This window comes from Cornus florida, unplaced genomic scaffold (assembly GCF_030987335.1).
Source record: "Cornus florida cultivar Cherokee Brave unplaced genomic scaffold, ASM3098733v1 CherokeeBrave_3.0.0_Hap2_Chr04, whole genome shotgun sequence".
NCBI classification, from domain to species: domain Eukaryota; kingdom Viridiplantae; phylum Streptophyta; class Magnoliopsida; order Cornales; family Cornaceae; genus Cornus; species Cornus florida.
Window position 1 is genome coordinate 8,434,569 of NW_026775574.1, and position 144,179 is coordinate 8,578,747.

A 144,179-nucleotide genomic window follows, 5' to 3' on the forward strand; every position below is an offset into this window, starting at 1 on the left:
ATAGAGAGGTACAAGGCAAGGCTAGTAGCAAAAGGGTTTACCCAGACCTATGGAATTGATTATCAAGAAACTTTTGCTCCTGTAGCCAAGATAAACTCAATCAGAATTTTGTTATCTTTGGCTGTGAATTTTAGCAGGCCATTACACCAGTTAGATGTAAAAAAAAATGCCTTTTAAAATGTAGATCTTGAGGAGGAGGTCTTTATGAATCTACCACCTGGGTTTGAGGGAAAATTGGGACCTAATAAAGTCTGTAGAATGAAGAAATCTTTATATGGTCTCAAACAGTCCCCCAGAGCTTGGTTTGAGAGATTTGGGAGAGCTATGAAGAATTGTGGCTACTGTTAGAGCCAAGCTGACCATACCATGTTCTACAAACACAATAGAAAAGGTAAGGTTGCAGTGTTAATTGTCTATGTAGATGATATAGTCTTGACAGGTAATGACAATGAAGAATTGGATAGACTGAAAAAAAGACTTACAACTGACTTTGAGATCAAGGATTTAGGTGCATTAAAATACTTTCTTGGATTGGAGTTTGCTAGATCCAAAGAAGGTATATTTGTGAATCAACATAAATATGTTCTTGATTTACTTAGTGAAACAGGTCTGCTAGGATATAAACCAGCCGAGACACCCATTGAGCCCAACCTTAAGCTGCAGCATTCTGAAGATGAAGAAGTTCTGAATAGAGAGCAATATCAAAGACTTGTTGGAAGACTAATCTACTTGTCACATACACGTCCAGATATAGCTTTTGCAATCAGCATAGTTAGCCAGTTCATGCATTCACCTGGACGAGAACACTTTGATGCAGTCTATAGAATTCTTAGATACCTAAAGGGGACCCCTAGAAGAGGTCTATTGTTAAAAAACCGTGGGCATTTGCAAGTTGAAGCCTATACTGATGTAAATTGGGTTGGGTGTGCTATTGATAGACGGTCAACTTCTGGCTACTGCACCTTTGTTGGAGGTAACCTTGTCACCTAGCGGAGTAAAAAACAGAATGTAGTAGCGAAAAGCAGCGCAGAGGCCAAGTTTAGATCAGTTGCTCATGGAATTTGTGAGGTGTTATGGATTAAGAGACTATTGGATGAATTAAAGGTCTCTAATCCATTGCCTATGAAATTGTACTGTGATAATAAAGCCACTATTTCGATCGCTCACAATTCAGTGCTTCATGACAGAACAAAGCACGTAGAGGTAGACAAACACTTCATCAAGGAAAAGCTCGAAAATGGATTAATCTGTATGCCATACATTCCTACTACCGAGCAAGTTGCAGATGTGCTTACGAAGGGACTTCCTACAAGACAGTTCGACCGACTAATTGGCAAGCTGGCTATGGAGGATATCTTTAAACCAACTTGAGGGGGAGTGTTGAAAAGGAAAGATTTGGTAGTAATACTACCAAATATTATTAGCTATATATATAATATTTGGAGAATATTTTCTGTAAATAGAATATTAGTCAAATGCTGTAAAATAGGAAATTATTAATTAGGCCAGCTAGGTATGTACTTGTATTCTCTCCTATAAAGAGAACCTGTGTAAACTCGTGAATTGTGTGCTAATACAGAGAAAAAGGTTTTTCTATTTTTCTTTCCTTTATAGTTTATACTTAGGAATTAAAAATATATATATATTTAGAAAGAAACTTAGGTTGAAGTGTAAATATAAGGAGTTGTTTAAAAACTTTGAGTAATTACATAATTACTTAAAATAAGTGGTCTTATAAAATAATTTCATATTAAAACAATCTGATATTTTTACTTGTATATATTTTAGTCCAAAGGTTCAAACTCTTGCACAATCACTCTCTCTTGTTCTTCCACCGACCAAGCTTCACCGCTGGTTGATGGTCCCTTTCTCCTCTTTTCTCTCTTTTTCTTCGTCCTGTTTTCTTTTTCTTCTTCACAAACCCTAGATACCACCACCAATTCCACACAAACAGGACAATCTAAGTTGGTTACCATCATCATCCGGTGAATTCTCAATTGCATAGACTATCAAACACCTCAATCACCATCTACCATATGTACCATGGGCTCACCTTGTCTGGCCTAAGCTCTTAATCGATCCCTAAGCACTCATTTACACTGTGGGTTGCCATTAGACACAGGCTGCCAACACTAGATACGAAATGCACTGATCACATCAACTCCACCATTTTGTTCGGTAGAACAATGAATTGGAAAATGATGACTATATTTTCTTTAAATATCCTTTTATGAAACCCTTATGGACATTTATCCAAGTACACTGTGGGTATTACTTCTTGCCACCAAATTGGGGAAGTTTGATCTCATGGATTTCTCACAATTAGAGAAGGGACACTCCAACACTCAGTAGTTCTGTTTCGAAGCTTGCCCTGGCTTCACTTGTCTATAATGTATGGAAGAATCTCCAAGAAGAAAAGAATGTCACAAAACACAGTCCTACAGCTCACTCTTGACACTGTCAAATTGAAGCTGATGGCATCCACATTTCCTAACTCTCCTATTGGCAGAACGATTGTTAATGATTGGGACCTTCCCTTGTTTGTTCTGAGGCCTCCAGCGAAACCACCTTACACCTAACAGTGAGAATATGGAGGACTTGTCCATGCTTTTATCGGATTGTGGAGTTCGCTCCAGTGATCTTCAACTGTTAGCCTGAGCTCTTCTTGGGCTTTTGCCTCTGGGGCTGTTTTGCAATGGGATGCAAATGTATTTCTTTCTTGGCCCACTATCTTTATGGGTCTCTATTACTGTTCATATTATATTGGGTTAATTACAATGACACTCCTTGAGGTTTGCTGTAATGACAGTTACATACAAGTTGGATCTTTTTTAAACAATGACACCCCTTTAGTTTAGATAGAGTTTACAAAGACACCCCAATTGATCACTGCCACAACTGATACATAATAAAATGACATTTTTACCCTTTGACATATGTGTTGACCTATATAAATAATGAAATTACTTTTTTAACCCTAATATAATATTTATATAATAATAATAAATAAATAAATAAAATATCAAACCAAAAAGAAAAATCAAACCTGTTAAAAATGGGTATGAATGATAAACCAATAATTTTGTGTGTATATATATATATATATATATATACGCCTTCAAGATCGTCCGAGCACAACTTCAACGCTAGCCGCGGCAGAGGCAGCACCGACACCATCACAACCTTCACGATCTGAAGAAGCGGAGCGTAGATTCGGTCAATGGGATTCCCCTCCCGCTGGACCTGTCGATCAAGGGATCAAAAGGGCTCACAGCCTCAGTGTATGTATATATGTATTAATGGTCTTTAATTGGTTTAGGTGCGACGGCGATGGCTTCGCCACCGGTGTAGAATCAACGGCCGGCAAGTTCAGATCTGTGATGACCGGCGATGCATCAAGATCTGTGATGACTGGCGATTCACCGAGATCTCTTTCGACGTCGTTCTTGCCCAAAACGTATGAGCTTGTTGATGGATCGTACAACTGATGACATGATGTGGTGGAACAATCGTTTGGAATCTGCCTTAATTCGCTAAAGATTTGCTGCCTTAATTCGCTAGAGATTTGCTGCCTTAATTTGGAATGGGTATGAATGTTAAACCAATAATAGAGAAAATAGATGAGATTGTAGGCTTCATTTAGATTCTTCTTTCTATTTTGGAATTCCCACTTCTATATGAATCAGAAACTCTATCACGACTTTCAGGGATCCCGTTTCTGATGGATGAGGTGAGAGGTGAGAGGTGAGAGGAGAGAGGAGACAGAGTGTGTGGTGAGGTGTACTATGGGTTATAAGGGCAAAATTGCCATTTAAGAGTTTTGATATTTTACATTTTAATTTAATAAAATATTGAAGGACAATCTTGACTTTTCACCTCTTTTAAAGGGATGTTTGGATTCAATTTTTGACAAGAGGTGTCATTGTTCGAAAAAAGCTTAACTTGTATATGACTGTTATTATAGCAAACCTCAGGGGGTGTTATTGTAATTAACCCTATTATATTTATAAAACTTGAAAATCACTTTTCAAAGGGAAAAAAAAAAAAAAAAAAAAAACCCTAGATACTTCTTTTTTTTTCCTTTCACAATAAAATACTTTTTGTCTCTTTTTTTCCTTTGTGAAACTTTTTCTCTTCTATGGATTCTTACATTTACTTTTAACTAGACTCTAATTCTTTTTCTGAAAAAATCGTAATCATTTTTTTCCCTCTTTTTAACCTACTTTTTCTATCATTTTTTTCCCACCAAAACACAAATTTTTTTTTAATTATTAGGTTAATAAAAAATAATATTACTCTTAATTTCTTAAAGTACAACATCATATATATAAATATATTTAGTATTTAGTATTTGATGTATTCTCACTGTGTTCATGTCCTAATTTTTAAACAAAGTTTCCATAATGTAAGCCACCATCAAATCAACAGCCTTATTGTTTTAAGTTATTTGCTATCGCATAATTTTATTAACTAGAAGGCAAACTAACCAAAACACCAAATCTGAGAAAAAATTGCTTCGTTTATATACTGCAAGGTCGTAGTACCTGCAAACCATTTACATGTACATTTCCTTTAACATTTAACAGTAAGATAACATTGCCTCTAGGTCATAGTTTCCACCTTTTGGACACACGGCAATAGCAAAAAGTCATGTAAATAATATTCAACATCCAGAAATGGATACTTAATGAAATCGATTGTGACAAAAGTGTAACTTAGAAGATAAAATCACTGCATTCTTTGGGCTACTGATCCAAAAGCATCAGGTGGCCAAATCTCTACAAAGAACCTGTCAAGTTTAGAAATCAAATTGAATTTGAAAAACGGACATGAGATTTTGAACAAATATATATATATATATGATATAGATATTAACATAACATTTATAGAATATGACTTTTTATGAGTTCCATTTCATTCAAGAGTAATACAACCCTATTTGCAAGCTCTTGAGTTACAACTCAAGTCTTTAATAAACCATAATCATAGTCCTATAGGGCTTATTGAATCAAACTAATCATCAACCATGCGAGATTGCATATAATAAATAAGATTAGCTATGGTATGGGATTGGTCTAACCGCTGAAGAGGCTAAAATGAATTGGAAAGTAAGATTGACATCGCATATAGTAAGAGTAGGACAATAACTATATAAGACACCCAACTCAACTTGAATAATTTGGAGTATTTGTTTTTGGTTAATAACTCTCAAATGTCAATCCAAATGATTTCAATTATGTCGATTGCTAATTGCTCAGTGTGTAAAATTAATGAAATTAATAAATGAACTTGATTTACTAGTACTTTGTAGTATTTTGATAAGTTGGTATTTGACAAGCTCTGGGATGGATTATTGGCTTGGAAATTGGATTGCAACAGAGGAAGAGTACGCGAGCTAGTGAGCTATGGCTTACAAATCAGTCAATAACGCAAGTTATTTTGTATGTTTTGCACTCAACTTCCTTTGTGACTGGAGATACCTCAAGGCTTGAGGTAACAAATATTAATGCTTGGTATTTGACAAGCTCTGGGATGGATTATTGGCTTAAAAATTGTATTGGAACAGAGGAAGAGTACGCGAGCTAGTGCACTATGGCTTATGGATCAGTTAGTAAGGCAAGTTATTTTGTATGTTTTGCACTCAACTTCCTTTGTGACTGGAGATACCTCAAGGCTTGAGGTAACAAATATTAATGCTTGGTATTTGACAAGCTCTGGGATGGATTATTGGCTTAAAAATTGGATTGGAATAGAGGAAGAGTACGCGAGCTAGTGCACTATGGCTTATATTGGAACCAATATATTAAAACGGGGAATATCGAGGCTTAAAGGCGCGTAATCGCTTCTTGAAGATAGTTGAAGCCTCTCCCACGTGCAACGAAAGACAAGTGGCAGCACTATCTCCGGGATTCAATTAAGCCCAGATATCAAAACTGTATGTTCATGAAGGTTGCACTTCTTCTTCATGAACCTGTGTATTTATCTCCGTCTGATCAACAGAAAATATGAAACTCACACACTCGAACTCAATAATTTGAAAAAACACTTTTCAAATATCTTTTAATTAACTCTAACTAGTTTAGAGAGAGTGTATATTGTAGGATTCGTAAACCTACTATTTATACTAGTAGTAATGGGGATGTAATTAACTTAATATTAATGAAGGTATTTAATTTCCATAAATAACATATAAGTTAAAGTAAGTTAATACATTAAATGAAGAAAACTTTATTTATAGTTTATTAAAACTTCATTAAGACATCTGTTGGAATTTTAGGAAATTAATAAGTAATTAATTTGAAACACATAACTCCAACAATCCCCCACTTGTTTCAAATTCATTTTGTTGATCGGTACAGTTATGTGCATCAATAATGGTGTCTTTTGGACTTGAACCATTACCTAGTATAAGTATCCTTGATTTCATCTAGGAACTTGGTGAACGATGTCTTGAACCAAGAACCACATTGATGAAGAAGAAATACTACACACACACTTCTGTTCGGAGATAAAGTACTAAAGCTTGACACGTTTCGGCCATGTGTCTGGAATCTGTACTTCTGAGTGTCGTTAAGGATCAAGCCTGTCTGGATCCTATAGAAGCGACCCTACTTCCACACTCAGATCGGTGTGTCCATCAAGAGTGACCTTGCACACTCCAACCGAATACCGATTATGGACTCATTAAGAGAATTTAATCTCACCCTCTTCATTGCAAGATAAATCGGTGAATCTATCAAGAGTGATTGTGTACACCCCAATCGGAAATCTGATCTATAGAATTCATTAAGAGACTCATGTCTCAACCTCCTCATTGATTATACGGTGAATCTATCAAGAGTGATCCTGTACACTCCAATCGAAAATCGATCTATAGATTCATTAAGAGATCTAAATCTCAACCTCCTCGGTTACAGGATTGAGCACCACATCACATAATAGGGAAACGAACATTGATGTGCTCACACAAGTTGTTATGTTACTTGTTTTTCCCATTGAACCCAGGAGAAATATCACTGGGTTGGGTTCCCATAACAGTACAACTTTTTCAATTACAGGCTTTAATCCCATCCATTTCAATGTCTCGAACACTTGGTCCTTACCCAAGCCTTTTGACAATGGATCTGCCAAATTTGATTTGGACTTCACATACAGAGTAGAAATAATTCCATCAGCTAGGATCCTTCTCACATGATTGTGCTTTAATCGCACCTGTCTAGATTTTCCATTGTAACAATCGCTGTTAGCTCGAAGTATTACAGCCATATTGTCACAATATATTGTCAAGGGTGGTATTGGCTTGTTCCATATCGGGATATCTTCCAATATGCTTTTCAACCATTCAGCTTCTTCTCCAGTAGAGGAAAGTGCTATAAACTTCGATTCCATAGAGGAATGAGTTATACATGTTTGCCTCTTTGATTTCCATGAAATCGCTGCTCCACCCAATGTGAAGAACTAGGCAGTCACAGATAATGAGTCTTATCTGTCAGAGTTCCATGTAGCATCGCTGTACCCTTCGATTACAGCTGGAAATTTGCCATAGTGCAATCTATAATCCATAGTACCTTTCAAGTACTTTAGGATTCTCAGCAAAGCATTCCAATGCTCCTTTCTTGGATTGCTTGTGTACTTACTCAAAGTACTCACTGCAAAAGCTATATCTGGCCTTATGCAGTACATTGCATACATAAGACTGCCGATAATCCGAGAATATTCGAGTTGATCCATCTTTTACCTTGATTACGTACCAACTTCACACTAGGATCAATTGGAGTAGAGACTGCAGAATCTGAAAAGTAATTAAACTTTTTCAGAATCACCTCAATATAGCTGGACTGCGTAAGTGCTAGACCATTTTGGAACCTCACGATTTTGATTCCTAGAATCACATCAGCCTCACCAAGATCTTTCATATCAAAACTAGAAGTTAAATGCTTCTTAGTTTCTATGACACTTTCCATGTCTGTCCCAAAAATGAGCATATCATCAACATAGAGGCAGATTATGACACCAAAGTTTCCTTGAAATCTACTGAAGATGCATATATCTCCTCCATTAATCTTAAATCCAGCAGATATCATCACCTTCTTAAATTTCTCGTGCCACTGCTTAAGAGCTTGTTTCAAGCCGTATAATGACTTGATTAATTTGCACACCTTCTTTTCTTGTCCAGGTAATACAAACCCCTCAGGTTGCTCCATATAAATTTCCTCTGCTAGATCACCATTGAGGAAAGTAGTCTTTACATCCATCTGATGAATTATCAAATTATTGATAGCAACTAAGGCAATCAAAAGCCTGATAGAAGAAATTCTTGCAACAGGAGCAAAAGTGTCAAAATAGTCAATCTCCTTCTTTTGCTTGAAACCTTTTGCTACCAATCTAGCCTTGTACTTATCCAGCGTTCCGTCTGACTTTAATTTCTTCCTGAAGATCCACTTGCAACCAATTGGCTTGCAACCAGGAGGAAGATCCACCAACATCCAAGTATTGTTGGACATAATTGAATGCATTTCATCATCGATTGCTTCTCGCCAGAATGGAGCATCATGTGAGGACATCGCCTCGGAATAAGTTACAGGCTCATTCTCGATCATAAGAGTATAGAAGTCTGGTCCAAAGGACTTTGGCTTAGCAATTCTGGAGCTCCTCCTTGGTTCAATTTCTTCTGAAGGATCAGAGGATTTTCTCTTCCTTGTATTAGAATCTGAAGGAATATCATGTTCATTTTTACCTTCTCTCTTCGGAAAAATATTCTCGAAGAAATTCGCATGAACTGACTCGATGATTGTATAAGGCGAAGGAGACTCCAAATTCAAGAATCTGTAGGCTTTACTGGTTGTTGAATAACCAATAAATACACAATCAATGCCTTTATGACCAATCTTCGACGTCTGCTGATATGGTAGTCTAACGTGAGCTAAGCAACCCCAGACTCTGAAATAATTAACATTCAGCTTTCTTCCTCTCCACACTTCATATGGAGTCATATTGACTTTCTTATGTGGGACTCTGTTGAGAATATGGCAAGCAGATAACAAAGCTTCTACCCACATATTTTTAGGTAAGCCCGAACTGGTAAGCATTGAGTTCACCATTTCTGTCAAAGTTCTGTTCTTTCTTTCAGCTACTCCATTTTGTTAAGGAGTATAAGAGGCTGTCAGTTATTTTTCAATTCCTTCATCTTCACATAGATGTTGAAACTCGGACTTGATGTATTCTCCTCCTCTATCTGATCGAATAACTTTGATGCTTGAATTCAGTTGCTTTTCAACTTCTGCTTTATATGCCTTGAACTTATCTAAAGCTTCATCTTTAGATCGTAAAGTATAGACATAGGTATATCTAGAATTATTATCAATAAATGTGATAAAGTAACGATGCCCTCCACGTGATAAAAAGTCCATTTCACATACATCAGTATGGATCAATTCCAATAGAGTGGATTTCCTCTCTATTGAATAGAAGGTTTTCTTAGTAATTTTACATTTACTACAAGTCACACATTGATCCATATGTGTTTTATCACAAACTGTGATTAACCCCTCATTAACTATTTGATTAATGGACTTAAAATTCATGTGGCCTAATCTACCATGCCATAAATCAATTGACTCAGCAATATAAGCAGAAATTACTTCATTTTCAACATTAAGTTTAAACATACCATTTGCAGCATAGCCTTTCCCGACAAACACACCATTCTTAGACAGAATGAAATTATCAGATTCAAAAACCATCTTGAATCCATGCTTGGAGAGGAGGGCACCAGACACCAAATTGTTGCGATTATCTGGAACATGTAGCATATCTTTCAGAGTAATCACTTTTCCGGAAGTAAACTTTAAGTCCACGCTTCCTTTACCCACAACCTTGGAAGAGGAAGAATTTCCCATGAACATTGACATTCCATCCCCCACTATTTCGTAGGTTTTGAAAGAGTTAAGATTCGTTGCAATATGACGAGTTGCTCCAGTATCAATCCACCACTCCACTGAGGTTCCAATGACAAAAGCCTCAGTGATTACAGCAGTTAGATCTTCCTTAGCGTATTTCTTAGGCTCTTTCTGGTTCATGAGATCAGCCTTTCGTTTTCGACAATCTTTAGCAAAATGACCGATCTTATGACAATAGAAACACCCTTTGTCTTTTGCATTTGCACCGGAGCCAAAACGTATTTTGAAGCTTTCAGAAGACTTGGCTTTCAAATCATTCTTCTTGTGATTCTTCTTGACGGTTTTGTTGTGAAACCTTTCCTCAACAACATGAGCTTTTACTGTTGTTTCTTTAGAATCTTGCTTGACATCACGATTTCTAGTTTCTTCTTCAATGAAGATGTGCTGCATTAATTGCTCTAGAGTAATATCTTCCTTTTTGTGCATGAGCTTATTCCGAAAATCCTTCCAAGATAGAGGGAGTTTTGTAATAATAACCCCTACATGGAAGTTCTTATCAAGAGACATTCCAGCAGCAATAATATCATTTGCTATGAGTTGAAATTTCTGTGCTTGCTCAAAGATTGACCTTCCATCTTCAATCTTGAAGCCCACATAATTAGAAGCCAAGAACTTTTTGGTACAGGCCTCCTCAATTGTGTAGACTAATTTGAGAATGTCCCACAACTCTTTGGCGGTCTTGCATTTCTTCGAGTATTGATCATAAAAGGTGTTGACCATACCGCTAAGGATATGATTACGACAAAAGTAATCATCGTCAATCCACCTTAAGATCTTCTCGTTGATCGAACTAACTTGATCAGACGGCGTCTTGTCTCTTGGAGGAGTTGGACATGGCGCAGTCAAGACATAAGCAATTTTCAATTGTTGAAGTAAAAATTCCATTTTTCATTTCCAACGAAAGTAATTTTTACCATCAAAAGCCTCGATATTCGGTTGAAAAACCGAAGAAATAACGTTGGACAGCAACGATCATGAAGCCATTGAAGAGAAAACTATCTTCAAATTGTTGAAACCAATATATTAAAACGGGGAATATCGAGGCTTAGAGGCGCGTAATCGCTTCTTGAAGATAGTTGAAGCCTCTCCCACGTGCAACGGAAGACAAGTGGCAGCACTATCTTCGGGATTCAATTAAACCCAGATATCAAAACTGTATGTTCATGAAGGTTGCACTTCTTCTTCATAAACCTGTGCATTTATCTCCGTCCGATCAACAGAAAATATGAAACTCACACACTCAAACTCAATAATTTGAAAAAACACTTTTCAAATATCTTTTAATTAACTCTAACTAGTTTAGAGAGAGTGTATATTGTAGGATTCGTAAACCTACTATTTATACTAGTAGTAATGGGGATGTAATTAACTTAATATTAATGAAGGTATTTAATTTTCATAAATAACATATAAGTTAAAGTAAGTTAATACATTAAATGAAGAAAACTTTATTTATAGTTTATTAAAACTTCATTAAGACATCTGTTGGAATTTTAGGAAATTAATAAGTAATTAATTTGAAACACATAACTCCAACAGCTTATGGATCAGTTAGTAAGGCAAGTTATTTTGTATGTTTTGCACTCAACTTCCTTTGTGACCGGAGATACCTCAAGGCTTGAGATAACAAATAATAACGCCACTATAGCTCTTAATCCCATGAGGAAGAATGTGTCATCCTAATTAGAGAACATTATGCTAGCACTAACATAGCCTATTGGTAATGAGTTAGTTAGCCATTAACACTCGATAATAATAAGACCAAACAAGGCGTGAGCTTAATAAGAAATAGAGTAATGCTATTTAGACCTATTTTCCAGGTTGAGTGTAGCTAAAAGGTTTGAATCCATTTGATGAAGTGGATCTTCCACTCCATTAAAGGGATAAAAACCCCTTCAGCCACACAACAAGCCTTAGAAAATCGGTTAAACATATAATTATCCTAATAAATAATAAGTTAGTTGTCCAAGGAATGAATTATGACATGAACAATAGATACAGACATTTATCACATTATTAGAAAATTAAACAAGATAATTTAACATTTACTAGCTTTAAATGAGATGAGTTAAAGATAGAGACACTCACTCTCCAAGACTCTGCCTTGAAGAAGACCATAAGGAACAGCTCCAAGTTATCTCCTTCGACCCAAACATGTCCCAATGGAACCTTCAAACAAACAAGTGGTGTGCATAGAGTAATTAGTACAGAAATGGAAATCATTAACATAATGCCCAAAACCAGAAGATCAAAATAAACTCTGGCATTGATCATACAACTGCAGTTTCGCATCTATCACTGCTATTGGGGTCCACAACGTAAGTAATACGATCATCCTCCATGTCCATCACGGGCTTGGTGACAATCTTTCTAGGGTTTTCAGGTGGCCGGATGAGGCCGACACCGCCGGTACCAACTTTACCAAATCAGGACGAGATTCATTCGGCCAGAATCATATCACCGGTAAGATTGAAGGTAGGGAGCATACTGGGACCGTACACCTGCAACACCAGATTATTTCCATTCTCACAATTTATTTGATTTGATTTTTTTTTGTTTTGTTTTGTTTTGTTTTGGTGAAAAAATAGTTACCAGAGCGGTGGTGAAGAAGTTTGCTAGTTTGTTCCAAACTTCTAAATTCCAATGCCTTCTTTCGGCTATGTTAGCCCATTTTCGGAGTGGATGAAAGAGGACACATTTGTTTACGCAGTGGATGTAATAATTTTAGGTTAATAAATTTTTTTTTTTTTTTTTTTTTTTTTTTGTATAAGAGATAGAGTTTGTATAATTCTGATTTGAGATAGTTATTTTTTATTTTTATCTTTAAGAGCATTTCGACCTTATAATACTAGCATCATTTAAGTTAAGAGTACGATTCAAAAATGAAATATCAAGAATTTATTTTCGAATCGCTGTTAACGCAACTATGTCCCTTGGACAAAATAGTAAATTGATTTGTCCCCAGTGTCCCTAGTTTATTTTTGTTTTTCAGGTAAAAAATACTAGAGCTATTATACATTTATTATTGTATTAATTTGTGCCATTATATACTAATTTTTTTAAAAATAAATAAATAAAAGAGCAAGTTACACCAATTCTTCTCTTAGAATTTTTTTTATTCAACATTGAACTTTTCACAACCACAACGCAACTCACATTAAACTTACTTGTATTTAACTTACTTTGCAATTGCAATTCCAAACCATATTATAAAATCCGAAAAATAAATAAATAACTAAACACGTATGGTGTGCACACATTCATGTACAAATTCTGCTAAAATAAGAATATCTATGAAATAACATTATTCGTTTAACTTTGAGAACATAATAAGAATTAATAAGATCCTATATTCATTACCAATTTCACTAGTACACATTTTTTTCTTTCCAAGAGCAGCAATGAAAAAGAAACCTCCATCTCATTAACATTCCTTTTAACTCCTTATCGAGCCCCACCATTGATTCCTTCAATTTCTTAAGCTCATGCAAGACGAACTTTTAGTTAAGTTGATTCACTTTAGCCTCCTAGACACCTAGAGAGACTCATATATAAAGCTCAAAAAGCGTTGCATGACAAATTCGACATTAAGGTTTTCATAAGAGAAGGGCTTGCCTCCCGGGGATAAAGTAATAGTAGCAATCTCAGCTGAAATATAAAGCTCATTTGCTTTATCGTAAAGTCCAACTATTTGCTTTGAAAACATGACTTGCCTCGAGCTGTTCCTAGATATAGTCTTCATTTCAACTTTTTATCTACTCATTCTGTGTCTCCTTTCTTGTCTATGACATGAACTTAGAAGGTCAGAGGAATGTAATTTTTTACTCGCAGAGACTAAAAGTGATTCACATGTCACACAACTAAGCAATCAAACATTAATGCTTTCAGAGGAAACTTATTTATTTTTTGGACAAAGACACCCCTGAATGTTTAAAAATAAACAAAGACTAAAAGTGATTCACATGTCACACAACTAAGCAATCAAACATTAATGCTTTCAGAGGAAACTTATTTATTTTTTGGACAAAGACACCCCTGAATGTTCAAAAATAAACAAAGACTAAATGTCTCAAATATTTCCCCAAAACTTTATAAAATTTACTCATATATCATTGTATCAAGGATGGCCTTCATTGATGTTCTATCACTTTACCAGTTTACCCTTTATTAGTTTAACTTGAATACTATCAAAGTTTATAAATTATAACTAAAAATAAAATTAATGGGTATTATTTATAAGAATAATAAATAAATAAATAAATCTTAACTGGAGTAAGGCTGACGGCTGTCCTCCAACAAAATTCCTACATTTAAAATTAAATGTGATTTTTTCTCTTTATTTTCCAAAATTAAACATCTTTTTTATTTGTTTGAAAAAAAAAAAAACAAAAAAAAAATTGTAAGTAAAAAGTCATAACTTTCTAAGGTTATCCTTAAATTTTAAAACTGTTTTATAAATTTATCAATGCAAATCTCTTTGAAAGTTAATTTGGAATTTCAAAGAAACATATGCATTTAATAATATTTAGTTGTAAAAATGATATTCACATTCATATGCATTTACTTGTGCTTTACTTTTATATATCAGCATGAAAGTATATGATTTACCCTAGAAAAAAAAAATTCATTTTTGAAAGTAAATTTTGAGTGCAAGTGGAGTAAATTGAAGGGTCAAAATCACAATATTTTAAAAAATTATTTGTGATTGACTTTTTTTTTTTTTTTTTTATATAACAAATTTATAAAATCATATGTTATTTGGAATTTTTAATTTATTTTATATCATGATATTCACAATCATATGTCCACTTCCTGTCTTCCACTTCATAATATTTGGAGTTTGGTAAGATTACATAAACAGTTAAGATTTTATTGACTTAAATTTGGGGTAGGTTTTACCATTTTTCTACTGAAATCAAATCTCCAATTCTGCATCAACTAGTTTTGGCACTCAATATCTTGACATGTGGCAAAAATGATTTGCCCTTTTTTTTTTTTTTTTTTTTTTTTATGTACAATCACAATAGGATTCTATATATATATATTTTTTCAAGTGGTATCACTAATTAATTCAGCGCCTAATAAAAAATTAACCGTGAAAATCGAATCCAAGTTCATAATCTTACCGAGCTTGAAGTTTCTTAGATTGAATATGTTATTTAAAAACACATTTTAGTGCATTGCTTATTTTTTGAAGTTAAAATAAATATATATTTGTTACCCGTAACACTCTCAGGTTTACAAATTTAGTGTATAACTCAAATTCTCAATCTTGGTTACTCACCAACTAGTACCTTTATCAATTGAAACTTAAGACACTATTGCTGTTAGTTACTCACCAACTAGTACCTTAATCAATTGGAATATGCTGATTAAACACACAATCTATTGCATTACTTTAGTGTATATTTAGTTATGAAACTCAAACATATATAAGTAATTAACATGTAAGTTTACCAAAATATCATTAATCCTTAACTAAAAAATATATATATCATTAGTCCTCATCACCACTAGAGCCAGCATCATCCTCGGCGGCATCATCCGCAACGGCATCATCCTCATCGGGCGGCATCATTCCCATCACCGCCGGCATCATCCATGGCGGCATCATCATCCGCGGCGGCATCATCCATGGCGGCATCATCCGCAACATCTGAGGCGTCATCAGAATGCTCGAAGAGACCATCATCGTCATCAGATTGAACGTCCAGATGAATAAGTCTAACTCTATCCTCCTCAAACACAGGTTTACAATTTTGAGGACAAGCTTGTGGCACCAGAGGATCGTTAAATAGCTCATTAAAACATCCATCATGCAAGAAATGTCCACCGCTTATGAGATGTACCATACCTTCCCTTATTTCTTCACTGCAGAGAATGCAATCTGGAGCAGCGGTGCCAAGTACGGCAAATTCGTGATCTGCATTCGGAATAGGGTCGCTTGGAATCACCTGGAGATGCATAAGCCTCGAACTCGATCGTGCCAATGGTTTACATTTCTACTACAACAATCGAAATGATAAATATGACGGCATGCACACTGGTGTCGAATTATTCTATCACCGGTAATAAAAGATTGTAGACAAAATTCACATTCAACTTTATCATCTCGTAATTTTAGGAGCTCATCTACTGTCAAACTATTTTCCTGCAATTCAATATAGTTGACTTTAAGTTGAATTAAAGAATGTAAAATGGTGGTGGACTACTAAAGCATGACAATAGAGGGACCAAGAAATTCTTTCATAGTGAACCAAGGGTCAAATGCATGTAGGGAAGCGTTTAAAATAACATGTCAAAAATTAATAAGAAAATTATTTTTATTTAATTTTAATATTCTTTTAGTTCATTACATTGTTACCACAATCAAACACCAAAAAAAATTAAATTATTATTATTTTTTTACATCTGTGTGTTAACAAACAGCGCCCAAATGTCTTTAAAACTTGTTATATTGTCTAATTTGCAAAAAAGAAAAGAAAAATACATAAGGATGGATTCGTATCATGTTGCCAAAGGAGTCCAATTTTGTCACCAACACTTGAATTTAAATTTCTTTATCAATACTCGTGGTATTGTGCAATAAATGCAATTTACAGAAAAGGATAAAAAAATAAAAAATAAAAAATAACCGAAAAATGATAGTGATGAATTAATAATATAACTACTATAAGCAATGCAAGTTGGATTTGGTTGATGTAATATGTAGGTTCCTGTGAACCAACAATTATACCGACGGAGAAATGATTTCTTTATTCATATATAATTATATATAAAGACAATGCAACTTTTATATATATATATAAAAAATAAAAAATAAAAAAAAGGGGACAACACAAATTTGAAAATAGCAAGTCTTCATAAATAAACTGATGAAAGAAGAAGAAAAAAAAAACAAAAGTTGATGAAACTGATGAGAAGTTCAAAATGAAAACGCAGCATTCATCAATAATATCATAGAAACCAACTCTTGATTAACCAACAAGCAAAGGTGTGAAGAACATAGTATAATTTTCCATATTATATTATATATGTATGTTTGTGTGTGTATGAGCATCTAAATTAATAATTAATATGAAAAGGTAATCAATGAATCTCACCCAAACCATGATCCAGTCCAATGGACCTAGCTACCTGCAAAACACACAATAAAATGAAATATCAGAACAATGGCCCTTGGAATGGGGACACAATTAACAAAAGGAAATATGTATTAGTAAGGGAAATATAGAGACAACTTTACCAGAGTCAATTGTGAAACAAAGGTCACTCACGAAAGCTTCATTTCATAAAGGCAATATGTGTCTTCTAATAGAATAACCCATCCCATTCCGTGTGAGTGTTATTCTCATAACATAATATGTGTGGGGCATGCAAAATAAGGGTTTGTGCTTGACTTATTCTCAGAATATAATATGCGTGTTGTCCTTCATCTACATTTTTATAAATAAAATACAGGATGGTTCTAGTGGTTGGACAATGATAGTGTCATTGATACAATGTAATGTTTATTAATTTTTGTAAGATCTGGAACAGTCTATGGACAAAGTGAAAACAGCTAAACACTTATAGGCGTTACTAGAAGGGTTTGCTGGGATAATTTTGAGACGCACATGTAGTTCTAGATTTGTTGGACAATTATATGAAAAAAATAAATAAATAAAAATCCTTAAAATAACTGTGAAAATAGGTGATACTATGTACTTTCTTTACAAACTTATGAAAAATTAAATTGATCTGTTAACAACTTTATGAAAATCATACTGACAACAAAAAATTCAATTTGGAACACTGATTTTTTTACATTATATTGTGTAATTCCTAAGTCACAATTTTTACTCTACCAAACATAGTTTGCGAGAGTTTGCAATTTTTTTGTTAATTTTTTAATTTTTAATTTTTTGAAACTAGATATTTTAGTGTAACAAAATTAACTTATCAAAATATATATATATATATATATATATATATATAACAAAATTATGTCTTACAAGGTACGGTATTCTATTTTAGGAGGGCAATGACAATCTCAATAAGTAAATGCTTCTCCAAAAGTCTTTCCTAACATTGTGATCGACTATGTACAATTCTTGCCCTCAGTGCAAAAAAAAAAATATGATGCATCAATTCTTAGGTCCCTAAATTGCAATATTCTCCAGTGTCTGTTTAGATGTCCGTTGGATTTGAATGCTAACGTTCATATTTTACAATCCATTTCCACTTGGCAACGTTCATTATATTGAATGGTGGTTCATTTTACAAAAATGATTGACGGAGTTGAATAAAAAAGCACTCTACTTTTAAAATGAAATGCATCACTGTCCCTACCCCCTATTTTTGTTTATTATAAATAAATATATAGTGTTCTGTCAAACAAAAATAAAGCGTGAAGATAATTTTAAATGCAAGACAATTACATAATTGTCAAAAATAAAGCCAAAAGTCAGTTGTGTGTTCACAACACATTTCAATTTAAAATTTTCTCAATCTGTTCTGTAAATCTAGCATAAAACCCAAATCTGTTCAAGCAGCATAAGAAACATCATCAACTCAGGACGAGAATTTAATCAAGTTTTAGAGTACACAATCAGTTTTAGTGTCCCAGGGCTGGCTTCGCAATGCCTCTCTTTTTTTTTTGGCAGATTGGGATCCACATGACCCCACACACTGTGAGAGTAAAGGTATCAGTTGGTCACATAATTCGAATGTGTAACCTGATCATATGAACTACTACTATCAACAAAGCCTCTATTTTGTATACAAGTAAGAAGAAAAATCAAAACAATAAGGAAAACTACCAAAAAAAAGAATTTAATCAAGTGAACTCTATAATGCTGCCATTGGACGAGATCTGGTATGCCAAATGCTTGAGCTAATAGTAACTCACGGTATTCTTACAAATAGGCGGATCATTACCAGCCATCAGTCATGTGTGCTCTGTTTTGGATGCAGCTTTCAGTTTCACCAGCTGCTTCTGAAGATATGCCTGCTTTAGTTTCTCCCGATGAGCTGCACTCACCTTTTGTCTATGCAATTTGAGCTCAGACGCTTTTTCCCTTGCTTGGTTAGCTTCTTCATGGACTTCCCTGATGGAAACCACACGCACAATAGTCAAACGGATGGGCCTCAGTAGCATAAGACCTCAGCGATAGTAAGATAAAGACGAAGGAATAGCTTTATATTAAAGCATGTAGAAAGCATCATGTAAAATAAATCCAAAGATTGAAAATAATTATGTAATTTTATGTGAGATATCAGATTCTTTGCTTCTGTTATTAGATATGTAGGAATTGTTATGCTACATTATCATTCACAATATTGTATTAACATCTTTGTAGGGTTTTGCTTCACAAATACACATAGACATGTCCAACTGTTCTACAAAATATTCTTAGTTGCTTTGCCCAAAATTATGAAGAGAGTTTTACCATATCAGCATTCATGGTAAAAGTGGGGTATAATGTATGTATCATATGACTGGCTGATCTAAGAGACTCTGGTGTTGAATCTGTGTTTCAGTACCTATCATGAATGAAGTTATTCTATCGTCTCGAGAAGGGCATCCGAGCAGGAGGCGAAGAACAGATGGTAGGGGCCGTGGGTGAACCGTTGAACTCCAGCCACCAAAGAAGCAGCCGTGCAGAAAGTAAAGAAACAGGCCTCTCTCCAGCGACTACTTAGGTATTATGTGCAATTCTCAACCCATGTTTCACCACTATTCAAGAGCACTAATTTAATATTCAAAGACTTTCTGAGGGAATTTTCTAATTTACCGAGGAGGTGGAGGAGGGGACATTTTCTTGGTTTGTTTTGTAGTCAAAATTCCTCAATGGAGTAAACAACATAGATTTCACTCCGAGAATGTTCCTTCTGTATTTGCTAAATAGAAACATGAAGATTAAGCTGTAGCAAGGTAGTAACCATGGCCTTGCTTAAAGCATTGACAACCTTCCATGTATCAATCTGTATGTACAAGACCAAGGCAAAGTTCTGCACTCGGCTCACAAGCTCAACCAATCAAAGAGTTAAGGTGTGGCTCCCAGCCGATTGACCTAAACTCAAAACTATCAAACACAAAATGCCACTCGAAGCTGCATGGGTTGCATCTTGCCAGCTATTAACATAAAATATTTACAAAATCAAGTAATCCAGCGATGTGATATCATACATTTAGTGTGAGGCCCCACTCCAGAATCAAGAATAAAATATTTGTGGAAGCCCATGCTCGTGAATTTTGGTGGGCGGTTCCCTTTTGTGTTTGGTGGTGCATTTGGAAGGAGCGGAAAAGAAGATCTTTCAACACGGATGAATCTTCCATCGGGACTTTGAAATTTCTTATCACTAGCTCTCTTTTTAGTTGGGTTATGGGGAGAAATTGTAAATCTATAGAGGAGATTGTTGATTTTTTGGGTTCCTTGGGTCCGTAGGATCCTTTCTTTGGCTTCCGCCTTGTACAGTCCCCGGGAAGCATTCCTCTTTTGAATTTTTCTAATATAATTTTATTTATCAAAAAAAAAAAATCTCTTTCCAATCAATCATTTTATCCTCAGATCTAATCCAATATCCTTTATGCTTAAAATCCCATAATATATAATTTCTTCTACCTTATTTCTGAAAGAACTTCAACTTTTCTCTGCTTTATAAATTAAATTTCCTTAAGATCTTGGATGACTTACATTACAAAATCCAAAATACAAACATGCACTTAAGCATAAGTTGTAAATTGTAATGATAGATGCTAGAATCAGTCCTAAGACCTAACAGTTACTGTTCACATCTGGTCTGGTCTTTCCAGTTAAAGAATGAATTTAGGCAAGCCGCTCCTAAACCAAGCATGAACAGCTCAGTTCTGATTTTATTTGAGAATAGCATTAATATAAAATAAATATATAATGCTCAAGAACAGATGGATCAGTGGTACCTTTCTTTTTTATGACAGCCAACACCAGTATACATGAGCCCTAGGCAATTAGTCAAGTCAGGTTCCATCCGAAAAACAGTTTGAGCATGAGTCAAGTTAAATTCAAGCTGAACAAACTGCAACAGGGGAGAAGTTTCGCGAGGTTTTCAAAAAATTCAAGTCAATTAACAGTCTGAAAGAATGAGATTCAACAACTATCATACCCAAACTCACAACCTTTTTATATTACCAGTCAAGTGAAAATCAGTAAGATGAGATTTTGCATTATAACATCTGTATCTGTTATTATTCATTACCAAAAAAATTGCACATTTCCAATATTCTAGCCGTGTTTAAATTTATTTTCTTAAAAAAATAACGAAAGGTATTATATATCTTTTCAAAAGGAATTCTAAAAAATATAACGGATGAGTAGTAGAATAATAAAAATGCAATATGGTCGCGGTAACGGTTAATGGGTTGCACAGCCTGTCCCAAGCTGAATTGGTTCAACCAATGGAAGATCTTCATCTAATACAAAACCATGTAACCCCTACTCCCTCATCTTGGTTGAGGGTTTCTATAATCATCTACTGTATATACAGTTTAGAACTCTAGTCTAATGTTTCACTTAATCCCATTACTGCTCAGTAGAACATTTGCAACATACTATATGTAAACTAGGATATTAAGAAAGAATAGAAATTTACCCTACAAAACGCTTATGCTCAACCCTGTCCATCGTGCCAGCTGTCCGGCCAAGCCCCACAGGTTTTGTGTTAAGCAATCCAGAAACATCATTGTCACCATCTTCATTTGCTGGTGATTCTGTGGCAGAACTATCACAACTTTGTGGCTGCCGTGAGTCATCCCGCATGAGGCTTTTCTGGAAAAAAATCAATGCAATATTTCTCGTCTTCCTCATCAGAAAGTTCTCCCCTTGCAAGCTTATCATATAACTCAGCCTTCCTCTCTACTGCTGCATAGCTGACAGATCCATCATTGACTGCTTTCAGCTCAAGCTTGAAACTGGAATTAAACGGAATGAAAGTTTCATCTAAGCGAAAGTCAAATCAAAATCTAGAGCCACTTAAATTATCACTTACCATGCATGATAAAGAAAAAAAAAAAAAATTACCATAATGTCTAAAAAAAAAAAAAAAAAAAAAAAAAAAAATTTGGGAAATAAAAAAACCTAAATAAAGAAAGAAAAAGGAGAAGATCCTGCTTAAAAAGTAAACCTCCCCCTCCTTTTTCTCTCTCTAGTCTCAACCTATCCTACTTGTTATCAGTAGGGGTGACAATTCGTGTTTGTGAGTCATAATCGTACCGTGTTAAGAGTATTATACTAAACAAGTCAACCCAAACCCGACCCGTTTAATAATCGTGTCAGGAAGCCTCAACACTAACCCGACCTGTTTATTAAACAGGTTACACGTGTAACCCGTTTAATGACCTATTTACCAAAACAAAACATTATATTATTTAAATTATTAATAATACTCAATCAAACAATAAATAGTAGAAAAATATAAGTTTCAATCCAACCAAATTACTAAATAATCTCTGATCTACAAAAGAATAAATTATAAGACACAAGTTAAGATAGTAATTTTAAAACTTAACTAGAAATTTGTTTATGACACGTATAGTTAAACGGGTATAAATGGATTGAACTCCTCAACTTGAACACGACACGATTAACTAAACGGATTAATCGTGTCGAACCATTTACGACCCGAACCCGTTTAAGGTTGTTGATGGTAGTTCGTGAGTAGGATAAGGAGACCGTTCCACGTAAGCCAAGAGATCTGAGATCAGTATCCAATTGGAGATCCAAGCAACACAAAGGATTCTCTAAGTATGGAGATTAAGAAAGGGAAGGCCGACCTCGGTACCATGTAAACTCAAGCTTATCAGAGGATAATTGTTAATGTGGTGGTTGATGTCCTTTAAGGCTGATTAACATCCCTATTTATAGCGTTTACCTCCTCGGTCAATGCCTTTTAGTCTTTTAGCTGAGCCGCTCTTATCCGAAGGTTTGATGGCCTCTTCTTCTGACGGATGAGACGCTGATGGATGGGTCGCGGCACTTTGCCCCCCGGTCAAAGGAGGTAACGGCGTTCCCTAATTAATGAGGGTCTTATCAAATGTTTTTCGCCATTAATGCGCTTCTTATCCTTTATCGCTCGAGCTTAGGTACCGGGTATCCTTTCCCCCTTGTGCTGGCCTCGGACTGAGGCGACCTCTTAGATCTCAACCACCTATCCACATGTCCTCAGATTCCCGTGCTTCAGTGGGGATAGGCCCCCTTTCGAGGTCCTGCCTTCATGGCCTCGCGGGTTCCCATCCCAGTTCTATCCCGAGGTCTTCTTTGCAAAGAAGAGAAATGTGTAAACAGGTAAGTCGAGGTTGCTCTTTCAGAGAGTACCCTCGAGCGAGCCAGGGGGGAGGAGCCCATCCGACTGGAGCGGGGCGCGTCCACAGTAGAGGAAGGGTAGCGACCCCTTCCTCGGCCAGTGAGTACCGTTATTGGATAGGTAGCTCGAGAATACCTAATCCACTGTGGGCACGCCAGGTCAGCACTGGCCAGTTGTGCCTATGTTGCAGAAGTGGCGCCACTTAGTCAGCTACCGTGGCGCGATCATCAACAAAGGTCAACCCAAACCGCTTAACTCGTGTCATGTTGGCGGGTCCTGTCAAACTTTGACACCCCTAGTTATCAGAGAGACTGCTAAAATTTAGTCAATATGTTCTTTGATCCTTTTAACAAACACCAAACTTCAATATACAATTCATTTCATCCAAAGTCAGTGAAAGACATAAAAGGGCCTCTGCTGCAGCTTCTTTAATAATAAAATTCAAGTATGATTCATGGTTTGATCCTTTTAGCAATAAAGTTTCAAATTCGGTCAACTTTCTCATTAACAACACATACTATTTAATTATTTATTGTTTTTTTTGGCATTATCTTGTGATCATCAGTGTGTATATTCGTCAGATATATGTTTTACCAAAAACATTAGACACATATCCCATACCCATGTCCAAGTATTTATGCAATTATGTCACATTTTTTAAGAGTCCATGTAACATCTCTCATGGGATACTCTCTATGGATGATCTTTAAAGAGCTTGAGGACATAAATGGATTGAGAGAAAATTAGGAGAAGAGCAAAATATTCTTTGCCGGTGTTATTATTGACCGTAAATGGAAGAATCTTGATTTTTAGGGTCTCCTGAAGGAAAATTCCCTTCAAGCATTTGAAAGTACCTTTGGATTCTACAAAGCTAATCCCTCATGGCTAGTGACTATAAGAAGTGCGCTGATCGAATTACAGCTTGCATCAAGGTTTGTACTAGCAAATATTTCATTTGTTTTCTTTTCAAATAAATAAAAGCAGATCACTTGAAGGAGCTAAACGGGCCACACACACACATTCACGGGGTATATATCAAAATAACTGGTGTCTAATCTATCTATAAATAAGAAAGTATACATATTCTCTACAAAGTCTGATAAGTCTCCAAGGACAAGTTAACCCACCTACCATCTATCCAAATGGGGAAAAAAAAAAAAAAAAATTGCTCTTTATCTTGGTGCTTTACTTATCAAAAAAAAAAAAAAAGTAGATCCTTTGTGCCAATCAAAAGATCTTTTATTCTTTTCCCTCCATATACACCTCTTCAAGCAAAGCAGTCATGGCTCAACCTTTCCTTCTTATTTTTCCAAGCCTGCCAACCCTCCAACTAGATTATGCATCAGCTACCAAATCTGGGAACACCAAGTCTATCTAAAATAAATTCAGTATGAAAGTCTAAACCTTGCTAAAGTCTCTAGGAAATATTTGTCTTTCGCTGGACATACTCAAGTAGCGTTTTTATTTTGCAAAAGAAGGTGATAACAGAGATTCACACTGTTGGCGATGGCCCTTTAGCATTATGGCACTGATTTGAAGAAATAAGGCTAAAAGTGGCAGGGGATACATTATGCATACCAGTGGAGGAAGGGGGTCTTGGTCAGCACAGATTAGCCAATAGGAATGAAGCGGCTATGAGACGTCATTCATCATTTATTGCAAGAAGAAATCTATATGGATATATAGGATCTATGCAAGGAGAGAAAAAAACTGGCACTTTCTAGTCTATATCAATCCCAGCAAATGTGCAGGGTTGTGGGACATGAAACTAAAACTTTGTGACAAAGCTAGGCCTTTTATAGAACATATCATCGCAAATAGAAGGCATACATCCTCTAGTATGACAATTGGCATCCTTCGGACCACTCTAATAGTATTTTGAAGAGGATTATATACAATGCAAGTTCCAAAGGGTTTGTTAGTAGAATTATCGTAAATAATCATTGGTTTTGGTCTCCAGAACAGTTTCATCGGAAGGAATCTAGTCAGGCCCTTGGTGATTATTTAAAGCCATGTGCTGACAGAGAGGATCGACTGGTATAGTTACCTTTATGTAATGGACAATTACAGTGTAGGCTGTAATGTGAAAAGCATTGAGAGAGAACATGCCACAAGTTAACTTGACTTCCTTGTTATGGTAAAAATACCCCTACATACTATGTCTTTGTGACTTCCTTGTTATGGTATGGTAAAAATACCCCCACATACTCTGTCTTTGTGACTTCCTTGTTATGGTATGGTAAAAATACCCCAACATACTCTGTCTTTGTGACATTCAACATCGCCGTAGGGGGAGAAGTTGCTGAGATTTATATGTGTGGACACCCCTTAACCATGTAGGTGCGTTTTGAGGAAAACCGTGAGAACCGAGAGGAGAGTGTGCAAAGCAAACAATATCAACATTGTGCGGGGGCGGGTCGTGACAGTCTTTCCATAAAGCATTGATCAACTAGTTTTGTTCAACTAATAACAACCAAGCTTTTTCCCAATTACTTGGGGTCAACTACATGAATCATATGTTTCCGTTCCACTCTATTTAACGCCATAGCCTAAACCAATCCATATGCTATCATATCTTTCGTTACTAACTCCACACACATTAACTTTGACCTTCCTCTTCCCCTAGTATTATTCTCAATGTAGACCATGTCACTTTCCTAACTGGAGCACTTAATGGTCTTCTTTGCACATATCCAAACCATCTTAACTGATTTTCTCTCATTTTATCTTCAACTGGTGCTACTCCAACCATCTTCCGAATGTGATCATTTCTAGTCTTCTCCAATTAGTTTTGCTCAACTAATATAAATAAAATTATAGAGTTCACAACAAAAAGATCTCTTTCAAGCATTGATCAAATAGCATTTCCCAATTAATCATAAGCCAAACTAACCGTGCAATCGGTGCCATAGTAGACCTCATACACAAACAAATGAGCATCCATAACTTTCCCCCTTTCAGTTCACCCAGTTAATCTTTCCTAATTATAAAAATTACCAAACAACAAACACTATCAAATCCAACCCTTCACATCAATATCTAAATTATCAGTTACAATCCGCCTAAAAATTCACATTTCCTCCATTTTCAAATTTCAAATTTTCAATTATGCACAAAGTAACTACTCCTATATGAAATTCAACAACGAAAAGAAGAAATGAAAACCTAAATGATCCAAAATTGAATTGAAATCAAACAATTGACAACTGAAAGAATAGAAGTGAAAAAAAGGGTGCCAAGCTGATACACAAATGAAAGTCTATAACTTTACCCCTTTCAGTTTACCCAGTTAATTTTTCCTAATTATAAAAAATACCAACAACAAACATCACATCCAACCCTTCAAGCCAGTGTCTAAATTATTAGTATGGGGTGCTAATCCACCTAATAATTTGCTTTTTTCTCCATTTTCAAGTTTCAATTTTCTATACAAAGTAACTATATGAAATTCAATAACAGAGAAAAAATAAAAAAATAAAAAAGGAAACCTAAATGACCCAAATTTGAATTGAAATCAAAGGATTGACAATTGAAAGAACGGAAAAGAAAAATAGGGCTTACGTACTTGAGAGTGCGAGCCTCGACGCCGGAGTTCTTAAGAGATAAGGGATCGTGAGGTGATCTTCTTCTTGGCTCGTTGATATTCGAGGTGGTCGGGGTGGGCGGAGAGGTCTTTGGTCCTCTTGGGATCTGTAGAGTTGGGCCTTCAGTTCGAGGATGGAGGAAGGTCCGAAGCCAGCGATGGCACGGTGCTTCTTCGGCATGATTGTAGATTCCATCAACCATCCAGTGACTCCACAACTACCCTCTTCTTCTTCCCCTCCCCCCCCCCCCCCCCCCCCTCTCCCCCTTCTATATAGCACTATATATACTTATTGCTGTTCTGGTGTTGCAGCTTCGAAGAGAAATTGGTGGATTGATCGATTGAATAATGAATACTATGTTCCCTCTCCTGTCTACCAAATCGTTACGTTGTTTTTATACTCTCTCTATGTCGTTAAATAAATATAATCGTAAAACATTTTTTTTTTACTGTAATGGTCAAATATTTTACTCTATATATTTTTTTGGTGTTTAGTTGTAAAAAAATTATGAAGTAAAATATTTTATTAAAATTTAATAAAAATAATTTATTTCCTTTTACAAGTTATTTTACAACTCAACTTTTATCCTTAAACCTTTTGTTACGGAAAGATAAAAATATATATATATATATATATATATATATATATATATATATATTTTACCTTAAAAAATTATATTTTAGTCCGGTCAAACAAACTATTGTATATTCCACAGTAAATATTATTTATTTATGGAAAATGTTTTAACGTTAAAATATAATTTTCAAATAAAAATATGATTAAATTTTTTTAAATAATATATAATTTCTAAATGCAGCTAGTATACATAAACATGTAGACAACAAGAGTATTATTAACATATTTGTACTTATATGTATATTATAATAATTATATATATATATATGCACAAATTTGTCTCGAAAGCATTTGCAGGTTTGGTCCAATTTCTAATATTAGTTCTTAAGGATTCACAAAACAGAATTATTTTTAAGGAATTATAAAATGTAGTTATTTAAAAACATTCAACTAAATTTTCAAAAAGTATTTGCCAAACATAAACATTTAAACATTTTGTATAATTTTCAAATTTTTATTTTTCAGAAAATAAAAACTAACCAAACAATTTAAACTTTGTTCAAAAGCATTCTATTGTCAAAATTTATATGGCCAAAAGCATTTATTTATTGTCACCAAACATGGCTAAAACTGTGGTTTCACTTTAAAAATTGTTGTCCTTAAAAATTCAATCAAATAAGAAATTAGTGTTGGTGTATTGCTAAGTATAACTATTAGTATAATTGGTATCATCTCTCATTCTTTAAAAAGAGGTTGAATTCGAATTCAAATTCAAAGTAAATTCAAAGTGTGCGCGTCTGCTTTAGCTTTGAAAAGAAAAGGTAAAATAAATGGCGTTGTAGTTGTTATGTACTAATCTCTTATCAACCTAGTTATTTTAAAATCTAAATTTGTTTCTAGTAGAGGTTTTACATAGAAATTTAAATACTATTTTAGATAATGGTCTTAATTTATTATATTCCGGGAGATACTCTAAGCAATGTATATACAAATATTTCAATAATCCCTTTTTTTTTTTTTTTTTTTTTTTGTCCTTTTTGATTTGATCAATGAAACATTCAAAATTTGTCTTGTAAACCTTATAAACTGTCACCATAGTGAACTTATTTAAAGCTTAATACTGATGATATTGATCGCTTCTCAACTCTCAAGCATCACATGAGCAAATAACTGGACAACATTTCAAGGGACTTGATGGGAAGACAGTTTCCACTCAAAAGAACACATAGAACACCATTTCTTTACATCAAGAATGAGATCATTGTAGAACTTTTATGCAAACTGTAAATATAACTTAAAAAAAAAACAATACATGATTACTAATCATTGAACAACATAAACTCAACCCTTCACACATGATTACTAATCAATCAATATCATAGTTTGCAGTTGCAACGAATATCGGTGTAAATTGGCCGACTCATGGAGGTGTGTAACAGTATCGGACCTTTGAAAAAGGGTTACAAACCGACTAATATGTCGCGTATTGGCCGATACAGGCGATCATGATCAATATGCCTTAACCATATTTCTAACTCACTGCTTCATTTAACTACCAATAGCGAACTAAAAACAAGTAAGTCATGAAAAAACTATGAGTTTCACCATTAACAACTATGAGTTTCAGTTGAGAAAAAAAAAGACTGGTAAAAGAAGATTCAAAAGTAAGAGAATAAGAAGAAAGGGAGACAATCATTTTCAAGCATCACCACCATGAGGCACAGATACTCTGAAAGAACAGCAGGGCAAGGGTCAACTCATCTAAGCATTTTTAAATGATATGTGAAGTAGGCATGGATATCAACTTCCCAATTACCACCCCCCGGATTCACAGAGGAGTATATCTGCTTTGTACAAGTTAGAGAGCTCCTCAAGAGGGCCATCATTAATGCTGATGTCTTCGCGAATGGCAGCATGAGGGCAGCCTCCTGTTTCCACAGCAAGTATTCTTTCCTCATGAAGTGCTCCATGCTTCACCAAGAACTCACCATCCTTTTTCGTGAAAATATCATTTGTCACCTACAATAACATAATTTATTATTCAATTACATTGACATGCAATTTAAACAGGATGAGATATTGGAATGTGTGCTTGTATCAAGATCAGCCAAGCCAGAAGTCTTAACAAATAAACTTATTTAGAGATTCTTAGTCCTTAAACAAATTAAGCAAATTATATTTTAAGGTAACAAACATTTTTCAAATGAAAACTCTATAAAGAAATTAATTGAACAATGTCTTTAGAATGCATGAGCTCAGCTGATCATAGCAAGATTAGTGCCCAAGAGAACTAGGTGTCATAGAATGGAGTTATAGGTAATTGTCAACCCCTGATAAGCACATCAATGAGCTTTAGGGGTACAGGAATCTTGCTTTGTGATTCCCCTCTATCAAAGAAAAGAGTGGTGAGGAGCTGGACCAGCTGGTACTATAGTTCAGTTTTAAAATCATTCAGTTATGGCAATATCAACACTAACCGAGAAGTTACTTACAATAAAACTTTTAGATAAATGAATGTCAAAATCCACAGTCAATTGCAATCAAATAAGGTTTCTAACATTTCAAAGATCATTTCCTCATGAAGGCTGCAATCACATGATTCATGAACAAAAGGAATCTCAGAGATACTTAGTAGATTGTAAATACTGCTGCAAGACTGTATTTATCCCGCAAGAATTTACACAAGGCCAACATTAAAGCTGTTTTCCTGTGATGTGTAAAACCAGATTTCGATTAGCAAAAGTCAATTCAATCAAGCAATGACATTATGAAGTGAAATAAAGATGGATCCTTGTCTCGAAGAGATAACAAGACTAACAATAATCTCTATAGTTCTCCTCTAATTTTGGTAATAGTTTTGACAAAACAACAAATTCGATTATCCTGATATGCTAAAAGTCATTAGAACTTAGAAAACAAAAGCTAGAAATCGTAACAAATTTTGTGAATTCAGAGGCTAAAAAAAATAAAATAAAATAAAAGAGATAAAACAAAAAGAAAAAAGAAAAAGAAATCATCCAAGATAACTCACAAATAAAGATATCAAAAGACATGTTGGAAAATTATTAATTGACACAAGGTGACCACTAATCCCATACTTAATGCATTTGCACAAAGTGCAACAACAACCAAGCATTTTTCTAACTATTTGGGTCGGCTACATAATTCCTATGTTTCTATTCCGCTTTATTTAAGGTTGGACCGTTGCTTCAAAAAAGAAGCTTTGCTTAACAAATACCACTCAGTCAAAGATGAAAGGAGGGGAGGGGGGGTTTCATAACCTGAGTCAATCCACATGTTATCATATCCTACCCCACTTTAATTTTGGTTGTATTTCACTTTTCCTAACTAGCACACTTGGTCTTGGTAAGTTTAATAATAAAAAATTTCATTGATGAATCTTAGGTTAAAGACATGAAATGCTCATAGTAAACGAGCCAAATGTAATAAATAACATCAAATTCGAGCTACCCAATAACCCATATGTGTAGATTTATATACTAGCATAGTCCTATTATTGATATATTGTAATTAAAATATGAAAGCCAAATGATAGGAAAATAGGAAATACCCAGTACCAACAGGGCGGCCACCAATTCCAACAGTGAAAGCTCTTTCATTGAAATCTCTGGTGACAAGAGGGGGTGCTCTTCTACTGAAATAACCAGGTGAGTATATGGGTGTTGGAAATAGTGGCCTAGTTACACACATAACACTATACTATTTGAAAGAGAATAAAAATGGAGGAAAACACTTTTTATTTCACTTGATTGAAAATGAGTACAATGCATGGGTTTATATAGGCTTCAAAACATAAATGTAAATGAAAATTAATACCCCACTAACATATCATTTAGTAGGCAAAACCCCCACTAACCCACTAACATGACCATTTACTAGTTGTAACTCTCATGCCCTCCACTAACTCCGATAAAAAACTCACATAAATATAAAATACCAAATAAAAAAACACCCATGACCTTCAAAGACAATTTAAAAATAAAATAAAGTTTAATTTCTAACACCCCCCCTTAAACTTGAATTTTTTTCAACTCCAAGCAAATTCCTTAACTTGTGAAAATCTGCAAACTGAGGGGCTTGGTGAAAATATCCGCAACTTGATCTTATGACTTGATGAACTTGAGCTCCACCTCCTTCTTGGTTATGCATTCTCTAATGAAATGAAATCTTGTATCAATATGCTTGCTTCGTTCATGAAACACCGGATTCTTGGCCAAAGCAATTGTTGATTTGTTGTTCACAAAAATCTCCGTTGATTCTTCTTGTAGCATGTGTAAGTCCTTCAACAAATTCCTCAACCAAATTGTTTGACAAACACATGAAGTGGCTGCAACATATTCTGCTTCACAAGTTGAGAGGGTGACAATGGATTGCTTCTTTGAACACCATGTAAAAGCAACATTTCCATGAAAAAATAATAGCCAGATGTACTTTTTCTATCATCCAAATCTCTGGCCCAATCACTATCAGAATAACCCACAAGCTTGAAATCATTAGTAAATGAATAGAATAACCCAAAATCAAGGGTACCTTTGATGTAACGAAAAATCCTCTTAGCCGCCTTGAAATGAGTTATGGTGGGTCTTTCCATAAACCAACTAACAAGCCCAACCGCAAATAATATGTCTAGCCTTGTGCATGTTAAGTATCTCAAGCTTCCAACAAGACTTTTGAAAAATGTTGGATCCACCGTCTCTCCATCTTCATCTCTTAACAATTTAATTCCAACTTCCATGCGCGTGTTCACCAATTTACAATCTTCCATCTTGAATTTCTTGAGAATTTCCTTAGCATAGCCTTCTTGGTGAATGAAAATTCCATCATTCATTTGCTTGACCTCAATGCCAAGATAATAAGTTATGATGCCAATATCTGTCATCTCGAACTCTCGAGCCATAACTTTCTTGAAATCTTTAAACATTTTTGGATTGCTACCTGTGAAGATTAAATCATCCACATACAAGCAAATAAAAAATACATCTCCATTCTCACTTACTTTGGAGTAAAGAGCATGTTCATATGGGCACTTTGAAAAATTATTGTCTTAAAAATATTTGTCAATTCGCTTATTCCACACCCTTGGTGCTTGCTTCAAGCCATATAAAGCCTTCTTCAATTTCAAGACTCTGTTTTCTTGCCCCATTACAACATAGCCCATGGGTAGTTGAACATACACCTCTTTTTCAAGAAACCCATTCAAGAAAGCCAATTTCACATCCATTTGATGGATTCTCCAATTGTTCTGGGCTGCCAAAGAAATTAACAATCTAATTGTTTCCAAACGAGCTACGGGTGCAAATACCTCATCATGGTCAATTCCAGGCTTTTGGTTGTATCCCTTGGCGATCAATCTTGCTTTATATTTTTCAACTTCACCATTTGTATTTTTCTTTGCTTTATACACCCATTTGGCACCAATTGCCTTTTACTCTTTTGGAAGTGTAGCAAGCTCCCATGTGTCATTCTTCTCTATGGATTTAATTTCTTCATCCATAGCATTTCTCCATTTTTTGTCTTGTGCCGCCTCTTCAAATCCTACGAGTTCACAATCCGCAAAGAGACAAAAAAGTGTTAGATCACCTAACCTTTCTGTTACCTCATCTTTTTCGTCATATATGTCACGAAGACTCCTCATGCGAAATGGTGGTGTGTCACTTGAACTTGATGATGATGGAGTTGATTGATTTTGAATTGATGGTGGTGGAGGTGATGTTGGTGGAGAAATGGGCTGCTTCATGCCTTCATTTTCTTGCTCCTCGTCAGAAATTGGAAAAATATTATAATCTTCATTTGGAGTGTTCCAATCCCATATGGCTCCCTCTTCGAATTCAACATCTCTACTAATGACAATCTTCCCATTACTTGGATTGTACAACTTGTAGCCTTTGGAACTTGCATCATAGCCAATGAACACCATTTTTTCACTTTTGTTGTCTAACTTGGTCCTCCTTTCATCCGGCACGTGCACATGGGCAATGCTCCCAAAAACCCGCAAATGAGAGACACTTGGGTTTCTTCCGCTCCATATTTCTTGTGGTGTTTTGTTTTGCACACTTCTAGTAGGACACCGGTTGGACAAGTACACCACACAATCAACCGCTTCACCCAAAATTCTTTAGGCATTTCCTTACTTTTCAACATGCTTCGAATGCTTCGAACCATATTGAGAATGGTTCTGTTCTTCCTTTCTGTAACTCCATTTTGTTGGGGCGATCTCAGAACCATTAAAGGATGGTGAATTCCATTTTCTTCACAAAAATTTTTGAAATTATTTGATGTGAATTCACCACCTCTATCAGATCGAAGAGCCTTTACATCATAGCCACTTTGTTTTTCAACAAGTGTTTTTAATTTCTTAAAAATTTCATACGCCTCCGATTTTTGTTTAAGAAAATATACACATGTTTTTCGGCTAAAATCATCAATGAATAATAAAAAATAATTATTCTTACCAAATCATGATGGAGAAATTCGACCACAAACATCCGAATGGATAAGTTGTAGTGGCGCCATAGCTCTTGTGGTAGCTTCTTTAGGAAAACTTTTCCTTGATTGCTTTCCAACGAGACATCCTTTACATAATTGATTTGGATTGCTAATGAAAGGCAATCCCTTCACCATCTTCTTTTTGGCCAACAACTCTAATCCTCCAAAATTCAAGTGCCCAAGTCTCAAGTGCCAAAGCCAAGTTAAATCATTAACACAAACCTTCAAACATTTAGCCTTGTCGGCTTGAATATTTAGCAAAAACATCCGGTTCTTTGTCATTGGAACCTTGACAATCAAATTATCCAATGGGTCTCTTATCGAAAGACTACAATCCTTCATAGAAATATTGTACCATTTTTCTAAGAGTTGTCCCAAACTCAAAATATTGTTCTTCATATTAGGCACATAATAAACATTAGAGATAAATTGATGATGCCTATTCCTCAAATGAATCAATATTTTACCTTTCCCTCTTTCCGGAATTTGTGAGAAGTCTCCAAATGTCACCTTGCCATTTATTGATTCATCAATATCAACGAACTTCTCTTTGCTACCACACATATGGTTGCTAACACCAGTGTCAAGATACCACACATCTTCTTGATCACTCCTTTCACCTTTGTATGCCAACAACAAAGTAGGCTCCACTTCTTTATCAACATAATTAGCCTTTTCTTCAACATTGTTAGTAACATTTCTACATTCCGAAGCATAATGACCATACTTTTGACAATTGTAACATTGAATTTGAGACTTATCATACCTCCTTCCATATGACCTTGAGTAATTTCCTCTACCACGACCTCTTATTTGTTGTGAGTTATGGATTTTTTCTTCATTGTTGGTTGTGTGTTAACCGTTTCTTTCTCCTCTTCCTCGGCCACGTGCATTTCCACGTCCTCGGCCCCTTTGATTTCCTCTATGTTTTTCATCTCTTTCGTTCAACAAAAACTTTGTTTGTAGCACTTACTCCAAAACTTCTTATTTCTTCACCACCTTTTCTTCATGAGCTTGCAACGAACCCATGAGTTGATCAACAGTCATGGAATCCAAATCCTTTGACTCTTTAATGGCTACAACAATGTAGTTGAATTTGGAATCCAACGACCGAAGGATCTTTTCAACGACCTTTGTATCAATCATGATGGTTTCGCCATATCTTCTTAGTTGATTTACAATAACCAGGACCCTTGAAAAATAATCTGAAATTGATTCAGATTCTTTCATATGCAATGCTTCAAATTCACCTCGTAACGTTTGGAGGTGAACCTTCTTCACTTTATCAACTCCTTGGAAGGAATTTTGAAGAATCTCTCATAGTTGCTTTGCATTTTCTGCATTAGCAACTCTTTGTAGCATTCCATCATCCAAACATTGATGGATAGTCATCACCGCCTTTTGGTCTTTCTTTTTCATGGCTTGTAAAACATCTTTTTTGGCTTGAGACAAAGTTGCCTCATCTTCTGGCTCATCATAACCTTTGGAAACAACTTCCCACACATCTTGTGCTCCCAAAATTGCCTTCATACAGATACACCAATTTTCATAGTTATCTTTGGTGAATCGAGGCATTTGAAATGGAACCGAATTGTTTGTCATTTCTTCTCTCTCTCACAAACTAACTCTGATACCACTTTGTTGGAAATAGTGGCCTAGTTACACACACAACACTATACTATTTGGAAGAGAATAAAAATGGAGGAAAACACTTTTTATTTCACTTGATTGAAAATGAGTACAATACATGGGTTTATATAGGCTTCAAAACATAAATGTAAATGAAAATTAACACCCCACTAACATATCATTTAGCAGGAAAAACTCCCACTAACCCACTAACATGACCATTTACTAGTTGTAACTCTCATGCCCCCCACTAACTCCAATAAAAAACTCACATAAATATAAAATACCAAATAAAAAAATACCCATGACCTTCAAAGACATTTTAAAAATAAAATAAAGTTTAATTTCTAACAATGGGTTCATGTGAATGTGGTGCCAGTCCATTATGGCTATGATACACCTCCCATCTGGGCCCACCCACGATGTTTTTGTGGAGTCCCTATTAGAGTTCCTGTTTCAGGTGAACAAATATATTGAGGATTACAAACGATTGTAGATGAAAAAGAATATGTATTTGAAATGGAAAGATTAAAGAAAGAATACTCATGGATATGATGGTGATGACGATTATGATCGTGATGATGATTATGGTCATGGTGATGATGATCATGTTAAGACGCCATCGACTCTAGTCTGCAAGGTTGGCTACTTACTATACTATGAGGTAGAGAGAGAGAGAGACAGAAAGGAGACTGGATTTGGTAATGTAGTGATGTAAGTTTGTTTTACGAAAATGCCCTTTAAGATAGATTTTTAATTTTTTTTTTCTTCCTTCTTTCAATCATAGATCCATAATGCATTGTTTTTATAAGATTTCTTTGAATAGTAGCTCTTACACTAATAACATTCTACTATCATTTATCATTCATAATGATATACACACACCATTCTTTTTATCTCCCATTCATCCTTCATTATTATGTTTGTTCTTTTTATATTTCATTTATTCTTTCATCTTCTTTTTTTTTAAATTAAAAGCATGATTTTGTAAGATTCCTCTACTTGATGGTTAGTAAGGAATTATGTCTATAAATAGTGAAGGTTGGTCCTCTCTCTAGCTCATTCAATACAAGTGTGTAATTGTTATCATTTATACACCTTATAGATATAACACATAAGTGAGTAAGGTGTGTTGAAGAGATTTAGGGAGAGAAATCATCTTTTAGATCTTCTTGATTAATCCAAGAGGTGATTATTGTTCATTCGATATTTCAACATTTTCGCACATATGGATCAAGATATTTATGGCTATATATTATTTATGTTAAATTTATATTAATGTTTTACTAACTAGTGATGATCATGAAATTCAATATCCAAAATATAAATTGTGATTAATAACCACACAATTAATTATGATGTCATGTTTTCTAATAGTTTTGTGCAATGTTTTGGAGTTTTCTGAATTGGACCTTCACTGGAAGGGATAGGGTTCCAAATGGGCCAGACTCATTATGTTCTATTCTATAAACTGCACTTCTTTCTATTAGTTTGTTTTGATCTGTAATTATCTTATGAAATTTAATAGTTTAACCATTCGACGCGTAATCTTTAGTGATTAATCCTAGAATTGCAATCATATTCATTATAACATCTAACACTTGCTTTGAAGGAAAAAAAATACATATATATATATATATATATATATATTTTTTATTTTTTTCTCTTTTTGTCGAAAAAGAAATATTGATGAGTTTTTTTAGTTGGTAAAAAGTAACTCAAGAACAAATCTAATGGCGGTGTTGCCCATTTCCATGGATTGCTTCATATGTTGCCTCAATGGCTGCTCACCATGTGTGTTTTGTGGGCTTCTTAGCCTTGTAGGCTATCATCTTAGCTTGGGCCATCCATTTTGAGTTTGTACTTATTTCAGTTGGACTTTGTAATTGCCTACCCCAGGCTCTTTATTTCTATAAAATTTACATTTACCTTTCAAAAAAAAAAAAAAATCAAGTTATAAATAATAGATTAGTTACAAATTTACAAAAAAAAAAAAAAAAAAAAAAAAAGAAAAAAAAGAAAAAAAAAAAAGAGTTTTAAAGCAATTGAAATGGATATTTGTTGTTCTTCTAAAGAAGTGACTTCTTCTCTTTTCCCATCCCTCCGGCCAAACCAACTAATATTATAAAACTAATATTATAAAACATACAAATTGGCAGAACACAATGAGCAAGTTATCACAAAGAATTTTAGGCATTAATAAATCTGAACCAGACCATCCTCTAAAATTTGCAGTAACACACAACAGCATAGCTTATCAATATCACCCTAAGAAAAACAGAAGCCATAAATAACTTCAAAATAATAGATAGTTTTGCATAAAGTGCAACATTTAAAAAAGGACCATACTCAGAAAAAGTCAGGACTGTGAAGATTTAAGCAAAAAAGTTCATTTGAACAATATTATTAAGCTATTCACTAACAATGGAGTGATTTGATTATTTAAGGTTCCGAACAATATATATATATATATATATATATATATATATATATATATATGGACTTAAGAATAGTGATATGTGAATTTAAAAAGGCATGCATGATTGTAACAATGCATGATAATGGGATTAATTCAATCATGAATTTATAAATTTAATCTTTTAAATTATTTTAGCATATGAGATTAAATGTTTGGCATGAGATAAGATTGTGAAGCTCTTAATTGGCTGTAAATATAAATTATCAGCATGCGTAGAGTTCTATTTATATTAAAATATATAATTGATGTAGAAAGCTTTAAATAAATAGAAGTGATTCGTGAGATTTAATAACATTAAATTATATGTTATTTACTGTTATGCGATGATGTGATTTTACTCTGGTGCATAGTTGTGTTTTATGATCTTAAACATGATCTATATATATGTGGAATATTGTTGGGAACCATTGTCAGGATGTGGTTCTATGTCATGTCATTCTCAGGATATGGATGACATGTCACTATTAGGATATGGCTAATTTAATATATATGTTTCCAACCCATTGTTAAGATATTGGTATGATCATTGTCTCGTGATCGGTGATTAGGAAGAAAACGTATATTGACAGTTGAGATGTGTAGCTGGATTTAGGGATGTATGTGCCCTGGTAGAAGGAGGACTCATGACCACCTTTGTGTGTGCTTTACATGAGATACTCACTATCTAGTTGAGTCTGCCTTAATCTAGTGAGAGCCTTTAGTGTATTTATTATATACCTATTGACTATGTAGTTATAGCATGAGTTAGCCAAGGGTGTGTCGTTCATCATGTAACACCCCCACATTTTCCACGCATAAGTTGATCAGGCTTATACACGAAAAACGAGGGATATCAAAAACAATTGGCAATATACAAGCATGGAATACAAAATGATGATAATAAAAGAATTTAGACAGGAAAGGAACACTAAATAATACAACATCCATCCATCCTTTATTTAATACCGTACTTCATTACAACTTGGAAATCCTATGTCAAGGATCCCTAAATATAATCCTGAGAGTTCAACGTCAAAAGTAAATAAAAACTGAAACTGAAGTAATACATAAAACTTCTACCCTGAACTGGATCGTAAGAGTAGATGAGTTCGGATGGTGGTCCCACACTGCTAACCTCAACCTTGGAACGGGTACTGACTGTATCCTGAAATAACAACAATGGTGGGTCAACCCCACGAGCAAGTCCTCTCTACTATGACCCAAATCAGAGAATCAAATAAATTAATCATTTATATCCGGATGAGTACTATATCTATATACATCCTAAGGGAACTATCCGATGTATAACATGACCTCAACCAGAATAGACGGTGATCACTTAGACGCACACTAGGTGGTCAAGTGTCGACTTTCCCTACCCGGGAAATCAGCTATTATACATGGTGCACGGTACTGACAACACAGACTATAACGAACTACACAGTGATAACACCTCTCAAAGTACTGATGAATATACTGAGCATATCAATTAGGCAACACATGCCAACAATATTAATAAATATACCAAGTATGTCAATTAGGCAACACATGCCAATAATATTAAACCACATACCCCGACAGCCACACATCTGTCTATAGCAACGAATGCATAAGGTATAAATGAATCTAAACTTATTAGCCAGCTCATATGGTTCTATATGGCAACACATCCATATAATATAAATGCGACATAGTTAAACAGTCCATTTATTTCCTGAAATGCACACAGCATAATAATCATGGTTTATATATCTTTCAACAGTATAAACATCCCATAAAATATCATGGATAATTTATCTGAAACACTATTTATATTTAACAATGTCGTTAAATAAATCACATTAGTATCCGTACTGTAAACGAGCCAATAAATGCTTATAAAAGATTAATCGGCCATAAGAATAAGTAACGGGTGTTAAAATAATAATTTCGTGGCCCGTTAAACCCGTAAATACCAACACAGTACCTAAAAATCCAAGTTTAAGGTTCTGGAATTTACAAAACAGTCCCTAGGGGTATTCTGGACTTTTCCAGTAGCTGTAGGGGTCCCTCACGCGCCCCCACGCGCCTCCCAGAGCTCCCCACACGCACCGCCAAGCTTTCCCACTCTCCCACGCGCCTCCACGCGCGTCTGGCATCAGCCACGCGCGCGCACGCGCTCCCACGCGCGTCTGGAGCGTTCCACGCGCGCACTAATGGTAACTTGCTGACGCGGCGGCTCCTGATTCGGTGGTTGCATCATCCTACTATGGGTGTGCTACACTGAATCATCTCACCCTCTCATCACTCAATCCTGTGCTCATGGATCCGGGTGTACCGCGGTAGCATGGACCGCGATGCACCGGATCAATCAGACTCTACCAATGGCCAGGATGCACGCGCGCACTAACCTACCATGCGCCGCATCACACCGGATCACTCCGGTCATCTTCTTCACTGCCGGTGGCCGGAATCCTCGCCGGAGGCTCGCCGGAAATTGCAGAAAAGCCCCGGAAAAATCTAGAAAATTCTAGAAAAATCCCTAAAGCCTTATTTAATTATTTTCAGCTATATTTTAATTACATAGGCTAATAAATAAATAACTAACTTCTTTAATAATTAAAACACATTATTTTAATAAACTAAAAATAATTTATTGAAACTCCTAGCATGGTGTCTAGTCTCTAAAAAAACCCGAAATAAATTAAATGAATAATTTATGGATTCAAAGGGGAAAAATAGATAATAACTTGCCTTATGGATTTAAAATAAATCCGCCGATTGCGCGTAGTCGGGTAAAATCGCCTACACCGGTCCAAGCTTCTTTCTCTCTCTCTTTTCCTTTCACTCTTATAAAATAGCTCTCTGTAATGTTTAAGCTTTCTAACTTAAGTAAGTTGCCTTTAGAGTAAGTTGGCTACTAATATATATATACAAACTTATATAATATATATAATACAGATATCTAATTTATATTAACTTCTCACCCATTTCTCATATCCCTACCTATAACATTTAAGCCAAGCAAGCCAAGTCAAGCAAGATGTCCTAAGGTAAATCCTATCCTAAGATTTAATTTTTCATCATTACATTGATTTAATACTATTATTATTATTACTAATATTATTATTAATAAAACTTTTATTATTATTATTATTATTATTATTATTAAACTAATATAATTATTATTATTGTTATTACAAAATAATACATTATATCATCATAATACTTTATAACACAAATATAATACTTTAATTAACTAATATTGCTTAATTAAACATAATCAACAAATAAAATTAATTATAATAATACATGCACAATTAGATGAATAAATTTACTAACATACACAATTAATTTACATGCACCATTAAATGAACTTAATATAACAATGTAGCATGCACAATAATAGGTAAAGGAATCCACACATAATTGAATTTAAATAAACTAAACTCTTTAATTAATTACGGGGTATTACATTCTCCCCCCCTAATAACGGAATTTCGTCCCCGAAATTCACTACATACCTGTATTAAAAAGCTCTGGATACTTGGCACGGATAATATCTTCCCGTTCCCAAGTAGACTCTGTAGCATTATGATGACTCCACTGTACACGTACTAATGGAATAGTCTTCGTGCGCAGTATCTGATTCCTACGATCGAGAATACAGTAAGGTTGTTCCAAATAGGTTGCATCGGGTTGCAACTCAATCTCACCCACATCAATGTGTTGATATCGATCTTCGTCCCGTAGAAATTTTCGCAGCATAGATACATGAAAAACATTATGTACCCTATGAAGATTATCTGGTAGAGCCAGACGATAAGCTACTACCCCAATCCGATCTGTAATCATAAAAGGACCCACAAAACGAGGCGATAACTTACCCTTTGACCCAAACCGCATTACTCCCTTCATAGGAGAAACCTTAAGCAAAACCTGATCACCAACCTTAAAATCCAAAGCACGAGTTCGACGGTCAGCATAACTTTTCTGTCTACTTTGAGCTGTACGCATCCGATCCCTAATGATAGCGATCTTTTCTGACGTGTCCTTAATAAATTCAGGACCCAAAAAGCTGTTCTCACCAACTCCAAGCCAACAGACAGGAGACCTACACGGTCTACCGTACAAAGCCTCAAATGGTGCCATACCAATAGTTTTCTGATAACTATTGTTATAAGCAAACTCTGAAAGCGGCAAATATTCCTCCCAATTGCCCTTAAAATCAAGAACACATGCCCGCAACATGTCTTCTAAAATCTGATTAACTCGCTCAGTCTGTCCATCTGTTTGAGGATGATAGGCAGTGCTAAGATAAAGTTCTGTACCCAAAGCCTGCTGAAAGCTCCTCCAAAATCCCGATACAAACTTCGGATCTCTATCTGATACGATGGACAATGGTACTCCATGAAGTTTCACCATTTCTGTAATATACAGCTTAGCATACTGTTCTGATGTAAAGTTTGACCGAACAGGCAGAAAGTGAGCGGACTTGGTCAATCTATCAACAATGACCCAAATAGAGTTGTGATTATGCTGTGAAGTAGGTAATCCCTCTATAAAGTCCATGGAAATACTTTCCCATTTCCACTCTGGTATGGGAAGTGGCTGTAACGATCCTGGCGGTCTCTGATGATCAATCTTAATCATCTGACAGGTGCTACATTTAGAGACAAAGGTAGCTATATCTCTCTTCATGCCGGCCCACCAAAACTGGCGTTTCATGTCCTGATACAAACCGAAATAAGAAATGAAGTTTTAAGCTGATAGAAACTAAAACAAAATCCTCAAAAATTCAATAATCTAGCTCAAAAACCTCCAAGGTTACAACTTGGGAATCCAACTAGTGGACCCCGAAATAAAACTCCAACTGGAACTGAAAAACTGAAAGTATAGATATTCCAAAACTAGATCATGAAGTGAAATCCTACATCGTTGGTAGAATGAATGAGAGTCCCTGCTTAGCACGATCAAGCTTGAGACTGGAACCGTCTGTTACCTGAAAAGAATAATAAAGAAGTGGGTCAGGCCCACATGCAAGTCCTATTCCAACTGTAATCCATACAGTGCCCTATACACAGATACACCCAAGATACCCTCAACATAACTACGTAATCCATAAATCTACATATATATCCACACTAAGGACATTCACTGGACTATAGTAGAGGTCTCAACCTGAATAGAAGGCAACACGCGAAAACGCACCCAAAGGTGGGCATGAGTACCTAGACCTAACAGGGCACACCTACCTACTAAACCCAGCTACGCATCCACTGCATATACGCACCCTAACCAACGACTCTGAGACTCACGCTCATATCGTGGTATCATAATCATATATCTAAAGTCCATCCGAAACCATAATATGTCATTCACTTATTCAATGAAGAGACATACAAAATACCGTCTAGATGAGCACTCAACTTATTCAGTTGAAGTGACTTAACCACAACCAATTAATCCAAGGAGTCATTCAATCTAGTCAGTTGATTTGACTTAAGCACATTGATGGATTCAATAATTTATAATCCATTCTTTCCATCCAGTAGGTTAGGTTAGCATTTTTAGGCTAAATCATCCCTAGTATGTCACTGTCCCATACCGGTGCATACAATCCTCCATATCCATGTAAATTACAGCGTTTAATTCATAACTGAATAATTTACAGTCCAAACTAATATCCAAATAATTGCATAAAAGGTTTTGTTGATCCAGCAATTTAAATCCAACACTAATCCATGTATTTGTAGAAAGAATTTACCATTTCAAAAATTAGCATCTCAAAGCATGTATAGAGCAAAATAAATATACAGATGGTAAATTTTAATTCAAACTAACATCCAAATAATCGCAGAGATGTTGATTAATATTCTAGCAATTAAATTCCAACGGTAATCCAAGTAATTGCAGAAAAAGTTTAACAATTCGACAATTAACATCCCATTGCATGAATAGATCAACATAAATACACAGAGAACCCTACCATGCATTTAAAATAGGTTTTATAACCATCCTACATCCCATTATATTGCTGAAATTTAATTAAGCAATTAATCCACCTTTCATCCGTTAACCGTATACATAGTTTCACTAAATTGTTACAGTTTGTTCCAAGTAATTAGAACTGAATTCTAATTAATTTTAAGTCTTAGTAATGCCCAAAACCATCTTCCTAATCACCCTGTACAACCCCAGATTAAACAGAATAATTTTCATGCTCCAAATATTAACACATAGTTCATAAAAACAAAAACAAAAAACATATCAGTATGCAAAATGGAAGAGGGAGCCTGCTCCAAATTTTGGGAGCAGGCACTTGCAACCTAGAGCCGGCTCTTTGATGGGGGAGCCGGCTCTTTGATGGGGGAGCCGGCTCTCTGCATTCCAGAGCCGGCTCTCTCCTCCTCCTCGAGCCTCCTTTAACCTCTGTTCCTTTTGTAACTTTCTGCAGTGTTTCCGGCCATTCACAACCTATCCAGTTGGTTTTAAATTGATCCTACAAGTTCCAACTAAGTTCAGTATCATTCTCAAGATGTGTTTATAGCAATTACATACAAAAACAGAGGATACAGATTTATAAGATTTTCATGCTTCAAGAAACAAATAAATCACAGACACGCACAAACTGTAACTAGATAAATTTCCACACATACAGAACATCGATATACCATCAAATACACATAAGAAACCCAGTTAATTCTTAATTAAATCCTAGAGACCACCTAGGTGCACAGAACACAAGCAAAGGGAAAAAGAAGGAAAATAACTTGCCTGTTGTTTTAGACTCAAAACTTGTTGCCGTTGTCCTAACTTCCGGCAACAACTGCAACACTGTCTAGCCTCCTATTACTTCTGTTCTTCCCTTTTCCTAAGCCAAATCTTGAAGCCTCGGTTGGAAACCTCACAAACTTGATCTGCTCTCTCAAAGCCTCATTCTATAACTCTCTGTATCTATGTTACGTGAGTAAGTTTTTTTCCAACCCTTAATGCAGATTATAACTATGTATATATATAGGCATAAAAATCCTAAACCCTAATCCGTGTTTAAACAGAGACAGAGCCCTAATTCTAAACCTAGTCGGCCCATGAAACTATCTCTGTTACGGCTTAACTATTCGTGAAATTCCAACACCAAAGTTAACTGTAATTTAAAACATAATTAAATTAAAACTCAATTAAATAATTAAATACACTTAACCAATTAAATAATAAAAGATAACACATGTCATATAGGTAAACAATTAAATCAAATTAATAAATAAAAATAATAATTAAACCAAATAATCACGCAAAAATACAATAAAAATAATAAATAAATGCCGAGACTATCCTTTTAAAATTAGGGGTATTACATGTAGTCAATAGCTCAAAAATGGTCTTCAAACTACGTCTAAACTTGTGGGGGTGCATCATCTACTACATCCTTGTCATGTCCTAAAAATGTTAGAATATAGAGTGAGCACAAAATAAATAAATAATTCAATAAATCAATGTCCTAAATAAATAAATAATGCGATAAATCACCTGGATCCACATGACGCGCAAAACGATGCATTGAAAATAAATAAGATAAAATATCAAAAAATTCAGAAAAAATTTGGGGCATTACATTTTTATTTATAGATTATCAGATAATGGATTTGGTTGAGAGGTCCTTGAGTTACAGGATTCCCAAGTTGTATCTTTAGAGAATATTTATTATGGATTTTAAGATGGAAGTTTTTAAAGGGATTATTCATTATTAGATTTCCTTTAGCAGTTTATTTATTTATTTATTCGTAATATGTGCTTGTTAAATATTAATTGTTTTGATATTTCCTTGATTTTTAAGCGTGGACTTGATTAATTAATATCTTTGAAATTAAGAGGTATCGCACATTTAGTCCTATTAAAGTTCTCGAGGTGCAACATCTTAAACTTTTTTGGTAATGGGAGGGCCATGTTCTGAGGGTTGAAGGGCAGGTTAGTCTTGTGCACTAAGTCATCTACCTATTTTCGTTTCACAGAACCCTTCTTTATGGGGGTCGTAAGTAGAATAAGTAGGACATTTACTTTATTTTCTTTCCCAACACATTTAGGAGAAATATTTATTATCCTGATCGTAATCCATTTGCCTTCTGCCTCTTTGTCGTTTGAACTAACTTCTTAAAGACTCCTCATCAAGTTCAAATATTAGAAGATTCAAATAAGTGGATTCTGTATGTAGTTGTCATGCCATATTTGTTGTCCAACACAAATTGTTAGAAAAAAGCAAAAACAAAAGTTATGGAACATAGAATGATATGTTTCCCACATTATCTATTATAGGTTATAGAAATTACCTCTCTTGCCTAATGTTTAATGAACATATATGTAGGACTCTCAGTATTACACCCTTTTAAGGTTTGAATCAATTAAAGGGTTTAATTAATTTTAAATGGATATGTAATTAAGTGGCACTAACCATCCAATTTTCTTTATTTTCTTCCTTTTTTTCGATAATCAAGATGTCCTGGGCTTTGGTGTAAACTTTAATTAATTTGTATTAAACATTAATCACAAATTATCATAAATTCCTAGATCTTAGAACTTCAATTAATTTCACATCCTTATAACGCATAAATAAATATAGTTAGATATACATACCTCGATTTATGATATCAAACCTTGTTGAGATTAAATCCAACGTCCAGATCATTTAACCACGAACCAATCTGCAACTCTGATCAACAGGCAAAGGCGAAAACTGGTTTCTCTTTCTTGGCCTCTTGCACACATAAAACTTTCACGTGTTGTATCCTTAATTGTACATAATTGATGGAGTATGTGCACTTTTATAAAGGCAGAGAGAGGACCAGTTTTCCTTTTAGTAACATAATTCTACTTTCCATCAAAGTAAGGAATTAGAAGGAAAACACTTCTGCAATAAGTAATTACCAAAGAGGTAGTTATAAGTTGACCAAGAATAATTAATTGATATCTATTTACTTAGCCACTAAGTAATATGTCACATGTCCAAATCATGTGGGCCACAATTAAATAAATAATCTTACATTCTTCCACTTGGCACATATGATAACTTATATAGTGGTTTAATAAAATAGTCATTAGTGTGCACTATAAATCAAATTAAGATATTAATATGGTCATCATAAATACCATGGTAAACAAACTACCAATGTGAGTCATGGCAGTTGTATGTCACTAAATGACACAGTCCCTTCCATGTACCACAACACTAGTAACCCATTTAACATAGTCTATAAGTGAGAATCATCAATAAAGGTCTAGCAATAATGTCCTTTCTAAGACTATTCCTGTTTTTCAACATTTAAAGTATAAATTAACAAGAAATATCAGAAACACATTTTAATAAGCTCAAAATGTCAAATATATATAAGCATTGTTAAGCAATCCACAACAGAAATAATAATTAACTTTGATTATATTCAAGACCCATTCTTTCAACATGCCCTATGAATGTCTTGGGTGGTAATCCTTTTGTTAATGGATCTGCAACCATAAGTTGTGTGCTTATATTTTCAAAAGACACTCGTTGTTTCTGAACTTCTTCTTTAACGGTAAGATATTTTAGCTCCATATGCTTAACGACATTGGAATACTTATCGTTTTTAGTAAAGAAGACAGTTGCGGTATTATCACAATAAATTTTCAGCGGTCTGGAAATTGAATCCATAACACCAAATCCTGAAATAAAGTTCTGCAACCACAAACCATGATTTGTAACCTCAAAGCATGCTACAAACTCAACCTCCATAGTAGATGAAGCAATAATCGATTGTTTTGCACTTTTCCATGATATTGTCCTTCCAGCTAAAAGGAACAAATAACCAAAAGCGGATCTTCTACTATCCACACATCCAGCAAAATTTGAGTCTGAGTAACCAATAACCTCTAAGTCACCAGTCCTTCTAAATGTGAGCATATAATTCTTTGTTCCTTGTAAGTATCTCATGACTTTTTTTGCAGCTTTCCAGTGATGCATTCCTGGATTGTTTTGGTATCTGCTTAGCATTCCAACTGCAAAACCAATATCTGGACGAGTGCAAACCTGTGCATATATCAAACTTCCCACAATAGATGCATAAGGAATATTTTGCATTTCTTTATGTTCTAATTCATTCTTTGGGCATTGAATCAAACTAAATTTATCCCCTTTCTGTATTGGAACAATACTAGCTGAACAATGTTCTATACCAAATCTCTCTAGAATTCTCTCAATATATGTTTTCTGAGACAATCCTAACAATCCACGTGACCTATCACGGAATATTTATATTCCTATCATGTAGGATGCCTCACCCATATCTTTCATCTCAAAATTCTTAGAGAGATAATTTTTAGTTTCATGCAATAAACCAAGATCACTACTAGCAAGCAAAATATCATCAACATATAGAATCATAAATATAAACTTACTCCCACTAACCTTCTGGTATATACACCGATCAAAAGTATTTTCATTAAAACCAAAAGAAGTAATAGTATCATTAAACTTAATATACCATTGTCGGGAAGTTTGTTTAAGTCCATATATTGACTTCTTAAGTTTACAGACCATGCGTTCTTTACCCTCAAATCTGAAGCCTTCAGGTTGATCCATAAAGACTTCTTCTTCTAAACTCCCATTTAGGAAAGCTGTTTTCACATCCATTTGGTGCAACTCTAAATCATAATGAGCTACAAACGCTATTATAATTCTAAAGGAATCCTTCTTAGATACAGGAGAGAAGGTTTCTTTATAATCAATGCCTCCTATCTGAATGAAGCCCTTGGCTACAAGTCTGGCTTTATATCGTTCAATATTGCCATTAGAGTCGCGTTTGGTCTTAAAGACCCATTTACACCCGACTTGCTTAAATCCTTCAGGCAATTCAATGAGTTCCCAAACTTTATTTTGTTCCATTGACTTCAACTCTCCATTCATGGCATTAATCCAATTAATAGAATTATTACTATTAATGGCTTGTGAATATGTAACCGGATCCTTACATATCCCCATATCAAAATCAGATTCATGTAGATATACCACATAATCATCCGAAATAGCATGTCTCTTTTCTCTTTGAGACCGTCTTAATGTTATTCCTTGTGGTTCTTCTATAACTTCATTGGTGATAGTTTCATTATGGAGTTGTTGATCATTTAATTGTTCTTCGTTGTTATGCATTTCAACAACTGGAGAAACAATTATTTCTTTAGAAGTTGTGGGTAAAAGGATTTGTACCCTAACTTCTTGAATGATCACATTATCATTTCTATCACTCCCACTGATTTCACCATTCTCAATGAATCTAGCATTACCGGTTTCAACAATTCTTGTACTATGTGTAGGACATAAAACCTATACCCTTTGGATTTTTCTGGGTAACCAATAAAGTACCCACTAACTATTCTAAAATCCAATTTCTTTTCATGTGGATTATAAATCCTAGCTTCCGCTGGGCAACCCCAAACATACAGGTGCCTTAAACTAGGTTTCCTTCCTGTCCACAGTTCAAATGGAGTTTTTGGAACTGCCTTACTAGGAACCCTGTTTAATACATACATAGCAGTTCTAAGAGCATACATCCACAATGATATGGGTAACGAGGAATTACTTAACATACTCTTAACCATTTCCATAAGAGTACGATTACGCCTTTCAGCTACACCATTCTGTTGTGGCGTGCCTGACATAGTGTATTGAGCACAAATGCCATGCTTTTCAAGGAGTTTAGCAAACGGTCCAGGGCATTGACCCATTTCATCATACTTTTCATAATATTCACCACCTCTATCTAACCTTACTATTTTCACTTTTTTATCTAGTTGCCTTTCAACCTCATTTAAGTATACTTCAAGAGTATTCACTGCTTGAGATTTATCATGCAACAAATAGATATATCCATAACGTGAAAAATCATCTATAAAGGTGATAAAATATTTTTCTCCACTAAAAGATGGAACATCAAAAGGTCTACAAATGTCTGTATGAATAATTTCAAGAAGATCTATATTCCTTGTGACTCCTTTCTTTGTGTATTTGGTTTGTTTACCTTTAATACAATCCATACACACAATAAAATCAGTAAAATCTAGATTCCAAAGAATTCCATCTTTTACTAATCTTTTTAACCTTTCACTGGATATATGACCCAATCTTTTATGCCACAAGAAAGATGGATTTTCATTAATTGAGCTACGTTTGGTTCCAACATTATGATGCAAGGTCAAAAGTGTTTCAAAAAACAAATCATCAAGCTTTATCTTATATAAACCATCAACAAGAATACCAGAACCAACAAATTGGGATTTTTTAAAAAAACTGAAACATCCATTACCAAATTTAAATGAAAAACCATCAACATCAAGTTTGGACAAAGAAATCAAATTACGGGAAATTGAAGGAACATAAAGAGTTTTAAACAAATCTAAATGAAATTCGCTATCTAAAACTAAACGAAATGTCCCAATGGCTTTAAGTGGAATTTTCTCCCTATTCTCTGTGAACAAGAAATCATCATTTGGATTTGTGGTTTGGGTTGAAAAGAATCCCTGCATCGTATTGGAAATATGAACATCAGAGCCTGAATCAACCCACCAAGTATTAGAAGGAACTTCAATTAAGTTTGATTCAAAACATATAAAAGCTAAAGGCTTACCCTTCTTTTCGAACCATTCTTTACGTTTCATGTAATCTTTCTGAAAGTGTCCAGATTTGTTACAAAAATGACACTTATCATTTTTGCGTTCCTTCGTTTGAGTAGCTTGATCAGAATCCTTTATTTGGGATGTTGCTTGCTTAATGCCTTTTTCAGGCCTTTTCCCAAATTTCCTTCTACCTTCTTGAGTCATGAGATGAACATTATGATTATCTTATTGCTTAAACCTTCATTCTTCTTGAACTAACATACTGGCCAATTCATTCATATTCCACTTATCCTTAATAGTGTTATAGTGAATTTGAAATGGCCCATACTGAGTAGGTAAGGAATTGAGAATAAATTGAACGAGAAAAGTTTCATCCACATTCATCACTAAAGTTTTCAATTTCGCAACAAGATTAGTCATGTCAAGAACATGCTCATGCATACTTCGAGTACCATCAAAACGTATAGTAGTGAAGTCAGCCATTAATTTCCCTGCAAGAGACTTATCTGCAGTTGGAAATATTCTTCAATATTTTTCAAATATTCCTTAGCACTATCAGTTTAGGGTAGAGTTGTTTTGATATTGTTTGCAATAGTCATTCGCATAAACATAATACTCAATCTTTTCGATTTCTCCCAAACTTTATGGAGAGACTTTTCTTTCTCACTGCTTTCACCAGTAATAGCAGTAGATTTCTCAATTTGAAATGCTAAATCAAGATCTAGCACACCTAAGTTGAACTGAACTTGCTCATTCCATTCTGAGAAGTTAGTCCCATTGAGAATTGGAACAGATGAAGCATGCAAATTCACTGAAACAGGAAAAAATACTGCAATAAAATAATCATAATAAGGTAAATGCTCATAACATTAATACTTTGAGATAACAACACATATAAAAATAAATAAATACATTGTACAACTGTGGTACCCCTTTGGGTAGTAACCACAAAATACAAAAAAAAAAAAAAAAAAAATGATACTTAGATGTATTTATTATATATAGCTTCATTGGTGATGCACTAATTAATTAAATAGACAAGTTACCTTGGATTTCCTATATCTACCCAATTAAAAATGACATACAACCTCTTAATGTTTATTTAATCACTTGAAAATTAATTCCTTTGAGAAAATAATTTCTAATAATTGAATAAACCCGATATTCATGAATTTTACAAAAATTATAAGCATCATTATTCCTGAAATATTGCAATTATGTCTATCACTAAAATTAATATCCATTAATCATTATGGTTAGGCTAGCAACCAATCTTTCTATAATATGAATATTTAATTATCTAGTAATAAATTCAACATTAAATTACCCACCACATTATGCATACATAATTTACAAAATTAATTAATTAAATTTTTAGTGGGTGTCTAAAAATTTCATAGATACATGTACTGTAATGTATATTAATAACCATATATTTAATCATGTACAAAACATCATTACAATTTATAGCATCGATTTGCGCAGCGAAATAATAATCAAATATTTCATTCTGTATACTGCTGGAATTAAGAATGGAAAACCTAGCTGAGGAAGAACTCCTAGACAATACCGAATACAGTGACAATACGAAGTCAGTCTTAATTAGTTCCTTTCTCTAAACAATTCTACATCATCACCATCAACATAAAAAAGGAGACAATCTGATAGTCACGAAAGTCACTTGATTTGTCTCATTATGATATGTATATATATATAAGTTATATAACTATCAAACAAAACAATTAAGTTCGGAAAACGAGGCCTAGTATAACATAAGCTAACAAATCTGATCAATGCAATCAGATCTGCAAATACTAATAAGAAAAAACGCTACTCACGTGAATTAGAAAAATAAAATCGGATCTGTTATTAAAGTAGTGTCTTAATACAATAAATTAAAATTATATATATAATTTTTAATTAAACTTACACATATTATTTATGCAAGGATAATGAAAAAATAATGAATTTCAAAATTACTGGTTCAAATATCACATGTAAACTTTAATTAATTTGTATTAAACATTAATTACAAATTATCATAAATTTCTAGATCTTAAAACTTCAATTAATTTCACATTCTTATAACGCATAAATAAATATAGTTAGATATACATACCTTGATTCATGATATTAAACCTTGTTGAGATTAAATCCAACGTTCAGATCATTTAATCACGAACCAAAGGCGGAAACTGGTTTCTCTCTCTTGGCCTCTTGCATATCTAAAACTTTCACGTGTTGTATATATGCACTTTTATAAAGGTGAAGAGAGGACCAGTTTTCCTTTTAGTAACATAATTCTACTTTTCATCAAAGTAAGGAATTAGAAAGAAAACACTTCTCCAATAAGTAATTACCAAAAAGATAATTATAAGTTGACTAGGAATAATTAATTGATATCTATTTAATACGTCACATGTCCAAATCATATGGGCCACAATTAAATAAATAATATTACATTTGGTCCGACTAATTTATAGAACTCGTGTAACTACAAACTGGACTTAACTTTCAACATTATTTTTGTATATCGCATCTCACATTAACATGTTTTTTACAATTAAAAATATAATTTAAATGTAACTAATAACTCTTTTGGAAGCCTATTTTAGGGTGCCACTTGGAGAGACAATGCAAGGGTCTATTTGGTTTGTCACCTAAAAAACTGTTTTATGTTTTCACATAATTGAAAATGAGAAAGCGGTAAAAAAAACTCAGCTTGGTTTAGCTTTTTGAAAACTATGTAGTATTTTTTAAGAACTCAATAATAAAAACTCATGTTTGTTTTCACAGAACTATTTTCTATAGTTCTTTGAAAAAAAAAAGTTAATATTTTTAAAATTTTAAAAATAATTTTTTGAGTGACAAATTAAGCAATCCCTAAATACCCTTAGTTTTAACTCTTTTGGATTCAGTGAGAGAACTCTTTTTAATGTTCAAGTTAGGTTTGAGTTGAAAATTTTCCAATCGATATCAATTTGGACTGGATTTGAGCAGTGTGAAGCAACCACAAGTCAACAAATGAAAATCCACCTTACAATGGAAGTGGTCCAATTTACTACGAGAAATTTATTAGGCGGTGGTGGACTATTGACACTTAGTAGACCAGTTCAATTCAGACTTTATGTCTCTCAAGAGTGTATTAATATATTATAAAGAATTATCAACATTAGTTTTTATTGAATTAGTCCACTTAGTATTAGATGGTCCGCAACCATCTAATAATTTATTTTCAACAATCCTCATATGATGAATTATCATTGGTTGAGTATACCGATGACATGGCATGGTCGGTTTAGTGAATATTTTATTTATTTATACATTTTATTTATTTATAATTGAACTTTCTTAAACAAGACAAAAAGAAAATATAGACACAGGCGAAAAGCTCAAAAGCAAATCTGGGCTAAGGTCACCAAACGGAACAACAACAAGCCAGCCCAAGAGGAGTAAACAATCCCACAGACAAGGACGAGAAAGGCAACGAACAAAGCCTAAAAATATGGGCCAAGCCCATTAACGACTAAACAAGCCTGGTCTGGCAAGTGTTTCTTAGCGCCGTTAATGTCCACCTGATTTTAGGGCCTTTTTACGCTCTTTTCCCCCAAAATTAACCATTGCTTTTCTGTTTCTCTCGCAAAAACTGATTTCCTCTCTTTCTAGTTTGCAATCGGAATCTGTTCATCATTGCCAAATCTACCAAACGTCAAGGTATTCTTCATTCTACTTATTTGCATTGTGATTGCTGTTAAAAAATGGAGTTCTGTTCAAGTATCTACCACATCAAACAAAATCCACTCTAATTCAGTCTTTAATGTGAATAAATTTCTTGGTTATTGGTGTGGAAGAGATAATTATATATATATATATATATATATATATAAGGCTAAGCGGGCCGAGACAGTGTTTTTTTGGGTGAGGTTTTGATGTTTTCGGCCAAATTCTATCTTTTAGCGTGAGAATTTTCATATTCTATATTTTCTGGTGGAAAGTTTAATTTTGGTCATTTTTCTTTCCTTATGTGGGTGGATAGGTTTCCTTGGTTGTTTTTCTTACGGTGTTAGGTTCTCTCTATTATAATTATAAATATATTTATTCCTTCTCTCCCAAGTTTTTAGGACAAGGAAACTAGGTTTTAATAAAATCCCAACCAAAGTCGATTCTGAAAATACAATCCTACCCAAAGTCAGGTAACCCTAGCTATATATATTTGTGTGCGCGCCAATCTGTATTTTACTTGCAATCCTAGAAGAAAATTCTAAGCTTGCAAACAAGATGACAGTTCCAAGAGAGATTATCTCGGAGATACTGAAGCATCTTCCTGTTAAAACTTTGCTGAGATTGAGGTGTGTTTCTAAGTTGTGGTGCTCCGTCATTGACGATCCCTTGTTTGTTGATTTACATCATTCTTTCTCCCAGACTCAGCCCGGCCGTATCAACCTTCTCGTAGCAGCATTTGTCACACTATGCACTGTAGATCCGAAAGGAAGCCCTGCCATTGACATTCTAGATCTGTCCGAGCTCGACCACGACCACGAGTTAAATTTGGAGAATCCTACGGATGAATCAGGGTTTCCTACCCCTATTCAGTCCGTGAATGGCTTAGTCTGTACAAGCAACAGTATATTGAATCCTAGCAGAAGAGAAAGCAAAGCTCTTCCACCCATGAAGACCGCTGATATCATGCCAGTGGTGCCATTGGGTGTCAACAAATACAAAACCCTTTCGCAATGCTATTTAGGGTTTGATTCTTCCTCCAAGAAATACAAAGTTGTAAGCATGTTTTGCATTAATACCCGAAGAAAGGACAGATCACTGGAAATTGGAGATGTCCGGTACAAGATTATGACTCTCGGTACAGATCATTCATGGAGAGACATTGATTCTGTCCCGCATCAATTAAACAGATTTTATGTTGAACGACAGTTTTGTTACGTTGCCGATGTTATATACTGTTTAGGTAAGATTAACGAGTCTCGTAAGATTAACGATTGGAGCGATCTACCAGTGATAGTAGCTTTCGAGGTAAGGAATGAGAAGTTCGGAATAATACCTCTTCCCCAAGGGACGACTGGAATTGGATTTTGTGATCGGGACACCGCTAGTCGTAGTATTGCTTATTCCATACAAGTCGGCGAACATTTGGCTCTGATTGATACTTGTGTTACAACGATTTGGATATTAGAAGACTACACCAAGCAAGTGTGGAGTAGGCACAGTATCATCCTTCCATCTTGTTATACTGCGGATGAGAATGAACTGTTTTTAACACCAGTTGGTACCATCCACACTGGTGAAATTTTAATAAAAGTAAGTTCAAGATTATCAGAATTATCAGAATTGTTATACTATAATCTGGAAAGGAAAACATTGAGGGTATGCAAACTGTCTGAGTTGTTAGATGTAAAGCCACACTTTCTCCATTTGACCAAACATGTGGAAAGCTTATTCAAATTAAAGGGGATTTGAAGAACAAGAACAAGAAGAGGAAAAACAAGAACAAGAAGAGGACAATTTGATCTACATAATTGGCAACTATCAATTTTCGTTATTCACGCTTGGTTGGATTTTTTTACAATTAAATAATAAATTCAATTTAAACACGTAATCAAATAGTCAAATAATCAAATAAATAATAAAAATTGCAATTAAAATAATTAAAATAATACCGAGACTATCCTTTTAAAATTAGGGGTATTACATTGTTAATGGCTTTAGTGTTACAACTTCATTATTTGTAAAAGCCTTAGGAAGTTTTTTTTGCAGTAAATTCAAGAGATTTATCTGTCATCTTTTTAGAACACATACACATAAACACATAGTGAGTTTAGAGTTGTGGTGTTCAAATCTTGATCGTGATCATACAATTGCATCACGACGATCAAAGAAAATCAGATATATTTCTACATCGATGTGCTTAAATGGTCTAATTGAATTAAATGATTTAATTGATGTATTTGTTTAAATGACGTGTTTGGTTATTTGTAATTAATTATAGATTAAATGATTAAATATTTATTTTATATTTTCATTTTTATTTGTATGGATATGGATAATAGTAATGGACCAACGATTTGGGTTTCATGGACTACTTGGATAGGAGGTTTAATCGGTATGGATAATTATCCATGGATAGCTGTATATATATATATATATATATATATATATATATACGTAATATATTAATATATTTAGTTAACTTTTTATTTTTTCTTTTATTTTTATTATTTTCCTTATAAAGTAGACTTAGTTTGGGAAAATGATTAGGGTTATTATTTAGTCTATAAATATATAACTATAGGTTAGTAAAATGGGGCTAGAAATTATTAACGTAATTTATTTTAGAGAAAATGCAAAGAGTTTAGAGAGAGAAAATGAAGAGAAAGAGAAAGGAGGCTAGGGTTTTTAATAAAAAAATCCTTAAGGCAAGTTCTATTTCTTATCTTCCCCTTTGATTCATCATCTATATATGCTAGATTAGTTCCAGAAATTTAATTAAATTATTTAAATATAATTGCATGAACAAAATCTGAAATTACTGTTCATGTGTTTATATTTGTAACGACCCGGTCATTTACCTCCATTTCTATTTTCTTGAAATTTTACGGATAAATTTTTTCCGTTTAATTTTCTTTTCTAAGCTCTGTTTCTTGTCGCTTAGTGTCGTCTCAAGTGCTCAGAAATGGTTTCCGAGACTCTTTTCTGTGGATTGATAACTTCCTTTGAGGACCAAGTCATTTCTGCATTTTCGCTTTTCGGACACTATGCGCCTTTCATCGTTTTCCCTGTTTCGTCTTTTTCCCTATTTTGTCTTTTCCCCATTTGTCACTTGTTTGGCAAAACCTCACTTTTCATTCTCAGAGTTAGTTTTTGACTTCACGTGCCTTCATCTTGAGTGGTTTCCTCGAAATACGTATTTTTACTTTTGCAAGAAAGTACTCTAGTTGCTCTTGGTGTCCATAGGGGCATAGATGCACAATTCTTCATAATCTTTCTCAATTCTTGGGGTGTTTTTCATAAATATCTTTTGAAGATATTTTATTTCAGGGGCATCTAAGAAAATATCTTTTGGAAGATATTTTCATTTTGGGGCAGTTTCGCAGTTAACCCTTTTTGTAGGGGCCATTGTGCAATTAACGAAAGTTATTACAAAATGTCTCGTCTGGAGCCTGGATCCTCGTACATGATTCATTTTCACATTTCGTTAAGTCATGGACCCTTGGGATTTCCTTCTGGTCATTTTTCTCCAGTTTCAGAGTTTCTAGACCCTATTGCAGCCGAACTTGTTCGGGGCATAACTCTCTACTCGGGACTCAGTTTTTAACGCCATTTCTTCTGTTGTTCATATTTTCTCATTTTCAATCTTTTTCGCTTACAGAGTTTTGCCATTTAAGCACGTTTGCTCAAAATCCACTTTTCCGGACCCGGTGGGGCCCGTTCGGGGCACTTTTTGAGATTTCTATAAAAGGGGGATGAGATATTTCATTTTTCATCTTCCCCACTCTCCATGCACGACCTGAAGCAGCCATGGATGCCCATGGAGCTGCCACCTTCTCTCTCCTCCTTTGATATACTTTTCCTAAGTAAAAAGTCTTCGGCCTTCACATTTTTTGTCCCCCTCGACGTGTTCTACCATTCCCCCTTATTAGAATTCATTTCTGATCATTTCTTGAGTTTGGGTTTGAGGTCAAGTTGTGATTTTCATGAGGCTTCCTTCGGATTCATGTAGATTGTGTTGTCCCCGACAAAACCCTTCGATTTCGGCAGTTTCGGAACACTTTTCTTCCGGTGGGGATTTGGGGTTTTCATCTCAAATTGAGGTAGGGGGTGTTATAATTTACTTTCTTGCTATATTACATGCTTGTGATGCTTATACAACTTGGTTGCATGCTTGAATCACAAAATCTAGAGATTTTATTATTTATTTTTCTTGTGAAGGGTTTAATTTTCCCGGTTGTCCATAACTTTGTTTAATCATGTGGCATAATAGAATATTACCCCTTGATATGTAGATTGATATATATTAAATCTAGATTATTTGGACAAGTAATGAAGATTTTATTTAATATTTATCTTGAATAAAATATTAAATGTGGCCTTATCTAGCTTTAAATCAACATGTGATAGTATATTATAATAGGCCTTAGCATGCTCTTCAACATAGTTTAATTTGAGAGTAATCGGAGAAGTTTTGAAATCTAATAATATTTAATTAATTAGATTAATTAAATTGCTCCAAGTGTACTATTCATCCCGTTGGATTTCTGACTTGAAATTCTTGATATGCATGTCATATAGTTTCACATATATTAAATTTAGAATATTTGATTAGGTTTTGAAACCTTTTAATTATTATTTTTCTAGTATTAAAGTTTAATACTCGTGGCCATACCTTGCATGAAATGTACTTGTATCGTGTTTTTAAATCAAGTTGTGACATGTTGTATAACATATATTAAATTGAGGTCATTTGGATGACTTTCAAAATCTAGAGATTTTAATTAAATAAAATAATTAAAATCCATTTAATGGTTCTATGCACTTGATTAAGTTTCTAACCTTGTATTCATGATTTTCTTGATAAGTTCATTCACGTGTATTACATTGAGCATAATCGGATAAGTTTTGAAACTTATATTTATTCATTTCTCTTGTATGGAACTTAACTCACATGGTTGTGTCGTGTATGAAATGAACTTGAAACTTGACATTGAACTTAGCCTTGACATGATCCTTGATATAACTTGTTCGTAGAACATTTGGACTTGCCATGTAACCTTGATAATTTAATCCCTTAAGTAGATTAAATTTCCTTTTATGTCTCCCTCGAGTTAATCATGCCTTGATATCATGTATCTAGACTTCTTGTATCTTGGTTTCATTAATGTGCTTAATGAACATGCTCATTTGTTTCGGAATGGTTTATTCACACATGTGTTGTTTAGTATACAATTGAATCATGTATCTTATATTTATGGTATATTTGCTTCGATGAATTCCATGTGCTATTTATCTTGGTTGTGGTCTATATAAATGCACACATTGATTTCTTGACATTTCACATGCCATCATAGTTGAGAACTTAGGGCATGACTTGTGTGTTCCAAAATCTTGGTTGTGCATGATATGTGGTTAATGCATTTATTGTATTTTGATACAATCTTGACTTGCACAACTTGTTGATTTTGGGACTTGGGATATCAATTAAGAATTGACATGGCTAGGACTCGGTTCTACTACGGGGGAATGTCCCTCTACACTATAGTGCGCATTAGGGGAAAGGTACCCATGAGTTAGTAGCCCTAAAGTGATCTCAAGAGTACGGTTTTAATCCACCACCATACTCCGATTGCCTAATTCATTTATGGAATTGTGATCCGTAAATGAATTAGGCAATCCCTCCACAAAATCCATAGAAATACTCTCCCACTTCCACTCTAGTATAGGTAGTGGCTGTAGAGCTCCTAACGGCCTCTTATGATCAATCTTGACCATCTGATAAGTACTACACTGAGAGACAAAAATAGAATTGTCCCTCTCATACCTGCCCACCAAAACTGCCACTTCATATCTTGATACATCTTGTCTCCTCTTGGATAAACAGAAAAACTCAGAGTGATAAGTCTCAATCATCACATCCTTCCTCAAATCGTCAGCAGAAGGTACCATTAAACGCCCTTTGTACCTCAAACCTCCATCAGTCCCAATATAGTAAAATGGAACCTCCTCAAAAGCTATCTCTGCAACTTTGTCAATGCACTGCTGATCCGTGAGTTATGCTTCCAGAACTTTGTGAATGATAGAAGGTGTAACTACCATGCAAGCAATAAAAGCATCAGACAACTCGTCAACGGTCTTCAAAACATTCCACTCAATAGTGAATAAAACAGAGAGACTCGTATAGGGTTGGCGACTAAGTGCATCTGCCATCACATTCGCTTTCCCTGGATGGTACTGTATAGAGAAATGATAGTCATTCACAAACTCTAACCATCTACGCTGTCTCATATTCAGCTCCTGCTAAGTGAACAAATACTGTAGACTTTTGTGATCACTAAATAATCTGAAAGATTCTCCCAACAGATAATGCCTCAAAATGCGTAAGGCAAAGACTACAATTGCCAACTCCAAATCATGTGTTGGATAATGAAGCTTATGAGGCTTAAGCTTTCGAGATTTATACGAAATTGGTCGCTCCTCCTGCATCAAAACACATCCAAGATTTTGTAAAGAAGTATCTGTATAGACAAGATATTCTATCCCGCTCTGTGGAGTAGATAGAACCGGTGCAGAAGTCAACTTGTTCTTTAGCTCATCAAAAGCTTTTTGACAGTGTTCATCCCACACGAACCGTACACCTTTCTTAGTCAAATGAGTGAGTGGTCCCTCTATCTTTGAGAACCTCTGGATGAACTTACGATAATATTCTGCCAAGCCTAAGAAACTCCAAATCTCGGTAGGTGAAGTAGGCTATCCCCACTCGACTACTGTTGAAACCTTGGCTGGATCTACCGTTATTCCCCTTTCTGACACCACGTGACCCAGAAACTTCACTTCCCGCTGTCAAAATTCATACTTCTAGAACTTGGCATATAACTGGTGTTCTTGAAGCGTCTGTAACACTATATGAAGATATCTTCCATGATCATCCTTCAACTTAGAATAAATCAAAATATCATCAATGAAGACGATAATAAATTGATCTAAGTAAGCCTTGAATACTCGATCCACCAAATTCATAAAAACTGCTGGTGCGTTAGTCAATTTGATAGGCATCACACGAAACTCATAAGAACCATATCTAGTGAGAATCGCTATCCTGGGAACATCCTGCTCCCTAACCTGTAGTTGATGCTATCCAGAACGGTAGATCAATTTTAGAGAAGTATGTAGCTCCCTTCAACTGATCAAAAAGGATCATCGATCTTGGGTAAAGGATACTTGTTGCGAATAGTAACCTTGTTCAACTCTCTGTAATCTATACCCAGGTGGAGTGAATTATCCTTCTTCTTCACAAATAGAACTGGTGCTCCCTAGGGTGAAGTACTCCTATAAATAAAACTGTAGCCGAGTAAGTGCTGAATCTGATCCCTCAGCTCTCGCATCTCCACTAGTGCCATCCTATATGGTGCTCTAGCAATAGGCGTAGTGCCTGGAGCTAATTCAATCACCAAGTCTATCTCTCAACTAGGTGGCAACCCTGGAATCTCTTAAAAAACATCTAAAAATTCCTGTACGATTGATATGCTATCCAATGACACAGTAATCTCCTCCTCTGTTTCCTCCTCCACATAAAACAAATAAGTGCTAGTAACCTTGTTGGAACGTGGCATAGCGACGACGTACATATCCTGTCGGGGTATGGTGAAAATAATAGACCTATCATAACAATTAACCTGGGCATGGTAGTAAGATAACCAATCCATCCCAAGTACTACATCATAAGTGTGCATGTCTAGGACTAATAGATTGGCTAGAAATCTGAGTCTACCGATATCTAGTGTCACAGGCCTATCACTCTCATGTAAAATGGCAGTATCGCTAATCAGTGTAGAAATACCCATAATTTCTAAATACTACGTAGAGCAAAACACATAAGGTATACAAAATACTCTGAAATCTACTCACGTTTAGAATATCGCTCTATCTCGGGAATTATTCCTTTGAAAATTTACCGTATTGATTTACACAAGTTCTTTTATAAACGCCTTGGTAATCTTATACTACAACATGGTAATCAACAAAAATTTATTTGCGTGACCAAATACCAACCACTCCACTGTGATATTCCTTTACCATCGTAACATACACGTTCCAATAAAATTTAGAAAAAACATTTATGTAATTATCACTAAAATGTTTTCATAAAACACAAAAGAGATACCAAAACCACTAGTTCACTTTATTAAAAACTTCTTTAAACCATAAACTGTCAAAAGAATAATTGTAAAATATTCTTTAACATACTACTAGCGTACGTGATTAAATCCGTACTGCACTTTTACTAATACCTCCACTATTACTAGTAATTAAAATTACTCTTAAAAGAGCATTCATCCTTGAACTCCGGTACCCTCTATTTTAGATGCTCCGGTATCTCCTCCATCATGGTCTTCTTCGAGGTCTTCCTCTCCACTTGGCTCAGCTTCGAGCACTACCGAAGTTGTGTTAGGTCCACAGTATGGTGGCCAATCTCGCACACCAGAAACCTTCCTTGACTTATACTCCGAAGCAACACCTATTGGAACCAATTCCTTGGTCTCCAATTCTGCTTTCTTGGTCAGCCTTCGCAGGGGAATCGTCGGAGTAATCTTTTTCTTCCTTGTGGGTCCTTCTTTGCTTTCATCATGGACCACATCATTTTCCTAGTGCCAAACATTCTGAAATTATAGAATAAACTTGACATCAGTACATTCTAAGCGAACCGTAAAGGAATACAACGAATCCTAAACTTAAGCTCTAAACAATAGAATACGCTATGTGGAAGTCTTATACTATAAGATCCTAGAGACACTTGAACCTGGAGCGCTCTGATACCAACTGTGATACCCCTCGATTCTAGAGCCACGGGTGATCAAGTCTGAGCACAGATCCGGGGGATACCAGACAATTAATATTTAAATGAACACGGAATACAAAATGAATTAAAAAATAAATGATAAAACTGAAAGAATTCTAAATTATAAATCCTCAAAAATATATAATTAAAATCCAATAATCCAAATCCTCCATTAATTAAACAACTCGGGAATCCATCTAGTGGACCCCTATTAAAATCCCAACTGAAGATAAACTAAACTAAAAAGGAAATCGAAACTAAATAAAAATAGAAATCCTACGTAGTCGAAAGAATGAGTGACCGTCTCTGCTCAGCACGAACAAGCTCTAAGACTGGAACCGTCCAATACTTGAAAAATAATAATAGGTTAGGCCCACGAACAAATTCTATTTTAACTACAATCCAAATAGAGACTCGATACGCAGATATATCCTAGATATCTCAACAATAGCTATCTAGTCCATATATATATATATCCACACTAATGGACTCTCATTGGACTACAAAGGGGGTCTCAACCTGAATAGAAAGTAACATGCAAATCGCACCTGAAGTGGGCATAAGTACCTAAGCCTAATAGGGTATACATCAACCTATCATAGCCAGTTATGCATCCTACTGCATATACGCACCCTAACCATTGACTCTGAGACTTAAGCTTATATCACGGTACCATAATTATATATATATATAATCCTTCCTAATACAGAATATAAAACAAATATCCAATATGCCGTTCAAATGTTTCAGTTGACAAGACATGAATCCATGTAGGATTTAACTATTTTAGTTAATCCATTCCGTATGTATGAATAGGTAGGAATTAGCATTTTGGTTTAATCCATCCCTAATATGCTACCGTCCTATATCGGTGCATATAATGCACATGATCCATAAATGATGCAACACTTAAAACAGTACATCAAATAAAATCCACAAAATCTATATAATTGATAGAAACAGAATTTAATGGTTCATCAATTAAAATCCAGAATAACATCCATGTAATTGATAGAATATTATTTAATGGTTCATCAATTAAAGTCCAGAATAACATCCCTACAATTGATAGAACAGTATTTAATGGTTCATCAATTAAAGTCTAGTATAAGCATAACAAAATCTAATAAATATATGACCCTATTATGCATCCAATACAGATTTTAAAAAAAATCATATCACAGTCCGTTAAGTTGCTAGAATAAAATTAAAGCAAATATATCCCTTATCCGTTAATAGCATGCAAGGTTGTTTAAAACCTTCCTACTGTTAAATCCATTAGCATATAGAAAAAAAATTATGCAATAAGGAGTTTTAATACATCATAAAACAATATTTAGAACCCTTAATATCAACCCAAAACAGTCCAAAAATCTAAAAACAAAACTGTGCTTTTAAAAAAAAATATTCCAGAAAGTTACTATGCACGAGAGCTTGCTCTCAAAGTGTGAGAGCAAGCTCCCACACAAGGGAGCCGGCTCCCTAACCTTGGGAGCCAGCTTTGTGACCAAGGGAGTTGGCTCCCTAATTCTATGGAGCCAGCTCTTTCTCTCACAGAGGTCGTCCACTGAAAAAACAAAAGGAGCCGGCTATGTCCATGCTTCCTGTCATCGTCCTCGTCTCCGATAACATTCAAAACCCTCTGTAATGTTTTATTTTAAGTTCCTAGAGGTCCAACTACATCCCAAATCATCCAAAAAATTATTAAAACCCAGTATACATCGTTACAAGAAATTTAAAACAGAATTTAAAATAAGTTATACCGTAAATCAAATTCAATTAATCAACGCATATAATACAGTTTAATAGCTGAATTAACATGCATACTAATCACTTTTAATATCCGTTTAGTTCCTGGAGACTACCTAGGCATACACAGAACACAGGTCAAAGGAAAAGAGTAAGAAATAGAACTTGCCTGTGAGATTTTGAATCAAAATCTCAACACTGTCTTCCTAGATTTTCCCGGCGAGTTCTGACTACCGTCAAGCCTCCTACTGCTCTAGTTCTAACCCATAATCAACCTCTTCCTTCCTCCTTGGTCCGACCTTTAATTGACGGCCAAAACCCTAACTGGTTCTCTCTATTTTCCTCTTAAATCCCTTTCTATTTCTCTCTGCCTCTCAGTACGTGAATAGGGTTCTAAAACTCTTGGTAGACTTATACGGTTATACTTATAGGCATATACAACTCTAACCCTAATTACATTAAGAGAAGGAAAAGAAAAATAAAATAAAAATACCATTAAGTCGACAACCCATGAAACTATATAAAACTCTAGAATTTATAATACACCATATATAATGATAAAATTATAATTCAATTATTAATAATTAATAATTATTAAACTAATCCACATATACATATATACCCATACATACATGTATATAAATTCATGGGTATTAACCGTACCCATTTAATCCAACCCATCCATTAATAAAATTATACACTTGACTTTAAACAATTAATTAACATCCACATAAAACAAAATAAATTACAATTACATAAATAATGCCAGTTAAACAAATAAAGGAATTTAACCAATTAATGAAAGGAATAAAATTTAATTACACAAAGAAATCACTTTAAACAATTAAACAATTTACAATTAAACAAATAGAAAAATAAACTTTAAACAATTAAACGATTTACAATTAAACAAATAGACAAATTATCAAGTAAAGAATTTAAAAATGCACAAAAACCATAAAAGAAAATACCGAGACTATCCTTTTAAAATTAGGGGTATTACACTTTGGGACGTAGATTTGATTCATAGGACATCAACAATGGAGATAAAAAGAGTAAAAATTTGTCAGAGACGAAGAAGAAGACAACATGTTTCGGCCGATGTGGATGTTTCGGCCGACGGAATTAGGGGTATCGGTCGACCGAAATATCCTATTTAGGCAACATATTTTGTTATCTGATTTTAATGGTTTTTGGAATTGTTTTAACACTGTAAGCGGTATTCGGCTTTGGGTAAGTGGTTATTGGCTATTTGGATAACGTTACATTGTTACGTATAGGTAAAAATTATATCATATGTTATATTAATTTATTTATATATATATATATTGTCCTAAAATTGTTTTAACCGATAGGATAATGATATATTGGTTAGATGTTAGACTTTTAGCATGAATATTAATATAATGTGTAACGTGTTATGTGGTTAATTAATATAACCACTTTTGAACACTAGTTAGTGGTCGGGTGATTTTATCACTTCAGTAGAAAAATAAAGATAATGTTTAAATTGGTAGTAACGTGGTATTTATTTTTAATGCACGTAATTGTATTAATAAATGAGTTTATTTAATTATTGAATTGTAAATCATTTTTGGGATAATGTTTTATGTGTTTAATTAATTTCATATTATTAATTATGATTTAGTTATATGAACGAATGTCCTTGTGATCTATAAAAATGGTCTATAGCTGTAGTATTTAATCTATCTCTGATTTATATATTGTGAATGAGATTAATGTTTGTATGGGATGTGATCATGAAGGTAGCTAATAAGTTAGAGGCTCTTTGATAATATATTAATATGGTTGGATTGTATAGATTAATGCACTATTAAAAATAATATGGGGGCATATTAGGGACGGATTAATGGAATAGTTAAGTCGAACCTATTTATATTTATAACGGAATGGATTAACCATAGAATTAAGTCCTACTTATGCTTGTCAGGTCAACAAAATAGTTGAATGACATAATATTGAAATATATGATTGGATAGTTTACTTTATGTTTGGATAGGGTGGATATTATATATGTATAGTTATATACTATGAGATGAGCTTGAGCTTCAGGATCAGTGGTTAGGGTACGTAAATTGCCAGGGATGTGTAGCTAGATATAGTGGATAGTTGTGTACCTTGCTAGGTTTAGGTACTCATGCCCATTATATGTGCGTTTTGCATGTTGTCTGCTATTTAAGTTGAGACAACCCTATAGTTTAGTGAGGTTCTTTTAATGTGTATGTGTGTGTGTGTGTGTATATATACCGGACTATATTAGTTATTGTTGAGTTAACTAGAATGTATACGAGTTTTGAGTCTTTGTTTGGGATGTAGTAAATTAGAACTTGTTTGTGGGTCTGACCCACCATTATTTTTCAGGTGTCATTAGTTCCAGACTTAGAGATTGTTCATGCTGGGCAGAGACAATCTATTCACTCCTCCGACTCTACGTAGGATTCCTTCTTTATGTTTTAGTTTTGGATATTGTTTAATTAAATTTTTAGTTGGGATTTAATAGGGGCCCACATGATGGATTCCCGAGTTATAGTTTTAATTAATTACTGGTATCAGAGAATTTGGTTTATTGAATGAGTTATTATTGTATTAATTAATGGGGTTTTATTATTTTGTTTCTTTCAGCATATTTATTTATTTTTAATTCTTTTAGTATTCTATGCTTGTTAAATTACCTAATTGTTTTGACATCCCTCGTTTTTGTGCTCGGACTTGATCACCCATGGCTCTAGAATCGAGTGGTATCATAGTTGGTATCAGAGCACTCCAGATTCAAGTGTCTCTAAGGATCTATTCTTTACTTGACTTCTGTGTAGTGTATTCTTTTATTTAAAGCATAATTTTAGGATTCATAGTATTCCTTTACAGTCCGTTTAGAACATACCGAAGTCAATTCAATTATGTGATTTCAGAATGGTTGGCACTAGGAAGAAGATGGGGTTTGCGGTGAAAGCAAAGAAGGACCAAAAGAAGGAAAATATTACTTCGACGATACCTGTGACGGCCCAAGTTTTTCAACCCGATGCGTCAGTGATGAACCAAAAGATGACCCGATAACGGATCCGAAATGCAGAAGCAAAAGATAAAACAACGGTCTCTAGAGATACAACATGGCTCTAAGACACCATTATGACCCTCAACGAGGTCACGGAACCCAAAGGAATCAAATACGGAAGCAACGTTTCAAAAATGAACAAGAATGAATCTAGGGGCAAAAATGTCATTTCCAGCTTAAAAGTGGGTTCCACCGAGCACACCATTGGAAAGACAACAAAAAATCAATAAACTTAGACTCAAGAATCACTTGATTCGGAGTCCGGATGAAGAAGATATGGCTAACGGAAGAAGAAGGGGCAAAACGGTCAAAAAGTGCCAACCAAAGATCATCTAACCAGTTAGGAGACCTTCCTAACCGATTAGGAGGCCAAAAATCTCGACCAAAACACTGCCCATGCACATGTAACCGGTTACCAAACTCCTTCTAACCGTTTACAAGTGAAGGAGGCAGAATGGGCAGCAAGAAATCCTGGCAGCAGGGATTTTTCCGGAAAAAATGGAAATTTGAGGGCCTAGATGACATTTTCTAGAAAAACCCAAAGAAGAAACCCCCCTCAAAATTGAGTTTTCTATATAACTAAAAAGAAAAATTGAAAAATACACACTTTTAAATGCCCAAAATGCCCTCCCAAGAAAACTGGTCCAGAGGGTCCAAAAAGCTGCTAAAAAACAGAAGTTGAACTTTGCGATCAATTTCCGATACCAAGATGGCATTTTCTGGAAAAACACGAAGAAGAAACCCCCTTAAAATCACATTTTCTAAGTGACTACATAAAGAATGGATTTATTTCCCTAAGAAAATTCCCAAAATACCCTTAAGTCAGAATATGCAACAAAAGTGTAAAATGAGTCCGTAAGAAGAAGCTTTGCCCGGAAACGACCATGCACACAAACGTAACTTACCTAATAAGATGTGCTACAATGGTCCATGGCTCAAAAATATGGCCGACACAAAATATGACCCCCCAACGGCCAAAATGCCAAAAACGAAGTTTGGAATGAAAACTTGGAATTTAAAATCATGAGACGATTTCAAAATGCCATTTAGCCTTTGGCCACACCTCATACATGATGAATGAATGCTAATGGATGAGTTTCATACACAATGCACACTCCGGTGCAAAATAGTATACTAAAACGCATGATTTTTCATATATTCTCATTAAGACAAAAATTAACATCCATGATATAAATGTGATTCTAAAAGAAGTTTGCCCCTTGGGCTCATTTCATATACATAAAATGAGAATCAAAATTGTTCTTAGGCACACATTACAACTTTAGAATCAAATATACACTTTTGACATATAAAACTACAAAGGCATTTCAAGCCAATCTTCACAAAATGGAAATCTTCAAGTCCACAAGTCATCCAAGCATAATGGGAGTCTCAACTTTAATTCTTGTACCTGAAATATGCCCCAGTATCGTAGGGGTGAGTAACATAAAGTTACTCGCAGGAAATGAGCATGTATCGACCTACGTTTTATAAGTTTGCATGATTAAATTATTGTGGTTCATTCCACCTAACGTCTATGTCAAAGGTGAGACTCAAGGAGCATCTTCGCTACCTAAGATCATTTCTAGCATCAATCACCTCATTCATGCAATTTTAGCAACATAGGGTCATGCTTACACAAAGCAACAACATAGGAGCACGTTTACACAAAGTAACAACATATAGATTCTCAAGGTTATCAACTTCAAGTCTAAAATGCAACATTAACTAAATATAACAATTTAGCATAATTAGAATATCTAATACCACACATCAAGACATAGATTCTCTAGGTTATCAACTAGAAATCTAAAAGTGTGAAATCAACTAAATATAGCAATTTAGTATGGATGTACTTAACAACATCAAAATCGCCAAGAGCCAAAACCACAAGTCAACAAGGTAAACATGATTGTCAACTTGGAATTGAATGCGAAAACAAATAGTGGAAAACTTGGACATCACGCCTCAGATTTCCGCCGAGAACAAAATGGTTGTTCCGGGTACTAACCCGTAGGGAAAACCACCCTGAGTGCGCACTATCTTGATTGGGGAGAACTCATACCTCCCGCACTAAAGCTGAACTTTAGCCATATCACATGTAACAACAATGTCCCAAGACTCCAAAATAAACCAAATAAGTTCATAACTTATACATATTACTACTACATAGTAACAAGTTAGCAATATAACTCTCAATTGTGCATAATAAGCATTTTATATCCATAATGCTATGTAATCACAAGCCAACAATATATTCATATTAGAAATATACTCTCATGAATATAAATTTAACAACAATGCTCTTCAATGCATATAACACAATCAAGTGAATACATCACAAGTCTAAATCCATGATCTTAAAATAGAAGCACCTTCTAAAACATGATTAAATCCATGGATAAACAAGATAGAATCTAATTACATCAAAATAATTAAATTCTCTAGATTTCAAATCATTTCCAATTAGCCCCAATATAATATATGTTAATAGACATATCATGGTCATTACATATATTCACACAAAAGCTTAATTAGGCCCATAAAACCACAAAATTAGATTTTAATTAATTCTCTTAATTAAAGTCTCTAAATTTTCAAACTCAACCAAATGCTCTCAAATTAAATTATGTTAACAAACATGCCAAAACTTAATTTAGAAGCATAATACAACTCAATTTCATACAAGGTACGACTATGAACTTTAATCTTTCACAAAAGGTAAATATTAATTAAAAAGAGCAATTCTTATTTAATTAATCCAATTTTAATATATGTTAACTAACATATTAAAATAAGAGTTTCTATCATGCCACAATTCAAATCCAAATTTCTCATCATCATAAAAATTAAATCTTATACAAAGAATTAAATATTTCAAATTTCCTAGATTTGATATAAGGCATGCTTATAGGTTGTATAAACATGAAAAACATACAATATAACACATATAAAATCCTAAAACATTCCCTACCTCAATTTGAGATGAAATCTCAAATCCCCACCAAAATAAATCGGTTCCGAATCCGATGAAACTCCTAGGTTTTGTTGGGGGACAACACCACGAACATGAATCCCAAGGAAGCCCCATTAAAAACACAACTTGACTTCAAACCCAAACTGAAGAAACGGCCAAAACGAGATTCCAATCGGTTGGAATCGAAGGCCTCGCTAACACGAACATAAAACACTAAGGCATCATCACTTTTTAGTGAGGGGATGGCAGCCATGGGAGGAGCTTGGACCGGCCATGAGAGAAGAGAGAGAGAGAGAAAAATCTGATTTTTCTTTCTAAGACCTCCTATTTATAGAAAAACTCAAAAAGTGCCCTGAACGGGCCCCGCCAGGTCTGAAAAAGTGAAATTCGAGCAGACGAGCTCAAACGGAAAAACTCTGTGAATGAAAAAGATTCCAAGTGAGAAAATATGAATAACGGAAGAAATGACGTCGAAAACTGAGTCCCGAGCAGAGAGTTATGCCCAAAACAAGTTTGGCTCAAACTAGGGCCAAAAACCCTGAAACTGGAAAACATCGTCCAGGAGGAAATTCTAAGAGTCCACGACTTGACAAAATATGAAAATGAATCCCATATGAGGATCCAGGCTCAAAACAAGACATTGAGCAATAACTTTCATTAATTGCACAATGGCCCCTCCAAAAAGTGAAAACTGCGAAACTGCCCCAGAAGGAAAATATCTTCCAAAAGATATTTTCTTAGATACCCCTGAAATAAAATATCTTCAAAAGATATTTATGAAAAACATCCCAAGAAAAGAAAAAGTTTCCAAAGAACTTTGCATCCATGCCCATATGAACACCGGGAGCAACCAGAGTACTTTCTCATGAAAGTAATGATACATATTTCATAGAAATCATTGAGAATGATGATATGTGAAGTCAAAAACCAACTACGAACACAAGAAGTGTGGTTACGCAAACAAAGTGCCAAACGGGAAAAAGACAAAATAGGGAAAAGGACGAAAAATGAATAGTGTCTGAAAAGTGAAAATATGGAAATGACTCGGTTCTCAAAGGAAGTTGTCAATCCAAAGAAAAGAGTCTTGGAAATCATTCCAGAGCACTCAAGACGACACTAATCAATGAGAAACCAAACTCAAAAAGGAAAAGACAACGGAAAAAGTTTATCCGAAAAATCCGGGTCATTACAATACCTCTGCGAAGGCAAACCAAGTAGGTAGAATTGGAGACTAACGATTTTTTTTATTTATTTTTTTTTTTCTGATAAGTGTTACATCGGAGTATAAGCCATATAAGGTTTTTTATGTACGAGATTAGCCACCATACTATAGACCCAACATAACTTCGGTGGTGCTCGAAGCAGAGACAAGTGGAAAGGAGGACCCCAAAAAAGATCATAATGATAGAGATACCGGAGCATCCAAGAAGGAAGGTATTGGAGGTTATGGATGAATACTCTTTTAAGAGTGATAATTATTACTAGTAGTAATAGAAGTATTGTTAGAGTATGGTACTGTTAATTCACGTACACTAGTATTATCTTATCTTTAAAGAATATAAGATGATTATTCTTTTGAAAGTTTATGGTTTAAAGAAGTTCTTAATAAAATGAACTGATTGATTTAGTAGCTCTATTGTGTTTCGTGAGAGTATTTTTGTGAAATTTGCATAATTGGTTTTATTAAGCCATATTGGGAAGTGTACGTGTAATAATTAGTATTTGGATAGGAACCTCAGGCTGTTGAGGATATGTTTCCTTTTCATGGTAAATTTGGTTATGTTTTATTTGATACAAGTACTACACATGCATTTGTGTCTAGTTGTTGCATTATCTGGGCTAACGACGTAGAAATGCGATAGACCTCATATATGGTATTTCTACACTTCTAGGCGATACCGCTATTTTACATGAGAGTGATGGGCCAGTGACACTAGATATTGGTAGACTTAGATTTCTAGTCAATCTATTGGTCTTGGACATGCATTCTTATGATGTGTTACTTGAGATGGATTGTTTATCTCATTACCATACCTAAGTTAATTGTTATGTTAGGTCTATTAAATTCGCTATACTTGGTTAGGATATATACATTGTCACTATGCCACGTTCTAACAGGGTTTTTAATACATATTTGTTTTACATTGGGGGGAAATTGAGGAGGAGGTTATTGTATCATTGGATAACATACCAATTGTACAGGAAATTCTGGATATTTTTCAAGAGATTCCAGGGTTGCCACTTAGTCGAGAGATAGACTTTGTGATTGACTTAGCTTCAAGCATTACGCCTATTGTTAGGGTTCCATGTAGGATGTCACCAATGGAGATGCGTGAGCTGAGGGATCAAATTCAGTAACTACTCAGTTAAGGTTTTATTTGTAGGAGTACTTCACCCTGGGGAGCACCAATTTTGTTTATGAAGAAGAAGGATGGATTACTTCGCTTGTGTATAGATTATAGGGAATTGAACAAGGTTACTTTTCATAACAAGTACCCTTTGCCCAGGATTGATGATCTTTTTGATTAATTGAAGGAAGCCACTTATTTCTCTAAGATTGATTTATGTTCTGGATATCATCAACTTCTGGTTAGGGAGCAGGATGTTCCTAGGATAACGTTTCTCACTAGATATGGTTTTTATGAGTTTCGTGTCACGCCTTTTGGATTAACTAATGCACCAGCAATATTCATGAATTTGATTAACAGAGTCTTCAAGGCTTACTTAGATCAGTTTGTCATTGTATTCATTGATGATATCTTGATTTATTCTAAGATAGAGAACAATCATGCTAGACATCTTAGTACAGTGTTATAGATGCTTCGTGAACATCAGTTGTATACCAAGTTTGAGAAATGTGTATTTTAGCAGCTAGAAGTGAAGTTTCTAGGTCACGTAGTGTCAGAGAAGGGGATAGTTATGGATTCAGCCACGGTCTCTGTAACTACCCTAAAATGATACTAATTATAAAAAAAATTCGGCATGATCTCTACTAAAAAAGGGCTTACAACAACCTACTTAGATGTATAAAAAAATATACAATAGCCTCACTCGGGCCTTCTAGACTTATCCAACCTATCCCAACACACAATGCAAAATATTATATTCCAGCATCCCTTTCCTCCATTCATTATGCCTTAACTTAGTTCATCCCATGGTGGAACAACCACATACCATTTCATCCAAATATCATAATTACAGTCCCAAAATACAAGGTTAAGACCAAATGTCCATGCTTTATGACATTTAGATAACTTATATAAAAGTTACAACCCATAGATATAATTATAATAATAAGAGTCCATAAGTCTTCGTACAAAATACATTAGGTTAAGTTTTACAAAAAATAGTGAGACTTAGATACAAAAATAACAAAATGATCATCTAATCCATGCTAGGCTTGTGGTGGAACGTCATCTGCCACTTTTTTTTCGTGTCCTGAAAAATGTTAAATAATAAGGTAAGCATAAAGCTCAGTAGGTAGTGCTTAAGGCACACCTCTTGAAACCCCGTGAATCCACACCATGAATAGCAATAAAAGAACAAGGATCATGTTATGCTGGGAGATTAATTACACAATCACACCAATAACCCAAGCCATAAAAGAATATGCCATGAAATGAAATGCCATGTCGTTCTATGTCTCTCACCATTTTTTTTTTTAATACCATAACCGTCATCATTTCCAAACCGTTAGTGAAACCCGTCCCAAGGTGACCCCCTGGCTACATGAGAGGAGGATTGGCTACTATCCCTGACCCATGGTAACCCCGTGGCATCATTTGGGGCCCAGATAGCTCAACCACACTAAGGAGAATTTTCCTGGTCCCCTCTAGGCCTCACTAACACCATGGCCCTTCGGTAACCCCTAGGTGACCGGGTTTTTCATAAAATCATATTCGAAAACTTCTTCCCGAAAACCCTATTTCATTTTTCTCAAAACATCATTCCCATTTCTTCCCAATGAGGTGCATGGATGCATCATGCCAACATTTATCATTTTACACAAGTTCAAAAATTATACTACATAGCACGCTTTATAAATAATTCCAATAAAACATGACATACTTTCATTTAACCATAATTTAACATGTTAAGCATATAAAACATGGAATTAATTTCATGTTAAGCATGCATCATCATAATTCATCAATTAACTTCTACTTTCACAATCTCACATACAACACTTAAACAATTTTTACAAAAGTTTCCATAAAATAGGTATGCTAGAGCACAACACATACTAGAAAATTCACAAAAGAATAAGAATGCATGAATTAAACACCCTTACCTCACTTGAGAGAAAAAGCCCCAATTTGAACCCAAGAACCCTAGAATTTCAAAATTCCTAGAGTGCACCAAATGATGAATTGCTTGTAGTGACACGTAGATCTCGATGTGCTCTCTGTTTTGCAGCAAACGGCTCTAAAAAACTCCAAGAGATGAGAGATTAATTGAAACTTGAATTTTTGAAGCAAAAGAAAAAAAGAAAAATGAAAAACCAGTGAGAGAGAGAGAGAGAAGATTACGGGAAGAGAGGAAGAATGGGCTGAATTGGCCCCTTTTGAACAGTAAAATCAAGTTGGTGGTGGGCCCCATGGCTTAAAAAAAATTTATTTAACATTTACATATATATATATATATATATATATATATGTATAAACATTATAGTCTCAACAGTGGTAGAGTGGGGACAGCCTACTACACCTTCGGAGGTTCAGAGTTTTTTGGGATTGGCAGGTTACTATCGTAGGTTCATTCAGGGGTTCTCGAAGATAGCAGGACCACTCACTTATCTGACTAAGAAAGGTGTATGATTCGTATGGGATGAAAACTGTTCAAAAGCTTTTGAGGAGCTAAAGGACAAGTTGACTACTGCACATGTTCTATCTACTCCATAGAGTGAAATAGAGTATCTTGTCTACGGAGATGCTTCGTTGCAAAGACTTAGGTGTATAAGCCTCCTGAGCTTAATTATTTGGCGCACAATTTGGAGTTGGTAGCTGTGGTCTTTGCCTTACGCATTTGGAGGCATTATCTGTTGGGAGAGTCCTTCAGGTTATTTAGTGATCATAAGAGTCTGCAGTATTTATTCACTCAGAGGGAGCTGAATATGAGACAGCGCAGATGGTTAGAGTTTGTGAAAGATTATCATTTCTCTATACAGTACCATCCAGGGAAAGCGAATGTCGTGGTAGATACACTCAATTGCCGACCCTATGTTAGTCTTTCTATATTATTCACCATTGAGTGTGATACTTTGAAGATAGTTGATGAGTTATCAAATGCTTTTATGGCTTGCATGGTAGTTACACCTTCTATTATTCAGAAGGTTCTTAATGTACAACTCATAGATTAACAGTGCATGAACAAAGTTACAGTGATATCTTCTAGAGAGGTTCCATTTTATTATGTTGGGACTGATGGAGCCTTGAGGTACAAAGGGCATTTAGTAGTACCTTCTACTGAAGATTTGAGGAAGGATGTGATGACTGAGACATATGGATCTGAGTTTTTTATCAATCAGGGAGGAGACAAGATGTATCAAGATATGAAGCGGTAGTTTTAGTGGGCAGGTATGAAGAAGGACATTGTTATCTTTGTATTTAAGTGTAGTACTTACTAGATGGTTAAGATTGATCATCAAAGACCGCCAGGTTCTTTACAGCCACTACCTATACTAGAATGGAAATGGGAGAGCATTTCTATTGATTTTGTGGAGTAATTGGTTAATTTTTTAAGGATCACAATTCTATTTAGGTTATCATTGATAGGTTGACTAAATCAGCTCATTTCTTGCCTATTCGCACTGATTATAGTTTGGAATAGTTGACAAGACTTTATATTACATAGATTGTGAATTTGCATAGCATACCGTTGTCTATTATATCAAATAAGGATTTGAGCTTTGTGTTAAGGTTTTGGAAGAGTTTTCGGTAGGCTTTGGGCACATAGTTGCATCTCAATACTGCTTATCATCCTCAAACTGATGGACAAACTGAAAAGGTTAATCAGATTATAGAGGATATGTTTCATTCTTGTGTCCTGGACTTTAAGGGTCACTAAGATGATTATTTGCCACTTGTGGAGTTTGCGTATAACAATAGCTTTCAGAAGACTATTGGTATGACACCGTTTGAGGCATTATATGATTGACCATGTAGATCCCCTATTTGTTGGATGGAGGTTGGAGAGAGTAGATTTTTGGGTCATGAATTCATTAAGGATACCTCAGAGAAAATTGCTTTTATTAGGGATCGTATGCGCATTACCCAAAGTAGGCAGAAGAGTTATGTAGATCGTCGTACTCGTACATTGGAATTTCAGGTTGGAGATCAGGTTTTACTCAAAGTGTCTCCTATGAAAGGAGTAATGCGCTTTAGGAAGAAAGAGAAGTTGTCATTACATTTCGTCTGTTCTTTTATGATTACGGATCGTATTGGAGCTGTTGCTTATCGGTTAACACTTCCGAACCATTTACATCGTGTCCATAATGTGTTTCATGTTATGAAAATATTTGCGAGATGATGATCGTTATTAGCATATTGATGTTAGTGAGATTAAGTTGTAGCTGGATGCAACATGTGTGGAACCGCTATGTTGTATTGTAGACCGTAGGGAACAAATTCTTCGCAATAAGGTTATACCTTTGGTTCGTGTCTAATAGAGTCATCATAATGAGGTTGAATCTACTTGGGAATGGGAGGATGTCATTCGCTTTCCAAAAATAATGGAAGAAGGTAAGGGTGAATTCCGAGGACGAAATTCCTTTTGTTAGGAGGGAAGAATGTAATACTCCTAATTTTAAAAGGATAGTCTCAGTATTATTTTAATTGTTTTAATTATAATTTTTATTATTTATTTGACTATTTGATTACGTATTTAAATTGAATTTATTATTTAAATGTAAATTATATGCTTAAATGGTCTAATTGAATTAAATAATTTAATTGATGTATTTGCTTAAATGACGTGTTTGGTTATTTGTAATTAATTGTAAATTAAATGATTAAATATTTATTTTATATTTTTATTTTTATTTGTATGGATATGGATAGTAGTAATGGACCAACCATTTGGGTTCCATGGACTACTTGGATAAGAGGTTTAATAGGTACAGATAATTACTCATGGATAGCTGTATATGTATATATATATATAAGGATAGTAATTTATTATTAATCTCATTTTAAATATTAGTATTAATAATATATGAAATAATCTAATAAATATATGTAATATATCTATATCAGGTTATATATATACATAATATATTAATATATTTAGTTAACTTTTTATTTTTCCTTTTATTTTTATTATTTTCCTTATAAAGTAGACTTAGTTTGGGAAAATGATTATAGTTTTTATTTAGCCTATAAATATATAACTATAGATTAGTAAAAGAGGGTTAGAAATTATTCATGTAATTTATTTTAGAGAAAAAGGCAAAGAGTTTAGAGAGAGAAAAGGAAGAGAAAGAAGAAGAAAGAGGTTAGGGTTTTTAATGAAAAATCCTTAAGGCAAATTCTATTTCTTCTCTTCCCCTTTGATTCATAATCTATACATACTAGATTAGTTCCAGGAATTTAATTAAATTATTTAAATATAATTGCATGAATAAAATATGAAATTACTGTTCATGTGTTTATATTAATGGGTTTGTGTTGATTTTTCATGCTTTAATGAATTGATGCATGTATTGGGTTTTATGTTGTTCAAAGCATGTTAATATTATGCATAGTTGCTATTAGGACAACTTTGGGAGGTAGATTTGATTCATAGGACATTAATAATGGAGATAAAAAGGGCAAAAATTCGTCAGAGACGAACGTGGGTGTTTCGGCCGACCGAATTAGGGTATCGGCCCACCGAAATATCTTGTTTAGGCGGCATATTTTGTTGTCTAATTTTAATGGTTTTTTAAATTGTTTTAATACTGTAAGTGGTATTCAAGTTTTGGGTAAGTGGTTATTGTCTATTTGGATAACGTTACATTGTTACGTATGGGTAAAAATTATATTGTACATTATATTAATTTGTTGATATATATATATATATATATATATATATATATATATATATATATATAATTGTCCTAAAATTGTTTTAACCAATAGGATAATGATGTCTTGGTTAGATGTTGGACTTTTAGCAAGAATTTTAATATAATGTGTAACGTGTTATGTGGTTAATTAATAGAACCACTTTTGGACACTAGTTAGTGGTTGGGTGGTTTTACCACTTTAGTGAAAAAAATAAAGATAATGTTTAAATTAGTAGTAACATGGTAATTATTTTTAATACACGTAATTGTATTAATAAATGAGTTTATTTAATTATTAAATTATAAATCATTTTTGGGATAATGTTTTATGTGTTTAATTAATTTCATATTATTAATTATGATTTAATTATATGAATGGATGTCCTTATGATCTATAAAAATGGTCTATGGCTGTGGTATTTAATCTATGTTTGATTTATATATTGTGGATGAGATTAATGTTTGTATGGGATGTGATCATAGAGGTAGCTAATAAGCTAGGCTCCTTGATAATATGTTAATATGGTTAGATTGTATTGATTAATGCACCATTAAAAATAATATGGGGGCGTATTAGGGACGGATTAATAGAATAGTTAAGTCCTACCTATTTATATTTATAAGGGAACGGATTAACCATAGAGTTAAGTCCTACTTGTGCTTGCCAGGTCAACAAAATAATTGAATGATATAATATTGAAATATATGATTGGATAGTTTACTTTATATTTGGATATGGTGGATATTATATATGTATAGTTATGTACCATGAGATGAGCTTAAGCCTCAGGATCAGCAGTTAGGGTACGTATATTGCCAGGGATGTGTAGCTAGATATAGTGGATAGTTGTGTGCTCTGGTAGGTCTAGGTACTCAATCACACTATATGTGCGTTTTGCATGTTGCCTATTATTCAGGTTGAAGCAACCCTATAGTCTAGTGAGGTTCCTTTAGTGTATGTATATATATGTATACGGACTATATTAGTTATTGTTGAGTTAACTATGATGTCTATGAGTTTTGAGTTTCTGTTTGGGATGTAGCAGATTAGAACTTGTTTGTGGGCCTGACCTATCATTATTTTTCAGGTGTTCGTTAATTCCAAACTCAGAGATTGTTTGTGTTGGGCAAAGATAGTCTATTCACTCCTCTAACTCTACATAAGATTCTTTCTTTATGTTTTAGTTTTGGATATTGTTTAATTAAATTTTCATATGGGATTTAGTAGGGGTCCACATGATGGATTCTCAAGTTGTAGTTTTAATTAATTACTGGTATCAGTGGATTTGGTTTATTAAAGGAGTTATTATTAGATTAATTAATGGGGTTTTATTATTTAGTTTTTTTCAACATATTTATTTATTAGTAATTCTTTTAGTATTCTATGCTTGTTAAATTTCCTAATTGTTTTGATATCATTCGGTTCTGTGCTTGGACTTGATCACCCGTGGCTCTAGAATCGAGGGGTATTACAAATAAACCTAGATGTGTATCAGGGTTTATATAGAGTTTTCAAAGTCCTATTGCTTCGAAAAATAAAGGAAATTTCATGCATAAGACTTTTGGTAAACTTCTAGACCAAATAAGAAGTTCAAAACTGATTAGGACTAAGTTTCCAAAAACTAAAACAACAATGGTATTGGTAAGAGAATCTTTGTACCTGTTCCCAAAGGATAGAATGGAATTATTCGAATCTTAACTTCTTAAACAGGTTCCAAAATTCAGGTGCCGGTTCCCATTTGACAAAATCAAATTTGAACTTGGATTTCCTATTTTTGGTAACTCTGGAAAATATACCATGTAGGTATTTGTGTCCTAAGTGGGAAACATCTTCCTAAAGTGTTGTTCTTTCCTTTTCAATGATCAATAGTAATTTTTTCTTTTGAACAACCTTCCATATTTTGCAGTCGATGTCGATTATGATATGGTAACTGAAATTACAACTCGACTTCGAATATTACCAATTACAAAAATATATCTCACAATCTCCCCCTTTGACAATTTCGTGAAAAAATCCTAAAAACAATTTTAGCAATCTACTTAAGCAGAAAAGTAAATTACAATATGTTTAAGGAAACTCAAAATCTTTTCAATTTGAATCTCTGTTCTCTTCTTCTCTTAGACAATATTTCACCCAAATTCCTGCACATAGATCAAGCAAAAACTACCAGTGAAAGTTTAATAAAACAAGTTTAAAAACTCCCCCTAAATATTTTCTCCCCCCTTAAATTAACCATTGTTCTCCCCCTTTTTGTAACAAAATTGACAAAGCAATAAATATGTCATTTAGAGTAGAAACATAAAAGAGAAAACAATAATCAGTTTATTACATGTCAGCAGTTAAAAGATAATATCCAAAAATATTGTAATGACCCGGTCATTTCCTTCCTTTCCTTTTTCCTTTGAATTTTACGGATGAATTTTTTTTCATCGAAAATTCTTTTCTGAGTTCAATTTCTTGTCACTTAGTATCATCTTAAGTGCTCGTAAATGATTTCTAAGACTCTTTTCTTTGGATTGACAACTTCCCTTAAGGACCGAGTTATTTTCACATTTTCACTTTTTTGACACTATTCACTTTTTGTCTTTTTCCCGTTTGTCACTTTATTGGCACAACCTCACTTTTCGTGTTCGGATTTGATTCCAATTTTTGCATGTATCCATGATATTTAAATTCCATGCCATGTGTATTTTTACTTTCTTAGAAAAGCATGCTAAGTGTTTACTTTTCTTGTAAAGGGTATGGATGCATAACTTTTTTGTAATATTCTTAACTTGTGGGATTTTAGTGTAATTACATAAAGTAATTATTTTTCATCTTAAGGACCATTTTTTAATTTAATTTAGAAGATATTTTGGAAAAGGACCTTTTTGTAATTTTTGGAAAGTGTGACAAGTGTCACACTCCCATGGAGCCAGTTGTTGGCATTGTGGTGAAACTACTTAGAGGCTTAGTTTGATAACATATGGAGGGTGGAGATTCACCCATTTGTTGGTCTAGGATAGGAGCACTTGTTGGCATGGATGGTTGACAAGTGTAGGCTTAAGATCAAGCCTTGGATGATTATTTAGGATGGTGACAAGTGTAGGCACCATATTTTGTCTTGCATTTGTGTATGTGCAAGAGGTAGTATAAGAGCACATAGTGAGTGGAGGAATACTAGATCCTCCACTCACGTCTTTTTCATTTTACTTTTCTTATCTCTTTGCTCTCAAACCTTAACCTAGCCACCATTGAAGGAAAAGTTTAGTTTAGAGCTTTAAGCTTCATTTTGGCCTCCTTCCACTCACCTTAGAGCTTAAAGCTTGGAGTACTTTAGCTTCCTCTTATTCTCCTCAACAAAACCCTAGATTGGTTTACCATTTTAAGCTTGGTTGCTTTGGATTATAGAAATTCAATTCTCTATTGAGGTAAGGGTGGTTGTATGTTTATCCTCTTTGGGTTTTATATATATTGGAGCTTAATATATATTGATTACATTCCTTATAAATTCTTGTATTTGCATATAAATAAAGATTTTATATGCTTGACTTAGGATTTGTGGATTAAACCATGTATATGACTATTAAATTGTATAGGTAGGTTATTGTTTAATGATTTACCTAATACTTATGATTTCATTAAGGGTTTATTATGAATATCTTGAAATTGCACTTATATGTTAAGTAATGGAAATTTCATTGAAAGTCTAGTATGAAAATCTTGTATGTAGCACTTGTAATTACTTGTAGGTAAATTACTATATTGTATAGTTAGTAATTGTGGCCTATATTAATATTAAATTCATATAGCATAATGTGTAGTATCATTAGCTTACCACTTTAGATATGCAACCTTAGGGCATGGTTTGTATGGTTTCACCCTACTTGTGCTTGGTAGGTAGTTTCATGCATTTAGATTATATAAATTTCATAGACTTGTTGATTTTTGGAAGCTTGTAAGGATATGAAATGTTTGATGGCTAGGGTTTGGCTTTAGTATGGAGGGTAAGAATTCTCTTAAGTCATAGTGTGTACTAGGTTGTACCTTGTGGGTCGTAATTACCCGAAATAACTTGTATGGTCTCGTGGCCACATATCCTAGTCTTTCCATTATTTGATTTCACATTTAATTTCAAGTTGTTAATCATGGATTAATTGTAGCTTGAGAATTGATGCTTACTTTGGGTATTTGAATCCTATTTAGCATACTTGAACTTGTATACTTGCTCCGTGAGTTTAAATTTCATTTAGTATACTTGTGCCATGTATACTTGTTTTATGTATATTTCATTTAGCTTAGTATACTTGTACTTGTATACTTGATCTATGAGTACTATACCTATATCGAATACTTGTGTATGTATGTTAGATATTACTTATCTTGTCTAACATGATTTAAGGTACTTGAACATGTTTGCTTGTGTGTCGTATATCATGTTTTAATACGGTTTAGTGTACTTGAGCATGTATACTTGTATGCCGTAGTTCATTTCAATTGTATGAGTAACTTAGGATGATCCTTGAGTCTCATTTTGACATAGACGTTAGGTGGCATGAGCCCTTTTAACGTGTTTCACCATAAGGTGATCTTATTGTAAAATGCTACGTCGATACATGCTCATTCCCTACGAGTAAACTTGTTTACTCACCCCGAAGTTACCGGGTTATGTTCAGGTATGGATACCTTGGTTCGAGGTGTACATAATTCCTTGGATGACTTGTTGCTTTTAAGTTTACATTTCATGCAAATGTTAGCATGAAATATCATTTTGTAGCTTTACATATCAAAACTTGTATCCTTGATTCCAAATATGTAATGTGTGCCTAAGTACTCTTTTTGGATGCTTATTTTGTATGTATGACATGAGGCCAAGGGCTAATAATTCCAAAGTTTACAAATGTGTTTTTAAAACTTGAGATTTTAGTACTTGGTACTATTCATCGACCTTTTTTTGAAAAATGTGTCGACCGATTCGAAACTTCCGAGGGTCTTGTGGGTGTATTTTAGATTGCATTTTCAATTTAGGCAATTTAAAAACCTCCTGAAGCCTCATTTCCTTTCCTTTGGCAGTAGCTCGGAAAGATTTTAAATTTCTTGACCTGATTTTCTTGGGGGTATTTTGGACATTTTACAATGTATTTTCTTTGTTTCTGTCCGTGTTGTCGGGTAGAAAACTTGATTTGGGGGGGGGGGGGGGGTTCTTCTTCGTGTTTTTTCCACAAAAATTCGTTTGATGGCCCAATTTTGCTCTCCGTTGCGGACAAATCCTATAATAGCTTTTTGACCCTCTGGACCTTTTATGATCTAGGGGCATTTTGGGTATTTCACAGTGAGTTTTTTTTCATTTTCTTCCGCGTTGTCGGGTAGAAAACTCAATTTGGGGGGGGGGGGGGGAGGGTTTTCTTTGTGTTTTTCCAGAATAAGTCGTTTCGGCTCTTAGTTCTGGCTGGAACTTTTCTTCCTCTAGCATGTCATGGTGCTTGTCGGTGCTCATAGGGTGTTCGTCTCGATGTCGTGACGTCAACTTTTGTTTTCGCTCGTTCTCCTTCGTTCGAACGCCAAATCGAGTGAACTTTTTTTTGAACTTGACTAATTTTTCGCTGTCTTTTCAACGGTGTACTTGGTTGCACCCAGATCTTCCTAGATAATTGCCAGTTTACCCTTTTAGCCTTAAGTGCTCGTTTTCTTTGTCTTGCCATTTCTCCTTCGTCCGGACTCCGAATTATGCGATTCTTGAGTCCATTTAGATTAGTTTTTTGTTATTTTTCCAGCGGTGTGCTCGGTGGCACCCGAATCTATATATTCAGAAATGACTATTTTGCCTCTTGGGGCTTATTTGTTATATTTCCAATCTTTTGCTTCCGCGTCAGTTCTCATTGAGTTCCACGACCTCATGGAAGGTCATTAAAGTATCTTAGAGGTGTGTTGTGTCTTGGGAGACCGTTGTCTTAGTTTCTTACTTCCGCATCTGGATCCGTTATCAGGTCAATCTTCAGTTCATCATAGGATGCACTGGTTTGAAAAACTAGGGCCGTCACAGGTGGTATCAGAGCTCCTAGGTTTGAAAACCCTAGGACGACGAGTTTTGGGTGCATATCATGCTTGTGTTGCCATGCTCTATGTGTTTAGTTACTTCTTGATAATATGTTCACGTGTTTTTGTGGACATCTATTTAGAAATTTATTTTAACTGTCTCAGCATGATATATATGGTTGTTGCTTTAGTATATTATATGTGCTAGTCTATCTAAGTATATTGTATATACTTGTAGGTCTTAGCATATTGTATGTGCTTGTCTGCCTGAGTACATCGTATATGTCTGTTTGCATTAGCATATTGTATGTGCTTGTTTGCCTTAGCATACCATATATGTTTGACTTTCTTTGCATGCTGATTTATGCTTGTATGCTTAGCATGATGGTAATGCTTGTTTGTCTTAGCGTATTACATGTGCTTGTTATTCTTAGCATGATTGTATGATGCATACATTGACATGCCTTATGTGATTATTTACTACTTGTGCAAGTATGTAATTGTAATACACCAAATTTTAAAAGGATAGTCCTGGTATTTATTTAACTGTTTAATTGCGATTTAATTTATTTAATTGTGAATTTGGTGATTTAATTGTGAATTGGTTGTGAATTATTTAACGACTTGTTTTATTTAATTGTTTTGTTTTAATTGTTTATTTAATTGGATTTATTTAATTCTATTTGACTTAATTATATCTTTCACTAGTTGATTTATGATAATAGGTTAAATGCGTTTTTGTTAAATTAGGTTTTTAAACGTCACATATGCAGCCGACATAGTTAAACATTAATTAGGTTTTCTATGGGCCGACTAAGGATTAGTGTAAGGTTTGAATTAAATTAGGGTTTTGTGTAAACCTGTAAACCTATAAATATATGTAATGAGCATTTGCCTAGGGTTTTAGAACCCTATTCATGGCATACTGGAAACAAGAAACGTATAGAGAAGTCTGGGACAATACTGTAGGATTTCTGAAAAAACTTAGGAGAAAGACGCTGAGATTGTTGAAGCGAATCTCACAGGCAAGTTCTATAACTAACTCTATCTCTTTGGCCTGTGTTCTTGGCATTCCTAATACAGTCCCAGGAAGAAATCAAGATAAATTAATTTGGTTTGCCCCGTTATTTATTTCAAAATAGTATGTTTTCCTTATTGTGTATGCTAATCGTTTTTAAACTATTTTGCTTAATTCTTGTTCCAATTGAATTTGATTAATGATCAATGAATTTAATTAACTTTGGAACATCCTAGGACTTAGTTTTAATCAGTCATAAACTTGGTTTGGAGGAACACAGTTGCTGGACACCGCCAGAATTGGAGAAGATGACGCACAGGGGAAGAACCTGCTCTATTTTAAGAAGAGCCGGCTCACCAAAATGTAGAGCCGGCTCTACCTTAGGTAGAGCTGGCTCCTTAGGCTCTAGAGGCGGCTTCACCATGTGTGGAGCCGGCTTTACCATGTTGTGGAGCCGGCTCCTTCGACGTTTTCCAGTTTTCTTGTTTTTCTGCAAACCTAGGCTACTGTGGTTGAATTTTTAAGGTTCCAGGCTGATTCAAGAGCTGTTTTAGGGATATCCAATAATGTATAAGCCTTTGTTAAATTTTCAGAAGACATGGTGATACATAAAGCACCATAAGAAGCTAAGGTAGGAATGGTCGGGAACACTTAAGAAAGTTTGTGTAACGATTTTGTTACAGACAATTCAAGTTGCTTATTTTTAAATTTAGCAATTGAATTAGGAATTTTATATTTAAACCATGTAACAATGGTATGGAATTAAGCATGTCAACTAATATAAATTCAGTTAATGCTTAATAAGAAACTAGTTTTACAAAGCATTGTTTGTATCAACTTATGGGATGTTCTGGAGTAATTACAAGTAAGCATGTTAATTCTGTTATTGATATTATTATGCTTATTGTGGGATACAGAATGGTTGTTGTTATATCTCTTCGTTTTAAATTGTAGAGAATCATATACTAGTAGTATTGAACAAGCATGCTATTTATATATTCTTGTTATACTTATATTGGATATGTTGATATTGAAATGTTTACTGTCAATTATATTATCAACATTGGATGGATGGATGGTATGCACTGGTATGGGACGATGACATGCTAGGGGAATTAGCTCAAAAATGCTAAGTCCTACCTACTCTGGTTTAAGGGATGGATTAACTACAAAAGTTAATTCCTACCTGTATTTTTGTCAGATCACTAAAAAGTTGAGTGACACTTTGGTTTGGAATGGAATTTAAATATATTTTTATGGTACCACGATATGAGCCTGAGTCTCAGAGTCGTTGGTTAGGGTGAATATATGCATTGGGATGCATAGCTGGCTATGATGGTTGGATGTGTACCCTGCTAGTTCTAGGTAGTCATGCCCACCTCAGGTGCATTTTGCATGGTGCCTACTAGTTAGGTTGAGACGGGCCTGTAGTCCAGTGAGAGTCATGTAGTGTGAATATATATATATATATCTACGGACTATTTAGTTACTGTTGGATTGGTTAGGATGTACATGCGTGTCAGGTCTCTACTTGGATTGTAGTAGTATAAAACTTGCTCGTAGGTCTGACTCACTTATCATTTTTCAGGTATTGGACGTTTCCAGTCTTAGGGCTTGTTTGGGCTGAGCAGAGACGATCTTCCATTCTACCGACAACGTAGGATTTCGTTCCATATATTAGATTTGGATTTTATTTGTTATTAGGGGTCCACTAGAGATGGATTCCCGAGTTGTAAAATTATTGGAGGATTCTTTTTAAGAAGGTTTTGGATTATTGGATTTAAGTTTCTACTTTAAAGAATTTCATTTTAACTTCTTCTAGCTTTTATTATTTATTCTTATTTTATTTTGTCATCTGTGTTCGTTTAAAATTTTTAATTGTTTGATATTCCCTTGGGTTTGGGCCTGGGCCTGATCAACCAGTGTCTCGAATCCGAGGGGTATCACAGTAATTCATTGCTATGTTACGCGTTAATTGTTTATTTTTGTGTCTTGTTTAGGCTTTGCGGGTTATCCCAGCTTGGTTGGTTGAGATTGATGCTAGGGCATCATCTCTTGGTGCTTTGTGGTGACCTTGATGTGATGACATCATTGGGGTCTTGTTTCTAGCGTTATGGGATGATAGGTCAGATTGACTTGAGTTCTTCCTTAGGGATTGGGAGTTTTGTTTTCTTGAGCCTCAACGGCGGGGTTCTCGTGTCTTTTCTTCTTAGAGTGATGGTTAAGGATTTAATAGGTGCGTTGACTTAGGATATCTTCTTGTCTTGTGTAATACCCCTAATTTCAAAAGGATAGTCCTGGTATTTACTTTATTGTTTAAATTGTATTTTTAATTGCTAAAGTGTTTATGTGTTAATTTAATTGATTTAATTGTTGTTTAATTGACTTTTGTTTTGCTTTAATTAATTATTTGATTAATTATTTTAATTGCATGGTTATCGTAATTGGATTAGGTTAAATGTGTTATTTATTAAATTAGGTTTTCTTGTGTTTTAGAAGTCACGTTCTTAGCCGACAAGGTTTATAAACTAGGTTGTGTTTTATGGGCCGAGTTTCAGTTTATGGTTTAGTTGGATGTAGGTTTAAGGGTGGCCTATAAATATATGTAATACGTTCTGCCTAAGGTTTTAGAACCCTATTCACGGCAGTGGAGGCAGAGAAGGAACAGAGGAGAATTACAGTAGTTCGCCGGAGAAATTAGAACGACGTCGGTGTAAGGCAAGTTCTAATCCTAACTTTATTCCTTAGGCTTATGTTTTTTGCATTCTAATGCAACTCCAGGAATGTATAAGGATTAAAAGTAAACTGGTTTGCATGTCTCTATTGTTTTAAAACTGAACGAAGTCATGAGTTATACTGCTTGCTTTATGATCTTTCGTGTTTAACTCATAAACTAGTTCACATAACTAGATGTATAATGCATGTGAATTGATATAAATAGAGTTAAATTAGCTTGTAACACTAGAAGGTATTAATCTAGTTTGCATGTTTTGGTTCGTTTGTAACGGTATATGTTTATATGTTTCATTTTTTTTTTTGTTTACTTTAATTCTTTCTTGTAGAACTCTGTTCTAATTAGAGTGGATCTTGGATTAATGGTTTTTACAATATCTGAGACATTGAAACTTAGTTTTATTCAGTAAAATCATTAGAGTTGAGGACTGATCAAACTAGACGTCACCGGAGAAGACATAGTTGAAGAGAAGAAGTAGAGAGGAAGAGAGGAGGAAGGAAGCGGCTCCATAGAATTATGGAGCCAGCTCAAAGTGCTTTAGAGGTGGCTCTAAGTGGTTTGGAGCCGCCTCCATCTTGGTTGGAGGCGGCTCCAACTGGTTTAGAGCAGGCTCTCTTCAAGTCTTCAGTTTCTGGGTTTTTTGGGCGACTATTTAGGCTGTGGTGCTTGGATTTTAGGATTTTCAAATTTTGGAGGAAGCTATATTTGGGTGTTTAGAGATGTTCTAAGTCTTGTTAACACTCCAGTTAATGGATTAATGAATAATAAACCAGTAGGTGTTTATAGCTTGAACAATGGTTAGTCTCGATATACATTATTTTACTTCAGTGCAGAGGAAGTTTAAATAACTGAACCTTTATTTAATCATTCTTTGGGAATGGAAATTTTTTTATTTGATGTTATTAATAGTGGACAAGCATGATAATTAATATGGTTTTATTATACTTGTCATGGATATATGGATGAGGAGATAAATTATCTGTATGCTCAGGGTAGGATAATTTGTAACAGAGATATGGGATGCACATGATAGCTTATCTTTTTATTTTATGTTCATTATGGGATTAATTGATATGCTTTATTAATTAGATTTATCAGTTACTGGAGTAAGCATGTTAGTCTATATTTCTATTTATGCTTATTGTGGGTTATGGAATGGTTGTAGTTATATCTTTGCGTTTTAAATTGTAGAGAGTCATATACTGGTAGTATTGAACAAGTATGCTATTAATACTTTCTTGTTATACTTATATTGGATATGTTGGTATTGAAAATGTTTACTGTCATTTTTATTATCAACACTGGATGGATGGATTGTATGCACCGGTATGGGACGGTGACATACTAAGGGGATTAGCTCAAAAATGCTAAGTCCTACCTACTCTGGATTAAGGGATGGATTAACTACAAAAGTTAAGTCCTACTTGTATTTTGTGTCAGATCATTAAATAGTTGAGTGACACTTTGGTTTGGAGTGGAATTTAAACATATTTTTATGGTGCTATGATATGAGCCTGAGTCTCAAAGTCGTTGGTTAGGGAACGTATATGCATTAGGATGCATAGCTGGCTATGATGGTTTAATGTGTACCCTGCTAGGTCTAGGTAGTTATGCCCACCTCAGGTGCGCTTTGCATGGTGCCTACTAGTTAGGTTGAGACAAGCCTGTAGTCTAGTGAAAGTTATGTAGTGTGAATATATATATATATCTACGGACTATTTAGTTATTGTTAAGTTGGTTAGAATGTATATGCGTATCAAGTCTCTACTGGATTATAATAGGATAGAACTTATTCGTGGGCCTGACCCATTCCTATTTTTAATGTGTATGTCAGTTCCAGGCTTGAGCTTATTCGTGCTGAGCAGAGACGGTCACTCATTCTTCCGACGACATAGGATCTCTCTCCATGATTTAATAATGGATTTCTTCTAGTTTTATTTCAGCTTGGTTTTCTTATTAGGGGTCCACTGGATGGATTCCCGAGTTGTACCCTTGGAGGTTTTTGAGTTGGATTATTATAACCTTATTATTTGGGATTTCAAGTATTTAATTTTAAGGATTGTGTCTTAGTATTCTTTCCAGCTTTTAAACTTTTATTTATTAAATTCATTTTGTCATTTGTGTTTGATTATATATTAATTGTTTGATATTCCCTTGGGTTTGGGCCTGGGCCTGATCAACCCGTGTCTTGGATCCGAGGGGTATCACATCTTGCCTTGGACAGCTCTTACGGGCTTAGGTTGGGGTGTGAGTGTTTTTGTGTAATTAATTGCATTGGTATAATCAATTACTCTTCCTCGTCATTGGAGTTTTGGGGTTGTGTTTAGGGTTTCGATAAGATCCTGTAGAGTTCTCATCGAACTCATCAACAACCTGAGTTAATTTCGTTTGGTGGTGTCTCGTAATGGTTTGTATTGGGACTATTCATTACATCGTTGTTTGTTGTGTGTGGCATTAGGATTCCACCTTGTGTTTGAGCTAGTTTTGGGAAAGATTTGCAGACTCTTTGTTTTAGGAACCTTAGTGTTTATTCTGGGGAGATGATTCATTTCCTCATGGAGAGAAATCGGACTCATCCAGGCTTTCATAATCTTTTTTATGAGTTATCCTTCTGAGAGGCATTCCATCCCTTCTTACTTTTGATTTTGTGGGATTGTTATTTGTATAGTCATTTTTATATGTTTATATGCCTTGTTGTTTTGAGCATGCCTTAGAAATATGTTAGGGGATGTGACTATTTAGTAGTTATGTGATGATATAGGTGATGTGTTTTTCATTTACTATGTCTGCTTGTTATGCTACGTCATAGGTGATGTGTAGCATGTCTCTGATACTTGATCCCTATGTGATAGGTAGCATTTTTGATTGCCCTTGTACACTATGTGTTTAGTTGTATGGTGCGTGGACTTTTATTTATATTTGGTATACTTGTACCTAGTATGCTTGCACGTTTATTTCAGTTCATTTTGGTTTAGTATACCTGAGCCTGTATACTTGTCTACCATGGATTTAGTACTGCTTAGTATACCTGTGGATGTATACTTGTACACGTATATTGTATTTCCATTTTAATATTTCTTAGTATACTTGTGAATGTATACTTGCATATGTATATATATGTTTAATGACAAATTGCTTTATTAGTTTATTCCTTTTTATCATTCTGCACTGTGCTTGGGGTTGTATGACCTTGGTTGTTTGGGTTGTGTGTATGAGCTTGATCCGATGTCTTGATTCCTAGGCGTAGCCTTGTAGTAGGTCAGCTTTAGGATGACGTGGAGGATTTTGGGTGCACTGTCTTGTTGGGAGTCGTTGTGGCTAGGGCGATGATGATATTGTTTAATTTTATAAAGTCTGATCCATTGGCTTGAGGGCATAGACATTTCAGGCCTTGGACTCGTGACTGGTGTGGTTGACAACAGTGTTTTGAGACTTGGGGTTGTCAGTTCTTCTAATATTGAGGATTTAAGGCCTTAAGCGTAGCGGTGCTTATAACATTGTTGTCAGAGTTTTGGATTGGCCAGAATGGTCCGGCCGGACATTTTAGACCATATCGCAACTCTCACAGAATGCCTGGTTTTCGTGGTGCTTTTGGTAATGATCATTTGATATTGATGTCATTTGTATCGATGGGTTTTACGGGTGAGGTTGTTGGGGGCAAGTGATGAATTAGGGCTTTACACTGTCATGCTATCGTACAGGTTGTGTGTGGATGAACACTAGTTGCCGTCGATGCTACCTTGCATTACCTAGCTAGTAATGTGAGTGTGGGCGGGCACTTGATGCTGTCGATGCTACTGCATATTGAGTACATTGTGGGCGGGTTCTAGTCATTGTTCATACCGCCATGTTACTTCTGGTTGTGTTCCTTGTTTTGATGTGCAGTCTCCTTGGTCTCTTTTGGGTGGTTGGCATTGGTTTAGTATGTTAATTCGTTGGAGAGGTGTCTCACGGTTCGTGGTTTCGTGTCTTTTCGTTGATTTTGAGACCTTTGGAGTTGTCCTTGGGTACCTTATGATCTATTCCTTGGTGTGACCTTGTGTACGGTCCTTCTTTCATTCTTCTGGAAATATCCTTGATTTTGGGAAAGAAATCTCTTTAAGGAGGGTAGGTTGTAATGACCCGGTCATTTCTTTCCTTTCCTTTTTTTTTAGAATTTTACGGATGAATTTTTTTTCGTTGAAATTTCTTTTATGAGTTCAGTTTCTTGTCACTTAGTGTCATCTCAAGTGCTCGAAAATGGTTTATGAGACTCTTTCCTTTGGATTGACAACTTCCCTTATGGACCGAGTCATTTTCATATATTTTTTTTTTGACACTATTCACTTTTCGTCTTTTTCCCATTTGTCACTTTATTGGCACAACCTCACTTTTCGTGTTCGAATTTGATTCCAGTTTTTGCATGCATCCATGATATTTAAATTCCATGCCATGTGTATTTTTACTTTCTTAGAAAAGCATGCTAATTGTTTACTTTTCTTGTAAAGGGTATGGATGCATAACGTTTTTGTAATATTCTTAACTTGTGGGTTTTAGTGTAGTTATAAAAAGTAGTTATTTTTCATCTTAGGGACCATTTTGCAATTTAATTTAGAAGATATTTTGGAAAAAGATCTTTTTGTAATTTTTGAAAAGTGTGACAAGTGTCACACTCCTATGGAGCCACTTGTTGGCATTGTGGTGGAACCACTTGGAGGCTTAGTTTGAAAACACATGGAGGGTGGAGATTCATCCATTTGTTGGCCTAGGATAGGAGCACTTGTTGGCTTAAATTGATGAGCGCTGAAAAGTGCGTATTTAAACCCCTTAAGCTTAGGTGTTCTAGAACCTTTACCTATCTTATTTTACCGTTTTGTATTGATTTCGTGTTATTTCCAATTTTAGGTACTTATCCCCAAAATAAGCCAACTCAGCCAAATAAGAGCATAAATGAAACAATTCTGGGATGAATCAAAGAAAGGAGCAAAGTAGAGCAAAAGGAAGCAAATGGTGGAATTTCAACAACTTCGATCGATCTTAAGAAAAGTTCAATCGATCAAACTTTCATCGATCTCAGTACTTCAAGATAGATCCAGGCCATGATGTCATCTTCAGAGATCCCACAAGTTTGATCGATCCAACATCATTCTCTGATCGATTGAACCTTCTTGTCCTTATCCACATGCCAGATCTTATCCAGTTGTACCAACCTACCAACCACTTTTGTCCTTTTCCCAAAAATATCTTCAAAATATCTCAGATTTATTTTTATCCAAAAAGGCACCGCCATTGAGGATCGATCCAGCTTCAATTCGATAGAGCTAAGCCATATTTGATCAATCTCACCACAAGTTCGATCGATCGAACTTCCCAAATCCCAAGAAAAATCTAAATTCCAGCTCATTAAAAGTTGTCTCATATCCAATCATTAAAGGATTATTGGTGCACGAGCCCAGCTCATTTGGGGTAATTTTTGACCTACCTATATAAGAAATATGAGCCACTTTTACATATACATATACTCATAGACACATACTTAGAAAAGATAATACTCAGTGAGAACGCAAATGAGAGGAGGAGGCTAGAGACACCATTGGAGACTCTTCATCAACCAAGGAGTAGATTTCTTCCATGGAGCTTGCCCTTGAGGGTTGGAGGACATTATCCATGAGTGCCTAGACATCCTCTTGGGGCTAGAGTTAGCCCTAAGCATGCTTTCTACTTCTTGATTTATGTATTTTTGAGGGGATTTGTATTGTGATTCATGTCTTGACACTTATATATATATAAATCTTGTTTATTCAATTATTTATGTGGTTTAATGCTTCCAATTGATCATTTCATTCTATCCATATGTTTATGTATGCTAGAATAGATGTTTATGTGTTTGTCTCAATTTCTTGTGTTATTAATGCATGTCTATCTGTATTGATGCTATAGATCTAGAGATTGTCAAGACATAATGCTTAATGGCATGTTCTTGTGGTTTATTTGATGGTTCATACTCATTTCTTGATGGATTGTACCTCTCCCTTAGTTTAATTAGTTTAATTTTATGTCATTAGCTTAGTTGTAGTGTAGTTGTTAAATGAGAGGACAATCTATGCTTGTTATTGATGTTCCATACTTATGAAAGCAAGTAACATATATCTCTAACCTTGTGATATGTTTGGATTGTGAGTTTAAAGAAAGGATTATTGGCTTAATTTGATATGTTGTGCTATCCACCATGTTGTTTAGACAATATATACTTAATTTGTCATCCATGCTTGTTAGAACAACCATACACACACACTTTGTTGCAATACATGTTTTTCCCCTCATCAAATGTGTAGAAAAGCTATGTTTAGTGGTGATCTCTAAACCCCAAGATCTCTCTCTCTCTTTTACTCTCTCTATTGCATTATTGTTTACTTTAGTTTAAATTGCATCTTAGTGTAATTCAACCACCAACTACTATTTTGATCACTCGACCTACTAACCCTAATCTTGATTCCTCGATCTAGTATGACCCTCAATCCCTTGGGATGATCCTTTCTCACTCTTACTATCTTAGTAGTAGTGGTGATAGTGGTTTTTATAAATTTAAACTTGACCTAAAAGGCTTTTCTTGAACCGCACATTCATTACATTATTTTGGCGTATATCAAGCGGCCATCGTCAAATTTTGGCGCCGTTGCCGGGGATTGATTAATTGGCAACGTCATCTTTGTGGAATCAATTAGGAATTAGTACTTTTTTGATCGTGTCTTTACTTTATTTTCATTTCAATTTTTGTTACTTATTGTGTTTGTTCTTATTTGACTAGGAGTATTGAGCTAGGAAGCAAGCAAAGGAGCATCTAAGCAAAGGAGCTAAGCAAGCAAGGAAAAAGGCTAAAATCATAAAATAAAAAAAAAAATTGCTAAGCTAAAAGCTAAAAATTTGGAGTTGAAGTGCTAAAGGACCTTTGTGAGCTTTTTCTTACTCAAACCCTTAGTTAAATTATCGGCCCGTATGGAGGCTTGTAATTCAATTCTTAGATAAATCGTGAGCCCACGTGGAGGCAATTTACTTTTCCTGCATATTGTTGTTAAAGAATGGGAGTATGGGAACATTAAGTGTGGAGGAAGGTTGTTGATTGTTATTATTGCTTATTGTGTTACATTGTGCATACATGGTCATAGATCATTGAGACCCACTCTTGTCCCTTTAATTTTTATCTTGAATCCATTGTTCGAAACCCTAGGGGAAGAGGTAGTTCTAGTCAATCCATTTCATCAATGGAAAGACACAATGAGGACCATGTGGGGGACCTTGGTCACATAGACCAACAAGGTATCCTCCACCCCAATGTGCATTATGATAACATGCAAGTTTTATTAGGCATGTCGAGACCATTTGTTCATCCAGCACAACAACAAGGCCAAGTTCCATTGGGAATGCCAAGGCCAATCTATGCTCCACCACCTTCCATCATTTAAGGCAATCAAGGTGCCCATGTTGCACCTCCAATTACTAATCTTCCCCTTGCTTTAAGAGATCACTATGTGCCTACTGAATATAATGCACCTACATGCATTCAATTGCCACCATTTAGAGCACACCACTATGAAATCAAGCCACAAACCATTCAAATACTTCCTAACTACCATGGACTTCCAAGTGAAGAACCTTACAAGCATTTGGATGAGTTTCGTGAAGTATGTTCCACCGTGAAATATACGAACATGTTGGAAGAGGTCTTAAGGCTTAAACTTTTTCCATTTACCCTTAAAGACAAGGCAAAATATTGGTTTAACAATCTTAGGCCTTTTTCAATAACTTCTTGGGTGGAAATGCAACAAGAGTTCTTGAAGAAGTACTATCCGATTTCTAAGACCAATGCCATGAGAACTTCAATTAGGGAATTTTCACATGGGGATGGGGAAACATTTCATGAGGCATGGGAATGCTTTAATGAATTGTTTAGGAAGTGTCCACATCATGACATGCCCAAATGGCAATTAGTTCAATATTTCTTTGAGAGTTTATCGGATAATTACAAGGGCATGGTTGATGCTTCCATGGGTGGCTCTTACATTGATAGGCATGAGGATGACGTGTGGCGTCTTTATGAGAGCATGAGTGAAAATTCTTTGCATCGTACTTTATCTTCGAAGAATGGTAGAAATTCTAGTGGTAAGAAGAGTGTTGGCTTACATCAAGTCGACCACTCCAATGAAATTGCCGCCGAAATGAAATCATTATCTCAAAGGTTTGATCAATTTTTGATCAACCAAAACTTAGTGAATCAAGTATCTTCCTTCCCTAACCATTCTTATCATACATCTAATGAGACATGTATGACTTGTTCAAGTGTTTTACATTCTACTCCCCATGGACATGTGCAAAGTGAGTATCATAAACAAGCAAATGCTGTTTTTGTTAATCAAGGGAACAATCCTTATGGCAATCATTACAATCCTAGTTGGAGGAATCACCCGAATTTCTCTTGGAAAAGCCAAGGGGAGGGCTCAAACCCTTCCCAAGGTGGTTTTCATGGAAAGTACATTCCACCTCTAATGCAAGGCCAAGGTTCCTAGGTTTTAGATCATTATACCAATCACAAGGAAACCAATTCTCTAATTCTCATTTTCCTAATCAACCATCATATTCTCAAGGAAATATTAGAAGTCCCGCTTTTGAAGAGAAAGTTTTGACCACTTTGGGCACTTTAGAGGCAAACACACAATTACTTCATTCTCACTCTCAATCTATTGCTAAGCTAGAAACCCAAGTAGGGCAAATAGCTAGCACTTTAAATGATAGAGAGAAAGGAAAAATGCCTTTGAATGCCCCACAAAAGCAACAATATGTTGTGGAGACTCATTCCTTATCGGAAGGTCACACAATAGAGCATGTCAATGCGGTGACTACCTTGAGAAGTGGAAAGGTTGTGGACAACTAAGTGGGTATGTCCAATGAAGAGAGTGAACCAGTGCAATCACAAATTAACACCCATCCCGTTTCATATCCTATTCCTCCTTCATTGCATGTGCATGACCATATAAATGAGAATATGTTGAAAAGTGATTTTGAAAAGAAAGATTTACAAAATGATTTGAAAACTTCTTTTGTTAAAGAGACTTTAAAGAAAATTTTTGAAAAGGTTTTTGAACCAAAAGCTCCATTTCCGAATGCCTTAAAAGGATCCATTTCAAATGACAGGCAAAAGGCCAAAGTAAATGAAATTATGGATGTGTTTAGGCAAGTGAACGTCAATCTTCCACTTTTGGATGCAATTAAGCAAATTCCGGCTTATGCCAAATTCTTGAAAGACTTGTGTACCCAAAAGAGGAAGAACAAAAGTCAAGCACCTAGAAAAGTGGTCTTAACCGAACAAGTAAGCTCAATTTTGCAGCATAACACTCTTTTAAAGTTTAAGGACCCCTGTTCACCTACTACTTCATGCATCATTGGTGATTATATCATTAATTGAGCTCTTCTTGACCTAGGAGCAAGTGTTAATCTTCTTCCATATTCGGTATATGTCAAATTAGGCTTGGGAGACTTGAAACCGACGTCGGTAGTTTTACAACTTACCGACCGATCAATCAAAAAGCCTAGGGGTATCATTGAGAATGTCTTGATTAAAATTGATAATTCTTCTTTCCCGTTGATTTCGTTGTCATTGACACGGAACTGGTCCCAAATCCTAAGAGCCAAATTCCCGTTATCCTTGGTTGTCCTTTCTTGGCAACTGCGAATGCCAACATTAATTGTAGGACGGGGATAATGAAGATTTCATTTGGTCACATGAAGGTAAAGTTGAATATTTTTAATCCAACCCCCAATTCATTTGATAAGCATGAAGAGATTAATGTTGTAGAGAAATGTCATAACCTTAAATGTGAAGGAATTGAGTTTTTGTTTGAGACCAAAGTTTCAAAAAGTCCATCTTCAACCTTGAAACCAAAGAAAGTTGTCTCAAAATCTTGTTTTGAAAGGGCGTGGAAGCCCAAAGATTTTCTTGACCAAGGACCAAAAACATCTTTTGAGCTTAATCCAACAATTTCCTTAAAGAACCATTTGTTGGATGGAGTTCAAAGCACTTATCACCCCATTGAGGAGGGGATGCACTATAAGATGTTTGATCCGGGCAAAAAGAGCCTAACGTCTTGCTAGAGACGTTAAAGACTAGCAAGACATTTCGTAGGGTGTCAAAACCCTATTCCTCCCTCATTTATATCTTTAATTTCATTTCTTGCGAAGTCTAGATATTGGCTTTGGGTTCATATGCATTGCTAGGAACTGTGATTAGGATTTTATGCACCTTTATGTTGAAATTGAGCATTTTGCATAAGTTCAATCGATCTCAAAATGAGTTCGATCGATCAAACTTCCCACCTGCATCAAACCTGCATCCAAATCACTCTCTGTCCAGTGGTTCGAATAAAACCTGCATATTTCAGCTTTCTGTCCCATCGTTCAAACTTATTCCTAAATCGATCTAAACTTCTTCAACTGATCCAACTTCATCTTGGATCGATCTGTAGTTCCAACACTTAGAAAAATTTTGAACCTGCATCCACCTGCATCCAAAAGCCTCTTTGTCTCATGGATCGAACATTTCTTCAATTCTATGCATTTTTGATCTATCGAAGGTATTCTGTGATCGATTTTGGGAAGATCGATCTTTGTTCTTTGATTTGCAATTTTGACTTTGTTTTGACTTTGTTTTAAATTTCAAAAATTTCAAAATATATATATATATATATATATATATATATATATTTTCTTATTTTTATTTTCCAAAAATATATTTATATAATAAAAAAAATCAAAAAATCAAAAATCACAGAAATACTTTGTCACTTAAGAGGAGAGATCGATGTCAGTTCGATCGATTTGAGGTTCAGTTCGATTGATCGAACTGGCAAGGAAATGTTTTTAAAATCGATTCAGGGTCATTCGAGCGATTCAACTTGAATCGATCTCAGACCCTCGTTCCCTCTTCACCGCTGTATTCCAACTCTTCCCCATCTCCGGCGAGACTCCGGCGAGTATCCCAGGCATTGAATCACTCTCTCTCCTCTCGAATCTTGACTCGCATCTCACCCCCTGTTCGCATCTCCACTTCTCTCTTCACTCCGGTAAGATCCGAACCTCCCTCTTGTGATTTCAAGCTTCAATTTGTTCAATATATGTTTTAAATACTAGATCTAAGCTATTTTGATGCTGAAAATCTTCATTGATGAAGTTTGAAACTCTTTGTATATATGTGTCTATATATGTATATATGGCTGTATATATTTTGAGATTTGTTTCAATTTTTGGAATATAGGCTGAACCAAGTGACCCAATAGGTTGATTTGCTATGTTAATGGGCCCACGACCATAGTTGTGAAGGCCCTGTGCCATCCACGTCACAGATCTGTGACTTTTTGAATTTCACTTCACAGTTCGATCGATCGAACTTTTTATTCGATCGATCTGTAACAGATCATTCTCAGTCATTCTTGATCGATCGAACTTGAATCGATCTCACATTTTTGTGATCGATCGAACTTCATAGATTTGTTTCACACATCTTACACACCATCTCTTGTGTTTCATGCCATCTCATACATGCCCAATGCCTGTGTTTTCCACATTGGATGCATTCCATACTTATACTGTCTAGCATGTTTCACATCATGACACTTATTTCTTGTTACTTAAATAGATTCATGTTCCCTATCTGTTTTATCTATCCTATTTGACATACATGATTCTATGAATTGTGCTTTAAATATTTATATCGGCACTGACTTCCTTTGCAAGTTTTTCCTTCTATTTTGCAGACCACAGCTAAGGTCAAGATTGTAGCTCGTGGACACTATCACTGTAGGGGCAAGCAGAGTCTGGATGACGAGGCCGGACCATCTCATGCCCAGGAGACCACTCCACCTCAGTCTCTAGTTGACAGCTGCCTACAGTCTTCAGACGGAGCATCTTCTTCACAGGGTGATGCTGAGGATGAGCATATACCATCTCCACCACCACAGCCAGCTTAGCCAGCCCAGGAGTTAGACCAGCTATTACGTAGATACTCACGCCTTCGAGTGGCGCATAAGTCGGTCTTCGACACAGACTTCTTTTCCCAATCGGTGCTTACCCGATCAGCATATGATGATATCTTCAGACAGGGCATCTCAGCCATACTAGCCCCTGTCTCATACCCAGTGTACTCAAGGTTGGTCCGGATGTTTTATCAGAATCTCTAACCTGCTCTGAGTAACCTGGCAGAGTTGCGGACCACCATTGATGGCTACCCGATCTGCATCACTATGGACACATTGTCCAGATCTTGCCAGTGTCCACACACCTACCCTTCAGAGCTATAGGACATATATCCCACTCTTTACAGGCCTACATATGTAGACACGGCCGTTTTACTTACAGGTCACTATGCCGGTGATGAGACCTATGCCACCCAGACCTATCTTCTAGATGACCTGTAGTTTTTTGACTCTGTCCTGTTTCGTAACATCTTTATGGCCGGCCATAAGACGCAGAGGCGTGACGACTATTTGACAGCTCTGTACGCATTCTATACAGGGCATTAGCTATCTATCCCAGTGCTCATCTGGAGCGTCATGATGAAGTTGTATGTCGACCACATCAGCAAAGCCAAGCCCAAAAGGGCTAAGTATCTTCCATTTGGCCATCTTATCACCCAGATTCTACGAGACCAGCGCTATCCCTTCCAGCTACGGGAGCAGACTGAGTCTGGGGCCTGTTCCTTCAAGAAGAAGGATTAGGATAAAAGCTACAATGCTCTTATCAAGAGTCTGAGGGATGATGCTGTAGAGGCAGCTGAGGAGTTAGAGGCAGAAGAGCAGGCAGCAGTAGCATCAGACCCGGTAGCGGACGATATACCAGTCGATCCGGCTACTATACATATGGACATCGATTTGGAGCAACCTGCAGAGGACGCAGAGCAGCACTCTCCAGTTGGGTCACCCATTCACGATGTGGAGCAGGCTCAGGATCATCATTCTCTCGCTCCAACGGTACGTGAGGCTCCAGCATAGACACCCGGCTTTGGAGAGCGACTCTAGGCTTTGGAGGATGCTGTAGTATCTATCTGCGCCGACATGGTCTTTCTTTAAGAGGATGCTATCTCCATTAGAGCTGATATTGCTTCCCTCCGTACTGATGTCATGACCGCATTCAGAGATCTATCCGGAGACATCCACGGAGTGCGACCTGCCCGTTCTACCTCTTCTTCATGATTTCCATATCTTTTTACTTCTCTCATATATTTGTGATCTCTACATATTTTTGATACTGCTATATTATTTTTGCAGCAGTGTCTATCGGCTTTCATATTGGCTGTACTGTACTTTATTTTTATTTATTTATATATGTTTTCTGTATGGATGTTATATTTTCATATTCTTATGGCTATCTATTTGACTCTATCAGATGTATCCCAGTGACTTCAATGAGAGAGAGTACTGCCCAAAATTTTCAGGACCACCCTGATACCTCTCTCTATTTTTTAGTTGCTATCCCATTTACACTTGCATGTCCACTGTACACTATTATTATCCCTTTTGTTATCTAATGAGCTTATCCAAGTGCAAAATTTTCAGGACCACAGTTAATCCCAAGTTTGGGGGGGCTATGCCACCCACTTTGGATACTTCTGTCCCAGCCATTCTTTGCCTTAATTGCACTGGTATACTCTTTCCTTTTGTTCTCTTTGCACATTGAGGACATTGTGCCATTTAAGTTTGGGGGTAATGGTGCTTTGCAGTGTTTGTTTTTTGAATTCAAAATTTTGAGCATGACTTGTGTATTTGAGAGAGTTTCTATGATTGGTCCATAACTAGCTATGATTTTGATCTTTTGAGGACTATACTGCTTAAATTTAAAAATTGATTGACTTGAGAGTCCAATACTCCTTGTATGCCTTGTGGATGCCATTTAGGAGTAATTTTTTTTGAAAAATTGATATCTTGCTTGCACTAGTGGTCCATATCATCCTGATTTTGTGATTATTTTGAGATTCACTCTAGTATTCTACATTAGCATAGGCGCACACTAGCATTCATTTGTGGGGTATATGCTTTGTTGATTATTGAATTGGTTGTATTCCAATTGGGCTAGTAGTGCATTAAAAGCTTTCATTCTTGATAAAGGTGGATAACAACCCCTTTTCACTACGTAGCCGGGATTCTAGCCTCATCAAGCACTGAACTTCTCACGTCGAAAGGTGGAGGGCCCAAACTCTAGGTTAATAATTGAACTTAAAAAAAAAAAAAAAAAAGAAAAAAAAAAAGAGAAAAAAGAAGAAGAAGAAGTTGCAAAAGCAATAAAAAAGTGAGGACTTCTCCCAAAAAGGTGAGAAGTAGGAAATGATTAGATGGAGGTTATTTTGATTTGTAGCCTAATTGATTTGAGCTTGTAAGTCCGTAGGGGTGTTTGAACACCTAATGCCCAAAAGCCGTTCGGTTTGGGAGTCATTGACCTAACGCTCGACCTCATGGATCGCTAAAAAGCTTAATAGATCAACACATTGCACCATGCTTCCATCTTTGATCCTATTAAAAAAAAAAAAAAAAAAATCGAGTGAAAAGAATAAGCGCACCTTGAACAATAAGGCTTAAATAAAAGGTCCACTTTTTGTCTTGATGATCGGTACTAGATTTGTGTGCTAGTTTGAGGGTAAGGATGTGATCATTTCTTTAGTTAGCTAAGATAGCAACATACTTGATGCTGGTCCACTCAAAAAGGATTCTAGAGTTGTTTTGATTTGCATGATCATTTTCTTGATGTGTGAAGGACCATACTTGCTTGCTTGATGTTGAGATTTTGGGATATTGCTTAGAAATGTTTGAAAAATTGCATACTTGAGGTAGTTTTCTCCCAATGATTGTTTGCAATATTGGAGCCTCTTTTGAAAGAATGAGCTTAATGTTTGTGGGTATCATTTCTGGAAACTCTCACGAGACTTCACTCGTCCACTAGGGGTAACCTAGGGGTTTGAAAGACTTGTTGCATATGCTAAATGCAACCATGTTCCCTACAAAAATGGCGTTATCATTTTATTGCTTTCTAGTTCATAATTGTATAGTTGTTCATTTCATTCCTTTACTTTCTAGTTCATTGCTAGGGACTAGCAATATTTAAGTTTGGGGGTGTGATGAGCGCTGAAAAATGCGTATTTAAACCCCTTAAGCTTAGGTGTTCTAGAACCTTTACCTATCTTATTTTACCATTTTGTATTGATTTCGTGTTTGTAACGACCCGAGTTTTCTTCAACCCGGTGCGTATGTGCTGAACCGAAAATTAATCCGATAACGGATCCGAAATGTGGAAGCAAAAGGTAAATCAGTGTCTTAAGAGGTAAGAATCACTCCTAATACACAAATGTGACCCTCCATGAGTTCACAAGGCTTAAAGAGAACAAAAACAGAAACAAAGATCAAAAAGGACAAAATTCGTCATCTAAGGGGCAAAAAGGTCAATTCACAATTCAAAGGAGAAACTTGACTCTAAAAAAGTCAAACAAGGTGAATACAACCTAATCTAATCATTTTGAAACATTCTAAGAGGTTCCATGAACATTGGCAAAGAATCCCACATAATGCCCTTTCCCGGTTTAAGTAAAAACTGACACTACTTCACTAAAACATACATATCTCTCACTGTGTTTGGAATCTAAGAATGGGATAGGTACCATTGGAAATCTGACTCAAAATCCTTGAGTTTAGGCTCAAAAATCACCCCATTTGGGTTAGAAATGAAGAAGTTATAACCCTTTGAAGTTGAAAGATTAGTGCTGAAACTCAACAGAAGCTAGTCTCGGGATCAAGCTATTTCGGTTGACCGAAATGAAGTTTTATATGACCGAAATGAAGATGCCAAGAGCTGAAAACATGAAAAAAAAGGTTCTTGGTGCTTCGGTAGACCGAAATAAAGGTTCTGTTGACTGAAATGACCCTTGAACAATGTATTTGGCTACTGGAATGTGATTTTTCTGTGCATTGACAAACCCAAATGCCATCGGTTGACCAAAATGGAATTTTAGTTGACCAAAACACCACGAAAAGCTGCTGAAAAAGTTGCTTTGAGTTCAAGGTGCTAAGTTTCAACCCATGCTTTGAATCCTATGATGATTTGGTTCAAAAAAGAGAGTTTAAAACTGATTTTCAATGAGATTATGAGTATGTAAACATGCCAACAACCTTGAAATGACTAAATGAATGTATTACAATGACTCAAAGCCTTATACATGTCCATTACAAGAATTTCCTATGCCAAACCTTCAAGATTGGTTTAAACATTTTTTTTTTTTTTTTAAAGCAAAGGTTGGTACCAAATGACTACAAGTGTTAAGTTAAGCATGTTTGGCCCTTAGCCTCATTACACACCCATCCAACGAGAATCAAAAGGTGCACTTAAGTGCACATTACACGTCTTGAACAATAAATACAAGTTTTTAACAAAATAACCAAAATAAAGTATAATATGCTAACAAGTGCATATTCTAACATAGCAAAAAAATGCTCCAAGTAGTCTAGCAAGTCTAAGGTTGTTGTGCATCCCACAATATTGCTTCTTTACTTGAAAAATACCCGGTAACTTCGGGGTGAGTAAATAAGTTTACTCGTAGGGAATGCATAGGTTTATCTTTATACCAAGTTTGTAATTCAATACAATTAAATTCATGCTATCAAGTGACATTAGAACTTTCAACATAATACAATGAGATGTAAATTAACAAAGTTACAACTTGGATTTAAATGCAAAATCAAACCAAAGTGGATACTTGGATATTGCCTGGATTAAAACCGTACTCTCGAGATCACTTTAGCGCTATTAACCCATGGGTACCTTTCCCCTAGTGCGCACTATAGTTGTAGAGGGATAATCCCCCGTACTAGAACCAAGTCCTAGTCTAGTCATGTTCTTGATAATATCCCAAGTTTCCAAGATTAACAAGTTGAGCAACAAGTCATGACATGTGATACAAACACAATAAAGCTCCATGAATTATGACTAAATCATTAGATCAATAAGGTAGAAATTAAGTAGACTAACTAGTTAATTTCTCTAGATTTCAAGAGTTGTTCAAATGATTCCAATTTACTATTTAACAAGAAGTAAATTATGGCCATGCCATATATCAAGTCCAAATTAGAATACAAGCAAGGTACAAATAGGTAAAATTTAAATCAACTTATATTAATTAATTCTCTAGATTTAAAAGCTCATTTAAATCATACTAAATTAATACACAACATGGATCAAGTCATGGCCATGCCGTTTATCAAGTCTAAAGTGAATTACACACAAGTTACAATTAATCATTTATTTCTTATTTCAATACAAGACATACATATAACTTGGATATTACTATAAGAACAATTAAATCATTTGAAAGATAAATGATAACACCCCCTACCTCAATAGAGAATAGAATCTCTATAATCCAAGGCAACCAAGCTTAAAAATGAAAAGCCAAATAAGGGTTTTATAGAGGAAGATAAAGTGTTCCTAGCTTAATGGTTTTAGGTGAGTGGAAGGGCACCAAAATTGAAGTCAAAGCTATTGATCAAGCTTTTCCTTTAATTGAGGCTAAGTTAGAGTTCTTGAGAGGAAAGAGATGATTGAATAAAAATGTAAACCCTAAGTTAAAATGGTGGGATTCTCCACTCACTAGGTGCTCTTGCACTACCTCACACACACACACTAATGCAAGACCAATTGTGAAGCCTACACTTGTCACCATCCTATGTAAACTTCTAAGGCTTAGTATTGAACCTACACTTGTCAACCATCTATGCCAACAAGTGGTCCAATCCTAGGTCAACAAATGGGTGAATCTCCACCCACCATGTGTCAAGAGATTAAGTCTCCAAGTGGTTCCACCACAAAACCAACAAGTGACACCTTAGGAATGTGACACTTGTCACATTTTCCTAAAATTACAAATAGGTCCTTTTTGTAAATATCTTCCAAATTAAATTGCTAAATGGTCCCTAAGACGAAAAATAATTACTTTTCTTAATTACACTAAAACCCCTCAAGTTTAAAGTAATTACTAAAAAGTCATGCTTTCATGCACTTTATAAGGAAAGTAAACATTTAATATGCTTTTCTACAAATGTAAAAATGTAGATATCATGGATGTATGCCAAGCCGGGATAAAATCCGAGCACAAAAAGTGTGGTTATGCAAGGAAAAATGAAAAAATGACTAAAGGACGAAATAAGGAAAAAGATAAAAAAAAAAAAGAAATTTTTGAAAAAAGAAAAGAGGGAAAACGACCGAGCCATTACAATCTACTCTCCTTAAAAAGGATTTCGTCCCTGAAATCGAATCGTACCTGAAAGAGAGAATAAGTGAGGATACCGAGAGCAAACCTTCTGTTCAAGCTCCCAAGTAGCCTCCTCAACGCCGTGGTGTCTCCATAAGACCTTAACCAATGGAATGGTCTTGGTCCGAAAGACTTGTTCCCGTGAATCAAGAATCTGGACTAGACCTTCCTCATAGGTCACGTCCTCATCAACAACAACATCTGTCCACTTCAAAATATGTGATGGATCTGGCTCGTGCTTTCTCAGCATAGAAACATGAAAGACGTCGTGAACCCTATCCAGGTCTGGCGGCAATGCCAAACGATAAGCAACCTCACCGACTCGTTCCAAAATCTCAAATGGTCCAATGAATCTAGGAGACAGCTTGCCAGTCTGTCGAAATCTCCAAAGTCCCTTCTGTAGAGAAATCTTAAGAAAGATATGGTCTCCTACCTTAAAAGACAAGGATCGTCTCCTCCTGTTAGCGTAACTTTGCTGTCTGCTCTGTGTGGTAACCAACTGCTCTCGAATCAACTTGATTTTCTCTGTAGTCTCAATGACAATGTCGGGACCCAAGGCAATGGCATCACTGACCTCAGTCCAACAAATTGGAGATCTGCACGGCCTGCCATACAACGCCTCAAAAGGTGCCATGCCGATACTGGCTTGGTAACTGTTGTTGTAGGCAAACTCAACCAAAGGCAAGTAGTCCTCCCAACTACCACCAAAATCCAAGATACAAGCCCGTAACATATCCTCCAATATCTGAATGGTGTGTTCTGACTGACCATCATTCTGAAGATGGAATGCCGTGCTAAAATGAAGCCCCATGTCAAGAGCTTCCTGAAAACTCTGCCAAAAGTGAGATATGAACCGTGGATCCCTATCTGAAACAATGGATACAGGAACCCCATGAAGCCTGATAATCTGTCTTACATACAGTCCACTCAGTCTCTCTGCACTAACTATCATTGCCATAGGCAAGAAGTGAACTGTCTTAGTTAACCTATTAACTATGACCCAAACGGAATCATTCCTTGCTTGAGACCTCGGAAGTCCTGTTACGAAATCCATAGTGATATGCTCCCATTTCCACTCAGCTACTGGTAATGGTTGCAACAATCCCGTCGGTCGCTGATGCTCTGCTTTCACTTGCTGACAAGTAAGGCACCGAGCCACAAACTATGAGACATCTCGTTTCATGCCCTGCCACCAAAACTGTCGCCGCAGATTGTGATATTTCTTCGTACCACCAGGATGAACTGTGAGTCGAGAGTGGTGAAAATCTTAAAGAACATCTTCATGACAAGGCCAAGGAACAAACATTATCCCTTGTACCTGAGACCACCGTCTGAATGTAAGGTCCAACCCTCTACATTTTCGCCACCTGAAATCCAAACATGAATGGCCTTCATCTCCCCATCCTCTAACTGTGCCTCAATAACTTTACTAACAAGTACCGGTTGAGCCACAAGGCTAAACAAAATAGCCGGTGAAACATCCTCATAACACTGTAAACCAAGATTTGCAAGCTTTTTTAGCATCTTCCATATGTGAATGGAAATGCTAGCAAGAGTTCCCCGCGACTTCCTACTCAATGCATCGGCCACCACATTAGCCTTACCCGGATGGTACTATAACTCAAAGTCATAGTCTTCGATGAACTCAACCCATTTGCGTTGTCTTAAGTTCAAATTCTTTTGAGAGAAGAGATACTTAAGACTCTTATGGTCGGAGAAAATTTCAAACTTTTTCCGTACAAATAATGTCTCCACCCCTTTAGGGCAAAGATAACTGCTGCTAACTCCAAATCGTGTGTAGGGTAGTTCAACTCATGAGTCTTCAACTGTCGAGACCCATAAGCAACCATCCGCTTTATCTGCATCAAGACACAACCCAAACCTTCCCACGAAGCATCACATAACCTAAACTACGTTCAAGAATGATCAAAACTGGAGCCAATGTCAACCTGACCTTCAACTCCTGAAAAGCAAACTTACATGCCTCGTTCCATACGAACTTGACTCCCTTGAGGGTAAATTGAGTCATAGGTGCCGCTAAACGAGAGAAATCCCGAGCAAATCTCCGGTAATAGCCGGCTAGGCCAAGAAAACTCCGAATCTCAAATACTATCTTCGGGCATTTCCAATCCATTACTGATTCAATCTTTGACGGATCCACTGCAACACTGCCCCCTGACACAACATGTCCAAGGAACTTCACTTCAGGTAGCCAAAATTCGCATTTCTCAAACTTGGCGTACAACTGGTTATCCCTAAGGATCTGCAATACTGTCCTTAAATGATACTCATGTTCCTCTACCAAAGCTGAGTATACAAGAATGTCGTCGACGAAAACCACTACGAACTTATTGCCCAAGTATAGACTCTAGAGGGGGGGTGAATAGAGTCTTTGGCAAACAATGGCCAATTTTCAGATTTGTAAATTCTATTAAACCCCTCTAACAATTATGCTATAATCAAGATATAAACATAAAAAATTAATAGCATAAATATAAAGGAGATAAGGGAAGAGAGATTGTAAACATTCACACGATGATTTTAGCGAGGTTCGAAAACTCCTACTCCTCGGCTCAAGACCTCTCTTGAGACTTCCCAATCCACTAGTGCACCTCCTTACGGGTGGAAAGCAAACCTTTTACAAGAAGCTCTTCTTTGCTTCTAAGTGCTAAGAGAAACACCTTCTCTTAATCTTCCTTGGGGTCACACCAACCTTTATAAATTAAAGCTAGCTTGCTTCTTCTTCCTTAGGCCACACCAGCCCTTACAAATTGAAGATCAGATTTGTTGCATACAAATATATCTCTCAAAGATTGATATGCAAATCAAAGCTCACAACTTTCAGCTCACTTTAGAGTATATATATGAATAGATTAAAGCTCAAAACTCTATGAATGATGTAGGATGAGAGAGTATGATATGAATAAAGAACAAAAGCTCTTGTGATGCTAGAAGATATCTTTTAAGTGTAGCAACAACTAATCCCGAAGTCCCCTTACTCTATTTATAGAGTTTTGATAAGCCAATTAAAAAAAAATAGCTCTTGTGCACTCGGTTCAAGGCAAAATAGCAGTTCAGATTCGAATCTGCGCAGGTTTGGTCGACCGAAATGAAATACCCTTGTGTTTTAGTCGTCCGAAATGACTTGAGGTTGGATATCATCCTCTCAGTATCTCTGTTTCGGTAGACCGAAGTGAAACCCACACTTGTTTCGGTCGACCGAAATGATTTATGGATTTGAACATCACTCTCAGTACTTTTACTTCGGTAGACCGAAGTGAAACCCTTCTCTGTTTCGGTAGACCGAAATGGTTCAGGTTGGCCATGGTTCCTTTTTTCGGTAGACCAAAATATAATGGTCCTGAATTTTGATAGACCGAAATCGACTTGATGCCTCATGAATTGTTCTAAGTTAACAGGTGAGACAGTGCACTACAGGACATCTGCACAGACCTTATTTCCATTGAAAACATTAAAGTAAATATGTCAATTTACTTTAAGTTTACAATGTAAATAAGGAAGTACCCCCCATTTGGATTCAATAAAAAATACTAAAAAATTGAAATCCAACTAAATCAAAATGTAGAAATTCAGTTTTAGTACAAACTTGGATTTCCGACTATTTTAGTAAAATTGAATCCTTATGTAGACCAATGTAGACTTGGTCAAAAATCTTGATAAAATTAGTTTAGGCTAGTTGAAGTATAAAGAGTTATTATCGGGAAAAATTATTTTGAAATAATCATTATTTAAAAAATCCATTTTTTACACTTAGCCAAAAACATAGTTTTTCATGACGCGCATTTTAATGAAGGCTTCTTACCAATATGAATTATATGATTGATGTGCATGGTCTTAGCATTTCTAGCACAGATTCACTCTTTAGCAAAGACTCCATATGTCAATTGTATATGAATGAAGTGCATAGTCTATTGCTAATGGATATGGGAGCATATAATAATGATATGATATGCATGGTCCTATAAAGATGAGCTTCAAATGGATTCATAAATACTTTGACATTGAATCCTAAACACTCACCATCCTATCTACCCCTTTCTTTATGCTTTGTCCATGATCGTGTAGCCTTTCAGGTAGACTTGCTTTCTTCCTTTCATTGAGTTGTTTTCTTACTCGTTGTAGTCCAAGCTATCTTTGGATGGACTTTGCATTTGGTTCCTTGTAACTTCATATTACTTTGTCTCCTTTGCTTTCCATAGATGTGAACTTGAGTAATGGAATACTTGGAATGATCTTTCGTGCTTCATTAATGTTATCATTTGAATGTGAATAATCTATATAACACTTAATGTAAACATTAGTCCTTAAACATCATTAATGGTTTGTTATCATCAAAACCTCTAGATTGTCCTTGGATGGAGTCCTTAAAGTCAACAGAACTGATCAAGATGGTCACTGAATACACGGTTCATCAAGTCCATGAAAGCTACTGGAGCATTGGTCAAACCAAATGGCATCACCAGAAACTTATAATGGCCATACCTTGTGCGGAAAGTGGTCTTGGATACATCCTCATCCTTAACCCTCAACTGATAGTAACATGACCTCAAATCAATCTTCAAAAAACAAGTGGCTCCCTTCAACTGATCAAACAAATCATCAATCCTTGGTAAAGGATACTTGTTCTTGATCGTGATATGGTTCAGCTTGCAATAATCAATGCAAAATCTCCAAGACCCATCCTTCTTCTTCGCAAAAAGAACTGGTGCTCCCCAGGGTGAAGCACTAGGACGAATAAAGCCCTTAGCTTTCAAATAATCCAATTGAGCTTTCAGCTCATTAAGCTCTGCCGGTGCCATGTGGTACGGTGCCATAGAGAACGACGCAGTACAGGGAATGACGTCGATAGCAAAGACAACTTCTCGAAAAGGAGGAAGTTCCGTCAACTCCTTCGGAAAGACATCCTGAAACTCCACAACAATTGCTGGAAAAACATTATTTGAATTACTATCCTTGTCAGCTAATAGGCTAGCCAAGTAGGACCTGTGGCGACTCCAGTCACTGATACTGAAAACCATCGCCAGGTGGGAATCGCTCCGATCTCCCACAAAATGAAAACAATCTCCCTTGGGAGTGCAAACAGACACTTGCCCGCGGAAGCAATCGATCGTGGCATAAAAAAAAGACAACCAGTCCATCCCAAGAATGATATCAAAGCCCATCATGTCAAAAATAACAAAATCAAACTCTAATGTCTGCCCAGCTATCTCAATAACATAACCCCGATAAACATGGTCCAAAAACATTGGACCCCTAACTGGTGTGTCAACATAAAGGAAACCATCCCGCTGCGTGACCTCTAGACCTAAGGAATGTGCAAATGAAGCATATATGAATGAATGTGATGCACCTGTGTTAACAAAAACTCTAGCCCAAGAACTAAAAACTGGAAAGATACCTCAAACTGTAGAAGTCCTAATGGAGGTATCGGCTTGTGGCAATGCGTAAGCTCGTCTCTGAGCCCCCGACAACTGCAAACTGCCCTGGTGGCCCAACTGATGTTCGGAAGTAGTAGGCGTAGAACCCCTACCCAGATAAAAACCAACTGGCGGTGCCACTGGCTGTAGTGCCTGAGGCACCCTGAAACCTAACTGAGCAACCGCAAACTGTGCTAGTGTGGCCTGTGAACCTATGCCACTCTGTGCCTTACTTTATGGATAAGGGCAATCCTTCCTCATGTGACTGAGTTGCTTGCAATAGTTGCAAGTCCCCTGAAACCCTTTTGTCGAAGTTGTAGGCTTACTAGCCTGTGATTGAGTGGTCTATGGCTGAAGCTGTGGGCAGCGAGGCTTAATATGCCCCGACTGCTGACAATGGTGACAAATTACTCCTCGGGCTGACCTCAAAGATACTGGAACTGCAGATGCAGACTGAGCCTGCTGTGACTATCCCTGAGTACGTGAACTATCCCCGGCCTTAGCCTTCTTCCACTGACCTCCAATGGATACTTCTGAAGCCTTTTCACGAGACTGCTTAGATGAACCTTTCATCCTGAGCTGATCTTAGTCCTCTACCTCAACCAACATAGCTTTCTGTACTACTTCCTCGTAGGTCCTCAGTTCCAACACTGAAATCCGTGGCCTAAAATCAAGGTGTAACCTATCCTGAAACTTCCTCGCCCTGAGCTCCTCGGTAGCTACCATCTCCAGTGCATAGCGGGAAAGAGAAGTGAAGCGTGTCTCATACTCAATGACACTCATCCTGCCCTGATAGAGACCTGTGAACTGCACTCTCATGTCCTGCCTCATAGCCCTCAAAAAGAAACGGTCGAAGAACAATGTCCTGAACTCATTCCAAGTCATCACCTCCACATCGTGGATATTGGTCATAGACCTCCACCAGATATCGGCATCTCCTATGAACATAGAGGCTGTCAAGGAAATCCTCAATCGGTCTGTAGGTACTCTCATGCTATCAAGTTTGCATACTATGAGATCAAACCATGCCTCTGAAGCAAGTGGATCCATACTCCCTACAAACTGGTCGATCTTAACCCGCTGTAACTTTATAAAGTAGTCTAATGCCTCATTAGCAACTGGTGCCGGTGCAAGTGCCAGTATTGGAATCTGTATCCCTGCAATATGTTGATGAAACATCTACCGAATGGACTCTGACATCCCCAGAGCCACTCCCTGTGCAATCTGCTCCTTATAAGTCGGCACTCGTAGTGGATTAGGATCCACACCACGAGGTCGAGCCCTAGGCCTCCTCGGACCCCGTGTGAGCCCGATGTCCTCAACTTGCTCATCCACTCCGTCATGATGAGAAGACTCTCCACGAGTCAAGACCATGATGCTAAACGCATAAAAGGAAAGAGATCAAATAATAACACAAGTTTTTATTACCGAATAAAACTCACACCATGAATGCATAAAACAAGAAGCATGTCAATGTATGTAACATAAAGTCATGCTAAAGTAGATAAGCATATACAACATGTTAAAACAGATACTGGAAACTTCTAGGTACTTAAGCACGTAAGCACAAAGGCATGTTATCAAACGAAGCACGTAAACATGTTATAATACCAAGTATGTTACCAAAAAACACGTAAACATGTTACAATGCCTAAACACGTAATCAAGTACATGTGAATAAATCCAGTACACCAACAAAAGCATGATATGCACCCAAAACCCATCGTCCTAAGGTTTTTGAACCTAGGAGCTCTGATACCACTTGTAACGACCTAGGTTTTCTTCAACCCGGTGGGTATGTGATGAACTGAAAATTGATCCGATAATGGATCCGAAATGCGGAAGCAAAAGGTAAACTAATGTCTTAAGAGGTAAGAATCACTCCTAAGACACAAATGTGACCCTTCATGAGTTCACAAGGCTTAAAGAGAACAAAAACAGAAACAAAGATCAAAAAGGACAAAATTCATCATCCAAGGGGCAAAAAGGTCAATTCATAATTCAAAGGAGAAACTTGACTATAAACAAGTCAAACAAGGTGAATAAAACCTAATCTAATCATTTTGAAACATTCCAAGAGGTTCCATGAACATTGGCTAAGAATCCCACATAATGCCCTTTCCCGGTTTAAGTGAAAACTGATACTATTTCACTAAAACATACATATCTCTCACTGTGTTTAGAATCTGAGAATGGTATTGGTATCATTGGAAAGCTGACTCAAAATCCTTGAGTTTAGGCTCAAGAATCACCCCATTTGGATTAGAAATGAAGAATTTATTACCCTTTGAAGTTGGAAGATCAGTGCTGAAACTCAACAGAAGCTAGGCTCGGGATCAAGCTATTTTTGTCGACCAAAATGAAGTTTCGGATGACCGAAATGAAGATCCTAAGAGCTAAAAACATGAAGAAAAGGTTCTTAATGCTTCGGTAGACCAAAATAAAGGTTCGGTCAACCGAAATGACCCTTGAACAGTGCATTTGGCTACTGGAATGTGATTTTTCTGTGCATTGACAAACCCAAATGCGATCGATCAACCGAAATGGAGTTTTGGTGAACTGAAACACCACGAAAAGCTGCTAAAAAAGCTTCTATGAGTCCAAGGTGCTAAGGTTCAACCTATGCCTTGAATCCTATGATGATTTGGTTCAAAAAAGAGCTTATGTTCAATGAGTTATGAATATGTGAACATGCCAAAAACCTTAAAATGACTAAATGAATGTATTACAACGACTCAAAGCCTTATACATGTCTATTACAAGAATTTCCTATGCCAAACCTTCAAGATTGGTTTAAACACTTTTTTTTTTTTAAGCAAAGGTTGGTACCAAATGACTACAAGTGTTAAGTTAAGCATGTTTGGCCCTTGGCCTCATTACACACATATCCAAAGAGTATCAAAAGGTGCACTCAAGTGCACATTACATGTCTTGAACAATAATACAAGTTTTTAACATAATAACCGAAATAAAGTATGATATGCTAACAAGTGCATATTCTAACATAGCAAAAAAAAATGCTCCAAGTAGTCTAGCAAGTCTAAGGTTGTTGTGCATCCCACAATATTGCTTCTTTAGCTAAAAAACACCCGGTAACTTCAGGATGAGTAAACAAGTTTACTCGTAGGGAATGCATAGGTTTATCTTTGTACCAAGTTTGCAATTCAATACAATTAAATTCATGCTATCAAGTGACATTAGAACTTTTAACATAGTACAATGAGATGTAAATTCACAAAGTTAACAACTTGAAATTTAAATGTGAAATCAAACCAAAGTGGATACTTGGATATTGCCCGTACTCTTGAGATCACTTTAGGGCTACTAACCCATGGGTACCTTTCCCCTAGTGCGCACTATAGTTGTAGAAGGACAATCCCCGTACTAGAACCAAGTCCTAGCCTTGTCATGTTCTTGATAATATCCCAAGTTTCCAAAATCAACAAGTTGAGCAACAAGTCATGACATGTGATACAAACACAATAAAGCTCCATGAATTATGACTAAATCATTAGATCAATAAGGTAGAAATTAAGTAGACTAACTAGTTAATTTCTCTAGATTTCAAGAGTTGTTCAAATGATTCCAATTTAATATATAACAGGAAGTAAATTATGGCCATGCCATATATCAAGTTCAAATTGGAATACAAGCATGGTACAAATAGGTAGAATTTAAATCAACTTAAATTAATTAATTCTCTAGATTTAAAAGCTTATTTAAATCATACTAAATTAATACATAACATGGATTAAGTCATGGCCATGCCATTTATCAAGTCTAAAGTGAATTACACACATGTTACAATTAATCATTTATTTCTTATTTCAATACAAGACATACATATAACTTGGATATCACTATAAGAACAATTAAATCACTTGGAAGATAAATGATGACACCCCCTACCTCAATAGAGAATAGAATCTCTATAATCTAAGGCAACCAAGCTTAAAAATGAAAATCCAAACAAGGGTTTTATAGAGGAGAGTGAGAGGAAGATAAAGTGTTCCAAGCTTAATGGTTTTAGGTGAGTGGAAGGGCACCAAAATTGAAGTCAAAGCTATTGGTCAAGCTTTTCCTTCAATGGAGGCTAAGTTAGAGTTCTTGAGAGGAAAGATATGATTGAATAAAAATGCAAACCTTAATTATGCTATGTTTGGTGTGTAGGAATGGAATAGAATATAAGTGGGAATGGAATGAGAATGGGAATAGAATGGAATGGTCATTCTCATTCTATTGTTTGGTTGTAAATATGAAATGTGTATGAATTGAATGATAATAACCATTCTAGTGTTTCGTTGGACCAATTTAAAATTTAGAATGGAATAAATTTCTAATTGAATTCTCCAAAATATCCCTCTTAGTAACAAATAAATTAAATTAAAATAACAAAATGATATTCTCTAATAATTTTTTTAAAATAAATGGTGGCAATGGTGGTAACGGATGGTGGAAAACGGTAGTAGTGTAGGTGGTGGTGTTGGAAGGCAGTGGCAATGGTGGAAATTGATGCCAGCAGTGGTGTTGATGGAAGGCGATGGAAGGAGATAGTGGTGTGACTATGGTGGTGATAGAAGGCAGTGGAAGTGGCGGTGGTGGTAGAAGGCAGTGGAAGTGGTGGTGGTGGTGACGATGGTGGTGGTGGTGGAAGGCGGCGGCAATGGTGGTAGTGGTGGCGGTGGCGGTGGTGGTGGTGGTGGTGAAAGGTGGTGGCGGTGGCTGTGGCGGTGGTGGAAGGTGGTAGAAGGTGATGGCGGCGGCGTTGGCGGTTGTGGAAGGTGACGGCAGTGGTAGTGTAGGGCTGTGGCGGTGGCGGTGGCGGTGGTGGAAAGTAGTGGTGGTAATGAAAGGCGGTAGCAGTGGTGGTGGTGGAAGGTGGTGACAGTGGTGAAAGGCAATAGCGGCGGCGGTGGTGGTGGAAGGTGGTGAAAAACAATGGCAGTGGTGGTGGTAGAAGGTGGTGGTGATAGTAATGGTGAAAGGTGGCGGTGGTGGTGGTGGTTGAGGCAAACGGTGGTGGTAGCGGTGGTGAAAGGCGGTGCTGGTGGTCGTGGTGGAAAGTGGTGGGCGATGGTGAAAATCGGTGGTGGTGGAAGGCAGTGGTAGTGGTGGTGGTGGTGAAAGGCGGAGATGATTGTGGTGGAAGGTAATAGTGGTTTTTGGACTTGGAATATGAGGGTGTTTTGGGAAGTCAATTTTTTAAAATAAATTACTTAGGAATGGAATGGCCATTCTATAGGTTTAGTTGTGGAATGGATTTTCATTCACAGGAATAGATTTTCATTCTAATGGAATGGCCATTCTTACTTTAAGTTGCATACCAAACAAAGCAATGGTTGGAATGGGCATTCCATTCCATTCCATCCTTGCATACCAAACGTAGTATAAATTAAAATGGTGGGATTCTCTACTCACTAGGTGCTCTTGGAATACCTCTCACACTCACACTAATGCAAGACCAATTGTGAAGCCTACACTTGTCACCATCCAATGTAAACTTCTAAGGCTTAATATTGAACCTACACTTGTCAACTATCTATGCCAACAAGTGGTCCAACCCTAGGTCAATAAATGGGTGAATCTCCACCCTCCATGTGTCAAGAGATAAGTCTCCAAGTGGTTCCACCGCAAAACCAACAAGTGGCACCTTAGGAATGTGACACTTGTAACATTTTTCAGAAATTGCAAATAGGTCCTTTTTGAAAATATCTTCCAAATTAAATTGCTAAATGGACCCTAAGCTGAAAATAATTACTTTTCTTAATTACACTAAAACCCCTCAAGTTTAGAGTAATTACCAAAAAGTCATGCTTTCATGCACTTTACAAGGAAAATAAACATTTAATATGCTTTTCTACAAAAGTAAAAATGTAGATATCATGGAAATGAAAGCCGGGATCAAATTCGAGCACAAAAAGTGAGGTTATGCAAGGAAAAATGGAAAAACGACTAAAGGACGAAATAGGAAAAAGACAAAAAAAAAGAAATTTTTGAAAAAAGAAAAGGGGGAAAATGACCGGGTCATTACAGTGTTATTTCCATTTTCAGGTACTTATCCCCAAAATAAGCTAACTCAGCTAAATAAGAGCATAAATGAAGCAATTTTGGGATGAATCAAATAAAGGAGCAAAAAGAAGCAACGGTTGGAATTTCAGCAACTTCGATCGATCTTAAGAAAAGTTCGATCGATCCAACTTTCATCGATCTCAGCACTTCAAGATAGATCCAAGCCATAATGTCTTCTTCAGAGATCCCACAAGTTCGATCGATCCAATATCATTCTCTGATCGGTCGATCCTTCTTATCCTTATCCACATGCCAAATCTTATCCAGCTGTACCACCCTACCAACCACTTTTGTCCTTTTCCCAAAAATATGTTCAAAATATCTCAGATTTGTTTTTATCCAAAAAGGTGCCGCCAATGAGGATCGATCCAGCTTCAATTCGATAGATCTCAGCCATGTTTGATCGATCTCACCACAAGTTCGATCGATCGAACTTCCTAAATCCCAAGAAAAATCCAAATTCTAGCTCATTAAAAGTTGTCTCATATCCAATCATTAGAGGATTATTGGTGTATGAGCCCAGCTCATTTGGGGTGATTTTTGACCTACCTATATAAGGAATATGAGCCACTTTTACATGTACATATACTCATAGACACATATTTAGAAAACATAATACTTAATGAGGAAACAAAGAAGAGGAGGAGGCTAGAGACACCATTGGAGACTCTTCATCAACCAAGGAGCAGATTTCTTCCATGGAGCTTGCCCTTGAGGGTTGGAGGACATCATCTATGAGTGGCTAGACATCCTCTTGGGGCTAGAGTTAGCCCTAAGCATGCTTTTTACTTCTTGATTTATATATTTTTGAGGGGATTTGTATTGTGATTCATGTCTTGACACTTTTATATATATAGATCTTATTTATTCAATGATTTGTGTGGTTTAATGCTTCTAATTGATCATTTCATTCTATCTATATGTCTATGTATGCTCGAATAGATGTTCATGTGTTTGTCTCCATTTCTTGTATTATTGATGCATGTTTATGTGTATTGATGCTATAGATCTAGAGATTGTCAAGACATAGTGCTTAATGGCATGTTCTTGTGGTTTATTTGATGGTTCATACTCATTTCTTGATGGATTGTATATCTCCCTTAGTTTAATTAGTTTAATTTCATGTCATTAGCTTAGTTGTAGTGTAGTTGTTAAATGGGAGGACAATCCATGCTTGTTGTTGATGTTCTATACTTATGAAAACAAGTAACATATATCTCTAACCTTGTGATGTATTTGGATTGTGAGCTTAAAGAAATGATTAATGGCTTAATTTGATATGTTGTGCTATCCACTATGTTGTTTAGACAATATATGCTTAATTTGTCATCCGTACTTGTTGGAACAACCACACACACACACTTTGTTGCAATACATGTTTTTTCCCTCATTAATCATTCATTAAAGGTGTAGAGAAGCTATACTTAGTGGTGATCTCTAAACCCCAAGACCTCTCTCTTTCTTTTTTATTCTCTCTATTGCATTATTGTTTACTTTAGATTAAATTACATCTTAGTGTAATTCAACCACCAACCACTATTTTGATCACTCGACCTACTAACCCTAATCTTGATTCCTTGACCTAGTACGACCCTCAATCCCTTGGGACGATCCCTTCTCACTCTTGCTTCGTTAGTAGTAGTGGTGATAGTGGTTTTTATAAATTTAAACTTGACCTAAGAGGCTTTTCTTGAACTGCACATTCACTACATTATTTTGGTGTATATCGAGCGGCCATCGTCATGGATGGTTGACAAGTGTAAGCTTAAGATCAAGCCTTGGATGATTACTTAGAATGGTGACAAGTGTAGGCACCATGTTTTCTCTTGTATTTATGTGTGTGTGAGAGGTAGTGTAAGAGCACATAGTGAGTAGAGGAATACTAGATCCTCCACTTACCTTTTTTTCATTTTACTTTTCTTATCTCTTTGCTCTCAAACCCTAACCTAGCCACCATTCAAGGAAAAGTTTAGTTTAGAGCTTTAAGCTTCATTTTGGCCTCCTTCCACTCACCTTAGAACCTAAAGTTTGGAGTACTTTAGCTTCCTCTCACTCTCCTCTACAAAACCCTAGATTGGTTTACCATTTTAAGCTTGGTTGCTTTGGATTATAGAGATTCAATTCTCTATTGAGGTAGGGGTGGTTGTATGTTTATCCTCTTTGGTTTTATATATATTGGAGCTTAATATATATTTATTACATGCCTTTTAAATTCTTGTACTTGCATGTAAATAGAGATTTTATATGCTTGACTTAGGATTTGTGGATTAAAGCATATATATGATTATTAAATTGTATAGGTAGGTTATTGTTTAATGATTTGCCTAATACTTGTGATTTCATTGAGGGTTTATTATGAATATCTTGAAATTGCACTTATGTGTTAAGTAATGGAAATTTCATTGAAAGTCTAGTATGAAAATTTTATATATAGCACTTGTAATTACTTGTAGGTAAATTACTATATTGCATGGTTAGTAATTGTGGCCTATATTAATATTAAATTCATATAGCATAATGTGTAGTATCATTAGCTTGCCACTTTAGACATGTAACCTTAGGGCATGGTTTGTGTGGTTTCACCCTACTTGTGCTTGGTAAGTAGTTCTATGCATTGAGATTATATAAATGTCATGGACTTGTTGATTTGTGGAAGCTTATAAGGATATGAAATGTTTGATGGCTAGGGTTTGGCTCTAGTACGGAGGGTAAGAATTCTCTTAAGTCATAGTTCGCTTTAGGTTGTACCTTGTGGGTCGTAATTACCCGAAATAACTTGTATGGTCTCGTGGCCACATTCCTAGTCTTCCCACCATTTGATTTCAGATTTAATTTCAAGTTGTTAATCATAGATTACTTGTAGCTTGAGAATTCATGCTTACTTTGGGTATTTGAATCCTATCTAGCATACTTGAACTTGTATACTTGCTCCATGAGTTTAAATTTCATTTAGTATACTTGTGCCATATATACTTGTCTTATGTGTATTTCGTTTAGCTTAGTATACTTGTGCTTGTATACTTGATCTATGAGTACTCTACTTATATCGAATACTTGTGTATGTATGTTAGATATTGCTTATCTTGTTTAATATGATTTAAGGTACTTGAACATATATGTTTGTGTGTTGTATATCATGTTTTAATACGGTTTAGTGTACTTGAGCATGTATACTTGTATGCCGTAGTTCATTTCAATTGCTTGAGTAGCTTAGGATGATCCTTGAGTCTCATTTTGAGATAGACGTTAGGTGGCATGAGCCCTTTTAACATGTTTCACCATAAGGTGATCTTATTGTAAAATGCTAAGTCGATGCATGCTCATTCCCTACGAGTAAACTTGTTTACTCATCCTGAAGTTACCGGGTTATTTTCAGGTACGGATTCCTTAGTTCGAGGTGTACATCATTCCTTGGATGACTTGTTGCTTTTAAGTTTACATTTCATGCAAATGTTAGAATGAAATGTCATTTTGTAGCTTTACATATCAAAACTTGTATCCTTGATTCCAAATATGTAATGTGTGCCTAAGTACACTTTTTGGATGCTTATTTTGTATGTATGACATGAGGCCAAGGGCTATTAATTTCAAAGTTTACAAATGTGTTTTTAAAAGTTGAGATTTTAGTACTTGGTACTATTCATTGACTTTTTTTTGAAAAATGTGTCGACTGATCCGAAACTTCCAGGGGTCTTGTGGGTGTATTTTAAGATTGCATTTTCAATTTAGGCAATTTAAAAACCTCTCGAAGCCCCATTTCCTTTCCTTTGGCAACAATGCGGAAAGATTTTAAATTTCTTGACTTGATTTTCTTGGGGGTATTCTGGGCATTTTACAGTGCATTTTCTTTGTTTCCGTCTGTGGTGTCGGGTAGAAAACTTGATTTTGGGGGGTGGGGTTTCTTCGTGTTTTTCCAGAAAAATTCGTTTGATGGCCCGTTTTTGCTCTCCGTTGCGGACAGATCCCGTAGTAGCTTTTTGACCCTCTTGGCTTCTTCTGATCTAGGGGCATTTTGGGTATTTCATAGTGAGTTTTGTTCATTTTCCTCCGTGACGTCGGGTAGAAAACTTGATTTTTTTTTTTAGGCGGGGAGGGGGATTCTTTATGTTTTTCCAGAAAAAGTCGTTTCGGACCTCGTTTCGGCTGGAACTTTTCTTCTTCTAGCATGTCATGGTGCTTGTCGGGGTGCTCGTCTCGACATCGTGACATCGACTTTTGTTTTCACTCGTTCTTCTTCGTCCGAACTCCAAATCGAGTGAACTTTTTTTTGAACTTGACTAATTTTTTGCTGTCTTTCTAACGGTGTACTTGGTTTCACCCGGATTTTCTTAGATAATTACAAGTTTTCCCTTTTAGACTTAAGTGCTTGTTTTCTTCGTCTTGCTGTTTCTCCATCGTCCGGACTCCGAATTATGCGATTCTTGAGTCCATCTTGATTAGTTTTCCAGCGGTGTGTTAAGTGGCACCCGAATCTATATTTTTAGAAATGACTATTTTACCCCTGGGGGCTTATTTGTCATATTTCCAATCTTTTGCTTCTGCTTCAGTTCTCATTGAGTTCCACGACCTTATAGAAGGTCATCAAAATGTTTTAGAGGTGTGTTATACCTTGGGAGACCGTTGTCTTATTTTCTTGCTTCTGCATCTAGATCCGTTATCGGGTAATTCTTCGGTTCATCACAGGACACACTGGCTTGAAAATCCAGGGCCGTCACAAATATCAAGTCATAACGATGTAAAAACTGAACAAAATATGATGCATGTATGATATTGGTGGGTTTAAGCCGCGGGTTCACCAAAAGTTTGCAAAGAGATGAACTAAGAGTGTGAGTGTGCAATGTAGCCAAGTTTTAAATTTATAAATGCCACTACTACCTCTAACTAAAAATATAGCTAGGGTGAGTAGGGATCGTCCCAAAGGATTGGTGGGTCGTGTTACTATGGAAACAACATTAGGGTTAGTAGGTCGAATGATCAAAATGTGGTTGGTTTGGTTAATTAAACTACAATTAAGACTAAACAAGCTCAATATAAAACAAGTAATTAAAAGATAGAGAAAACAAGAGAGAGAGGTGTTGGGACTTAGAGGTCACCACAAAGCATCACCTTTCTATACACTTAATTCATACTTAATGAGGGGGGAAACATATGTTGCAATAATAGTGAGTGTGTGTGGTTGTTTTAACAAGCATGAATGACCAATTAAGTATATATTGTCTAAACAACACAATGAATAGTACAATTTATCAAACTAAGCCATTAATCTTTCCTTTAAGCTCACAATCCAAACACATCACATGATTAGAGAAATATACTACTTGCATTCATAAGTATGGAACATCAAACAACAAGCATAAATTATCATCTCATTTAATAACTAGGGTAACTACACTACATCTAAGCTAATCATATGAAAATTAAACTAATTAAACTAAAGGAGAGGCACAATCCATCAGAAAATGAGTATAAACCATCAAATAAACCACAAGAGTATTCTATTAAGCACTATATCTTGACAATCTCTAGATTTATAGCATCAATATACAAAGATATGCATCAACAATATAAGAGCTAGAGATAAACACATGGACATCTATTCTAGCATACATAGACATATGGATAGAATGAAATGATCAATTGAAAGAATTAAACCATACAAATCATTGAATAAACAAGATCTATGGATATAAAAATGTCAAAACATGTATTACCACATAAATCCACTTAAAAATACATAAATCAAGGTAAAGAAGGCATGCTTAGGGCTAACTCTAGCCCCAAAAGGATGTCTAGCCACTCATGGATGGTGTCCTCCAACCCTCAAGGGTTATCTCCATGGTAGAAATGCTCTTCTTCCTGAGATAGATGGAAGATTTCCCAAGAATGTGTCTCTAGCCTCCTCTTTTCTTTTATTCCTCTCTAAGAATGACATCCAATGTTGTATCTAAAAAAACATATATGTAAAAGTGGCTCATAATCCTTATATAGGTAGCTCAAATGTCACACCCAATGGCCTAGGCTCGTACACAAGGGCTCCTCCAATGATTGCACCATAAGATAACTTTTAATGAGCTGGAAATTGATTTAATTCGCACTTGAGATCGATCGAACCTATGCTGAGATCAATCGAACTTGGCTGAGATCTATCAAACTTTGGCTGGATCGATCCTCCCATGGCAGCGCATTTTTGGATAAAAACAAATCGGAGATATTTTTGAGATATTTTGGGAAAGAGACAAAAGTGGTAGGTTAGGTGGTATAACATGATAAGATGGAATCTTTCGATCGAACTGATAAATGTTGGATCGATTGAACATTGTGGGATCTTTGGATAAGGACAAAAGAGCTTGGATCCTTCTTGAAGTGCAGAGATCGATCTATATTAGATCAATCGAAGAAATTCTGTGATCGATCGAACTTTGCTGAACTTCAACCATTTGCTTCATTCTGCTTCCATTTTGCTCCTTTCTTTCATTTATCTCAAGATTTCTTTAATTATGCTCTTATTTGGCTAAATTAGCTTATTTTGGGGATAAGTGCCTGAAAACAGAAATAACATGAAATCAATCTAAAGCGAAAAAATAAAATAGATAAAGGTCCTAGAATACCTAAGCTTAACGGGTTTAAATACGCACTTTTCAGCGCTCATCACACCCCCAAACTTAGATATTACTAGTCCCTAGCAATGAACTAAAAAGTAAAGGAATGAAATAAACAACTATACAACTATGAACTAGAAACCAATAAATGGATAACGCCACTTTCGTAGGGAACACGATTGCATTTAGCATATGCAACAAGCTTTTTAAACCCCTAAGTTACCCCTAGTTGATAAGTGAAGTCTCGTGAGGGTTTCTAGAAATGATACCCACAAACATTAAGCTTATTCTTTCAAAAAATGCACCAATATTACAAACAAGCATTAGGAGAAAACTACCTCAACTATGCAATTTTTCAACCATTTCTAAGCAATCTCCAAAAATTTCAACACCAAGCAAGCAAGTATGGTCCTCCATACATCAAGAAAATAATCATGCAAATCAAAACAACTCTAGAATCCTTTTTGAGTGGACCGGCATCAAATATGTTGCTATCTTAGCCAACTAAAGAAATGATCACATCCTTACCCTCAAACTAGCACACAAATCTAGTACCGATTGTCAAGACAAAGAGTCGACCTTTTATTAAAGCTTTATTGATCTAGGTGCACTTATTCTTTTCACTTGATTTTTTTTTTTTTTTTTTTTTTTTTTTTTTTTTTTTTTTTTTTAATCCTAAGGATCATGGATGGAAGCATAGTGTAATTTGTTAATCTATTAAGCTTTCTAGTTATCCATGAGGTCGAGCGTTAGGTTAATGACTCCCAAATCGGACGGCTTTAGGGCATTAGGTGTTCAAACACCCCTAAGGACTTACAAGCCCAAATCAACTTAGCTACAAATCAAAACAACATCCATCTAATCATTTTCCACTTCTTACCTTTTGGGAAAAGTCCTCAATTTTTATTTGCTTTTGTAACTTTTCTCTCTCTCTCTCTCTCTTTTTTTTTTTTTTTTTAGAAAGTTTAATTATTAACCTAGAGTTTGGGCCCTCCACCTTTTGACGCGAGAAATTTAGTGCTTGCTGAGGCTAGAATCCCGGCTACTCAATGAAAAGGTTTTGTTATCCACTTTTATCAGATGAAAGCTTTCAATGCACTACTAGCCTAATTGGGATATAACCAATTCAATAATCAACAAAGCATGTTCCCTACAAATGAATGCTAGTGTGCACCTGTGCTAGTGTAGATCCTAGAGTGAATTTTAAAACAATCACAAAATCAAGATGATGTGGACCACAAGTGCAAGCAAGATATCAATCTTTCAAAAAATTTACTCCTAAATGGCATCCACAAGGCATACAAGGAGTATTGGACTCTCCAGTTGAGCAATTTTTAAATTCTAAGCAATATAGTCCTCAAAAGATCAAAATCATAGTTAGTCATGGACCAATCATAGCAAATCCCTCAAATACACAAGTCATGCTCAAAATTTTGAATTTAAAAACAAAACACTACAAAGCACACATTACCTCCAAACTTAAATGACACATTGTCCTCATTGTGCAAAGAGAACAAAAGGAAAGAGTATATCAGTGCAACTAAGGCAAAGAAAGGTCGGGACAGAAGTATCCAAAGTGGGTGGTGTAACTCCCCAAACTTGGGATTAACTGTGGTCCTGAAAAGATGGCACTGGTATAAAACTCATTGGATAACAAAAATGGATAATAATAGTGCACAGTGGACATGCAAGTGTAAATGGGATAGTCAAATGAAATAATGAGAGAGGAATAAGGGTGGTCGTGAAAATTTGGGCAGCACTCTCTCTCTCACTGAAGTCACTAGGATGCACCTGATGGAGTCAATCACAGAGAAATATATCAATACAAAGATATGACATCCAAATTATAACCATGCATAAAGAAAATAAGGAAAATAAATAGTAAATCCAGTGTCTAGGTCGACAGGCTGGCCGCAAAAAATAATATAACTGTATCAAAATAGCAGATATCACAGATATATAGAGCATGTAAAAGAGAGATGTGAAGATCATGCTGAGGAGGTAGGACGGGCAGGGCGTGATCCGCGTATGTCTCTGGAAATGTCTCGCAGTGCAGCCATGACATCCGTACGCAGGGAAGAAATGTCAGCTCGGATAGAGACAGTGTCTGTGCAGATGGAGACTACGGTATCCTCCAAAACCTGGATACGCTCTCCAAAGCCGGGTGTCGGTGTTGGAGCCTCAGGTACAATTGGATCAGGAGAATGATGTGCCTCCTGAGCCTGCTCCTAGAAATGTAATGGTAACCCCGCTAGAGAGTGATGTGGGATCTCCTCTGCTAGAGGTTTTTGCTCTAAGTCTATATCCATATGTACGACAGCTGAATCGACTACTGGGTCATCTGTTGCTGCTAGTGCGTCTGCCTCTACTGCCGCTGTGGCTGCTGCTGCCTCCTCCTCAGTTGCCTCCTCTACAACTATGAGGGCATCCTCCTGTAGGCTCTTAATCAGGGCATTGTAAGTCATGTTCCAATCCTTCAGGTGAAAACGATAGGGTCCAGACTCAGTATACTCCCGGGGATGGAATAGGTAGTGCTGATCTCAGAGTATCTGAGTGATAAGATGGCCGAAGGGAGGGAACTTAGCTCGTTTGGGCTTGGCCTTGCTAATATAGTTTGTGTAGAGCTTCATCTTAACGCTCCAATAGGGCCGAAATAGAAAGCTAGTGCCCTATGTAGAAAGCATAAAAGGTAGCCAAATAGTCACCGCACCTCTGAATCTTGTAGCCACCCATAAACACATTTCGGTAAAAAACCGAATCAAAGAACAATAGATCATCGGGCAAGTAGGTCCGAGTAATAAATGTCTCGCCTTTACTGTAGTGGCATGTAAGTACCACAAACGGCTTCCACATCTGGGGATAGTCAAGCTAAAAATCGGAAGGGCAGACATGTGGGCATCTGGAAGATCGGGCTAGCGTCTCCACTGTAATATTGATAAGATGGCCGTCTACAGTAGTGCGCAACTCCACCAGATTACTCGGGGCAGGGCAGAGGTTCTGGAAGATGATCTGTATAAGCCTCGGGTAAACCGGGTATGTAACTTGGGCTAGAATAGCAGAAATACCCCTGCGATCTATATCATCATATGCAGCCTAGGTCAGGACAGATCGAGAAAAGAAGTCAATGTCGAACACCGAGCAAGCTCGTGGGCCCTTATACACAATAACACAACTACATTGGTCACTTTCTTTGGCCCGTGACCCCCAAATACATGATTTGAATCAAAATATATAGAAATCTATATACATATATATACACATAAATACACAAACATGGAATCTTTAAATATGGAAATGATTAAGCATGGCAACTCTAAATCTAACATGTAAAGCTCAGATTCATGAAGATTAACACTCGAAATCAAAAGAAAAACTCGGGACTTACCAAATTCTAGAGAGAGAGAGGTGGAAATCGAGAGAGATGATGAAATCAGAGATGAGAGATGATTTGGAAGCTTGGGACGATCGCCGGAGGGTTCGCTAGAGTTGAGAGAGGTGGATTGTAGCGATGGGAGAAGAGATGGGCCTTGGATCGATCTTTGAAATTGATCTAATGACCCTAGGGTTTTATTTTAAAAATAATCTCTAGAATATTCGATCAACCTGAAAGGAACTCAGATCGATCGAACTCAAATCGATCTGAAAAATCTTGAGATCGATCTCCCCTCAATAAAAGATAAGTATTTTTGAATTTTTTTTTTTTTTTGAAAAAACAAGAAATAAAATAAAAGTAAAAATAAAATAAATAAAATAAAAATAAAAATAAAAATCTTTTTGGAGTTTTGGAAAATAAATTAAAACAAAACAAAAATACTTTTGAAAAATTTGAAAACTTTTTTTTTTTTATTTATAAATTTTGAAATTTAGAAGTCAAAACTCAGTCAAAATCAACAGTGAATAAAGAACATAGATTGATCAACCAAGATCGATCTCAAAGAGGCTTAGATCGATCGAACATGCAAAAACCTGCATACATGTAAGAACGATGCAATAGAGAGCTTGTTTTCGTAGGGTTCAAAATTTTTCTAAGTGTTGGAACTGAAGATCGATCCAAGAGGAAGTTGGATCGATCTTGGAACTTAAGATCGATTAGAATTTAAGTTCGCACGATGGAACAAAGAGCTGAAATATGTAGGTTTTCTTCGCACGATTAAACAGAGAGGTGATTGGATGCAGAAATGGTGTTCGATCGATCGAACTTATACTGAGATCGATCGAACAGGCATAAAATGCTCATTTTCAACATGAAAGTGCATGCAATCCTCAATCAAAGTTCCTAGTCATGTGTACGAACCCAAAACAAATATCTAGACGTCGCAAGAAATGAAAGTTAAAACAAAATTGAGGGAGAAATAGGGTTGTCAACCCTACGAAACGCACTAGTCTTTAACGTCTCTAGCTAGATATTAGGCTCTTTTAGCCCGGATCAAACATCTTGTAGTGCATCCCCTCCTTGACAGGGTGATAAGTACTTTGAACTCCACCCAATAAATGGTTCCGTAAAGAACTTGTTGGATTAGGTTTAAAGGAGATTGTTGGTCCTTTGTTAATGTAATCTTTAGGCTTCCATGCCCTCTCAAAGCAAGTTTTTGAAACTTCATTCTTTAGTTTCAAGATCGAAGATGAACTTTTTGAAGTTTTGGTTTCAAGCAAAGACTCTATTCTTTCACATTCATTGTCATGACATTTTTCTACAACACTTACTTCTTCATGCTTGTCAAATGAATTTGGGGTCGGATTGAAGATATTCAACTTCACCTGCATATGGCCAAACGAGATCTTCATTATCCCCATCCTACAATTGATGTTGGCGTTTACGGTTGCCAAGAAAGGACGGCCAAGGGTAACGGGAATTTGGCTCTTGGGATTTGGAATCGGTTCCATGTCAATGATAACGAAATCGACTAGGAAGAAGAATTTATCAATTTTAATCAAGACATCCTCAATGATACCCTTAGGCTTTTTGATGGATCAGTCGGCAAGTTGCAAAACTACCGACATTGGTTTCAAGTCTCTTAAACCTAATTTGACATATATCGAGTATGGAAGAAGATTGACACTTTCTCCCAAATTAAGAAAAGCTCGATTAATGACATAGTCACCAATGATGCAAGAAGTAGTAGGTGAACTGGGGTCCTTAAATTTTGAAAGAGTGTTATGCTTCAAAATTGAGCTCACTTGCTTGGTCAAGACCACTTTCCTAGGTGTTTGGCTCTTATTCTTCCTCTTTTGGGTGCAAAGATCTTTTAAAAACTTGGCATAAGCCAGAATTTGCTTGATTGCATCCAGAAGTGGAAGATTAACCTTTACTTGCCTAGATACATCTATGATTTCATTTGTTTTTGCCTTTTGTTTGTCAATGGAAATGGATCCTTTTAAGGCATCTGGAATTAGAGCTTTTAGCTCAAAATCTTTTTCAAAAGTTTTCTTTGAAGCTTCTTCAACACAAAAATTTTTGAATTCATTTTTCAAATCAATTTTGAACTCACTTTTCAAAACACTTTTTGACACTTTCTCATTTGAATGATCATGCATATGCAATGAAGGAGGAATAGGATTTGAAACGGGACGGGTGTCAACTCTTGGTTGCACTGGTTCGCTTTCTTCATTGGACATACCCACTTGGTTGTCCACAATTTTCCCACTTCTTAAGGTTGTCACCGCATTGACATGCTCAATTATGTGACCTTCTGATGAGGAATGAGTCTCTACAATGCATTATTGCTTTGGTAGGGCATTCAAAGGCATTTTCCCTTTCTCTCTAGCATTTAGAGTACTAGCTATTTGCCCTACTTGGGTTTCTAGCTTAGCAATGGATTGAGAATAAGAGTGAAACAATTAAGTATTCACCTCTAGAGTGCCCAAAGCAGTTAAAACTTATTCCTCAAAAGCAGGACTTCTAGAATTTTCTTGAGAATATAATTGATTTGGAAAATGAGAATTAGAGATTTGGTTTCCATGTGATTGATATGATGATCTAAATCCTTGGGATCCTTGGCTTTGCTTTGGAGGTGGAATATACTTCCCTTAAAAACCACCTTGGGGAGGGTTTGAGCCTTCCCCTTGGCTTTTCCAAGATAAATTTGGGTGATTCCTCCAACTAGAATTGTAATGGTTTCCATAAGGATTGTTCCCTTGATTAACAAATGCTGCATTGACTTGTTCATGATGCTCATTTTGGATATATCCATGGGGACAATTGGAAGTAGAATGTAAGACACTAGAACATGTCATGCACGATTCATTAGATAGATGATGAAGAACATGATTAGGGGAGGAAGACACTTGGTTTGCCGAGTTTTGGTTGATAAAAAATTAATCAAACCTTTGAGATAAGGATTTCATCTCGGCGGCTATTTCATTAGAGTTGTCGACTTGATATAAGTCAACATTCTTCCTTCCAGTTGAATTTCTACCATTCTTAGAAGATAATGATCTATGCATTGAATTCTCGCTCATGTTTTCATAAAGACGCCACACATCATCCTCATGCCTATCAATATAAGAGCCACCCATGGAAGCATTAACCATTCCTTTGAAATTATCCGACAAACCTTCAAAGAAACATTGAACTAATTGCCATTTGGGTATGTCGTGGTGTGAACCCTTCCTAAGTAAGTCATTTAGGCGCTCCCATGCTTCATGAAATGTTTCCCCATCCCCTTGTGAAAACTCTCGAATTGAGGTTCAAGAACTCTTGTTGCATTTCTGCCCAAGAAGTTATCGAAAAAGGCCTAAGATTATTGAATCAATATTTTATCTTGTCTTTAAGGGTGAATGGAAAAAGTTTAAGTCTTAAAACCTCTTCTGGCATGTCCGTGTATTTCACGGTGGAACAAACTTCAAGAAACTCATCCAAATGCTTGTAAGGTTCTTCACTTAAAAATCCATGATAGTTAGAAAGCATTTGAACGGTTTGTAGTTTAATCTCATAGTGATGTGCTCTAAATGGTGGCAATTGAATGCATGTGGGTGCATTATATTCATTTGGCACATAATGATCACGCAAAACAAGAGGGGGATTTACAATTGGTGGTGCTACATGAGCACCTTGATTACCTTGGATTATGGGAGGTTATGGAGCATACATTGGTCTAGGCATTCCCAATGGGACTTGGCCTTGTTGTTGTGGTGGGTAAATGAATGGCCTCAGCAAGCCTAATAGAACTTGGATGTTGTCATGATGCACATTGGGGTGGAGGATACCTTATTGGTCTATGTAACCAAGGTCCTCCACATGGTCCTCATTATGGTCTTCCATTGATAAAATGGAATGACTAGAACTACCTCTTCCCTTAGGATTTCGAATAACGGATTCAAGATGAAAATTAAGTGGGATAAGAGTAGGATTTAATGATCTCCGACCATGCATGCACAAACAAAACAAAAATAAGCAACGAATAGTAAGCAATCACTTCATTTTCGTAACAAATCAATAAATTTCCTCCATATACAATGATCCCATACTCCCATGCTTTCAACAATTATGCAAGAAAAGTAAATTGCCTCCACGCGGGCTCACAATTTATCTAGAAATAAAAAAAAAAGCCTCCGCACGAGCCGACGATTTAACTAGAAATTGAGTTTAGGAAGAGCTCACAAAGGGTCCTTAAGCACTTCAAATTATTTTTCAAACTTTAGCTTTGAAATTTTTTAGATTTTTAGCTTTTTTCTTTCTTTTGCTTAACTCCTTGCTTAGAATGCTCCCTTGCTCACTTTCCTTAGCCCAACGTACCTAGTCAAACAAGAACCAACACAATAAGTAACCAAAGATAAAAATAAAGTAAAGACAGGATCAAAAGAGTACTAATTCCTAATTGTTTCCACAATACGATGTTACTTAAAATCAATCCCCGGCAACAGCGCCAAAAACTTAGTGGGTTTAAGCCGCGGGTTCACCAAAAGTTTGCAAAGAGATGAACTAAAAGTGTGAGTGTGCAATGTGGCTAAGTTTTAAATTTATAAATGCCACTACTACCTCTAACTAAAAATATAGCTAGGGTAAATAGGGATCGTCCCAAGGGATTGGTGGGTCGTGTTACTATGGAAACAAGATTAGGGTTAGTAGGTCGAGTGATTAAAATGTGGTTGGTTTGGTTGATTAAACTACAATTAAGACTAAACAAGCTCAATATAAAACAAGTAATTAAAGGATAGAGTAAATAAGAGAGAGAGGTCTTGGGACTTAGAGGTCACCACTAAGCATCACCTTTCTATACACTCAATTCATACTTAATGAGGGGGAAAACATATGTTGCAACAATAGTGAGTGTGTGTGGTTGTTTCAATAAGCATGAATGACCAATTACGTATATATTGTCTAAACAACACAATGAATAGCATAATATATCAAACTAAGCCATTAATCCTTCCTTTAAGCTCACAATCTAAACGCATCACATGATTAGAGAAATATACTACTTGCATTCATAAGTATGGAACATCAAACAACAAGCATAGATTGTCCTCCCATTTAACAACTAGGGTAACTACACTACATATAAGCTAATGACATGAAAATTAAACTAATTAAACGAAGGGAAAGGTACAATCCATCAAGAAATGAGTATGAACCATCAAATAAACCACAAGAGCATTCTATTAAGCACTATGTCTTGATAATCTCTAGATCTATAGCATCAACACACATAGACATGCATCAACAACACAAGAGCTAGAGATAAACACATGAACATCTATTCTAGCATACATAGACATATGGATAGAATGAAATGATCAATTGGAAGAATTAAACCACACAAATCATTGAATAAGCAAGATCTATGTATATAAAAATGTAAAAACATGTATTAGAACACAAATCCACTCAAAAATATATAAATCAAGGTAAAGAAGGCATGCTTAGGGCTAACTCTAGCCCCAAGAGGATGTCTAGCCACTCATGGATGGTGTCCTCCAACCCTCAAGAGCTATCTCCATGGTAGAAATGCTCTTCTTCTTGAGATAGATGGAAGACTTCCCAAGAATGTGTCTCTAGCCTCCTCTTTTCATTTCTTCCTCTCTAAGAATGACATCCAATGTTGTATCTAAAAATATATATATGTAAAAGTGGCTCATAATCCTTATATAGGTAGCTCAAATGGCATACCCAATGGTCTAGGCTCGTACACAAGGGCTCCTCCAATGATTGCACTATGAGACAACTTTTAATGAGCTGGAAATTGATTTAATTCGCACTTGAGATCGATCGAACCTATGATGAGATCGATTAAACTTGGCTGAGATCTATCAAACTTTCAATCCTCCCATGGTGGTACCTTTTTGGATAAAGACAAATCTAAAATATTTTGAGATATTTTGGGAAAGACAAAAGTGGTAGGTGGGGTGGTATAATAGGATAAGATGGAATCTTTTCGATTGATCTGATAAATGTTGGATCGATTGAACATTGTGGGATCTTTAGATAAGGACAAAAGAGCTTGGATCCATCTTGGAGTGCAGAGAGCGATCTATGTCAGATCAATCGAAGAAATTCTATGATCGATCGAACTTTGTTGAACTTCCACCACTTGCTTCATTCTGCTTCCACTTTGCTCCTTTCTTTCATTCATCTCAAGATTGTTTCAATTATGCTCTTATTTGGCTGAATTAGCTTATTTTGGGGATAAGCCCCTGAAAACAGAAATAACATGAAATCAATCTAAAGTGGGAAAATAAGATAGATAAAGGTCCTAAAATACCTAAGCTTAACGGGTTTAAATCGCACTTTTCAGCACTCATCAGATATGAACATAGAATCAAGCATCAATATCTCCATTAAATGGAATAGTAGTAGTTGGTATATCATCATCACTACCATCCTTATCATCCTCTGAATCATCATCTGTCTCATCATCCTCAGGAATAAGTGACGGATCTAGAGTGGCTGTTCTATAGACATCCTCTGATGTACTACCTATCATCTACTCTAAAAACAATCTCACCTTAGCCTGTAGATTATAAATAGCTTCCATTATAGCCTTCTGACTCTGTAGAAACAGTGAGTAAAGTAGGTTTGCATCCTCTGTAGTGAAATTCCATTTAAAAATCTGAGAAATCTATGGAAAAGATGTAGTAGCTGCTTAACCCTTGCTAACCTTCCTGGATGTAGCTCTGACAGCTTTAGACTTATTAAAAGCTCCAAGATCCATCTAAGACATAATTTCAACATAATGAGCTCTAGGTGGAATCGCAATCTCAAGATATTTATGCATACCCATGATGATCATAGGGAATGAAGATGATTTTTTCTTGGTGTTACTCTTGTAGTGTGCAACCATCAACTGATAGATAGATGTTGTAAGATGAATTTATGCATCAATAGATAAAAGAAATAACACCTCTGCACAATCCGAAGAGATAACGTCCTTCTTCTCGTAGTAACCAAGATTTGCAATGGCAAACAAATTTAGAAACTGTGAGATAATAACATGGAATATGATCAGGATATCTTGGCGAGTCTGGAACACACAAAGTATTGCAAATATCTTCCCATCTAAGCCCTGAATGATCAAGTGGAAGATAGTACCCTATGCTTGAAAATCTCAGTGTGATGAGTGTTGAAAAATACGCATTTAAACCTTTTAAGCTTGAGCATTCTAAGACCTTTATCTATCTTATTTTCCCGTCTTAGACTAATTTCATGTTATTGCCCTTTTCAGGCACTTATCCCCAAAATAAGTCAATTCAGCCAAATTAGAGATAAAAAAAGCAATCTCTAGCTTAATAGAAGAATGAAGCAAAGTGGAAGCAAAGTGGTAGAAATCAGCAAACTTCGATTGATCAGGAATATTTTTGATTGATCTCACATTGATCGATCTCACCTTACCAAGATAGATCAGACCCCTTGTCCTTATCCTCAAAGAAATCCCATCTTCGATAGATCCAACTCTCTTCAGATCGATCGAACTTTCTTGATCTTATACTCACTTACCACTTTTATCTTTTCCCAAAATATATCAGAGATTTGTCATATTCCAAAAAGACACCACCAAGGATAGATCGATCTCGCCAACATTTGATAGATCTCACTAAAGTTCAATCAATCTCATCAAAGTTCAATCGATCGAACCCTCTCAAGTGCGAATTAAAACAGAGTCCAGCTCATTAAAAGTTAGCTCAAGGTGCAATCATTGGAGGAGCCTTAGTGCACGAGTCCAGACCATTGGGTATGATACTTGAGCTACCTATATAAGGATTTTGAGCCATTTTTACAAAGATATATATCATACTTTAGAGAATCAATCTTGAAGAGAGAGGAAAGGCTAGAAACACACACCATTGGGGAGCTCTTCCATTCATCTAGGATTTCCATCACGAAGGAGATCATCCCTACCATGGAAATAGCCCTTGAGGGTTAGAGGACTACATTAATGAGTGGCTAAACATCTTTTTAGGGCTAGAGTTAGCCCTAAACATGCCTTTTAGACCTTGATGTTGTATATTTTGAGGGAATTTATGTTGTAATCTTGTCTTGACACTTGATTTATATATGAATCTTGTTTCTACAATGATTTATGTTGCTTAATACTTCCAATTGATCATTTCATTCTATCCATATGTCTATGTATACTAGAATAGATGTTCATGTGTTTATTTCTAGTTTTTGTGTTATTGATGCATGTCTATATATGTTGATGCAATGAATCTAGAGATTGTCAAGGCATGGTGCTTAATAGAATACTCTTGTGGTTTATTTGATGGTTCATGCTCATTTCTTGATGGATTATACCTCTTCTTTAGCTTAATTAGTTTAATTTTCATGTCTTTTGATTAGTTGTAGTGTAGATGCATTACTTTCCTAGATGAGAGGACAATCCATGTTTGTTGTTTGATATTCCATAGTTATGAATGCAAATAGTATATTTCTCTAACCATTTGATGTGTTTGGATTGTGAACTTAAAGGAAGGATTAATGACTTGATTTGATTTATTGTACTATTCATTAAGTTATTTAGGCAATGTATACTTAATTAGTCATCCATGCTTGTTGATTTAATAAAAAACACACACTTAAGTTGCAACACATGTTTCCCATCATCTATTATACATTAGTATCTAGAAAGGTGATGTTTAGTGGTGACTTCTAAGTCCCAAGATCTCTTTCTTTTGTTATCTCTGTCTTTCATTTACTATTGCTTAAGTTACATTGAACTTGCTTAATTTAGTGTGTAGCTTAATCAACCAACCATCTCACATTTTGATCACTCGACCTACTAATCTGACCTTGTTTCCATATTAACATAGCTTCCATTTCCCTTGGGACGATCCCTATTCACCCTAACTACGTTAGTAGTATTGGTGGTAGTGGCTCTTACAAATTTAAACTTGGCCACTTAACACGTTTTAGCTTGTTGGTTCACGATGACACCAAGTTTTGGCCCCGTTACCGGGGATCTAGGCAACGCCATGTTTTGGAAACAATTAGGAATTACTACTCTTTTGATCGTGTCTTTACTTTATTTTCTTTTTAGTTACTTATTGTGTTTGTTCTTATTTGGCTAGGTGAATTGAGCAAGGAAGTCAAGCAAAGGAGAATTGAAAAGCAAGGAGTTGTAATGACCCGGTCATTTTCATTCCTTTCCCTTTCTCAAATTTTCACGGATATTTTTTTTTTCCGTTAATCTTTTCCTTTCTGAGTTCAATTCCTCGTCGCTTAGTGTTGTCTCGAGTACTCTGGAGTGATTTTTGAGACTCTTTTCTGTGGATTGACAACTTCCTTTGAGGACCGAGTCGTTTCTACATTTTTCGTTTTTCAACACTATTCATTATTTCTTCCTTTTCCCTATTTGTCACTTTGTTGGCATAACCACACTTCTTGTGTTCGGAGCTGGTTTTTGACTTCACGTATCTTCATTCTCAGTGGTTTCCATGAAATACGTATCTTTACTTTTGCAAGAAAGTACTCTAATTGCTCCCGGTATCCATAGGGGCATGGATGCAAAGTTCTTTGGGAACTTTTTCTTTTCTTGGAGTGTTTTTCATAAATATGTTTTGAAGATATTTTATTTCAGGGGTTTTTAAGAAAATATTTTTGGAAGATATTTTCATTCTGGGGCAGTTGTGTAGTTTTCACTTTTGGAGGGGCCATTGTGTAATTAATGAAAGTTATTGCTAAATGTCTTGTTTTGAGTCTGGATCCTCGTACGAGATTCATTTTCACTTTTCATCAAGTCTTGTACTCTTGGAATTTTCTCCTGGTCTATGTTTTCCAGTTTCAGGGTTTTTGGCTTGGTTTGCGCCGAACTTGTTTTGGGCATAACTTTCTGCTCAGGACTCGATTTTTAACGCCGTTTCTTCCGTTGTTATTATTTTCTCATTTTGAATCTTTTTTGTTCATGGAGTTTTTCTGTTTGAGCATGTCTACTTAAATTCCACTTTTCCGGACCCGGCGGGACCCGTTCGGGGCACTTTTAGGGTTTTTCTATAAATAGGGTGCGAGACAAGAGAAATCAGATATTTTCTCTCTCTCTCCTCTCTCTTGGCTGGATCTCATGGTAGCCATGGCTTCCGGTCTTCTTCTTCTTTTTCCGGCCACTTCCCTTGGTTGAAAAGGTGTAGTACCTTTATGTTTATTGTTCCCCTCGACGTGCTTTTCCATTCCCCCTTATTAGAATTCAGTTTTGGCCATTTCTTGAGTTCGGGTTCGAAGTCGAGATGTGAATTTGATGGGGCTTCCTTGGGGGTTATGTTCACGGTGTTGTCCCAAACAAAACCTAGAAGTTTCGTCGGATTCGGAGCACATTCATTTTGGTGGGGATTTGAGATTTCATCTCAAATAGAGGTAGGGGATGTTTTAGGATTTTATATGTGTTGTATTATGTGTTTTCCATGATTATACAACCTATATGTATGCCTTGTATCAAATCTAGAAAATGGTAATAATTAATTCTTTGTGTAAGATTTAATTTTCATGATGATGTATATCTTGGATTTGAATTGTGGCATGCTAGAAAATCTTGCTTTAATATGTTGTTTAACATATATTAAATTTAGATTAATTAAATAAGAATTGAATTTTTGAATTAATATTTATCTTTTGTGAAAGATTAAGGTTCATGGCCGTACTTGCATGAAATTGAGTTGAAATATGCTTTTAAATTAAGTCTTGGCATGTTGTTTAACATACTTTAATTTGAGAGCATTTGGATAAGTATGAAAATCTAGAGACTTTAATTAAAAGAATTAATTAAAATCTATTTTATGGTTTCATTGGCCTAATTTAGCTTTTGAATGAATATATGTAATGACAATGATATGTCTTTTAACATATATTATAATGAGGGCATTTGGAAATGAATTAAAATATAGAAAGTTTAATTATTTTGATTTAATTAATTTCTATGTTGTTTATCCATGGATTTAATCATGTTTTAGAAGTTGCTTCTATGTTGAGATCATGGATTTCGACTTGTTGAGTATTCCCTTGATTATGTTTTAAGCATTGAAGAACATTGCTGTTAAATTTATATTCATGAGAACTTGTTTCCAATATTGAATATATGATTAACTTGTGTAAAGAATTGTATACCTTATGTTAACATTATGTATGTCATTTTAGAATTGAAACTTAAGGCATGGATTGTGTGGTTTCAACCTACTTGTGCATGGAAGGTGGTTTCCGTGCATTATATAAATTAAGTATAAGTTGTGAACTTATTTGGTAAATTTTGGATTCTCTTGGGACATTGTTATTACATGTGACATGGCTAGAGTTTGGCTCTAGTGCGGGAGGTATGAGTTCTCCCCAATTGAGATAGTGCGCACTTAGGGTGGTTTTCCCTGCAGGTTAGTGCCCGGAATAACCATTGAGGTCTTGGCAGAATTCTGAGCGTGATGTCCAAGTCTTCCACTATTTGTTTTCGCATTCAATTCCAAGTTAACAATCATGTTTATATTGTGACATGTGGTTTTGGCTATTGGCGATTTTGATGTTGTTAAGTACATCTATGTTTATGATTTTAATGAATCATTTTGATGTTGTTAAGTACATCTATGTTTATGATTTTAATGAATCATTTTGATGTTGTTAAGTACATCTATGTTTATGATTTTAATGAATCATTTTGATGTTATTAAGTACATCTATGCTTTATGATTTTAGTGAATCATCGTGAACTTTGATGTTGTTAAGTACATTATGCCTTATATGTTCAAATGTGGGTTAGGAATAATCCTATTGATTTATTTGGAACGTAGACATTAGTTGGCATGACCCATTTGGTTATTCTAGCATTTTAGATTTCAAGTTGATAATTTTGAGAATCTACATCTTGTTGCTTTGTATAACATGTTCTTATGTTTTTGAATTGTATGAATAATGTGATTTATGTTAGATATGATCTAGGGTAACTTAGGATGCTCCCTGAGTCTCATTTTGACATAGACATTAGGTGGCATGAGCCCCTTTAACATGTTTCACCTTAAGGTGATAAAATTATAAAACGTAGGTCGATGCATGCTCATTTCCTACAAGTAGCTTTATGTTGCTCACCCCTACGTTACTAGGGTATATTTCAAGTACAAGATTCAAGATTTGGAAATTGGTATTTACCTTTGGTGGTCTAGAGATTTAAAGTTTCTTTCAAAGCATTCTTGTTTACATGCAAGTGTTAGCATGTTCAAGTTTCTCTTTTGATGTTGTAGCACCTAGATAGGTTCAATATGTTATTTTTGTCTCATTGTATGTAAAGTATACTTAAGTTAGTTGTTTGGAACCTATATGATATGTATGATTTGTGGCCAAGGGTCACCAACTTTAAAGTTCAAGTGTATACACTTAGATTCCAAGTTTTGCTTTCGAAACATATTCTTCTCCAACTTTGAAGTTTGGCATGTGAATTTGAGTAAATGACATATAATGAGGCCATAGGCCATTGTAATACATTTCAATATGTAAAGTACACTTGCTAGCATGTTTATATAGCTTAAAATTTTGTTTTTAGACCATATTCATATTGGGGTTCAAGGCTTGGGTTAAGCTTTAATGTTTTTGGTTCATAACAGGCCATTTAGCATGTTTTTGAGCCATTTCGGTCATCCGAAGCTTTATTTCGGTCGACCGATGGCCTCTGGTATTTGTTTGAACTTCAAAAACACCATTTCCAGTAGCCAAAACTACTGTTCAAGCTTATTTCAGTCGACCGATGGGTTATTTTGGTCTACTGAAGCAACCAATCCTTAAAAACTTATTTTCAGCTCTCAGTATATTCACTTCAGTCATCCGATGGGTTATTTTGGTCGACCGAAATGACCCCTTTCACCCAGCCTCTTCAATTTAGTTTCAGCACTGTTCTTCCAACTTTAAAAGGTCATAACTCCTTCGTTTTAAATCCCAATGGGGTGATTCTTGAGCCTAAATTCATGGATTTTGAGTTAGCTTTCCAATGGTACTAATTCCATTCTTAGATTACAATCACAGTGGGAGTTATTCATATTTTAGTGAGAGGGTGTCGGTTTTTACTTAAACCAGGAAAGGGCATTTTGTGGGATTCTCTTCCAATGTTCTTAGAACCTCTTGGAATGATGTGAAATGAATAAATTAGGTTTTTTTTCACCTTGTTTGGCTTGTTTAGAGTCAAATTTCTCCTTTTAACTGTAAGTGCATTTTGCCCCTTGGTTCACGGTTTTTGGCTGTTTTGACCGTTGTTTCCGTTTTCATCATCTTTGAGCTTCGTGGCTTCATGGAAGGTCACATTGGTGTCTTAGAGATGGTTTATATCTCTAAAGACTTTGGTTTCATCTTTTGCTTTCGCATTTCAGATCCATTACTGGGTCAATTTTCGGTTCATCATTGACGCACCGGGTTGAAAAACTTGGGCCATCACAGTTAAGTTAAGCACAAAAGGGGCTAAAATCTAAAAATTGCAAAGCTAATTGAAAAATCAAAAAATCATTTGAAGTTGCTTAAGGACCCTTTGTGAGATCTTTCTAACTCATTCTCTAGTTAAATCGTCGGCTCGCATGGTAGTAAGTTTTTAAATTCTTAGATAGATTGTAAGCCCGCATGGAGGCAATTTACTTTTCTTGGCATATTGTTCAAGCATGGGAGTATAGGACTAATGTATGTGGAGAATGTTTGTTGATTGATTTGTTGAGGGGGCGAAGTCATTGTTATTTGATTGTTATTTGTTTTGTTAGTGCATGCATGGTCGTAGATCACTAAATCCTACTTTTGTCCCTCCTAATTTGCATCTTGAATCGGTTGTTCATAATCTTAGGGGAAGAGGTAGTTCTCATCATTCCATTTCATCAATGGAGGAACAACATGAAAACCATGTGGAGGACCTTGGTCACATAGACCAACAAGGCATTCTCCACCCTAATGTGCATCATGACAACATCCAAGTACCATTAAGCGTGCCTAGACCATTTATTCCACCACAACAATAAGGCCAAATTCCATTGGGAATGCCTCAGCCAATTTTTGCTCTACAACTTCCCATGGTTTAAGTTAATCACGGTGTTCATTTAGCACCACCGGTTGGGAATCCTCCCATTGCTTTGTGTGATCATTATGTTCCAAATGAATACAATGCACCGACATGCATTCAATTGCCCCCATTTAGAGCACATCACTATGAGATTAAACCGTAAACCATTCAAATGCTTCCTAACTATCATGGACTTCCAAGTGAAGAACCATACAAGCATTTGGATGAGTTTCTTGAAGTGTGTTCCACTGTAAAATACACGGACATGCCAGAAAAAGTGTTAAGACTCAAACTTTTTCCTTTTACCCTTAAGGACAAAGCAAAATATTGGTTCAATAATCTTAAGCCTTTTTCGATAACTTCTTGGGCAGAAATGCAATAAAAGTTCTTGAAGAAGTACTACCCGGTTTCAAAGACCAATGTTATGAGAACTTTCATTCGTGAATTTTTTCAAGGGGAAGGGGAACTGTTTCATGAGGCATGGGAAAGATTTAATGATTTGCTTAAGAAATGTCCACATTATGACATTTCTAAATGGCAATTAGTCCAATACTTCTTCGAAAGTTTGCAAAAAAGAATGGTAGATGCATCTGTGGGTGGTTCTTATCTTGATAAACATGAGAATGATGTTTGGTAATTGTATGAAAGTATGAGTGAAAATTCCATGCATAGATCTTTATCCTCTAAAAATTGTAGAATTCTAGGTGGAATGAAGAATGTCAGCTTATATCAAGTTGACAATTCAAATGACATAGCCGCCGAGGTGAAATCTTTAACTTAAAGGTTTGATCAATTTTTGGTCAACCATAATTCAGCAAATCAAGTGTCTCCCTCCCCTAATCATGCTCATCGTGTATCTAATGAATCTTGTATGACTTGTTCTAGTGTCTTACATTCTACTTCCAATTGTTCCCATGGACATGTGCAAAGTGAGCATCATGAACAAGTTAATGCTGCATTTGTCAACCAAGGGAATAATCCCTATGACTCACACTACAATTTCGGATGGAGGAACCATCCAAACTTCTCTTAGAAAATCCAAGGGGAAGGCTCAAACCCTCCCTAAGGTGGTTTTCAAGGAAAATATGTTCCACCTCCAATGCAAAGCTAAGGTTCCCAAGGTTATAGATCTTCGTTTCAATTATCACATGGAAACCAATTTTCTAATTCTCATTTTCCCAATCAATGATCTTATTCCCAAGGAAAGTCTAGGAGTCTAGCTTTTAAAGAGAAAGTGTTGACCGCTTTGGGTACTCTAGAGGCAAACACTCAATTGCTTCATTCCTATTCTCAATCCATTGCTAAGCTAGAAACCCAAGTAGGGCAAATAGCTAATACCTTGAATGCTAAAGAGAAAGGGAAGGCACCTCTAAATGCCCCACCAAAGCAACAATTTGTTGTAGAAACCAATGAAGGTCACATAATTGAACATGTCAATGCGGTGACGACCGTGAGAAGTGGGAAAATTGTGGATAATCAAATTGGTGTTTCCAATGAAGAG

At 35.7% G+C, this 144,179-nt stretch overlaps 2 protein-coding genes and 3 pseudogenes across 2 annotated transcripts; 1 reads left to right on the top strand and 4 right to left on the bottom strand.

Moving 5' to 3' along the window:
* Positions 1-15,357: 15,357 nt before the first annotated feature.
* LOC132305579 (uncharacterized) lies at positions 15,358-17,100 on the bottom strand. The gene is made up of 2 exons (XM_059803201.1): positions 17,063-17,100; positions 15,358-16,110 (listed from the first exon to the last, which is right to left on the bottom strand). The coding sequence occupies exon 2, from the start codon at positions 15,923-15,925 to the stop codon at positions 15,521-15,523; it is 405 nt and encodes a 134-aa protein (XP_059659184.1). The 5' UTR covers positions 15,926-16,110; positions 17,063-17,100; the 3' UTR covers positions 15,358-15,520.
* Positions 17,101-18,495: 1,395 nt separating this feature from the next.
* LOC132304690 (uncharacterized protein At4g18257-like) lies at positions 18,496-28,538 on the bottom strand (annotated as a pseudogene).
* Positions 28,539-29,254: 716 nt separating this feature from the next.
* Positions 29,255-36,201, bottom strand: LOC132304691 (urease accessory protein G-like; annotated as a pseudogene).
* An 18,731-nt stretch (positions 36,202-54,932) lies between these two features.
* Positions 54,933-100,823, top strand: LOC132304692 (F-box protein At5g65850-like). Its single transcript, XM_059802424.1, has 2 exons — positions 54,933-56,033; positions 100,611-100,823. The coding sequence occupies exons 1-2, from the start codon at positions 54,933-54,935 to the stop codon at positions 100,821-100,823; spliced, it is 1,314 nt and encodes a 437-aa protein (XP_059658407.1).
* LOC132305676 (small nucleolar RNA R71) lies at positions 96,680-96,778 on the bottom strand (annotated as a pseudogene).
* Positions 100,824-144,179: the final 43,356 nt, after the last annotated feature.

Excerpts from the sequence above, each read along its gene's own strand:
- LOC132305579 (XM_059803201.1), bottom strand. The coding sequence starts at position 15,925 with ATGCATCTCCAGGTGATTCCAAGCGACCCTATTCCGAATGCAGATCAC.
- LOC132304692 (XM_059802424.1), top strand. The coding sequence starts at position 54,933 with ATGACAGTTCCAAGAGAGATTATCTCGGAGATACTGAAGCATCTTCCT. Across the intron at positions 56,034-100,610 it reads TGGAAAGGAAAACATTGAGG|ACCACAGCTAAGGTCAAGAT; the intron begins GTATGCAAACTG and ends TCTATTTTGCAG.